The following is a 144179-nucleotide window of genomic DNA, read 5'->3' as shown; positions in this document are numbered from 1 at the left end:
TTCAAAATGTGTTGCTGTTCATTTACCATTCTTCATAAGATTACAAATCACAATTTACGTGCCAACTCTTTTGGCTGCCCAAGACAGTCTTGGGGGGCCTGAAAAGTCCGTCTTTATGGTCAAAGTGGTTGTAATGAAAAAAAAACAAAAAACTTCGGGTACCGTTGTTATGTGCTGAAGGAATATCTATGACGTCAACGATTAATTGACTAGAACTCGACTTTTGCCGCATTATATATACTTACGCCGCAGCCTTTTTAGACAAAGGTGATTAGGTCGGATTTAGGGCTCCTGTGGTTTGCTGCCTAAAGAGTGAAATTAATGTTGTATTTACAAATCAGTGATTGACCAAATTCTGCATGACCGTCAGAATTCTTAAAGATAAAAAAAATGTAATTTGATTGATTGCTATTGTGTCTTGCATATAGATGCACTTAAAATCATTGTCAAGCCAATATAGTCGGAGTGACCAGGGCAAGGCAACAAGTCCAGTGCCTGGTGGTTCTTGGTATTTCCAACTAAAATGGAATCCCACAAGGTCTGTTCTCGCTTTCCTGTTTTCATGTCTCCCTAATTGTTTAAAAATATCTGTGTCCTTTATCCACTCACCAGCCGGACTCCTTTGGAATTCTTGCGGTGGGTTTTAAAGTAATAACCGGCGACGAGCAGAGCAGCCAGCAGCAGGCCAGTAAGCAAGAGGGAAACCAGCACCAGTTTAGAGTTTTTCCTCCAGTGCGGGACAGCCTCCTTCACACCAGCCTGCTCAGCCAAACACAAACATACAAAATGAGCAACAATTGTGGGTCCTTTGAACGTTTTTCCGTCTGTTTCCCTACCTTGTCTTTGATGTTGTCATTGTTGAACTTGTTGACCATGCCTTTCACGTCGTCTGCGAAATAGGAGAGGCACGCCTTGAGTTATAATCCCGCCTCATTCATGCTGCTGATCAGATTGAGGGCCATCCAAAGTACACAAGCGTATATTATCATCATTCCTCCTACGTCTGACCTACCTTCAACATACTGTCCAGCTACAAGGATTTGATCCGTGTTGTCCTCCTGGTAGATCAGTAACTTGCAGTCTTCGCCGCACAACTCTTCCCGAACGCTTTGGATCTTCACTTTTGTGTTTTTCTGCAAGGTGACCAAAATCAAATCTCCTTGTTCAACTGATACGGATTCATCGTTTATGATTTGACAAACATAATACAACAATGTGCATTCTTAATCAATTGCATACGCGTGATAACCGATATAATTTACTTACACATGTGGAAGACTGGATGAGTTTCAGATTGACAGCGTTTTTATCCTGGACAGCCTCTTTGCCCACGCACACCACGTCGCCCTACAGGGTGCAAGCCAAAGGTGAGCGCACAAGAAAAGGCTTCCCACCAACCAGTGAAACCCAGGGACGTGTCCCGTGGAGACGTCTCACCTCGGCAATGTTGTCCGGGCCGTCACCTCTCGGTGGTGCTGGTGCAACGGTCGCTTGTTCCAGGATTTGGGGTTCGTCTGCGTACACGTCTACGGTGACCTGTCCTCCGTCAGCCGCGTTCTCAGCTGCTGCGGGCGTGTCCTCTCCCTCGCTCTCTGGTTCCGTCTGTTTTGTAGGTGGTGCCTGTGTTGTCTGCACTTCGTTGTCTTGGGATTCCATCACCTCAAATAGTTGATTGTTTGACTCTGAAGAGGGAAATAAATGGAAATGGTGAAGGCATGTTTTACGGTCATATATGATGGCAAGTAGCTTGACCTAATTTTCTTACTTTTGGTGGTAGCTACTTCATCGTGTTTTAGTGGCGATACATATGAACTCCTTTGTGTTTTCTGATGCTTATTTTTGCCCACAGTGTGACATGAAGTCACACGAGTTAGTCCAGAGAGACAAATTCCCAGGGCGGAATTCTATCTTACCAGGCGCTTCAGTTATCTTCGGAATCATGTCTCCTCTCACATTTTCTTCTGCAGCGATGGTAGACGCTGCCTCCGTGACGACGCCGTCATCTTGTGCTCCGACCCCCGCTGTAAAGAAATGGTAAAATGATGCCGATCAGTTTTGAAGACTCTTGTGATACAAGGTGAACAGTAGTGCATTCAGATAGTTACACTGGGACTTTCCCCAAGAATTGAGTTGTTGTGGTGAGTCACAACAACAGAATTGTCAATTTTAATGTAAGCTAACTTGGCAATCGAGAAGGGGGGCTGTGGGGGTGGGGTGATTATACACTCCATGCTTTACATTCCTCGGCTGTGCTGTGGCCGCATGGCATGCACCATACAATAGAGCACTTACTGTCGAGCCACAATAGTATCTGGTCCCACCGAAAGATCTTAAATCAATGAGCGGCCCTATAGTAAAAAAGTCTACACTGGAGCTCTCAGCAAATAAACCTTTCCTCACTACGAGACATGGGCCTACGAACCAAATGTGCTCACCTCCCACTGGGAAAGATACTGAGCGCTTCCCAGGAAAATCTGAACATGCCAGAGGCGACGCAATGGACTGGTGCCAAAGTGCGAAAAATATTTATTATTGTAGCGACGCAATGCATGCCAGAAGTGAGCGTTTCACACCAGATACAGTGAGGCGTTCTGTCAATCACGCCAGAGCTCCGCTTAGTCTTGGCGTGCTATCTTCGGTGTAGGTTTATTTTTTTCCCATGTCAAACCGAACTTAGATTAGAAATAGTCTAAACAGTTATGCACTTGTGCTACAATATTTGCATTAACCTCTTGATTCAAGACTTTTGACTTGACGTAGTAACATGCGCTCATAATTAATCAGGCTTCTCTGTTATGATTCCCAGATAGATGATGACGTAATAGAACGTATTACATAGTTTGATGATGCCTTGCTGGAGTGTTTAGCCAAGGTTAAACCGCCACTGAATACTTTCCCAACTGTTTTGAGTTATGAGATGGTCATTGTGTCATTTTCCGGTCCTTCCCTCATAATTTAAGACTCTAAAATTGAGTTTTAATGTGTTATTTCTAGCATGTGATTTTCCACCGCGTTATTTGTATTCGTTTTATCTTTTTGGGACCCCACCCTGTGCTGACACCGAGCTGCTGGTGCATTGGAGGCCTTTTGTTGGCGTGACAGGTCAAATTGCAAGCGAGGAGGGTCCAACAATCAAACCAAAGCACGGCATTCCTGCTGCCCAGATTTGCGCCGCGCTGCCAAAACACCACCATCATTACCTCACTTTCCAAACATTCCCATAATGCATCAACTCTGCAGATCTCATTACACACTCTCTCTCTCGCTCTTTCGCTATGCTACTTTTGCCGCTTCCTGCACTCTGCAAATTGTCATATTGTTTGTGGCTTGGTTCACATGCAGCTTTCATTTAGATGTTGACTTTGTTTTAAGATGTCACAAACTTGGCTTCAGACATTGCAATTGTGTTGATGGTAATTTTTGTCTTAATTCCCGGTGATATATTCTACATCTGTCGGGATAAAAACGGGATTGCATAGGTATTACTAATTCATAAACAATGAAATGACATCAGAAAAGCCTTTTAAACGTTTGCATTCCAAGGTTGCTGTGATGTGCAAGGTTTTGTCAATGATGTCTTTAGAAAGCTTACATGAACTCCTCATATTCTTCATTCATTCTATTGTTATTAAAATATAAACATTTTGCGGATGGAAAATCATTTACGCCACTTGGATTGGAGTTTGCAGCTTCAAAAACGTGACGTACGCACTTTTCCATGGTCACGTTCCGATGTATTTACAGTGAAATGACCATGGGAATGTTTTGGTGTTCCATGGCAACTGAAATGCTGGCATAGGCATGTTTTTTTGTTCTTTCGCGGCATTGGAGTGTTGTAGAGATGATGCTGGGCAGTGGCGGGTGCAAGTGGTGTGAAAAGAACAATAGATTCCCGGGACCAACGGTCAGTTTTGATACCCCCTCAAACTTTGTTTTGTTGACGAGTTGGTGGTGGGTGCGTTTTTAATATTGCGCCGTCCCACCAACTTGGGAATCAAATTCACATGGCCACCACGTCTCAGGTTTGGAAGCGGCTGAGTGCTTACCGCTGAGCTGAAAGTCTGGGCTGCTGTCTCTGTTAGAAGATGGGGATTCAAGTGGACATTGACAAAGATTTCCGGACCTCAATTTTGTTTCACCAGCTCACACTTTGTGAAGTTTCTCTTTTCTGTTTATACTAATTTGCGTATTTATAAAAGGGAGGAGGAGTCCGGCGCGCCAACATTTCTGCATTGATTGAAATTTGCTTGCTTTTCGGCGTACAAAGACATTCATTTGGATTTTTTTTGTGCCTTCGCCTTTTTCTGGATTTGGCCATACGCCATGTTTTAGTATGAAAGCCTCGCAAGTCTTTGTACACAAGGCCCCTGGTGAAGTCACATCTGACCTTTGAACTCTTGGCTCATCCTTAAATGCCAGTTTGTGCAGTACTAAATTCCATCATTTTTCCATTACTGCTTTGAACTCGCTTCCTTAAAAAATGGTCACTTCCTTATTCCATCCTTTCTTTGTCTCTCCGGATTATAACTCTGCCTATCTGTCTATCTCTCTATCTATTTACCTAAAAACTCAATGTTAAATATTCCTTAAAAGAACAAGGAGGCTCTGAGTCTACGTCATTTTAAGATCCTAGTGGATAAATATAACTTGTTTTTCATCTATTGAGAAGAATGCGTCTTTGAGTATTGCTATTTTCCTGTGGGTGTGTTTTCCTATACAGAGTTTGTGTGTCAATATTCATAATGTATGCAATAATAATTAGAATATCACTCTCAGAGGTTAATACTGTTTTCCTGTGAGCACGTCAATGGGATTTCACATTTACTTTAGAATTAGCACTGGCGTGTTTTTTAAAAACAAAAAAGAGGTCTTATATTTAAATATAAAAACTTTTTTTGCACAAGCAACATGGTGCCCTCAGGGTACCTTCACGTTTTTCTTCGATTATGATAATTGGTTTGGATGATGCATGGTTGTTTTTAAGATCGGGACAATTAAAATTTTTTGATTACATTTTGATTCATTCCCCAATCCTAGTCACTGTATGTTGTATTTTATACAATATATTATTTGTTGATGTGCCATTGCCACATGTCTGCTTGCTTGCTTCCTTTGCTAAATCATTGTGACAAGCAGATGACACCAAAGTCAACGCTGCATATATGTGAGCAGGTGCAGAGGCCTGTAAGATGCAAAGAGGCCCACTGGCATGCTATGTGTTAGCAACTGTCTATGACAGCTGCTCATTATATTGTACATATGTATGTGTACAGGGAAATACGGTTTTACCATACCATACACTGGACCCTTTTGAAGGTTTTTCCATATGCCATGTGTCAAGCAAATAAGGCTGTATACACGCACACACACACACACACACATATATACCCATATATATATATATATATATATATATATATATATATATAGAGAGAGAGAGAGAGAGAGAGATAGATATGGTCAACTGCAAATGTGGAAGATGCGCATAATATTTGTTGGCTACATAAAAGTCCCCGACCTTGTGTGTCTTTCTTTTGCAACCCTGGTCTGTATTCTGTCGTCTACAGCTGCCATCTTTCTTTTGTCTTTGGGTGGTCTGCTTGTTTAATTTAGCAGAAAAAGGATGACGTTCCAAATGGCTAGTGCATAAATTGGAGGTTTTGTTACACCAACGAGACTCGTTCAAGTGGCAGAGTGCTGAGAAACTAAGATGTGTTGTTCAGTTCTGTGACAGCTCCCTCTCTGTGGTGGAGCTGTCGCAGGCCTCTGTGGCACTGGCAGGGGTGAACCTCCTTTAGCGGTGTTGCAAAATATAAGAGTGACAATTTGACTAATGATTGCAAGTGACCTTTGAACCCAACAGGACCTTGCTGTCTCATACACATTTAGGCACCACCGCAACTATGATTCATGTTTTAATCATACTTTGACTTGGCGGTCTTGCGAAACATGACCACACCCTTTTTTGCGGGTGCGTCCGCTAATAAAAACTTTGTACCATGTTGCCCGAAATGTAATTGAAGTCCGTAAAACAATTGTGGTTTGGTTGGTTGTTTATTAACGAATGTATTGAAAAATAATGAATATGTGTTTCCTGAAAATTATATTAATGTGAGTGAGTGTAATGTCTGCCATTTGTATGGAGTGTCCTACTTTTTTTCAAGGGTGTAAAATACATTGGAACCTCTAAATGCCCATGAATTGAGTTTTACCAACATTTTGTTGAAATAAATCAGTGGTAAATGCGTTTTCTGCCCATGAAATTCTCTAAGCGCTTTGAAACTGTCTCTCCATTCACTGTCAACTGGGAGTTGAATATGTTTGTTGCTCAAAGACACTTTAACATGGTCACAAAGGCTGAGGGTCAAACCCACCACCTGAGCCATCCCTGGAAAAAAATAAATAAATGCAAGACATCAGAGTGCCTCACTGGAGAGCAGTATCAACTCACTGTGATTTAGTTTTAGGTATTTTTTTTTCCTACATTTTTTTTGTATTTACACGTTACAGCATATTCTGTAACTTCTTCTTGTAACACAAAACTGGTCTGTTCCTTTTTTCGGGTTTTACCATTAACAGCAGCTAACATTTTTTTTTAGTATGATAAACATCTGTATAGTTATAAGCTTTGATGTTTACATTATTCCCATGAGTCCCTATGGGAAACATTTTTCAGATATCCGGACACATAGTTTGACAAGCGACCAAGAATGGATTTTAATCTGCCTTGGACTTTCCACTGTACTCCACTTCAAACGTACTCTTTTACGTTCTACTGTGCCACCACCTGCCGCCCCCCCCCCATATCCTACGACCTACGCTGAACATTTTGTGATCATCGTGTGTGTCCCGTTGCACAAACACGGCAAAACTCCAGTAACACCATGATCTTAATTAGGCCTGACCCACTGCTCTGACTTCATTCCTCCATTTTCAATGTTCCCACCAGAAAAGGCACTTCCATGGTCTGTATATATCCCACCCCAAAGACCCCCCCCCATCTCTTGGGACTGGGGATGGAGGAATGTTGGAGGACTAGAAGCCTGCCGGCTCCACGCCTCTCACCAACTGTTGGCCCTCTCCCAGTCACGCACGGCTAATCCCAGGCATCCTCTGAGGTGAGCCGTACACACCTCCCACATTTGGGAGAGCGAGGTGTCAAGACCCAGACCATAACCATCTCCTCTCACTACATGTGTTCTTTATTTCACTGCTCAAGACAAATAAAAAGCAGGCAAGATTTTTCCCACGGTCACAGAGAACTCGCCCTGCAATTTAGACACGGCTTATTCCCCGTTGTGTCACCCTGTGCCAAATAATTTGGCATCTGCATTCTTCATTGCACCAAGAACATCCTGAAGCTTCTGCTAATCGACAATGTGCACCCATGTGACACAGATGGCACAATCTCTTTATTTTGTCAATGAATTGTACCATTTAGATTTGCCAGCTATGACCAAAATGTAATTGCATGCCGATTTTAAAGCTTATTGTCAACACTGAAGCTGTTGTGACCCACTGTGACCATTTCAATAATGAGCCCTCTGTTCCTAGCAGATGTTTTCTTCATGCCATACGTGCGAATGCATGCTCAATCTTGATTTAGTCGGTGCTAAAGGACGTGACGGATGGGCTAAAATAGTTGCTTAAAATTGCCACTTTGTGCTTGACTGTGGGTCACCAATGGTCAAAACTTTGACCTTTCAAATTAGATTATTTTTAACAAAAAGGACAACATCGTCCTTGTATACATCAAAGCTTCTGTCTTCACAAAAACATCAATTTGCGCTGTAGTGGCGTTTTTTAATCAGCCAAACATTTGGTGACGCCATGTTGTCTCCCATTATTTCAGCATGGCAAGCTGTGTGAGTTGGGTTGCTATACATCTTTTTAAGTGGCGTCGCTCTTTCACTCTCTCTCTCTCACTCTCACTCTTCACTTCACACTAGCACTAAACAGATTAATCAGTGCATCTGCGATATATTTTCCAAAGTAACTGTCTGTTAAATAAAGGAGTAAATGGGCACATCCTGCTTTGTAATTTCATATCCTCCAAATCAACCTAAGTTGTAGCGTTAAGAACATGCCGCGCAATGTGACACCAGAGCCCCGTCCCTTTGGGTTAAACGCGCTCTGCAACTCTACCCTCTTTGAAACAACAGGCTGCTGACCCCCAGTATCTTGACTATGCCGAATAGCCCTCCCCCCCCGCCACCTCCACCCCCTTCCTCCTCTTCATTCCTGTCAGAGCGATTGATGGCCGTCCCGTCCTCTCCCCTTGGCAGAAAAACAACGGGCTTTCATGGTTTCAATCAGGTCGGTGGAAGCGGCACGTATTTCACCCGGTGCTGCCCAGCTGCAGCCGACCCGACCCCGAGGGCTGCTTATCAAAAGTGCGGCGCATGCTTTTGAGGGCCACAATCAGGAAACGTGACATCTGCTTTCAATTGGCTTGTTCTCGGCGCACCCCACCCTCCCCCTCTGCAGTCCATACGCTCTCATTTGCCTCTGCATCGTTGTGAAAAGGCCTTTTGGATTTCATTGTGTGTAGGTAGAAATATGAGGGATCAGCCCGCTTCCAGAGTGAGTCTTTGTATTGATTGCACGCAGAATTTGAGACGTGCTACAATTTGTGAAAAGTAACTACAAGTGCATGCATCCAGGGTTGGTGTCGGCTATATCAAGACATTAAGACGCCTAACGCGAGTGCACTTAGTGTGTTTGACCAATTTTAAAACCTTCATTCACATTTTAAGCAGTTAACATTGCCATCTTCTACTTGTCTCTCCTGCCAATTTTTACCTAAAGCATAAAGGTGTTTGATTAAAGCCACCTTTCACCAAGTGTACATTATAGTTCAGCTCCCGTGGTACATTCTGGAGCTGTAAAGGTTCTTCTGATTAGTGCACCAATAGCTGGAAACTGTTTTTTTCTGTCTTTAGTGGTCATTCCGTTCCTGTTGTTACATGGAGGTGATGATTTTGTTGACTAATGGGCAGTGTATCTAACGATTGAATTGTGCCATACCATACCTTGAGCCAGTATCCCATTTAGGGGCGAAATTTTTCGAGCCCCTGAATTCAACTCACTTTGTAACAAAGAGCAGCTTGTCAGAACAATTCTTCAAAAAAGCTGTGTAATGCCACTCCTAATTGAATCTTACCGTCAAACTAAATACAAAACAAATCGATTTACATGTAAATTTAAGACATTCATGAAGCTTTGCCTCAGGAAAGTCTGCTAAACTTAATGCAAGCAAGCAATACAAACCTCCGTTGATGGATATTTGAACACAAACTTTGAAGCAACACATGTAGACAGATAATATAACAATACGCACAGGCATGCACCATTTATCCTATGAAAAGATTGACTGTTTATTTGGCTTACTGAGGAGCTGAGACCATTTCCTTATGGTGGTCCAGGTGGTTAAGACACACACCAGAAGGAGTAGCACAAAGTATTTTGATGTTATATGATTTTATGATGTATATTATGACGTCTACCCCACGGAGGGAAAGTGACGACGTCAGGATTCCCTGCTCGTTTAATCAGAGGAAAAAAGCCAAATTCGCATGCAGTGCAGAGTTAAACCTGACGATAGCTACACACTACACTCAGGATTTCAATAAACATGCACTTAAATGTCTAAATAATGTCCAGGGCATGTAAACAGCAGTCGAAGACACTTGTTATTATGGATATCAACAAAAAAAAAAGTTGATTTGGGGATCAACCTATAAAAAGACTGTGTGGACATAAAGCAAGAGCTGCATCAACAACATAACTCGCACATAATATCCGCACGCCAGCGCATAACTCGCCAATGATTTAAGCGCACATAAATGCACAGCCACCACTGAGATAGCATATAAACATAGTCTAAATTCCTTACTCTGAAAAAAAAAAATGGACCATATTGTTTTTCAATTTACCGCTTGTCTTCCCAGTCCACAAGTTACATTTCCAAAGTAACACGGAATGGAAAATGAACTGATCTATCAACAATGTCTTGTTACGCCTACTAATATGTCCAGCATGCAAACGAAAGAGTGTTGAGAAGTGGGATGGGGCAGTTCAGATATTTTGAGAATGTGAAAAGTCTAAAAAAAAAAAAATTTGAACAGTGCACACCTGAAGAATATTGCTTGGTGAATATGTAACTTTAAAGCGAAACAATTTTTCCTTAAGATGTTCAGGTCTCATACCTGGAGGGTGTTTGAAACCCCATCCCATTTGGGAACAGGTTACTCGATGTACTTTGTACTTCACTGGAATCTCAATGTTGGCATTGACATTTGACTGCCTTTCCTACTACTATAGCGCTTATACAAACAATGATTAACATAATTACATAGTCGTACCTCGGCAGAAACTTTGGGCTGGGTTGGCTGCCGGACTGAAGAGCCGCCCTAAAACCATTTCACAGTGCACACAGACCTTATACTGTGTTGTGGTGAAGTATGTTAAGCCATCTATCCAAACACAAGAAATATCCTCTACTTCTGTTCCATTTTTTTTTCCACAAGAAGCCTGTTGAATGTTTTCACTGCAGGAGTTTCCCCATGAGGGCCTGTCCATTCTGCTACCAAAGCGCTCCCTCTCCATTTGTCCCGGTCACCATTACATTCTGTAAGGCTCATAAATCTCACCCATTGACTAAGACCATCCGTCCTTGCTTATGTAAGATGCAGCCCGGCGCCATTTGCCCAAGTTGACAAGACAATTCGGTTGGTTATTTGAGCGCAGCTCAGGAAGCAGATGTTTGGTTGAAATGTAAAGCAACACTTGAGGATTTTCCACGCGTATGATATTTGATGCCTTGCCCATTCATCTTTTAGGATATTCCCATGAGGATTAGCAGATTGCTTTGCGTGTGCGCTGCTCATGTTTATCAAAAGAAATCATTTTGTTTCTGTTTCAGAATCTATGCAGCAATTTTCAAATCTTCCCGATGTGGATGAGCTCATGAGCCGTGGAAGACACCCGTTTTGAATTAAGTCATCCAATGTGTGATTCATTTAAGGCCACAGCACACAGGTTTAGTTTGCTCTTAGCTCCTATTTGCTATGTAAGACTCGCACTGATTTAAACTTGGCTTTGTCACATTTTTATTTGCGAGCGACCCTCCAGCTCTTCATGTTATGATTAATGCGAGAGTCGGAGTATAATCCAACCGCCTGGCTGGAGCTCCTTCTTTCTGTTGAAGCAACCCCCTTGGCAAGGGGTTTGATTCCAGAGAGATTTAAAAAGTGTTTATTTCCTTATTTGGTGGTGGCTTTGTGAACGTTTAAATAATACTGGTTGTCATCTCTCACTCTGTGAAATTGGATGGAATGGAAGCAGCTTTGGAAAAACTGTTGAAAGGACAGAATTCATTGTGCAAAAACCGGTGACGAAAATGAGCATGAGGTCACTCGAAGATGTTGCAGAGGAAAATAAATTAAGCTGCCGTTGCATCTACTCGGAACAACTTTTATATAAGTTCTTCAGTTGAACTTGAGCATGAGAACTGTATCCAATTTTCCAGATAGTTCAACTCCATCAATCAACTTGAACGTCTCACTAAAGCCTCCTGCACATACATGGCTTCATGTTTCATTCAGCTAAAAAGGAACCAGTCAGCAAAATCACAAGAAAAATGCCAAATGAGTTTAAAGCTTTAAGTGAAAAAGCCTCAAATAATCATAAAATTGAAATCCTTCGTTTAGATGCCACAGCGATCATTCAGCTGATCCCTTTGTTTGCATTGGAGCACCATATCTTGAGGGTCAAAAGCCCCCACCCAAAAACCAACCTTTTTTTTTTTTTAATTGAAACAAACTGCAAATCATCTAACATCAAGATTGAGAAAGTTTGTTTGAATTCCATGAAAAAGACAGATTGTACGGTTAAATCATGGATTTAAACTGGAAGACCATTCAAACTCCTCTCCACGCCCGCCCTGCCCCCTCGGTCCTCTGCTTTCGCTGCAGCTTAACTAAACTTAACTAACTTTCCTCTAATTTGTAACATTGAAATGCACGACTCACCAATCATGACTGAACCGGCGAGGAGAAACGCCAAGACCAGCATGCTGGCGGGTGGGCCTGCTCTCTGAGGAAATGATGCTGCCATGTGCACGCTTCCGACGGCGGTGGTGAAAATTGGAGGGAAAAGTGGAGGTAAAGCTGCTTCAGCAGTGGCTTAAAGTTTCCTCTTACCCGGAGCAGGATGGATAAAGCGCCACTTGTGTTCTGCCACTTTTATACTCCCCTCCCTGAACTCCCTCCCTCCTTCCCTTGTTGAGGCCCAGCCCTGCACCCGTCTTCCTGCTGGTGTCTTTAACCCTTCCTCTGTGGTCACACCCCTCGCCGTGAAGCAAGGCAGATGTTGCACAGGAGGAGAATCGACTCTTTTTAGGATGCTGTGTGTTTAAAGAAAGTTCAGGATTCCTCAAGTAGCGTTCATGTTTATCACACTCAGGCATTAAAACTGCTGTACGTTTGGGGATTTTTTTTCTTTGTTTGCTGATGTAGAAAACGAGTGCCTGACCTGTGAACCCCGCTGGATGGGGGCAGTAAATCCAACACACAATGAAAGGTGGACCGTTGACAAAAGGCCGGGACGCTCCGCTCTTTAACAGGCTTATGGAGATGGACTGCCGAGCACAATATCACATTGGAAACAAAGGTGCGACTCTGTTATGCTAATTGAATTAATCCATTTCTGTAGCTCGAAGCTGGCAGCCGTCAACTAGGTAGACCATCAATCAACTGCAGCGGGGGCCACGAGTGAGCACACCACATGATCCGTTTAAATTTTTCACACTTTTGCAGAGAAGCCCGTCAGCCCTCTCCTGCAAATTGAAAATTGTTCTCGCAGTTCTCATGCTCTAACTAACACATCTGGAAGCACTGGTGAAGGTATGCTAAATGACTTGTTAAGAAAAAAAAAGATCCCACCCTCATTGACAACAATTAGTGGAAGATGGGATCTTTTCTTAAAACAGCTGTGGTATCTGACACCATTGCCCATCACCCCTAAATCTCATCTCCTTGTTCCCCCTGCCACCCTTCCTCCACCTCTCCCAGCAGACCACTCCGCAAACCCCGAGCTCAAACAGTGGGGTGTTGAGGCGGCCAATTGGCCTCTCACTGTGAATTCAGATGAGCTTTGCACACGCACACACACACGCACGCACACGCACGCAAATGAGCGAAAGCAGCGGCGTGCTGATTACAGCAGCCACAGCAGGACAGCAGCAGTCACATCACCTTCGTAAAAAATTCATTAGTCTGTTAGCTAGTTAAGTATTGCAACTACTTGAGTCCTCGTCAATCACAGCTTCCTGTCAGATTGCGCTATGACCTTTAAACCCGAGTGGCAGAACAGACTCTTGCGACTTTTTGGATTTTCATTTATACTTCACTTTCAGGTTATTTTGATGCTGCATCTCTCGGTAGGGGTGTCAAACTTTTAAACTTTTTTTTTTTTATGTGGGCCACATTGTATTGATGGTTGACTTCAGGGTGCTGCTTAAAACGATGAAACCACATAAAGATAAGCACTAAGATAGTAGAGGTCGCCCAAAAATCACAGTACGTAATTTAGTTTTGAAGGAAGGCAAGTTTTTTTTGTTTTGCACGATACATACAAGGTCAGTTAAAAAAATTGAAAGTCAAGGGGAAAATCGTAAACAGAAAACATTTAAAAGACAAAGAAGAATTAATCCGGGAGAATGAAATAATGTGTTCTTATCAGAAAACATTTAAAAGACAAACATTATTACAATGTTTGAATAAGTCAAGCTAATAAAATACAATTAGAGTAGTGAAGAGATTAATTAAAGGAGTAGTTAATGAGATTGCTGGAGTAAACAATGTTTTCATCCCTGATTTAAATGAACTGACAGTTTGGGGATTTGGATGCTTAATAGAAAAGTGCCGTAAAACAGAACACCTGTATTTTGGTCCAAAACTATTCAGAGATTTTTGGACCGTCATTCCAATTTTAAAATCTATCCTTTTGTTACAGAAAGTCAGAGTAGTGATTTGAGGAATGGTGGGATATGATCCAGGAGCATTTTGGATCAAGTTCAACTGCCTGATTTATTATTTTGTTAATCCGTGTAAAAAAAAAAAAAACTATCGTAGTAATCTAGCCTACTGAAAGTGAAAGCTTGAGAAAATATTCTGCAAAATATTGAGACGGAAAACCCGTCTTCGGAGTGGGAACAGAGGATGAGAATTTTTACTTCATTTTTTTTTTAATGGACGGACTAATCAAGGACAGACTCTTATGTTATTGCCTCACCACCTTCAACCCCAGTGCTGAGCCCGTATGTCACTGAGTGTTTTGCAAGTGTGTGCACCATTTTATTGTTAGTGGTGGTTCAATGTTGCAAACAGTTGTAAACAGTTGCAAAAAAAAAAAATTAATTGTTTTAATGGTCACTAACTGTTTTTTCTTGTCACCATCAAATTTTGAACATGCTCAAAATCTCTTGGCGACAAGAAAATCTGTTTGAGTCCATTAAAATTGCTGGCGAACATCTTTGCAAACTTGAACGGACCCTGATGAAAAAACATAATTCGCGGCGTGCGCACACACAAACCTTCGCCGTTCAGCGAGATACGACCTTTAGGCACTGTGATGTCATTTTCAGTGGAAAGCAAATGGCAAAATGGCCACCCCCTGAAATGGAAACAAACGGGTGAATTTTGCTGCTTAATTCATATTCCTTAAAAATAGTATTGATTTGAATTTCGTGTTTGGGCTGGTGGGGCTGGATAGAAGATATTCTGGTCAAGAAAATCATTGACTCGACTTCCCCTTTAATTTATGATTCAGGGGTCCCTGGTTTATTTTCTCAGCTTATTCTCTCTGGTCTGTGTTGCATCATAAATGTTTTCCTGAAATTTCCCACATTGGAAAAAAAACCTTTTGATTAGTTTGGACATGGACTGTAAATCGGTTGCACATGATTAAAATGTGTTCAAGTAACATATGTTATTTAGATATACAGCTAAGCCTTGAGATGGAGGAACATTGGAGCATGGGTAGATCATGGTCAAAACCATCTCACTCCATAGTTTTGTTTACAAAATTAGTCAGGTGATTAAGTGTACAATATGTTAGAAGTATAAACAAGTGTCCTGATTCGTCACATACTGACAAACCAACAAAGCACGTTCTGAAGCATACAAAACAAATAGTTTAGCACATGCATATCGTGATTTATTTCAAAAATGTATTCCTTATCTGTCAATAATGTACCTTTTTTCTGCACATCTGTTTTCAAACATGGAAACTCTTTTCCAATTAGCTGCTGTACGTTTTCCAAGACGGGCTCCAATCTCTTCGTATATCGTGCGGTCACTTAGATGATTTGTGACAGCGCGGTTAAGTTTGTAAGTGGACTTGAGCCAAATCTGATAGTCGCTCCTCATAGTTACAAATAGCGCATATGCTAAGCTTGTGTGCTAAATGTATGATGAAGTGTCTCTGGAGAAATATTTGCAATGAGCTTTTGTGCTTGCGCTTTCTCAAAAGGAATCCCCTTCAGCTTCAGCCAAACCCACAAAAGTCCAAATCCAGACCTTTGTGAGGCTGTAATCACTTTTTTTTTTAATTCCCTGCCTGCTCTTGCTCTCTATAACTTTCTTTGCTTGTTTTCATGCCACACACATATCTCTCCTTTTGTTCTGTAGTGTACAACTTCTTGAACTATTTATGATGACCAATCCTGCAGTTACTGTTATTTGATAAGTCTGATGAGGTTATATCATAAAAAAGGTTAAATAAAATCATAAATCATGTTTACTCACCACATCGTGTTCTCAGTCTCATAGTGTTGACATCTGTATTGTCTTCTACTTTGCTTGTACAGAAAATTCCGGGTAGGTTCAAAATGTAAGAATTCCCCCTGACTGGAATTAGTTGCTCAGTGTTGAGCGGGTACATCGATCACACTGATCAGATGGACAATTGTTAGATCAGACCACACTGCATGATACTGAGCGATGTCATATTTTGGCTTCACATTTATCTTCACAAGAGGGCCAATAAATCTCAGTGTCATGTTGTGTTTCTTCATGCCAAGAAGACACAGTGAAACCCTTCAAATCAAACGCTTTAATGTTGTTTTCTTTCATGTGTGTGTTTTGTCATCTCGGAAAATTTTAAATCCTCTCCCCCCAAACCAAATGCCTTGCTCCAGTCTCCAGAGGATAGTAGCTAAAAATGTAAAATGAAATGTCATGCAGTGAACCATTACCAGGGTCATGGGGAGTGAAGTCATGGCCGTTTGGTCTCATGCCACAGAAAGAGCTTTTGATGAAACTGCGCAGAGTTGATTGGGAGGCAGGCCTCTGCGATTACAGCCAACCGTCAGGGTTGAAAAACAAACAGTTGCAGGAGGCTGCATTTCTCAGGGTTTATGTTCAGTTTTCCCTCTAAGAGAGTAATATTATAATAATATCTTGTAGTTGTCAATATTAAATCTTAGAGGATGTAAAATGTGGTTGAATTAAGTTTTTTTTAATTATGTCATTACCAATTTACTAACAAAAAAATGGGAGGTTTAGTTTGGACTCCGGATTTTTGTTCTTGGAATACTTTGAAAAGGCTCTTTGACCGCTGAACCATTTAAATTCCAAGGAACCACTGTACTATACTTTTAATTAATTTGATTTACGACAACACTTGCCAAGTTAACCACATTAATTTTCCATACATGAGTTTTCACTTTTAGAGCTTGGTCTAATTCTGGTCAGAGAGAACTAGAGTCTGTCCTAAATGATTTTGAGCGAGAGGTCTTTGGACTAGTCGCCAGCCAACCGCTGGACACGTGCAGACACACAACCGTTTAGCCTCACATTCACACCTGGGGACAATTCAGACTCTTCATTGAACTTAACGGCATGTTTTTGGAATGTAGCTGGAATACCTGGGAGAAAAATCTGCAGGCACAGAAACATGCAAACTCAACTCAGGAAGGCCAAAACTAGATTCGAAACCTAGAATCAGGCTACTGATTACTCTACCATGCTGAATAGCTATAGTACATTTATTACAATGTCATAATGAAGCTCATCAAGTGGCGATTTAGCACTGAACTTTCGCTCAAATGCGCTTTGGTAAAAACACATCCACATTCCATCAACATCATTATTGTTCAATGCAAGAGCTCATTTTAAATAGTCATTTGTCAGTGTTGTGGTTCACTCAATTGACCTTAATGAAATAATATTGATTGTTTTGCCCTCATTGATTGTGTGAGTGTGAATTGTTGTCTTATCTCGATATCTGCTGTGAATGTTTGGAAACCAATCCAGGGTGTCAGCTGGTACTGACCCCCGGCACCCTGAACAAAAGGAGCAAAAAAATGGATGGTTAGTGGTCTAAAAGGGGACATATTATGGATAATTGACTTAATGGCTTTGCCCAACGGCATTATCTTCTGCAACGCATACTAGATTGCTGTGTAACTTGTTGACGCGGTGGCATATTTCTTTGGTGATGTCCATGCACCCCATGCACACAATGTAGTGAAATGGGTCTTAAACTTCTTACCGCAAATACCACTTGGTTCTCCAAGTACCGCCAAAGTGATCAACTTTAAAATCGAGTAGTGTAGTGGGACTAAGTGTTGATTCCCCACCTCCATTTTACATTACGGGAATTGTATTTGTATTTGTATTTGTTTTTATTTTTTGAAAGTATACAGGGACAGTGCATATTAATCAAACAGTTTCCTGTAAATATGCCAGATTATAGCCAATGGCTAATTTGCATCCGTTGTCCCAATGACACATCTCCATTCAATAGCTTGAGAAAGTGTTTCACATCGCTTGGATGTTTGTCTATGCACAGTTTGGACATCAGCATGAATAGAAAAATATCAAAAATTATACCTGAATAATGCAAGTTAAAAATTGTACCTAATCAAAACATATTGTAATTAAATGTTAAACGCAACTGAACCTTACTCAGGAAGTGATTGTTTTTAGGGATGCAGGATAACTATCGGTCTGATAATTATCGGACTGATGCAGGGGACAAAAATGACATCACATTCATCTGCCCGATAAATAAAAAGTGATCCATTTATCTGGTTACGGTAACTTTGACAATCCTCCAAGCCTCTGATGCATGTCATGGCGCCGCTCTGCAGCTCTTTAAAAACCTTCTGGAATGTTTTCTGGAATGAATTTCACAAAAACTTAACAATTAAAAAAAATAATAATTGCGATAATTAGGAACTATTCCCTTAAAATGTTCCTTGGAGAAGGTCATGCATTTTATGTTTTCTCGAGAAAAGCATTTAGCGCATGGGAATTATGGTTATAAAATATTATATCTGGGGGAAAAACATTTTTATGAGAAATATAACCTCCTTTGAATAATTTCAAGCAAAAGCCTTATTCTATTTTTCTCTTGTTGCTACGTGATTTGTTTTTGCTTAAAAAAAAAAACTTTCCTTCTGGACTTCGTGCATTATATTTTTCTTGGCAACAAATGTTTGAGAATACTATCAATTCACCTAATTCTAAGGGAATATAATCCAAACAACAACAACGAAAAACACAACCTATGGCCCTAGTCACACTTCAACAAACACACAAAAAACGCCTTGAACATCTCATTGTGATGTCGACCACCGAAGTCTGCTAAAACCGGCCATATGATCATGCCAAATTTCAGCCTTGACACAAAGTCATAAGGAAGAGAAAAATATTTAACTGACGTTCGTCAAGCCCATGCAACTAGGAACGACTTAGTTCTGCATTGAGCCTCCTAAGAATATTTTAGGATTATAGCACGTGTTATCGTCTATTTGAGGTTTTTGTTCTTTACCATTGTAAGGGGGTGCACCGTTCCTGGAGGTACTGCAATACCAGATCGATGCGTGGAGTGGACGGAGCAAGCCCCTATTCCATCTCCCAGTTCCAAAAATCAATTTAATATATGGTCCCCGGATAGGGGACGTATCAGATATTAAACTGATAAGAACAGATACTACACTTGATCTTAGCCAAAAGGCCGAGAAGCGATAACCCTGAAATTGACAACGGAGACCACTTGATTCCGGACGCTACGAGCTACGGTGACGGTGACGGTGAAAAATTAAATGGGGGGGGGGGGACGACAGCAACAGCAACAGCAACAACTATTCACACGGCAACCCACAACTGAACACGTTTTAAGTGAAAACGAGGATAATTGGGCTGCTTTCCAGCCGAATAAAAGAAACTATGACTGAGAAATTGTTGGGTACTGCAAGTCATGTGACCACGGCGGTCCAATAGAAAAGCACCAAAGAATGTTACCTCTTTTAATGGCACTACCATGTCCGCAGGCAAGCAAATAACCCAATGACGGAGTTTCAAGAATGTTACCAACGCATGATTGGCCTTAATAGGACAATTGAGTTGCTTTGTATCCTATAAATGAACAGAATGTTCCGGAATTGCTCATTGGTCACGTGATTACTCACACTCGACTTTACTCACGCTGGATAACATTTTCCTCCATAAACACTACGTGGTGAACGAGGGGGTACTACAAGTCATGTGACCACGGTGGTCCAATAGAATCATCAATTTACAAACGACTTCCGTTCCTACGGTGGAGATATAACTTGAATTTCCGTGCAAATCGCAATTAGACCTTTGGTACTGCTTAAATATCTAAATACATATCCAAATAACCGTTTTATACTCCATATTAATGAAACAAAATGTATTTATAAAATAAGTTACTGTACTTAAAACTGCTGGGAAGTGTCATCATGTGAATAAGCTTCTTGCTTGAGCGTTCACATTACATTATAAATGCAACCGTGACCAGTCTGATGTGAGAAAATATTGCGTCCTCAAAGTGATCCGCATGCGTAGAAGAGACTCACCATTGGTATATATATATATATATATATATATATATATATATATATATATATATATATATATATATATATATATATATATATATATATATATATATATATATATAATTCTTTAAAAATCAACCCAAAAAAAGAAAAAAAATCCTTAAACTATCCCATAAGAAACTCTTAAGGTCATGTAAAAGTGGCCAAAGTCTATAAAATGTCAAAGCCCTCAAATACCAACGCATTGCAAAAGTGTACTTTTATTGGGGAACTTTAAAAGGATAGTTGCTAAACTTACCCCATTAAATCACTTTAAATGTCAGCCCTTCCTGACTGACTTCAGATCTTAAGAGCTTAAAACCTACAGTGTATGACTTTTTCCGCATTGTCGTGCCTTTATGCAGTATTTCTTTTGTACCTTTGCTCTGCATATAAATCTGAACGTATTTTATCTGGTCACCGAAGTGTTTGCTCTGTATTCAGCTCGTGGAATATTTGAGAGTCTTTGGCAGAAGCTTTACACAGGAAGTTATAAAACAGCCCCTCTCTCCGAATGTGATGCTCTTCGGTGGGAAGAGAAACTCCTGGCCACCCGGAACAACATTGCACCACCTTATTGATACTGTTTCTCTGCTGTGAGATATAATTCAGGGCAATTTATTAACAATTTTTTTTCTCTAATATGCTCCAACAATGCAGTGCAGGGAAATACACGTGCGTGTCGTAATGTGGTTTTTATGGCGCTTGGAAAAAAAAGAAAAAAGAGCAGAGAGCGTTGTAAATCCCACAGAGCTCACTGATTGGCTGCGTCAAATGGCGCCTTTCTTGAAATTATTCCCAAAGGGATTGAGAGAGCGTCTGAGAAGTGGGTGGGCAAGGGGGTGATTTGACCATTATTACCTCTCTGTCTGGTCCAAGCGGCGATGACCCATTTAGTGCGCAGGCCGGAGAGCGGAAGTGAGACAATCATAAACTTGGGACGCGAGTGCTCCTTGAGGTGAATCGTGAGAGATCACTAAGACATGCCGGACCCTCCGCGTGGCTCTGCAGACACACACTTAAGCACCCACACAAGAGACGCGGTATCTCAAATGAGCTCCTTGAGAAAGTATGCAGTTATGCTCCTGACGTAGCCACTTCCAATGGTGATATATTTTTAGCCACAGGATGGCAGTAGTCAACCATCCAAATGCACTCCACTTTTTCCATCCATCCCAACTTGAATTCATTAATCAACCCCGCATTGGATTTCTAGCATCTGGATGCACTTTTACAACGCCGATGCGAGACAATGCGCGATGACGTCACTAATTACTTTCTTAATGGTAGTAGACAAAAGGACGAAACGTATCGCACGTCACAGATTAGTTCATTCTATAAATCTGGAGGGAAATTGTCATTGTTGTGATCTCTCAGGGAGTTGTTCAGTGGAACCACCGGGAATTTTAGAATCCCAATTTGGACATCTGTTTCTTGTCCTTGGCAAGAACAAACAGTCGACGCACAGCCTGTTTGATGGGGAGCCGCCTGATAATGCAGCATGCATATTTAATTAGAGCGGCGGGAGGCTGATGCTTGCAGACCTCAGCAGCCTCTAGGATGTATTCGGGCGGCGCTTCAGGGAATGTAAACCTTGATTGTACAGGAGAGACAAAAACAAAGACCTGGCTTGTGTGTGCGTGTGTTTTTGTGTGTGTGTGTTTACATATTTGAGGTTTTGTTACTTATTGTATATGCAACAATCATGTTATCCCGATTGACCACAATGTCTATGGAGCATTTCCAATAAAAAGCTCTTTGATAGTCTTATTGTTCGCTTGCAGTCTTTGTTTTTCTTTGGCAGAAAACTTGAGACTGAATCAACAGCATCACCTGCTGCTATTGGCAACTGCGTAACCGACAAAGTCTTCCATGACATAATGCATAATGCATCGCTGCGGAAGCTAGCAAATGAGTCCAACGTTAGCTGAAAGCTAACAATTTGAGACTCATCCCTGTTGCTGCTACTTTTAATAGATTGATATCAGCGCCGACAAATAAGCGCAGCTACACAATGTGAAGCTTCATTGGCAAATTATTACGCCCATTGTGCGCAACCAACAATGTGCAAACGACAACTTTATCCATCATAAAAATAACACCATCAAATATTGTCAGTTTCATAATGCGTATTGGTATATGCCGATCGGCCACGGCTCGGTGAAGCTAATGATGAGTGACATTTTTAATCATTTGTTTTTATTTTGGTCCTTGACCACATGAAAATAGTATTTTATTAAAATGTGTTTATGTTTAATTATTTTTGATTGATTTACACATCACAGCAACAGTTGGTGTGCGGTGGACCGAAGACATGATCCCTGAATGTCTGAATAAGAATTCACGGGAATTTGAAACAATAGTTCACTGTCCTGCACCAAATCATATCATATAGTCCTGTGGATACTCTTCCAAAGTCTTCCAAACTCCACCACGAGGACATCCTGCGATTTGTTCAGGTGTCAACGGAAATTTACTGTACACGGTTTTCTTTGTGACTCGGACTTGAATTGTATTCGGACCTTTGTGATTGAAATTTGACTTGAACTCAATAAAGGTGGACTTGCCTACAGCCCTGTTGTCCGTATGTGTTGGATTAGTTTTTTTCTTTTAAGCTTAATTTATATTAAGCATTTTCAATTTTCAACAGCAAAGTACAAGAAGAAGGAAAAGGAAAAAACGAGACTGCCAAATACCAAATCATGGAACGATAGGACTGAACAATTAATCAAAATTTAATTGTGATATTGATTTTGGCTTCTCTTGCTATTTCAATCACAAGGATTAACGTGCAGAATGGCATGGTGTGTATATATGTCTCTCTCTCTCTCTCTCTCTCTCTCTCTCAGGCTTCATTTTTAAAACTTCACAAATGCTAATGCTTAAATCTATGTATAATATTATTGACATGCTAAAGGGAAATTAGCTTTGGAGTGATATTCATTCAAATAACAAATATTCACAAACAAACGCTATAGAAACACAAAGACATGTAAAATAATACTCAAAGGCACAAATTCTTCCCAATATGTGAGAACGATTTATAATAATTGTGTTGAATTGGAACTTTCATCTGTTCTCATTCTAAGCGATTATTGTAATCCATCCATGCTGCCCCTAACAGGCACTCAACAGTCTTTATTTAATTGCTATTATTTGGCTATATTCTTATTTTACCTTCTTATTTATTTTCTCATTGTCCTTTCTAGTTATATTTAAAATTGAGTTTTCACGTTTCAAGCATCTCACGTTTCATTTGAACTTTTCTCAAAATTCAAACATGCAAGGACTTTTAACGTTATGCCACCACACATTTACGCTCAATATGGCATGAAATAAAATATCAGAGGTCGCAGGTTAGCCCTGTAAGTAGCATCACACGCGAATAAAGATAGATTCAATAAATATGGTAGAGATAAGGGACATGCTTATTCACAGTTTCAATGTATGCAAAGATGCAGGGCGTCAAATGTGTGGATATTGTAGAATGAAAATGCAAGTGGCTTGAATTTCACATATTTACAAGGTCAATTTGTGCGTGACAGAACTACTCGAGAGTTCAAGAAGAAAGTATTCAACGTGCAGGGATGGAAGGGCATGAGGCTGTACTGAAAGTTTTGAGTAGTTGAATAAAACTAAGTTTTGTTGTCACTGAATAATCATTCACAATTTCAATCTCAATAATCAACATAATTATGCTTATTATTATTATTCCAATAATCATCCATTAATGGACAAAAGAACTCGGTGTGGTGGCGGTATTAGGTCAATTAGTTGCACATTCCCATAGTTCTAACCTCCTATCAGGGAAAGTGCAATGGAATGCAGATATGTTAAAGTTCCTATTCGTGAGCTCCATCATCCACGCAGGATGGGAGAATTGTGAATAATCACGCAACCTCCAATCAACGCTCCCCCCCATTTCTCTGCTTGCCCTGAGGGATAAACATAAATAATGAATTCCTTATACAGTAGCAAGTGCGGAGGAGTCCTCACACCGCTCACATGCCACACCAAATATTGTCACAGTACTTACAGTACAGCGCATTATTCCTTTCTCCCCCCAGGAAGCTGCTCATCACCAGTAGCCCCCCCCCCCCAAATCAAAGGGATTTAATAATTTTCTCCAGGATAGTTCTTTGTTGTTTTACAAGCTTTGCTCTTCTGTTGTGACACTGCCGTACCTTGAGCGGATTTAGTTTTGGTGTCAAAATTCATTCCTGTCACTTGCAGCAGGGAAAAAAAAATTGAAAAACAATTGCTGTTTAATTATTTTGCCCATAGACATTCCAGGAAATGACTCAAATGCTTTTCACTTCCACAAATGTCTGAACATTGTATGTTTAAAACGAAATAAAAAGAAAAATATCAACCTACCCGCCTTTATCTGAATCGAGCTCGGATTTGGGGCTCGTTTTGGGCTGGGCTTTTAGAAAACAAGAATTTTCTTTGGGTGAATCCAGGGTGCTAAACTTATGTTCATCACCGTGCCGAATGGAGAGATTCTGATAGATTTGGGCCAAAGTTGACCAGTATCAAGAAATGTTCAACTTGACAAAAGCAGTACTGCTCTCATACAACAATGGCGCCAAATTTAATCATTTTCTCTTCTTTGCGATCAAAGTCCAGATTCTCTGTCATCTCTAAAAAAAATCTTTCTGAGAATATTTTTTTGTATGTGTGATGTGCTCAGATTCATTAACCAAAAAATGGGTTCAGGGATGATTATTGCTATCCAATAACATATTCTATTATCAAAAGCTCAAAAGCTCAAGTTCTGCATATTTTGCAAATCATCTGTATCCATAACTACATAGGAATTGACTTACATTTCATTTTCCAGTACCATTGATCAATGGTTGTCCAAATAAGCCAATATCTCATACACGTCCTGTTATAATTTCAGTCAAATGGCAGCGCAAGGCTTTGTTCACGTCTGTCTGGCACATTATTCCTATCCATTGAAAGTGAATCAGCATGCCAGTGAGTTTCGAGAATAGTAAGACATGAAGCGTGGCAGTGCTAGAATTGGTTTGTGAATTAGTCAGAGAAGTTGAGTGGACATTCAATCTCTTTTTTATTTATAGCACATTGATCTTTTTAATGAGTACTACGTATAGGTCTCAAGAAAGGCTGATGTTCAATAGTACAAAAGAAACCAGGCGAGAGTGAGTATCCTCATCTGTTCAGTTTAATTTATAACAACAGTAAAAAGTGAATCTTTTGCTTGCAAAATAGGAGTGTTTTTTTTATGTACAATATTTATACAATAATATATGGTTTAAAAAAACACATCTGACAGTTTATTGCACGACACATTTATAACTTATCAAATCACACATAAAACACATGGGTCCTTTGTCATATTTCAACATTTAACAGGAAATGGAGGCTTTTTTTTCTCATCTTTTTGTTTTGTTTTGATGGTGGGGCGAAAATCAAAGGAGCCCTCCAAATAGACAGGCGTGATGGAGCACAGAAAGACATTTGCCATTGTCACAGCTTGGTGCGTCGTGAACAAAACCGAAACCCCCTAACAGGCCTCAGACTGACAGTTTGATCGTGATAAGTTTCTATATGGCACTCGATAAATACAGCAGCAAAAGAGACCACCGGCAGTCGGGTACAAATAAAAAGGCGTGAATTACACAATTAAAGATGGAGACAGGCGGGATGCGAAGCGAGTGAAGTGCAGTCAGGCGGCAGAACGCATCAAATTTACAAGGACCGGCTAATGAGCCGACTGCACGTGGCATCCATCATCATAGATCCGGCAGGAGCTCTCTGCACCGCAAATGACTCCAAAATTAGAAGCTTCATGAGCTCCATTGTCCAAGTTACTTTTATTAAAGTGGATTTATCGGACCAACCGGGCAGCCACCTGCATTTCTTTACAGAAGCCACAGGTGTTCTTGTCTCGCACGCTTGGTGCATTTCAAGTATAATGTAAACAATGACTGATGATGAGATGGTGAGAAAGAACGACGATACCTCGGGGTTTGCAGCATCATTAATAACATCTTCGACTATAGCTCGGTTTGTTCTCCACTTATCTTCAATGACTAAATTAGTGTTCTACAGATCACAGCATGTCCTAGTTCCGTGCTACTCTTCATGTGTTTTTATGCAGGGACATGTGGGAATACGAATGTAAAATCTCACCGTAAGAACATTCTTAAAATTGGCATGTATGGCTGTGTTCACACTTTGTTCTCTAGTCCGGCACATTTTTCAAGGTCAAACAGCAGCGCAGTGATTAGCATCTGTGCCTCGCAGCTCTAAATTTCTTGGTTTGAATCTGTGCTCTGGCCTGTGTGGAGTTTGCATGCTTGCTAACGTTATCAATGTGCTTGAATACAGGAAAATTCAAAATAGATATACATCACGATTCAATGAAAATGTATTGCACATCATCGTAAAAAGAAATTGTACCCATATAAATGTTTCAAAATAAACAGTTCATAAATTAAACGCAAATGTCTTGAAACTAAAAGTTAAACACAACTTAGGCAGTGATTCTTAGGTTCATTGAAGAATTTAAATCCTTCATATATAGTTGATGTGTGCGATCGAGGAGCAATTCACACACCTGCCTTCCGGTTCGATTCCCACCGACATGTGAGCGTGAATGGTTGTCTGTCTCTATTTGTGTCCTGTGATTGATGGCGATCAGCGAGTCCAGCGTGTCGTCTGCCTGTTGCCCCACGTCAGCTGGGATGCAGTCGGCACAAGCTCCTCACGACCCTGAACAGCATAAGCCCGATAAAAAATGGATGGATGGTTGTACTTGGTCCACTAATCCCAACCACGAGAGTTTTTCTGCTCCACTTGGTTGTCAGTAAGAGCATTACTCTAGCACAGGAACTGCACTACTAGAGAAAACGTACCGCCGTTTGTTTCAGTCGGGACTGAACACAGCCTCAGTATACGATTCTCGTGAAGAAAATTTGAATCTGCAGCATCAGAGCCAGTGGTTAACACATCTGCTTCACAGTCTTGCGATTCACGGTCAGAACCTTCGCTCCAGTCTTCCTGTCCGCTGTTAGCTTGTTCTCTAAATAGGCCATCGTGAATCGGAGTCTGAATGGTGTTCTGCGATTGGCTGGCGACCAGTCTAGGGAGTACCCAGCTTCTCTCGCTCAAATTCAACTGGGGTAGGCGCCAGCACACCCATCTCACTAATGAGGAAAAGCGTTCTAGAAAATGGTTGGATTTGGATGGACTGTCATTAAAAACCACAGTTGACAGGAGGACAGTGTGCAGTGGGCCACTTTTAGACGATGGATGCATGTTACTAGACAATGGCGTTGAATACAAACATCATGCTTTGGGATGATCTGCTGCTCGTGTGTGTTTTCTTGGTGTATCCACATTTTGGTGTGTGTCATGTACTAGGTCCAATGAAGTTTACAAGCATCCCTGCATACACGAGTCTCTCTGGGTGCTGGTGTGCAGGCATACACATGACGTGCGTGCACATTTGAGTGCACTTGCTGTGCGCATGTTGCTCCTCCTCTTCCACCTCCTCCTCTCCGCCTCAGCATATGCTTGTATTGTGTGTCGCCGTGTACAGCATGTGTGCGTGAGTGTGCGCGCGTATGTACGTTGGCGTGCGTCTCAGCTCTCGGCAGACATGGCTGAGATGATCTGCTCCACTTTATATGCCAACTTCTGCTTCTGGGCCTGCTCGTCCTGCTCTAGCGCCTCCAAGATCTAATACAAACACACACACACACACACGCACGTTGAGCAAGCTCACAAAGTGAAAGCAACAGATTAGCCCGTCATAAAATTACGCCAACACTTCTTTCATCATCATGAACATCCCAAAGTGGTGTTATATTTGTATGACTGTTAGCTGCTGCTGTGATCATTTTTACCACTTTAGCCTTTGTGATGTTTTTAATTCAAAACACTAAAAATGTTTGCCAACTCTTATCAGGGAGCACACATGCATGCAGCTAGTGTTGTGTCCAGCCAACGGCTGTGGGTGGCAACAGGGCACCAAGCACCGGCCGATCTGCCCACTCACAAGCTGGCCCGGCTCTCTTGGAGATGGACCATAAACGATTGCATGAACTGCTAAACCTCAGCCTCAGCCAGTGGAAGTGTGTTGTAAGGTGGACACTGGCTAATAGCACTGGCACTAAGTAGGGCAATGCTGGGATGAGGTGGGCTCCACATAAAAGAAAAAAAAACCACACACACACGTGTATATATATATATATATATATATATATATATATATAATTTTTTTTCCCCTAAAAATATTTTAGGGAGGTAGGGAGTATTTATGATTCACTATAGTTTCCTCAACTACAGTGGATCCCATCTTACTCGCAGTTCGGCGTTGATAATTAAAATTATTTGAAATTCAATAATTTTCTGTATTGTATTTGGGGGGGGGGGCTGTTTTTAATGGGGAACTAATACCGAAGGTTTATCAGGGTTTTTAGAAAAAATTGTCGCGTTGAAGAGAACCAACCCCTCAAATATTTCAATGGCCGTCCATTCGATGTACATTTTGGCTTTTCTCAGGCTGGCACATATTTTGCCCTCATTTAAAATGTAATTTTTGTCATGTAACTGGTTTGAAAGTATGTGGAGCTAGTGTATGTTGTAAGTTAGGACTTGCCATCCCTGCAGTTTTAATAATACAGCAGCAAAATGCGTTCTGGATAGCTTTTAAAACACTTTTCTTTTGTTTCACATTTTATTTTGATCACATTTATTTATCTGTTTATTTTGTCCAAATGACACTTATCCCAATATTTGTTATTTTGTTTTATTTTACTCTGCACGACACCATTTGATTGTCAAAAGCTGATTGACGATAAAAGCACTTTAGTGTAAAACTGAGGCAGATTAATGCTGCAGTTTATTACAATATTACAATTTTATGGGCATTTTAAAGGCAAATGCTTCCATAGCAACGTAAATTTTGTGCAAGCCAATACTACCCCCCCAAAAATCCTATTGTTCTGTTGATTCACCGAAGAAACTTCCAAGGACATGCCTTTCTGTGACTCTTCCAGTCTGTCTATTGCAACCTGCTCATGGCAATCTTTTACACATTCAACTTCCCTCGGAGAGCATCCTGTTTGAAGCATTACACTTTTTGTGAGTAGTGTATGTTTTATTTCTTTTGTTTTGAAACACAAATGGAGGGCTTCTGACTGCATTTTTTTGTACCCAAACTCTCCAAAAGAGTTTCACTGATATTGTGATAACGAGATAAGACAACCTCTATTAGTCAGTGAGGCTTCGGATAGTATCTCTAAAACATGAATATACTCCGTTGCGTGTCAATGTTGTTTATAGAGAACACGTAGGCGGTGCGAAAGGGCCTTTTATCTGACCAAGGTTGGACTACGTGTGTGCTTTGATGCCATAATGATGAGCAAGTGCATCGTCACATTTTCCGGCTCCGTGGTGTACTCGTCCTCACCTCCTGGCTGTATTTGCTGACGTAGCTGTAGATCTCGTGGAGGGCACTGAGCGCATTGAACTCGCTGGAGTGGAGGCGCGCCTGCTCAGCCAGATAGGCATTCATGTCCTGATCGCTGATGGCAGGCAGGCGGTTGATGTCCGCGTAGTACCTGAAAGGGGAGAGGCGCACTCTCCGTGTCAGACATGGCCAATCTTTTGTGATGCTGCAGATTCAATCAGTGGCTGTTTTACATCGTAGGCGCTAGAGCGGGATAATCGACAATTCACTCATTGGTGCGCACTGTTTTTTTAGACGTGGGTTTGTGTAATCGGATTTTATCGACACTTTTAGCATCAACCAACCATGTCGCCTCTTCTTCATCAGAAACAAGGGTGCCAAGAGAAGACTCCCCCCAGTGGTTCATGAATAGAATCATCAGCTTGGTTTTTATTCGACAGTTTGCATTTTAAAAGTTACATTTATTAAGTGAAAGTGTTTAAAAGGGTGGGAACCATGTGGGGTGTTGGACAGAGGGGCGGGGGGGTTATATTGGCTTAATTGTGGCGTGAATCACCCCCCCCCCCCAAAAAAAATAGACGTCAACCACTACTTTGCGCAAATTCAAGACTACAGTAATTAGTGAATCGATTAAAAAAAAATATATATAGCGTGAGCTTAACCTTTAAGACCAAAACATTTAGGCATTACGAATTTGATGTTTTTTATCGTAATATATTTATTGCTTGTGATTTTGAAATACATGTGAAGAGGACCTTGAAAAATCATCATGTACTAAATTGAAACTGCAATACTGAGTAGAAAAAAAACAACTTTATTAATTACACATCACGCCGACAGCAACAGTAACACTGAACATGTTGCCGCACGCACAAAACCAAATGCTATTAATAAGTCACGCAATGCTAACATGTTTGCATTCATTTTTAATTCGACCCTGTTGCGTTAACGATCATCGTGTATGTCACGCCCACATGCTTTGAAATCATCCCTCTGCTCTTTTATTCATTAGCTGTTCATCAACGTTTTTAGTCACACGCAGCAAAACCTACCTTTCGACCCAGCTTTTGTAGTGCGGGATGTCCTTGGCGTAGAGCAGCTTGGTGGAGGGCGAGTCTTTGCCCAGACGGTGTTCGGAGGTGGAGCACGAGTCCATGAAGGTCTGAGCCACCACGGACAGGCAAGCGTCCGTGATGCTGCTCTTATGAATGTCGAAGACAAACTGCGGGTTCTTGATCACGTTCACCCAGAAGCGCAAGGGAAGGCTGCGGATAGAGGCAATCATCATATCATTTCGAACAATTTCTGTGAAATTTAAATTTAGAGTGACATGTCAGATCACACATTTTCTTTCCACGTTCCAAAAACATGCAAGTTAGGCTCATTGAAGACTGCAAATTGTCCACTGGTGCTAATATTTATCCCGCAATTGGATAAGAGGAAAACATTATGGAAACTGGATGGATATGCGACCGACTGGTCGCCAGTAAATCATGGGCCAAATCTAGACACATTAGTCAAAGTCCAACAGTGGCAGTTAGTTAAAGCCAAGAACCAAAGAGTATTCACGTGAGGAAGTTTTAAAATTGACACTCTTGACTGGAGCGCTTTGTCGAGATGATTCAAATGTAAATATTTATATTCATTAGAGGCGAGAGGGAGCTGGAAAATGAGGCGTTGGTGTCCACTTTGCATGGGGGAGAGCTTTAGAGGTGTTCCTACTGTTGATACGTTGGTTTAACAACATACATTTGAGTGGATAAAACGCCACTCACCAGTTGCTCTTCCAGGTATGGCGGACATCCGTGTCGTAGATGCCGTGTCTGTCGGCCTGCTCGTCTAGAAAGTCAAACATGTATTTGATGGCTAGCGGCAGGGCGGTGCCCCGGCAGACGGTGCTAAACAGCGTCTCAAACAGGTCGTCCACAAATTTCTGCAGCGTGCCCTGAAAGTAACGTTAACACAGATTTAGCACTTTTGGATTCTGATCGTTAGTCTGCCCTTGCTATGATTTTTTATTTATTTTTTTTTGCCCTCGCAATTTTGCATGAAAACTCTTCGATGGTAATTTCCTTTGCTTGAATCAACGCTTTAGAATGCAAGACAATGAATGGTACTCGGTAAACACTGTAAATCACCAACTTCTCCACTAGGTAGCGCAACTACACTCCAATTTTACAAGGACAAGGAAGCAAACGTTGTATTGTTTTATTATTTACAATTTTATGGACCTATATATATATATATATATATATTAGCAAAATAAATGGAATGTAATTTTAACTTGTAACTAAAGTAAACTAAGTACTGTTAAATACTAAAGTAAGGTAAATAGAATAGAATTTGAAAAAATGTGTGAGAAATTGATACGTAAAGAATTCAAAAACAAAAATAAAATAAAACATAAAATAAAAGTGACATTTAAAAAAATAAATAAAACAAAAACAAAAGTAAATGCAAATTGATGAATACATTATGAGTGCCACATGCCTTTGTCGCCAAGAGCCTGGTGAGGTAAATCTCCGACACCATTTTGCTGCCTCGCTCGCCCTCCTTCTGGTCTCCGTGCTCGTGGTTCTTGACCAAGTGCCAAACTTTGACCCCACTCTCCAGGTCAGGGGTCAGCATTGGCACACGTGAGTGGGGGCTGTCGGGGCTGGTGGGCGTGGAGCGGAAGGGGATGTCCACGCCTGGAGGGTTTGATAGACAGTTGGCATTTTGTTCACTAAAGACTATTGTGCCGTCTCGTTTGCACCACTTTGAATGCTCTCATTGTCTTCTCTACATCGTGATGACATTTCTTGACTTGACTTTGTGTTGGGCTTTTTGCTGTCCAGCATTCACAATTTTCAAGCATGCAAATGAAAGCTCCCAGATCCTTTTTGAATCATATGAGTTTATCTTCTCAGTTTCCTGTGGTTGTTTTAATGATGATGTGCAGCTGCCTGACTAGAAATGATGCTCTTGCCAATAAATGTTACAATTTGTTGACAGTACTGACCATATCTGCTGATACTTCTTGGGAAGCTGGCTGAGCATGGGATGTTGAACGATGACATCTGTTTGGGCACCAAAGCCACCACGCAGCGATCTGTCACCTGTAACGTCAAAGCGAGGTAACGCTTGAATTTTTATGTGTTGGAAGTTGCCTCATAGTGCTGAATGATAGCACGTGTATGCTAGGCTGCATCACGAAAAGCAGGGTTTGAATCGACGAGAGTCGACTTTACTGCTCAACTGATAAACATTTAATGCCGGAAGTCGCCAAATTGCAGACGCGCTTGTCTGCTGCTGTCGTTGGACGACGTTTGTAAAGTAGTCATTACACAAGTGTAGCTGTCATTGAGTTAAAGCGACTCAAGTGTTGAGACATTGCTGTGCGTTGTAGCAATCAATGTCTTGGATGAATCAGGTTTCCGTTCACATGCATTTGCTGTCTGTGTATGTGTGTTGCTGGACTTCTACTGATTTCATTACAACTACCATTAGTGTGATGGAGAGTTGTAGTTTTAATTGTTTGTTTCTATGCATGATCATCAACTAGGTCTTTACCTGAATCGGTCCACGGGGACCGCTGTACTGTGTTGAAAGAATATCAATCACATTACCGATAAATCGACTCAACTTTAATCACATTAGAAAGAAACAAAGAAAAACAAACTTGTTACTTGTTAAAAAATACTTAGGAAGTCTAAATCAGTGGTAGGCCAAGTTTTTGGCAGATTCAGTTTTTTTATTTTATTTTTTTACTAAGCATCCATCCATCATCTATACCGCTTCTCCTCACTAGGGTCGCGGGGGGTGCTGGAGCCTATCCCAGCTATCTTCGGGCCGTAGGCTGGGGACACCCTGAACTGGTTGCCAGCCAATTGCAGGGCACACAGAGACGAACAACCATCCGCGCTCACACTCATACCTAGGGGCAATTTAGAGTGTTCAATCGGCCTGCCATGCATGTTTTTGCAATGTGGGAGGAAACCGGAGTGCCCGGAGGAAACCCACGCAGGCACGGGGAGAACATGCAAACTCCACACAGGATGGCCGGAGCCGGGATCGAACCCACGACCGATGCTGTCTCTCACTGTGAGGCCATCGTGCTCACCAGTCGTCCACCGTGCCGCATTTATATTATAAACCTGTAATTTGTGTCGCATTAATGTTTTAATTTTTTCTTCAAGATTTTTGCTTTAAAATGTATTATTTTTCTTTCATTTTCCCTTCTCTACAAATGACATGTTCCGTTTGTTGGTTTTGCAAATCAAAAGTGGCCCTTGATACAAAGGTTTTCCGATCCATGGTTTAATGGGAGTCTGTACTTGCAAAGAAATGCATAAATAAGTACAGTCTTCCTTCTCGACCGAAGATTAGAATTGAAAGAGCAAACTACACTTTTACAAGCTGAGAGGAGGTAATTCTCTCTCGTCACTAAGGCTTTTTCTTCTCTTGGTTGGTTGAACTCGTGTGACTTCCAGCATTCATTCAGCTCCAACTCGTGAGTCAACACCAATATTTGGCCAACAAAGAAACTTAAATCCTCATCGAAGGCTGCCGACCTGTGCATGAAAGCTGAAAGATAGACTACACAGTGCGCGCATGTGCATAACCCTGAAGAAGAAAATGTCAGCGTGAAATGAATAAGACTGAATAATGATTTGTCCTTCATGAACTGTATGCATGTGCTGAAAATTCCTTGAGCAGTAACTTGAAAATGATTGAAAAAAAAAAAAACAAATCAGCAAGTGATCGGCTAACTAATCGTAAAACAAGAAAGCCAATAGATTCTTTAGGTTGCTTCCTCAACTATGTGGTTTGGCCAACCTGGTAGTGGAGCAGTGTGTTGAGTCTTTTCCAGTCACCCTCGATCTTGGTGGTGATGTCTTCATCCTGAAGAACCACACGAGCCGTCCTGCCCTGACGCCATTCTGCAGCGAAAAGAAATTGGGTCACATCCGAGGGGGGGGTGTTTGACCGTTAGCAATACCAACCATAGCGCGCTGTTTTCTGGCCGATACAGTTGGCATAAAACTCTGGTCATGGTGTCTTGGTTGCTTTATTTTTTTCAGAAAATTGTAATTGCTGTATCGACTGTAATCTTCGTGTGTCGGATGTGTGTATCGACTGTAATCTTCGTGTGTCGGATGTGTGCCTTTAAGAGGAACGCCCAAGTGAGTGACATCCAGAGCTAGAATCAGGTTCGGTAATAAAACCTTCCGTGTTGTTACGTGTTTACGACTTTATCTCAAGGTCGATTAGTCGCCAATCATGTGTTTTGGCGACAACAAGAATGCCGTGCTCAAATCAACATGTGTTTGTTTCACGCTGCAAATTAGTAGCGGTGCCAAAGGCATGTGGCAATATTTAACTGAAAATGAGCCCGGCACACTTATATGCATAATATGCAAGTCTTTCCTCAGATATAAGAAAAAGTGCTATGCATACCCATATGTAAAGGCTACTGCTAACGCTAATTTACGAGCACCCTTAAATACTTACGTCAGCCATCTATGAACAGTGAAAACTCAAACGATGGAACAAACACAAGTGGTTGATCAATAACCTCTAATCATTGTACTTTCATTGCTTACAATGTCCAAAGACGGTGATCAATTGGCACCAAAATACATGTGGACATCCCTACCTATGACCTCCTCAGCATATCAAAAGGATTAACCTTTCCGTGGCTGAATTATATGAGAATTAGGAACTGTGGAAGTGAGCAGAGCTACATAGATGTATGCTGGGAGGACGCGGCACACTGCTTCTTTGCTGAGCACGGTGAGGATGCATGACATAAAAGCAACAGTCGAGATATCTACTGAGATTGAATTGGGAATGAGTGGGCATTTATTTGAAATCGACCACTACTCACTCTCACGGCGAAGCTGGCGGCTGCAAGCGGTGTAGATCAACGCGTGCGACTACTTGAGAGGCAACCCCGCGACATGAAGACCCAAGCTGGATAGTAAAGGCACTAATTTTGTTGCGCTAACACCTTCTGTTTTAACGGCCAGAAGGTAATAGTTGCTATTAACCGTGCTGTTATCCTAATGTTAGCCGCTGCCAGCCGCCTTCTGCCTCCTGAGAGTTGACACGACTAACATAGCTGAATATTCGAAATATAACCAGTCGTGGTTCGCATGCGCATTCATGCTCTTGTCTGCTTCCGTCTGTGTAAGTGAAGAAGAGATCGGCACGGTATTTTTGATTTTGTGGAAGTGCTTACATGAGCTCACATTTGATGTCAAGAAACCCACACTATTGTGTTGAAGTGGACAACAGTACTGCATTTTGGTGGCGATTGTCGGCATTTTAGATAATTCGAGCGATCATCCAAGTGTCCCTTTAATCCCCCAGAGGAACTCGCAATCCTCTTCTTCCATCCCCTGGCCGCGCACATAGCGCAACTGCACGGTTGTTATAAACATTCCCACATCAGTTTTATTTTTGAAATGATATTCTTTTATTATATAATGTGGTGAATGGTGATCTTGCAGTTACATCACTTAAATTGGTGGTGCAAGATATTTCTTTTCTTGTCTTTTCTGTCTGCAAGCCCATGAATGTATAAGGATGAGGTGATTTGATGAATGAGTGAGGGGCGGGGCCTCTGTACCAACGACCGCCTCGGGAGAGTGAGTTAACAAGCTTTTGTTTGTAGATTAGTACAGCAAGTTGACAACTAAAAAAAAAAAAAATCAATTGACTCACAATATTAAGAACTCTGTTTTTAAAAACGTTTGGTAGTGAATGAGTTCAACCCATTCCAGGTGTTTTTGGACACAACAACAGGGATGGTTACGAGGGCTAGTTGTTGAATTTCAAGTTTCCAGCATTCTCACCTAAATCCATGTCGTTAGCTCGCGGTCGCTGGGAGCAGGGCATGTTCTTGTACACGGCGTCGAGGATCTTCTCCTTCACCTGGGTTATCGTGTCGCAGTTGAGCACCTTGACGGCAATCTCCGGACTGTTCTCGTTGTCGGCGTTCACGCAGCTCAGCGTCTGGTCATATGGTACAGATAGAGGCTGTTACTCCCCCCCTGAATCCTTTTCATTAGCCGCTCCTCTCTCTCTCGAGGATCCCGTTAGAGGGGGTCTCAGGGGCAGAAATGTAATTTCACACTTCCAGGATGTGGCTGCGCAGCTTTGGCAGAAGCTTTAAACAAGTAATGGGACACTCTCCGACTGCCTGATCACAGAGGTGTCATCCTGTCGCCAGCGGAAACTTTAAGCCGTGGGGAAAAGTTAGGTATGCTGATGGACTAGAGTGGAAGAGGCAGCCTCACATTAAGCGAGCCATCAGACCGCATCAACATTGCTAAGATGTGCTGAATTGCCGAGCGGACTACCAGAGAACCACTTATGACTCTTTTTTTTTTTTTTTTTTTTTAATGATTTCATCGTCTTCGTGTGTTATTATTTGGACTGAAGTATGCAAACCCAGACCTCTGCTTTGTCCAATTGGATCAATTCCTTGAGAGGAAAAAGAAACAACCCGGACATGACTGTCTGTATATTTGGATTCTTGTAGAAATGTCAGAGCGCTCGCTAATCTTGGCAGCACCCACAAATCAAAAGGAGCTGCAGTTTCCATTGTCACTTTTATTAGGCTCGGCTGTTATTGTTCTTCTACGTTTGCGATTTCTGTGTGTGTCCAAACGTCATCCGGGGAAGACAAACTTGGAGTAGTTTTACCTTTGGTCAGACGGTTGTTATATCCTGTTGTCGCTATCAAGGACTCTGCACAATACGAATCACTAATGTAGGTGAGAATGCATCATGCAATTAAACGTGCAAGAAAGAAATGCTTTTTCGACATCTGGGCTGGATCCACGTGCAGGGCCAAGCTCTCAATTTCAATTCAAATTCCATGTAAAGTGAGATTTGTTTCTAAATACATTATGCATTGGAAGAGAATTGTTGAAAACATGCACAAAGACTTCGAACTATGGAGTGGTATTGGCTCTTCATAAAAAGGTGCATTCTAGTTTATTTTTGGCATCGATTAAATGTCAATTTGTTCCATTTGCTTTGGCTCTTTCTCGCTCTCTTTGTGAGTGACATGACCAATGCACTCTCGTCGTGCGAACAAAACATACCCCCGTCTCCCGCCCTCTTCGCCTGTCCTCTACACAGTCTCAAAGATGTTGAAAGGAACAGAGTGGGAAAACGCAAACGAGGCCATGCAACATTTCTGCCAATCATGGCGTCGCTTTGGAACAGTGAGCATAATGCATGGTCACGCTCTCTTAATATTAGAGAGGTTAACCATGACCTTGACCTTGGCCCCCTGGCATTTTATCTACAGGCAACAGACTCAAACTTGGGTTTTAAACTGGACAGTGAATTCAAATTAGATTGGCAAAACAGTGCTGTTGTTCGATCCAGCTTCTTACACCTTAGGCAGCTCACTAAAGTGAAGCCCTTTCTTTCCCAGCAGCACTTAGAAACAGTAATCCATGCCTTCGTTACATCTCGGCTAGATAGCTGGAATGCACTTTACTTTGGAGTCAGCCAGTCCTCCCTCAAGCGCCTCCAACTGGTCCAAAATCCTCTCTTCACTGGCTCCCGGTGCACTTTGGAGTTCGCTTTAAGATACTTCTGTTCGTCTTCAAATCTCGAAATGGCCTCGCCCCAGCGTACCTCTCCGGGCTCCTCAACTCCTACGCACCTGCCCGCTGCCTCAGGTCTGCGAACCAAATGCTGCTGGAGGTACAGAAGACTAAGCGCAGCCTCAGGTGGAATCGTGTCTTTTCTATTGCTGGTCCTTCCCTATGGAATGACCTCCCATTAAATGTTAGGCAAGCCCCCTCTCTGTCCACTTTTAAAACCCGTTTGAAGAACTATTTTTCTATTTTAGCTTTCGACTTAACATCAGACTGTCGCTGTTCTGCTGTTCTTCTGGTATCTATTGTTTATGTCTTTTAATTTGTGTGCTAATTTCCAGCTAATTTATATGTCACCATATTGAAAGCGCTTTTTTTTTTTACAGCTCCAGCTGTTGTGAAATGTGCTCTATAAATAAAGTTGTATTGTATTGTATTGTATTGTTAATGCAACAATACATTGTAGACTTCAGGAATTCAAGACGTGAATAATCATGTCCCATCCACTCCTCTAGCCACTCTATGACATATTGCTCATGTAGAAGGATGTATTCCTAGCTTACGTCATCATCTTAGCATCATGAGCTGTAAGATGTGTCGTCCACGTGACTGACTCATCAATTAACCTTTTCCACCTGGTGGCTTCGCACGAGAAAGAGTAAAATGTGAATCAAGAAATTCTGTTGCAGTTTTTTTCCAGCCTTTGTGACTCACCAGCGTCTTGTATTCCGTCTGCTGTCGAATGAGTTTGTCCTCGCTGAGGGAGTAGCGCGCCTCGCCAGTGATGGCGTCAATGGGTCCCTTCTCCATTTGCTGTTTGATGGCACAGAACAGCATGAAGAGAGGCTCGCCGGCAGACTCCTTTTTGTTTTGGACGGGCGCCCACGCCGTGGATTAGACGAAAAGGTGGGAGAGAAAGGAGGAAGGGAGATGAGGTGAGATGATAACCGCGCAAAGCCGAGAAAGACATATTACCGCGGGCGGATGGGTTCTTCGGTATCGTGCATTGCAATAGTTTGGAGAAAATAAATTGTAAGGCATAAGTCTGTCAGGCATGGAATAGGCAATAGATCGCAAAACGTTGATCAACTAAAGTAGGTGCTCGGTTTACGACAGAGTTCTGTTTAGTATGGCGGCGACGTAATCAGAATTTCATAACTCGGAACACGGCGTCGTTTATCACCAACCTTTGCTTATGCACAAGTACGTAGCCATCATTTCAAAAGTGGTAGTCAGGTATGCCAACCTTTAGGAGCAAATTGAAGGGCTCAACACTGCGACCAATCTGCTCGTAGATGAGGAATACTTTTCAGAGTGTGCGGATAAAAGTTTCATTCAGTCACAATAGCTTGAGTGCATGTTTTAATGCTCCTGCTGGTACGTTTATAGCTACAAATATCGAAATACAGTCATGTGGGCTTTTTTCAGTTTAGTGGTCAAGATGTCAAACATGAACTATTCAATGATATTTCACTGAGGGCCAAACATTTGTTGCCCTCAGGATTTTGTCCTGGATATAAATACAAATATCAAAAGTTTGTAAACATTTTCAAATGTTTACTTTAATTTTAATTGTTGTCAAAAAATTATAAAAAGGTTTATTAAAAGCACTCTAGTCAGTTGGTATCCTTGTAGTATTTTGATAACTAATACAAATAAAATGAAATTGAAGTCATTTAGCTTTCACTGATGTTTGAAATTTCCTCTTCTTAATATAAAATAATTGACCTGTTTTGTCAGCCAGTGCTCGTTGCAAACAAAGTTCTTGTTACATTAAAATATTTTGCAAATATATATTGTCATTGTCAATCTTCAAAATCATTCAATCATTCAAAACTACGTGATGCCAATCGAGACATATCTACATCCGCAAATATGGTCGTGTACCAATCCAAAAAAGGGTGCCAACAAATCTTGTGCTGGTGCAACCAACTGGATAAGTTGGCAGAACCAGTGCAAATGTTTGTGCAGAGCCTTGGCAAATCGTCATCCTCTTGCCACTAACTGCTTGTCCGTGCAGTTGCAAAAGAATTAAATCACCAAACTTTGGTTGATTTCAACCACAATGACGGTTAAGCATAAGCAGCCGGATAATAAAATTCCCAGCGGCAACGATGAAGACAAACATTTCTACAACGTTCTTGCAAGTGAGACTATTGCGTACAAATGGAAAGGAATAGAAAACATCTTCATCTGTTTTTGTTTTTCATTTGATTTTAGACCATGAATACTTTCCCATTTCTGCACTCCTCCACGAAAGCAAGAAAAAGAAGACATTCTTTCACATCAGTAACTTGGACTCCTGGGATGACTTATGCAATTGTTTTGCACATTTTCATAAGAGTTTTGAATCAAACATTAATTCAGTCATTCCCAAACTCAAAGAGTACCGGGCACATTTCAAATCTGAAAATCCTCTGGGAGCCTAGCTATGCCAAAAATTGTAAGGAAATGAGCCTTAAGTTTGGAGAAAGCTCATCATCATCATTCTCCAAATATGGAAAAGCTGGAAAGTAGTACGAGACAGTTTTCATAAGCAAGTTATGAAGTGTATGTGACGCTACGGTTATAAAATGATATGACTCATTATTCATTATGAGTCTATTTTGCTCTTTCTAAACATGGATGATTATGTATTCCAATATAATTTACAAATCAGAATTGACAAATTCAAAGTACACCTATGCTGATAACAGTAAAAAAAACATCTAAGCCATAAATTCCTGTATAAGACAATCAAATGAAAAAGTATGAAATTAGGTAACTGAGCGTGCCTCCTTGTGCTGCATGGCAACGTAATTCTTACACCCAACGCAAGTTCATTGGATGTCATTTGCAACCTTGAAACTTCATAAATGGCGTCTGACGTAAACTGAAGACCTCCCTTTATTTAAAATAAATAAATAAATTTGGTCACGTAGCTCCAGTAACTCCTTCAACTGCGCGATGCCAAAAAGTGATTTGATTTTTACTTCGGAGAAAGTACTGAACCTAATGTACATCGATTTGTGAGAGAATTGTTTTCTTACCTTGAGAAATTTGTGGAGCAGGAAGGCAAACCAGTTGGTCAGCATCTTCTCCGCCACCGACTCAGTTCTGCATAGCAAAAGGGGCGGTGGTCACTTCCAGTGAAGAGCTTTGAGTGCTCTCAGTTATTTATTTTTTTTTGTAATAATTCAACAAAGAAGATCCTGACAGTGCTGGAGCCTAAAGACACAACTAGTGCAGCCTGCAGGATGAAAATAATATCCACAATCCACTTGCTTGGCCTCAAAAGACCAAGAGTGCTTTGTTTTTTTTTTTTTGTGTCTATGTGTGCGTGTGTGTGCGCCAATGACATCATTTGTAGGAGTGATGGCCGAGCATTGCCACACGTCTGCTTGAACATGTGTCCAGATGTCTTTGCACACTGTTTACTTCTTTTTAATGAATTTTGCTTCAGATTGACGGAGCCCCCGTGGTGAAGAAACGAGTCATTAAGCATTCAGCAGGCCGGCCTCGCCGCTGGGAAAGCAATCTGGAGATAGCCAAAGAGGCGGGAGGAAAGGTGACATCGGAAGAAGCGGACGAATATTTCATGAGTGGCACATGGAAGATAAGCGAGACTGACAAGGACTCTGCCGCCGCTGTACTCGCTCTCCCCCATTAGGTTGTCATCCCGTTCCAGTCCGCCCTGACTCTGTCCATCACTGGAACCACCGCTGTCTTTCACCTGTCTGCTCAGGCGCCTCGGCTTCTCAAATTGCGGTTACACACTGTTGAAAAGAGGCTGGCCTGCCTTAAACTTGACCTAGTTACTCATCCATCAGAAGCGCATAGAAAGGGTCGGGACTGGAAAGAACAATGCGTGATGAATTATCAATGTAAAATGAGAAGTGGCGCTGAAAAGCCAGGTTAAGTATATGTGGGATTCCATTCCAGGATGATCCTCATTAGAGTACCGTACTAATATGTACCAAGCCGTGCCACAAATGTTGTGGACGGTATAGATCTGGCTTATGATATAGATTTGGACTTTACTGACCACTGCTTGTTGATCATTGTATCTGCCTCAATCGAACAGTGCTTTCTCGAGGGAATGCCAGGCGCTAAGCTAACTTGCGTTCCAACAGCTACACGCTATGGCAGAATAGGTAGTGTGACTAAACACCGTCATTTCACGTTGCAGTGTCGCTTCTCAAAGTAATCAATCCTCACCTCATGACGGCAAATAAGATAAAGTATTGTTAGCACTAAAGGGGGATAAGGAGGAGCTAGGTATGCCACACAATGAGCAAGAAGAAAGCTCAGGAAAAGATCGAGAATACATGTTAACGGCTAAGCTAACATGAAATGTTAAGTAACGAAAACGAACGAAAAAGTCTCTGCTGGAGTTTGAAGAGGAAGTTTGGACGGAAGTAGCCATTTTGGACGAAGTCCACAGCTTGTTAAAGACTACAATATTCACCCAAATAAGACCTGTGACCAGCAACTAGTGGGCTATGGCATATTAATGGGCCCTGCTTGATTATCAAGTGTGTCATATAAAATTACTAAATTATACTTAAAGAGGAAATTTGGTGTGTTAAAACTACTAGCAATATTTGAATGTAGCCTCACTTCACTAACCCCCTCACACCTCAGTAGCTGACCAAATCCACAACCCTCACTAACATGATTCCCAAACATGAACTAACATAATGGCATTTGATTATGAACATGCAGGAGTGATAAATAATCAAGGAATTTCTTCATTTTTACTATCCGGTTTCAACAAAGTAGTACTGCTAGCAATATTAAGGTAGCATTTGCACTCTACGAAGCGGTTAACCACAGCTGCTCTCTTGGTAGCGTGATTTATGTGCAATGGAGAGGTATTATATAATTGCAATTATTTTGAGTTTTTTTTTTTTGGGGGGGGGGTATGTATGTCCAAACAGTTGATCAAAAAGAGGTAATAATTGTACTAATCGAGCAGAAATGTTGATAAATCTGCATGGCTTAGAAATCCCTAGATCCCTTCGCTCTGCTTCTGTCTGTGCTAGTCAGTTGTCAGCAAAAGAGGGATGGGAATTTTTTTTTTCTGGAGTTGAACATTCGAGCGTTTAAATCGCTGTTTTTTTCTTTTAACCAAGCAGATTTTAGATTCACAGGCCCTTTTCTGTTTCTGGTCCTTCTCTATGGAATGAGCTCCCACTAAATGTTAGGCAAGGCCCCTCTCTGTCCACTTTTAAAACCTGTTTGAAGATACATTTTTATTCCTTAGCTTTCAACTCAACATAAGTCGGTTGCTGTTCTTCTGGTATCTATTGTATACGTGTTTGTGTGTTTTAATGTGTCCTCTAATTTCTCGCTAATTTATATTACACCATATGGAAAGCACTTTGTTACAGCTCCGGCTGTTGTGAAATGCGCTACATAAAGTTGTGTTGTATTGTAATGTATTTTTTGCGTACATCATCTATTATGTTCACTACACGCAATAAAAATGGAGCGAAGGCCCACTCCTGCAATTTCTTTTTTAACTTTGAAAAGCCTTCACCTTCATGAAGCGTGTCATTTAAAAACCAACACATTCTTCAATTTTAAGGTATGTCATAACATTTTCCCTTCAGTGCAGTACACTGGCTTACCTGCGCAACAGCAGCTTGGGGTGGTTTTTGCTCTCCAGGTTGCGCTCTATCAGGTCCGAGAGCAGGTGTTTGAGGATGTCGGTGGCGTACTCCAGGCGCCCCTGCAGCGCCGTCATAATGAGCGAGGCCACGTAGCCCCGGTCCCGCATGGAGAACGAACGCTGCAGTTCCAGCGTGCGAATGAACATAAGCAGGAATACTTTGTTGTTCACCAGCTGCGCAAACTGCTTCAAGGCTTTCTCCACGCTCGCCTGTCCGCTCCCCGGCACCTGCACACATCATCCCATCGCACTCTTTAGATGAAATTGCATGATTGTGTTACCAAGGGAGCTGAAGCGTTTGAGAGCTTTTGATTTATGCCAGAGATATACCGCAACTTAAATCTCTCTCAGGATGGAGACAACAGATTGCATGAGAATGCAAAAATGCTGGTTTATCGTTTGAGATGGAGACATTTTTGCAATCTTTCAACGTGCCTTTGCGATGCGTCAAGTGAATTCAAGGATTCACAATTAAACATGGATTTTCGCTATTCTCGGACTGGCCTGGTCCCCATCCTCTGTGAATAGTGGGGGTCAACTATACGTTACTATCATTCAGGGGCGTAGCTCCAATTTTTTTTTCAAAAGGTGAGGCCAGGGTGTCACATCTTAGTAAGGGGTGGTTGTGCGGTTGGTCAATATCGTACGATCCACAGTCAGGGTTTCATGGAATAAAATTTGCACTTACTCAGAACAACGTGTAACAAAGGTCAAAGTAAAAAGCGTCATAATGACATTTTGTTTGCCCTTGCTTTGCTTTTCTTACTTTTTCAGCGTCTACCTCTCATGCACTGATTCGGTAGCTGACAGCCAATCAGTGTGATCCATTGTGACAATCATGGCTCATTCATTGAAATCATAAAAATCTGAATGACACAAACATTGGGGGTGCCCAATCTGATATTGATATTGGATATCGGTATAATATCAGCAAAAAAAACTGTATCTGATTAAATCGGGCAACATCAAAAATGTTAACACTCATACACAGTCCATATCAGACTTCATCTTCTCCTACCTACTGTTGGTGTATATTGCTCTTTGTGTTGTATTACTTGATCAATTTTCTTCTCACATTTTACACTAAAAAAATAAATGAAATCATGCATCAATGCTGCTGATATCATATCTAATCGATATCAGTATCGGACAGGTCTCTAGGGTGCTATCGGTATTGTATCAGAAGTGAAATAGTTGTATCGAATAAATATCTCTGAAGTCTTCAGAATTCTATAGGTTTCTGCTTTTTACTTAATGTATGTTAGTTGCTGCTAGGATTGCATGTGAGTGCAAGATTGGTATAAGTGTGCATTTTATTTCATGATACCATGACTGAGGATGGTATGATAAACAGAGACTTCTTGGCCATGTTGTTTGCTTGTTAATGAATTTGATTTTAAATGTTCTTTACTTCAGACAGATTCATTTACATTTTTCATTCAGGTCAATTGCATATTTATTGTTTAAGCATGTAGCTAATACAAATAATGTGACACAGTATCAAGGAATAAGAATACTGCGTCCATGTGAAAACAGCCAAATAATCACAATATCAAAATGTCCCCTGGAGTGTACCCAATGCCCCGTTTTCTCCTATTCATTGTATATTTTCATCCTAAATCCTTGTAAATGCTCATGGCTACAGGCTTGCTGTTCTCTCAAAAATGCATAAGCAAGACTTTATGGGGAAACGCATCAAATGCTGCCCTTAAAATAACTACAAAAAGTATCTTTGAAAAGTTGTGAAAGATGAGATGGATTGGCGGTCGCAGTGAAAGATTTGACTGCACTGCTGAGCGTCAGTGAAGCTGCAAACTCCACCAGCTGCTGCGACATGAAACAAACCCAAGACAAACCGCCAAGCGCCAGCTCGCGTTTGCTTACGCCGCTCTGTTTGACAGCACTTTGACAAACAACCGCGGCCAAGAATAAGCTATCTCCTCCATTCTATACCCGAGACTGAAGGTTGACATGTGATGGCTTTAAAATGTTACCTTGGATGTATCTCACCTCCAGGTCTCTGAGCACAGGGTGGTCATCAATGCCAGGGAAGAGAACCCTCATCGCATACGTGCGGTAGTCCAGGAAGGGGATGCCTGCCCGATCCAGATCACTTGTCAGCTCATTGATGTCCGTCTGAAGCTCTGCGAAGGCTTCACAAAGCACAGAAATCATTATTTTGGGAGTTCAACGTAGCTCTTCCCTAATAAATGTAAATTTTACCCTCTCAGTAGAGGTGTTAAAATTCAACATACTTACATGGCAAATTACTACTTTCCTATGAGAGCCAGGGGTTTGGTACCAATTTGTGCTACACCTTCCCATATCCCATGTGCATTCCTCACCTTCCTTGCACTCCAGAGCCACTCGAGACTCCAGGTTGTCCATCTGCAGCTGCAGCCGCTTCAGTGTCAGGTCGTTCTCGTGCGACTTGCGTCTGTAGGCGAGCAGGACAATGACGACCACCACGAGCAGCAGGCCTCCCCCGGCAGTGATGCTCATGATAGCAGGCACCGTGAGGAGGCTGTCAGAGCGGATGTGGACTTCGCCCGGAGAGATGTGAAGTCCTCCTACTTGGACCTGGAAAAGACAATGCAGAATAGTGTGACACAGCCAAGGGAAAAAACATTCAGAATTGTGAAACGCTCACCAAAATTAGTTTGGGTTTCCAACCTTACAGACATACTGCAATGTACTAATGTGCATGTTCTCCCCGTGCTTGCGTGGGTTTTCTCCGGGTAGTCCAGTTTCCTCCCACATTCCAAAAACATGCTTGGTAGGTTGATTGAATGTTATTCGTCTATGTGTGCCTTGCGATTGTCTGGCAACCAGTTCAGGGTGTACCCCGCTGACTGCCCGAAGACAGCTGGGATAGGCTCCGCCACTTGTGACGAAAATCGGTTCAGAAAATGGCTGGATTTGATGGAAGAGTTAATGCAGCACTTGCAAATCAGGTGTGTGTGGACTCCCATTTAAATGTGAGTGTAATTTTGAACCCTGCCACACCTCAGTTATGAGGTTATGCACGCTTGGGCAACCACAGTCCCTGTTGTTTATTTTTACTTTCCCTCTCAAAAAAAAAAGTATAAAAATACAATGCTATTATGTTGTACTGGTTCTAGGTATAATTGTTTGACGAGGAACTTATACTACCCAGGCCGTATTCTGTTGGGTATCTTTCATTATCAATAAGGTTCGTGCAAAATAGGAATAAGGCCAAGGTTTTATTTTTTTTCTGCTTGATAGTAGGAAGCCTCTCCTCAATGGGGTGGCATGGATTCTTTATTGGCTATCAACTTTTGAAAAATCCCCTCTAAAAGTAAAAATTGAAGATGCTGATAAGCAGGAGAAATACAAGCCAGACATGGATTGTTTCTTTTGCCTGTGGCCTTGGAGTCTTTGGAAAACTTTTGTCGCTTGAGATTTGTTTTGTTGCTGTTGTGGTTTTCAAGCTCTTTTCCCAATTTGTTCAAGGGCGCCTGTCAATAATTCTGCAGGGCAAAGTGCTGTTGCAATCGGCTGGCAAGCGGACCGTAAATGACACACAATGACATGAGACAAAGCCTTTCGTTGACCCACAAAACACACCAACAAGGCAAATGTGCACTGACCCACATCCACACCGGGCAAGTAATCAGACGCAATGGCAGACGGTGACGCGTTAAGACTTACCAGGACTTTGTGCTGGCCGGTGAGGTTGGGCGGCTCACAGAGTAACTGGGTGTCGGACACTGTGAGGGAGCAGGGCGTATCCCCGATCAGCACCGTGTAGTTCAGCCGGGCGCCCCCCGACACCGATGGCACCAGGTTACGACCCTGCGTCATCAAAAAGAGAACACTGCCGAGATGTTTTCTCACTGTGTAGTAGATATAGCCGACGGCTGCTAATTTGATTACTGCTGAATTGCATTAGCATATAAATGATCATCACGGATAATCATTTATCTGGGCTAATTCTTTAAAACCCATTTTGCAAAATGAAAGACCCCCTGAATTCAATGTTGTTTACAGTCTTTTCCGATTTCGATTAAATGTTCACAATGCAAATTCCCTCATCAGCCCTCTTGAAGAATATATTGTCGAATCATACAAGGTGTTCCCTGATCCCTAGAAAGTCTCACATTAACCTCAAATCCACCCTTCAAAATTGTTTTGTATCTGATGAATATGAATTCACGATGCTAAGAAACAATGAATATACCACAAGCCAAAAAGGACTGCAATGAAAAATGACCAGTCGTTGTTGGTCCAAGACGCTTTTGTGAGAGATGTGCGATACAGAGGAAGCTGCCAATTATGTTGTGACATGAAAAGAAGACGACTTAATGGGATTAGGTTTATTGATCCCTGAAAGGACACTTTGATAGTCCAGCACTATCATCCATCTTTGGGCCTTTACTGTCATCAGTGATGGGAAAAGCACTCTACTGATCAATATTTGTGTTGAAGACATTTTTTTGGGTGGTGACCAGTGAACAAATGGTGTGGTCAAACTATAATTTGACTTTTATTTTCAATTAAGGATACATCATGGACATAGAGAGGTAGTCTAGTTTGTGTCTGTTAAGTTTAAAGGCATAAAGGTAAAAAATTGAAAAATTTCCGACTGCTGTTACCAAGCAACCTGGTGATCGCCGGCTGGAACAACACAATGTAGAAAGTCAACTATATCAAAATTGGTTCGTTGATGAAATTGTTTCTGCTGCAGTGAAAACATAAAAAGTACAAACTTTCCATCTGAAAAGTTGTAAGGCTTTAAACGTTACCCTGGATTTAACTTCAACCCTAAAACCTACCGACCCTAATCGTAATGCCAGTGTAAACCCCAAATCCTAACACCTAACCACAAATGTTAATTTAAACCCCAAACTGAATCGGCACTCCAACCTTCACCCTTTTAATCATAACCAATTTGCACCTAAAAATAATAGGTACATTATTTTCATTTTTTAGATTTGTGTTTTTAATTTTATTTTCCAGGGAAACTTTTTAAGATATAAAACACATATTTTAAAATAGACTTATTTTATAAAGCAGTAACCCTTAGTGTAGAGTCTTAATGAACTTAAAAACTAACAGTAATTCTAAATCTTACCCAAATTCTTAAACCACACCTTAACTCCGAACTACTAAACCAAGCATAATTTATGTCATCAAATGAGCAGACACAAACGCACTTTCAGGATGATGGGAGCTCCCGGTTTCTGCTCCAGGATGCCAGACAGGCTGAGAGGCTCCAGGTAGGGGTTGGGGAAGTAGACAAAGCTGCTGTTGCTGTAGGTGAGCAGCGCTTGAACGTTGTTGAAAACAAAGCCAAACTCGTCCACGTGCTTGACGCTCTCAGCTTGGCCGTCGTCGTACTCGAACTGCAGCGACGGAGCGAAGCAGCTGATGGTGGTCGTGTTCAGCACTTTGCACACCTGCGCACGGGACAGATCCAAGTCCAAGTTACCATAGAACACAATAATTCCAACACTTTTACAGTCAATCAATTTACCACCAATTCATTGTGCCATTTTACATATTAAAAAGCTCATGGCAGACCACCAACGCAAAAATGTCACAAAAATAGGAAGAGTGAAATCATGATGGTCTTCACAGTTTACTCACAAATTTACTCAATCTGAACTAAAGGCCTGTTTAATTAAGCACAAAGCTGATATACTCCCTGGAAGTCATGACTTAATAATCTGTTGTATGAATGGCAACCTTTGGTTATAACGGATGAATGCACCTTCTGCCATCTCATAAAAGGGCATTTTAATTGTTCTGCCTGTTACTACTTTGTATATGTTGCTGGCTTCACAAAGATATGGTTAATAAATAATAATTTTTGGAAAGATTTAGTGAATATTATGATTATTATTTTTTAAATGTAATCATTTTCTACTTTCTCACGTTACCCCAATGTGCCACAACACTCTGATGTGGCACAGAGTTGACTCCTCTAGATCTGTTTATGGTTGCCAATTTGCAGAGCTGGGCACTTGACCCTTTTTTGCCGGTCAATCCCCCGCCCTACGGCCGCAATCTGGCTCGCCTCAGAAAAAAAAAAACCTCCGTGCTTGACGCCGCTGCGGGAGAGATGCTGACAGCAGAGGTTTACTTTGAGATCATTGTTTGTCGAAGAAGAGACGTGAGACTGCAGCATGCGTTCAAGCGTGCCTTTATTTCCTTATTCTGACAACACGTAACCCGCGACTCCCACCTGCTACTGGGAAATTCCATTACATGAGGGCCGGCAATACCACAATCCCGATAACAATCCTTAGGCTGGCTAATTTACTACCCCCTCCTCTCTGAAATGGTATGCCCCAGTTGCAAACAGGATGCGCTGGTTACGTGAAGTCAGAATAAAGAAATACAGGAATGCTTGAGTAGACACTGCTGTCTCACGTCTCTTCATACACAAACAATTGGTAGTGGTGCTTTTGACGCGTTCGGAGGCAGTTTTTTAGATAAACTTTAAGCCGCCTCGCGAACACATCACATGCACGAAGTACGATTCGTGGGCCGGATAATAAAATCAACCTCTGGCCTTTATTGATCAAACCCTTTTTAAAAACCTGTCAACTCCCTGGCCCCATAAATGCTCTGCCTATTTGTGGATAGTCAACTTGGGTGTGGCATGGCTCAATGGTACAGCGGTTATCTCCCAATCCAGAGGTTGTGAGTCCAGTCCCCTTGTGACCACGTCGATGTGTCCTTGGCAAGATACTGAAATCAATGTGAAGCGCTTTGAATGCCATAATAGGTGGAAAAGCACTATACAAGTGAAAGATCAGAAGATTATTTACCATAAACACGCCGGTATTCACTCGTGTCATTATTGATAGAAAAAGGAGCATTTTGATTATGCACAACACTTATTCATTATTTAGAGTCGCTTTGCTCTGCACACACATTCAAGCATGTTTCAGCCAACCTTCAAGCAGCCAATTCATGGAGTAATGTCCTATGTGTCAGGGACAAGGGTAGCCAAAGTAATGTGTTGTATGACCTTTTGATTTAAGTGCGTTGAGCAGTAGATTCAAAAATCGGGCATTTGTATTGTATTCCATCATATTAACGTGTATGAATTCAAGGTGACTTCCAAGCATCTGTTTTGATCTCTTCGTTCATTGCAGATAACTGCTTTCTGAAAGATATCTGTCGTGGATGTTTTTATCACTTGCTCATTATTTTCCTCATTAAACTACTTAAAATCTATTTGACCTTTAAATTTCAACTGTGCAGGCTGAATTATAAGCGTCAAAGCATTTTTTCCCCAAATTGTTATCTCAGCTTTTGCACCGAATGGTTTCAAGCTGCCGTCTTTTTATTTCAAAGTGTTTCTTTGCCGTCCATGCTGATATTTACGATAGAATAGTCACCCTCATTAAATTCGTCTGTGACCCTCTTTCTCAGCTGTTGATACGTGTCAAAGGTCGACTATAAGCCTTTCTCAGATCGCAGTGCTGCCAGGCAGTTCTGTCAAACATGCAGTTTTAATTTAGCAGCTCAAATCCCGGGCACGCATCATTAACACACCATTTAATTGGCTCGGAGCAGAGCATCGTCCACACACATTGTGCAGTTTAGCAGCTTCGCTTACATTTGCCTCATCTTGTGTCAGGGGTCAGGATGGCAACTCTACTACACTTGTGGACTACCTCAGAACCATTCACGTGATGAACACTGATTATGTGCATTTAATGGTTTGACGATATACTTGTGTGTCCTTTTAGGTCTATAGAGCCAATCTTACTGTTGAAGTAAATACAAGTTTTCTTTATATGGAACATTGCGGACATAGACAAAACACATATTGTGTATTTGGGGCTACTCAGAGATGCTTTCAACTGTGACAGGTATGTACTGACTCATGACTTTATTGTGATTGGTTAATTCTGAACACAGACACATCACAGTTAGAAGAGGTTGTGCAAACTTGTGCCACCACATTATTTAAATAGTTTATTTTTACTTCCCTCTGTGAAAAGATTTTTCAAGAAATTAAAGTAATAGAGCAAAATAATGGTGGACTTTTTTCCTGGTTGATCTTGGACTCAATTTTTGTCTCGCCAAATCCTTGGAATTTTGACCTTTCAACCCGAATGTACATCCCATTTTAACAAACCACACTATTTAGCGTCCAAAAGCCTCAGGTTTGTTTGTTCTTCAGACTGTTTGCATTCCAAAAAATAGTTTTGTGACTTCCTTCATGTTTTAGCTTGTTATGCTATCTTTTACGTTGGTCTGTTGCTTATGAGTTTATGTCTGGGGCCGGCTACACACAATATGAGTCAACTGAGTACTTTACTCTCAAATCCAAATATGGCGTTGATCCATAATAAAAACCTGAATTTAATCATTGCCAGTGTGACTGCAGATCAATTGAATGTAAAAGTTTTGTTTTTTTTGCCACCAATTGTCAACCACTTTCTTTGTAAGTGAGCCAAGCTGTTCCCTTGCTGTGCATTGTCATTTACCAATCTCAAATACAATGATTTTGTGAATTACTTCTCAAATCTTCTTTCTGTAATCATGCTGAAACATCAACACATCCTCTTTATGGGGGATTTTAATATTCATATGCTGTGTTGAAAAAACATACTAGACATTTTAAGCTTTATAGACTCATTTAATTTTGTACAGTGTGTTTCAAAACACACTTATATGTTTTGGTGTGGCTCAGTTTTTTTTTTTTAACACACCAAGGACTGGATATGGGGTTGGAATATTCAGTCTTAAAAAAAAACACAGCTACGTTTAGACAAGGCCTAAATCTACCGCTAATGCCTTAGATGAGTTTTGTGTTTCCTCTTCAAACATGAAAGAACGTGACACTTGTTGTCCAATACTGGATTTGGTGGCTCCATGAAAACCTGTGCGGTCAAAAGTCATACATGAGCACTGGTTTAGTGAGAGAACTTGCTCAGTTTTCTACCAGGGCAAAGTTAAAGAGGACAAAAGGGATCATTTGTCAAACATTATTCAGACAAACCTTCATAATCCGCATGTTCGATATAAAACTATTTATTCTGTGCTTAAACCTCCTCAGCCTATTTGCACAGATTCAATATTGCTGCAGCAAGAACTCTTGTTCCAAACACTAAATTTAACCCCTCTGTCCGATGTTATTGTTCGGCGGTGTTAAATTCCTTTGAAGCTATTTCATTCATGTTTGAGGATGTGGTTCCTTAGATTAAGCCATATGGCTCCCTTTAAGACTGTGTTCCTCCTTAAGGAGGTTCTCTTGAGTATCGGTATGCTCAATTATCAGCATTTTAAACGTGTTGGCCATTTCCACTTTAAGAAAACATTTCCCTCCACGGCTCTGCAGATGACAGTCAGGTCTATGTCCTGCTGAGCAAAAAAGACGTTTTCTCATTAAGGCCATTTTTGTCCTGTCTGGAGGAATTCAAGACCTGGATGCCACTGAATTTCTTGGATTACAATAAAAAGAAAACACAAGTATAGCAATAAAATATAATCAACATCCTATCTCACCCACAATATGAAACATAATCCATGCCTTCATTAAACCTCGGCTCTAATACTGTAATACATTTTATTTTGGAGTCAGCCAGTCCTCCCTCAGGCATCTTCAGTTGGAGCGCATATGAGAGGGCAGAGAACCCCAATTCAGGAATCCCTTCACAAGCTCGCTGTACACTTTAGAGTTCATTTTAAGATACTATTATTTGTTTTCAAATCTTTACACAGTCCCGTCCCACCTTACCTCTCTGAACTCCACTACCCCTGTGCATCTGCTCTGTGCCTCAGGCCAGCAGACCAGACACGACCGCTGGAGGTACTGAGGTCTAAGTGGGAGCTAAAAGGGGATCAATCATTTTGCGTTGCCTGTCTCTCCATTTGGAATGAATGACCTTACTTTAAATGTTAGACAAGCCCCCCCTGCCCCTCTGACCATTTTTAAAACTTGTTTTCAAACACTTTTATTCTATGGCACTGTTATTCTCTCTCTCTCTCTCTCGATATATATATATATATATATATATATATATATATATGTGTGTGTGTATATGTATATGTGTGTATATTGTTTTTAATGTCTTTTCTTATTGTATGATTGATTTTTACTGGATTCACAGCCCTTTGTATCCAGCAGTGGTTGATTTAAAGTTCTAGATTATTTTGTCCTTCGCTGTTTGTCCACTTTTTACCTGCAACGTAATGAGGTTGCGAGTAGCTCAACTGACGTTTTGCATGACTGCAGTGAATCTCTTCTTATCCTTGTTTAGCAAAAGTTTAATGGGTCTTGCCATCAACTGAGCTATTTCTGTTTTTTTTCAAAACACACCTGTGTCTGTGATTTGCTGAATGTGCGTGGTTGGAAGTTCACTGAACTCATGATGAGTGACATGTATGTGACACAGCAGTCGGCGCGTGGATGACAAATTGCGCCAAAAACAAAAGCAAGCGTTTTCTATCATGCAAATGTGTGGATCATTTTGAACTCACCCTTATATGTTAAAACTCTTTTCACACTGCACTCGCTCAGTTACCTTTTACAGTAACTTGAACTGCGATACATGAATTCTGATTTTAAAATTAATTAATGACAATGTGTTATATATATGTAACAATGCAATAAGAAATTTCACAGCCCTCTGAGGGAAAACGTAACTACACTGTGGCCCACGACAAAGTTTGACACTGCTGCTCTAGACCATTAAATGTGGTCTTAAAAAAGGTAGATTAGTATGCATACCTTTAAATAGGAAAAGCGACTTGAGTAAGCCCAGGAGTTTGATAAATATAGATGGGATATGGGTCATTTGAAAAATGTAATATAAGAGTTAAACAGGCACCGGGCATTGTTATTCCAGCGTGAGCATTGTAATAAAAAAATGTGAATATCTGTACAGTCACAATTTGTTGTTTCACTTTTCTTTGCTTAAAAGACAAAATAAGTCAAAATACTTGAAAATACCAGCGTGAATAAGTCAAATAATATATGAGTCATGCGTTGAAAGTAAGGCTGAGTAGTGAATCTCCCGTTGCTTGAAATCTCCTTCGACCATCATCATTGATCAAACATAAACAGCTTCATTAGAGGTTCATTAGACGACGTCTCACTCACATTGACAGACTCGTGGCCGCCGTATTTGACTCGGACGCGCGGCTCCTGCACCACGTCCAGGTTGGTCCCGGTCACCGTCAGCGTGGTGTGACCGCTGTGTGGAGGGAAAAAAGCACTGATTATCAGTCGGAGTCATGCTGCTCCAAACTCTTTGGCTAATTAGAGTGACTAACACAGATGGATGTCTTGCAAGCCTTCTAACCCAATGTTTTCCTCAGAGGCGGCGGAAGTATACATTTGGAGAAGCTGGCAAAGCGCCGCACTCTTTGTTATTGGGCGGGAGTGTCGGATCAAACGGGGTAAACCAGCTGGCTTCTATTTTTGTATTCAGTAGCATGAATGCAGGAGCTGCTTGTTTTCATATCTGTTTGGGTGTGATGAGTTTACAGTGAACAACTAACTCAGATCCTTTGCATAACCTGTGCGCGGGCGTGATCTTACAGCACGGTGTGTGAAAACTCAAACCGGAGATGTGAATTGAATATGTCCAATCGGCTGGTGTGCCAAAAACCCGGTCTGCTCGCACTTCAAAGGCTGAAGCTAAGCTTGCATAGCTCAATGGGCTCATGGCGGCACTGTGCATCCGAGATGAGAAGTGCTGATTGCATTTCCGCAGAGCTCCTTGGCGATAAGGCAGTGTCTCATTGTAGACACTGAGGCCAAGAAGTTTGGTCCTTTATCTAATGACAGGTTTCAACAATCAAATTGCACTTTGACAATTACATGAACAATAAAATAGCAGTCCAAAAATCCACGGGTTGTAAATAAGTAAATATATATTAGGGCTTGTCAAAATTATTTCAATACAATCTTATTTATGTAGCGCATTTCACAACTGCTGAAGCTGTGACAAAGCGCTTTCCATATAGTGTAATATTGAGAGTAGAAGCGCCACTGGGACAGAACCCCATAACTTCTGTCTTCTTTTCATTGAAATTAAGTGACATCCAAATTTACATTTCCTCTCGGCAGGACAAAAGTGGTCTCAAGGTGAAAGCGTCTTTTTTGCTCAGCGGGAGTTGGAGTGCTGCTGGAGTGTGGTGCTTGTGGGCAGTTTTGAGAAATGTTTCTAAGAAAAATGCCTGTAAAGATGTCTCCATTTAATCGTATTAAAGAATCAAAGAAAGCTATTAGAACAGTCTTTTTAATTAAATTCACTTCATATTGGGTGATTTCGAATTAATTCCAAGATATTACTCAAGTAAATATCTGCAACAAGCTTCACAAAAATAGGAGTTGAAAAATGTAATAAATTGCAATTAATCATGGAATTTTTTTGTCATTAGTTAACTGGACTATATATATATATATATATATATATATATATATATATATATATATACATATATATATATAAAGTGAGCTTACAGGGAGAAGAGACCAAGAAGGTGGAGAAGTTTAAGTATTTAGGGTCAACAGTCCAGAGTAATGGAGAGTGTGGAAAAGAAGTGAAGAAGCGTGTGCAGGCAGGCTGGAACGGGTGGAGAAAAGTATCAAGGGTGATGTGAGATAGAAGAGTTTCAGCTAAAATGAAAGGAACATTTTTTAGAACTGTGGTGAGACCAGCGATGTTGTCTGGTCTGTAGACAGTGCCACTGAAGAAAAGACAGGAGGCAGAGCTGGATGTGGCAGAGATGAGGATGCTGAGGTTCTCTTTGGGAGTGACCAAGATGGATAGGATCAGGAATGAGTACTTCAGAGGGACATCACATGTTAGGGACTTTCTAGATAAAGTCAGAGCGGCCAGACTGAGATGGTTTTGACATGTCCAGAGAAGAGATAGTGAATATAATGGCAGAAGGATGCTGAGTTTCCAAGAGAGCTGTCAAAATTAAAAAAAATAAATTAAAGCATTAACTCAGGTGATTAATCCAAAAAAAATTAACTCAGTTAAATATTTCAACTCAGTAAACTCAGTTTGATTTACTCAAAAAATAATTTGCATATTTTGCAAATATTGTGTCATGTTAGCTGACTTTAGCACGTCTCAGAACAAAACACTCTGTTTCAGTTACCACTGGACCTTGCGCGCTTCAAACCAGAAAATGTATTTTTTAGCTTGTGTGAAGTCTTGCGTGGGTGGGTGATGTTGCCCACTCTACTACTCGCACAGTCACAACTTCGAAAGATGCACTTTGGAAGCAAAACATGGCATTGTTTCATTTCACGTGAATCGGTGCTCGTTAGTAGTAACTCCATACCACAAAAGGTACCGTCTTCAGTACCCATATATATATATATATATATATATATATATATATATATATAGTACAGAAAAATGCAAAACAGATCACTACATTACTGCAGACTTTTGGTCAGTAACTGCCCATCTTTTCACCACTTTTCATACACTAGGAAGACTAACCAGCCAAGTGTCAATGGACAATTTTCTTTTCTTCTCTTACCAGTTCACACTTTTACAGACAGATTGCACAGTGCTGGTGATGTTCGTTATGCAATGGGCATATGTGAGATGAATTAAAAATGTCCTGTCTATGTATGATTTTCCCTCGATGCGTTAACATGCACAGATGTTTCTTCGTCCTGTCTGTTTGCATCCTTCGCAAAAGCAAAAGAGCATCATGTGCTATACGTCTCCTGTCAGGTTTGCTTCAGATAAACGAGTGGAACGTATATTTTCAGTGGAGTCACCTAGGAAAATGAAAAAAAAACAAAATCCACACTAAACATATTTTGACCCTAGTAGTGACAGTTTAACTTGCGCCATGAAGTCAAACTTTGAGGGATTGTGTTAACAGCGTAATTTCAACATTTGAAAACTTTGTACCATCATTCAGTGACAAGCACATATCCGCTCAGGTTTCTGACAGCAAAGGTCAGCTGGTACGCTTCAGTACATGCTTTGAGATTGGCCCAGTGAGGAAATGACTTGTCGCCACTCATCTCCGTAAACCAAGTTGCATTTGTTTTTGCGCCTCTCATCAACTTGCGGCCCGTTTTCAATTTGTCTCTTGCTCATTTCTTCATGCTCCTCTAATTAAACAGCATATTCAGCACGTAAACACGAGTTGCGAGAGCCCTGCGGAGCTTGCTAAGCTACAACCATTCATGAAACATTACACGACTAAAATTAGCAGTTTGCCTGCGAGCGCCGCTCGCAAATCCCTTTTGTGCAAGGTGCCCCTGAATTTTAGATCGTCTGAGCTGAGCTGATCCCCCAACTTCTTTAAAAGTCAGAAAGGGGTAGAAGCATGCAAGTGGATGGGAGTTTTCTACAAGACAAACTGTGATTTTGACATCTCATTAGGTCTAATTTCAACTTTCGTATCTTTCTCAGTCATCTGCGCAAAACATTACGTTCATACGCAAAGCTTGTCGACGTTTGGGTGAGTCAAAAGCGATGACCATCAGCATCTCAAGAGGTCCAATTGTCTGAGAAAAAGCATGTTCATAACCTAAGATTGCCATCTGCAAAAAAAAATAAAAAACGAACAAAAACATTACGTCCATAACGCAAGCTTGATGTCACTTTATTACCGGTAACGCTACAAAATTGCCTTGAGTCATCTATCCAAAACATTACAATAATAATCCAAGGTTGTTGATTCTCGGTTCTTTAAAACAAAGTGACTGCAATTGGCATCTCAATAGATGCAATTTTCCCTTTTTTTTTTCCATGACTGTCAGTCATCCGATGAAAGCATTCCATTCATAATCCGAGGTTGTTGACCTTTTCATTTTAACACTCACGGCAAATGGTATCTCAAAAGGTCCAACTTGACCTTGATTTAGTCAACTGCGCAAAACATGTTTATAATCCAAGGTTGATGACATTTGGACTGTTGAAACATTTTATCAACAAATTGCACCAATATTCAAAAAAGTATTCAGCTCTGTCGCTGGTTCTTCTTTGTATCATGGCACGTAGCGTGCAATTTGGAATAACGTCTGTAGCTAACAGGAAGAAGGTACACTTCTGGTGCATGACTTTAAAGCAAATCATCTGTCAGCCATTTATTTTTATGGGAAATTTTGAATTTGGAATTATAGTAATTTCTTTGGGGGGGATCCTTGTTCACGGTATATTTACAGTTTAAACTAAAATATAGAGCATAATAAAATAGAATTTGTTGGGTGTCAATTACTTTAGTTTTTTTGCTATTTGCGGAAAGGCATGGTCTATGTAAATGCATCAGTCACTTTTATCGGCTTATATTTCTTCTTTGACTTGAAATTTTAATACCTTTTCATGGCAAGTGACAGTACAAGGATTTTATTGGACATGTCAGCATTTTGTTTCTTGTGCATGTCCAGTAAAAAGCACATTTGTAAACCATCACTGAAGATGTTGTCTCTATTTGAAACAAATATTTCCATTGGCCATCGGAAGTCTTCGTCAAACATAGCAAACATTGATTTTTGTTTTGTTTTTAGTCGGACAGCAACGTTGTGTTCTGGTGTGGTTGCGTTACCTTGCAATGCTCCACAGAGGCTCGATGCGCTGCACCGTTGGGTCTTGTATGTACTCAAAGGACAGACTACCAGGAACCTTCGCTCGGTCCACCCTCAGACTGACTTGCACTGGCCCCGCTCCAGTCACGGACGGAGCAGAAAAGCAAACCATCTCCGATGTGGTCCTCCTATTGGCGGGGGGGAAACAAAAAGAAGGATTTTTTCTTCACCCACCTTTAATAGGTGGCAAATCCTTGGCTTCACACAGATTTGAGCCTGGCACTTGTGTGAGGAGAAGAGTTAATTATAGCCTGTCCCATCTACTTCTTATTACTGACACATTAGGGATGGAACGGTGTAATTAGAGTGCACTGGAGCTACCTCACCCTCTTGACTCATTGTCAGGCGTTTTTAGCTTTCAAATAGACATGCACGACAATACCCAACCCATTGGGGTCTTGATGCATGCTTTTGTCCTATTGTTTCTGACTCAGGGTTTGTTAGAAACAAAATGGAAACAGGAAGATGTCTTTTATCTACATAGCGCACCTGTACAGCTCGCATGTTTGATTGCCAAAGTACACGGTGACAGAACTGCCAGCGCCCAGGTTCTCTCCGACAATGGTGACCTTGGTACCCCCAGATTCCGGCCCTCTGCCCGGGGTAAGCGCCAGCAAGGAGGGGGTCTGTTGAGAACCACAAATGAAGAGAATTTGTTAAATATCTGCTTTTGGAGCCCCATCTCAAAGTGGGTCTATGAGTTTTATTTGTTCTGTGACTAACCTGGTAACTCGATTTACTTATGCAGCAAATTTCGCCATGAAATGAATTGAAATGCCATTGAGCCAATTCCAGCACCCACAAAACTTTATTAATCAAGAAAAATGTGTTGTATAATAACGTAATCAAAAGGATTGGTTTCATAAAGTATAACTATTATGAGTCCGCCGCGCCGGATCATCACGTTGTCGTCGTGCGGTGGCAGAGTACCCATACGGGGAAACCAAGAATGATCCAAAAAAACCCGGCGTCCGAACCGAAACTCTGTTTCGCTCCCGGACCCACACCTCTATGAATAGAGGTGTAGCCATACGAAACTTACTTACTATTATTAGTGTGTATTTCTCCAGTGAAAGACTATTCGATACAAATCGCGATAGATGGGGTGTGATACGATTCAAAGACGATTCATTTAAGAAGTGGAATAATTCCGTTTAAGTCAGTGGGATTGGCATGGCTCTGTCAGAGCGCTTCTAATTGTTCTGCTTGTCACTACATCGCTGGCATAGACAGATGATTGAAATTATTTGTTGTAAAAAATAACAATAAACTGGACCGATTGAGTGAAATTGGGTAATTTCTCACTTGTCGTTCCAGTGTGCCGCTGCACACCGGTTGGTTATCACGGCAATAACAGAGCAGTCTGTTGTTAAATAGGCAGATATCAAAAACATCCTTCCATCCAATATCTGAGCTGCTTATCCTCACAATGAAGAAAAAAAAAAAGAAAACGCCATGTCTTCAGAACGCCATTAAATAATTATTATTAGCACACAGGCTAATATGCAAGATCTTTGTGAACAAAGGCTCGTTAATCAAGTATCCCATTGTCTGTTTCTCCATTTGATAATTACAGATTGAATGGATTAAATGGAACATTGAATTACCACAAAAGAATAGAGCTGATGGGACTGTGCACGTAGTTCTGGTCTGCATTCGCCCACGCAAAGCTTGACCGGGCCCGGCGTGCTTCCTTTGGGAGCGGCGACCATCTCGCACACGATCCTGCCACATAGATATCAATATTAAGGGATATGAATATAGACACGCAAATTGCAATTGATAAAATGTGTTAAAGGTATCCGAATCAGACTGAACACTAATCCAGGTTTGACACCTTAATCCGCTTTTAACGCCTCTGTTCAAAACTCAGGTTTGAAACCTTCTTCCTAGTTTGAAATCCTATCTCGTGCATGAAACACTCATTTGAAACATAAATTTAAAACCCTCACTTAAACTCCTAATTTGACACCCTGTGCCTGCACTAATCCTGTCTTGAAACCCAAATTTGAAACAGAACCTAAAACTCTGACCCAGGCTTCAAGCCCTAATTTGAAACTGATCTCTGGTTTGAAACCTTCACTTGAAACCCTAATCCTGGTTTAAACCTATTTGAAATACTAACCCTGTCTTCAAACCGTAACCCAGGCTTGAACCCCTGATTTGATGCCATAACCATAGATTATGTTAGAAACCCTCATTTGAAACATAACTGTTGAATTTACTTTAGTATTATTTTGTCAAGTGATTGCACACAATAGAATCATATATATATATATATATATATATATATATATATATATATATATATATCCATCCATCATCTGTACCGCTTCTCCTCACTAGGGTCGGGGAGGGTGCTGGAGCCTATCCCAGCTATCTTTGGGCAGTAGGCGGGGGACACCCTGAATTGGTTGCCAGCCAATTGCAGGGCACACAGAGATGAACAACCATCCGCACTCACACTCATACCTAGGGGCAATTTACAGATATATATATATATTTATTTATTTATTTATTTAATTAATGTACAGTATATTTAAAAAAATGGATCTATGTTTTTCAGTGCAGGCTTGAGGCCAGTTTTTAAAGCCCTCACTTTGAGAGTAAAATATTGTAATTATTGTAGTGTAACCCAGTTTTAAAATCTTTCTCACGGAACAGTTCTATTTGTTGTTGATGGTTAATGTCAGCAAGCAGCACAGTTCCATGTTGCGTTTAGTTTACACGGCTTACTCAGTGAGTGTCACACTATTTACAAAGCAGGCTCGCTCTCAACAAGCCAGATCACGGTTTCCCATTCTTAACAATAGTGTGGCAAACCAAATGAAGAAGATTTGGCGGCTGAACATGCACGCACAAACCCGCAAATGCACACATTCCCCTGGGGGATTTCGGCTGTTCTGTTTGAGCCGCTTTCATAAAAGTTGCGGGTCAATGTAAAAGACCATCTTTCTACTTAATGGAAAACAGCTCCACAACTCAGATGATGAACTACAACCCCCATCCCCCATCCTTTTAGCACCATCGCCGCCCACTATCACCTACAGTTGTCATGACAACGTACGAGTTGCCACAATAAATCCGTATTGTCTGCCAGGTCAATAAGATAAAACGTGCCATGAATACGCCATTAAATAAGTGACCCCGCATTGAAAATAATGTCTCTTATATCAGTGCTGTCTTCTTTTAGAGCGCGCGGTGAATCGTTGAAGAGTTTTATCATTCTCCTTCAGCATGTTCTGTTTTTTTTTTTATACAAGGATATAAATTAGAAAGCCTTGCAGTGTGAACCCAATCACATTACATGGAAGCAAGAGAAACACATGGCTAACAGATTGTCCCTCCAGTCAGCGACATGCGGCGCATTTCAATTACAGCTGAGCCGGCAGCCTCCAAACAGCAGCCAGCACAAATGCCGTCTCTTCCCGTTGGCTCTGACTGCAACATAGCCAGAATAAGCCCCGCCTCTGACAAATGTTCCAACAACCCATGTGCAAAATATAAATGCACGGATTGATTACCACGCTTTAAAACAATGGTGTCCAAACTACTGCCCTGGGGCATTTACGGCCTATCGGACATTTTTTCAGAGGCCTGCATTACTATGAATTATGTTTCAAAGAAAAGAAAAAAATGGGTGCAGCTGGGATGGCGGTGTAAAAAGTTTCGTATAAGTCTACCGCTACTACTAAATATAAATTGGTTTTATGTAGAACTTTTCTAGATATGCAAAGAAATTATTTCCAAATAACATTGTAAAAACATTTTTCTTCAAAAATCTGAATGAAAAAAATTGTCTTTCAAAAGAAAAATTGGTTTCCTCCACTCCCTTACTGTTCGGCGGTGATGTAGTCCTCCTCCTGTGGGACGCATTGCACTCCCGCCACCTGTACGTTTCCTTCTAGCTCAGAGAAGGACAGCCCTAGATTCAGGCCCTGGATGGTAACCAGAGTGCCGCCCTCTAGAGGTCCAGCAACAGGGCTCACCTATGGAAGGAAGACAGAAACAATGTTACCTGAATTTAAACTCCTTTCCAGGTGTCTTACTTGATGCCAATATAATTACTAATACTAAGACAATACTAATTGCCAATGTTTAAAAATAGAAAAAAATGAGTCTGACATAAAATATGACCCCAAAACTCGATAAGTTCAAATTTCCCAGGTCTGTTGCCTCTGTAACCATGAACATACCAATTGTCATTCAGTAACAAGACCGCCGCCATTTTCTCACCAACATATCGAACTCTTAGAACACTCAACCAACACAAAAAAAAACGTGTGTTGAATTTACTTAGTATTATTTTGTCAAGTGATTGCACACAATAGAATCAAATATATATATATTTTTTATTTTTTTTATTTTATTTATTTATTTTTTTAATTAATGTACAGTATATTTAAAAAAATGGATCCACGTTTTTCAGTGCAGGCTTGAGGCCAGTTTTTAAAGCCCTCACTTTGAGAGTAAAATATTGTAATTATTATAGTGTAACCCAGTTTTAAAATTGTTCTCACGAAACAGTTCTATTTGTTGTTGATGGTTAATGTCAGCAAGCAGCACAATTCCATGTTGCGTTGAGTTTACACGGCTTACTCAGTGAGTGTCACACTATTTACAAAGCAGGCTCGCTCTCAACAAGCCAGATCACGGTTTCCCATTCTTAACAATAGTGTGGCAAACCAAATGAAGAAGATTTGGCGGTTGAACATGCACGCACAAACCCGCGAATGCACACATTCCCTGGGGGATTTCGGCTCTTCGCCGCCATTTTCTCACCAACATATCGAACTCTTAGAACACTCAACATTCTTGTATCATTTCAACATTCTTACTTGACACAAAGTAGTATCTTGGGGTCATAACAGAAAATGCACAAAAACTGCTCCAATTGTTCAGAAAATCAAAAGAAGCCCATGCAATGTAAACATCCAACATTGGTGGTGATTTCAAAGCGAGAAAGAAAGGAGACATTTGTGTGGACAGATGATTGGGTAGAATTTGTGGTTTGGATATAATGCCTTGATCAGTGTCAAGGTAAAGAATACCTGACATGCTGATACACAATCGTTGTGGTATTTTTGGCCATGTTTGCGCACAGGCACACCTGAAGTGGGTCAACTGCATTATCGTTTCAAGAAAGTTGCATACAGTGTGGAAATGTGATGGCAGTATTTTGAGATCCGTCCATTGGGACGGATTTTAAAAATGATAATTTTCGGGCCTTCATAACTCAGGTTCCGAAATCTTTGCAGATACACTGGAAAGTGTTTCAAAGTGGACGGGAGTCTACAAGATTGGCGGCATCGCTAGTGGGTTGTGGTGAGCCATGGACTATTATGACTCTGTAGATTGAAGATGGATTGTAATTATTTTTACGACATATTAATCGGACATTATTTGGCCTTTTCAAAAAATAATAATAATCGGCTGGTGATTTGCAGTCTAAGCGTCCATTACACTTTCTCATGCAGAAGTAAAAGCAGTTCTGTAGGTATTGGCAGGACGTAAACACATATATTGTTGACAGAATATTATCCAGAGTGAATTACACATATATCCACCCTGTCAGAAGCCCTTTAGGATGCCAAGGGTGAGGAAGCCGTAATACCCGTACAAAAGACACGCAAGCAAGGGAAGAACATGCTAACGCCACACAGTTGAAATTCAAGCCTCAGAACTATGAAGCAGATATCTAACCACAAAGTCCACCCTGTTGCCATTGCTAACAGTTTTACCAAACACGCAAGTATGGCAAACAGAAGTTAACGCTGTTAGCTAACACGAATTGTGAAAACGATTTTGGCTTTGAAATTATAGAGCTTTTGTGAATTGTGACTGTTGCTTGAAAATGGCAGGTTTTCGCTCACCCTAGATGCAAGGTTTTGAGCAGAGAAAGTCTGTGATGGGGGTACTAAGGAAAATTTCGACCACCTTGCCACTAGATACATTTGCAAAAATTACGTCAAAGATTGACTTGGTTGTGTAATCTCACAACTCTCGGCATAAAAATCTTATTTTCATGCTGGTGCAAGTCTAGTCTATTATGTGGATGGCCATGTTGCGCTTCTCTGGCCCTTCCGACCCCCAGAGTTGCCTCGTCCATGACTCTGGCTACAAAATGAGTGCGTCTCCAGTTACGTGCAGGAGCCTAAATTAGCTGACCTCCGTCGAAGGGCGGGCTACACCCTGAAATGGTCGCCAGCCAGTCACAGGGCCAACTCCTCATTACACATATCTCTACCTGTGCAAAGTCAAGGAAACTACCACAAGGAAGAAAACTCCACCAATGCACACATTTTGCACGTTGCCAGATTTCCAATAGTCAAGCTGCACCATTTTGGGAGCCTGGAGAGTAGATCGTCAGCAATGCCAAAGCAGTGCTTTCCAGCAGAACACTGTACTCGATTCATTTTGGCGCGCCTCCTTAACAAATGCTATTAATACAAGCGGTACATCAAAGGCCCGCAGCTCTTTGAAGTGCCAGCTCCGTGCTGTCTTCGTCGCATGACCCGCTTGCCACCTTCGCGTGAATAAAACTGAGGTTTGTGGCACAAGATCCGTCAAGCGCTTCGTAAATAACCCAAAAACATTGAAATGTCACCCAGGTGAACTCACAGAACACTCGATTGGTTAGACAAACATCCCCGCCCAACTATTACACCTGCATTTTTAAAAAAAAGTGTTATATAGTATGTAGGTGAGTTTGCAAAGTGTAAATTGGGGAGGTCTTGAGACATTAGCCATTAAGACGACTGACATTTTTCTTAATGGACAGAGTGTGTTTTGGGAGATCTGCACGTCACTGTACCACTTGGCCCCCAATGCAAGTCGACGCTTTGGTTGGCCTTTGCTTAACGGGAGTGTCATTAAAATTTCTTTCAGATGTCATGGTTCGTCACAAGGCACCAACGAGCTTCAACAGTCATGAGAGCAGCTCTTAATATTTATTCATGAGTATGCAAATGCATGCTCATGACACACTGATCTTTATCAAGCATGATGTTTACCTGGTGCGGCGTCTTCCGCTACTGTGTTAGCATGCAAAATTCATTGACTCGCATACGAGCGCACAAAAGCTTCTGAGATTCCGCCAAAATTGATATTGTTCTGACATTTATGCGCTTCTGCCTTTAGCCCCTTTCACACCGGCCAGCTAAGCCGCATTCATCACGGCTTTTTCGATTTGCTGTTCTGTGCATAAGGTCCCGAGATAGGGAATGGTGGATTGAAGGTCTCAAACTCCAGTTCTTGCATGTTTTACAGATATCCTCCTGCAACACACCTGATTCAAATGATTGGGATTCTTATCAGGCCCCTGCAAAAGTTGCTTATGATCTGATCATCGGAATCAGGTGTGTTGCAGGTGGGAAACTTCTAAAATATGCAGGGAAGCAGCCCTCAAGGACAGGAGTTTGAGACCCTTGCCCTGCTCAGGGTCCTTTTGCGTTGAAATCAATCGTCTCTGTCCTAGACGCTGATGTCGCCACAGATCTGATTAAATCATCAGACAGAAAGGCGGTATGAATGGGGATTTTCATACTGAACCGTTTCTACAGTATGTATCGTTCCAAACAGCGACAGTGTCCCGCAATTTTAATTTTTCAAGACTTAATGATGAAATTCCTGCCAGATACTATACTCTAGTGCCATGAGACACGAGTTTAATTCGTTCCATGACCAAGCTCGCAAGTCAAAACACTTGCATCTCAAATCATCTTTCCTCATTCAAATGAATGGAAATGTAACCCATTCCAGCATCCCTCAGACACCCAACAAAAATGTTTCTTGGCTCCAGACTAAGAATTTTACAAGCAACACAGTAGCGCCTAGTCCAGGATTTGTCCCCTCTGGCAAGGGGCACATGAGGTTTACTGGGGGGAAAAGAGTTGTGGGACAGTGGAGAATGTTTTTTACAAGGAATTTTCATTTTTCTTCATAGTGTGTGTGCAGGGAGTCTAGAGCTTCGGACATCACGTGACTGATCCCCCGCGTGCATTTGTTCACACAGCAATGCTGGCAGGATATTAGCGGCGGCAGGCGAATGATTTACAATGGAGAGCAGAGCAGGAATTAAATTAGCGTTTATCAGTCAACATTCCATCCAAGTGAATTCACCTCTTCATCTCTTTTTGATGAAAATATTACAGCTTGCTATCAAGTGCCAGGAGATCTTTATACAACTATCGTAATGACAGATGGTTATAACTACACTCAGGACTCCTTGCGATCACTTTGCTTTGAATAACTGTGTACTGCAAAAGTTGCTCATGAAAGCCATTAATCCTGACTTCCTCATATTGATTAAAAAAATAAATAAATCGTATGGTAGATATGTTTTGTAAACAAATTATACTATTCAGTCTCAGTGCAGCGTTAGGTGGGAGAAATGTTTTCTTCTTCCTGAGGGGATCTAGCAGAAAATAATTGAAAAGCACTCACACAAAGCAAAACAATGTGATTGTTTTATGTCCATGTCATTATTTGTTTTAGTGTTTGTTTTAGTTTGACAGTAAAGCGGTGAGTGGCATCAAACAGCTTGGTCTTTTTTTTTTAAGTGTGGTGAGTTCACTGCAACCAAACAGAGTTCATATCCAAAATATTTCATTCAATTAACTTGTCAGAAGGATGATGATAAACGATTTCAAGAATGTCTTTGTACTGCCTGACAAGTGGGTTCTATTAATACTAAATATGAACACGGGGATCCAAAAGTCCAAAAAGACAAACAGACCTCAGTGATGCGTGGGTTGGTACACTTGACATTGGCGGCGGAGAGGTCGAGCCAGCGGCTGGCGTACGGCGAGATGGGCGGGCAGTGGCGCTTCATGGTGCACCTGCCCTCACTGCTGCACCAGCCGCACTGGAACTTCTTCTCTGCCCGCAGGCACATGCCGCAGCTGTCTCGCTGGGCACCGCACTTGTACAGGTGCACTGTGGGAGGGACGCATATCCACATCTGCTCACTTTTTGAAGAGTGATTTGCCACAATGGCTGAGGTCATAAAATATATTGCAATATTGTACAGCACATCAAAATATCAAAACAAGACTGACCACTAAAGATATTCATTATTGCTAGCTGTGGAATAGCGGCTGCTCACACTGAAATAAATCAAATCAGTGGGTCTCGTGTGACCATGTCTCATTTGTCCCATAAAATGCTTTCAATTTGGAAACAAGATGCTTCAAATTAAATATGTTAACATGAGGGGATAACATTTTTGAACATGCTCTGCTAACAGCTGTTGGTTGGTTGGTTTGTGAGGTTGATTTGGTTGGTTACTTAGTTGGTTAATTAGCCCTTGTTCACAAATAAATTGTTTTAATTTGGTTTGATGGCTTGTTATTTGGACTGGTTATTTGGCTGCTTAGTTAGTTAGTTAGTAGTTTTTATTTTCCCCCTTTTTAAGAAGGGGGACCGGAGGGTGTGTTCCAATTATAGAGGAATCACACTCCTCAGCCTCCCTGGTAAGGTCTACTCAGGGGTACTGGAGAGAAGGGTCCGTCGGGCGCTCGAATCTCAGATCCAAGAGGAGCAGTGCGGTTTTCGTCCTGGCCGTGGAACAGTGGACCAGCTCTACACTCTCTACAAGGTCCTTGAGGGTGCATGGGAGTTCGCCCAACCAGTCTACATGTGTTTTGTGGACTTGGAGAAGGCATTCGACGTGTCCCACGGGGAGTTCTGTGGAGCGTGCTTCGGGAGTACGGGGTACTGAGCCCCTTGATACGGGCAGTTGCGTCCCTGTACCACCGATGTCAGAGTTTGGTCCGCATTGCCGGCAGTAAGTTGGATTTGTTTCCAGTGAGGGTTGGACTCCGCCAAGGCTGCCCTTTGTCACCGATTCTGTTCATAACTTTTATGGACAGAATTTCTAGGCGCAGTCAAGGCGATGAGGGGATCCGGTTTGGTGACCTCAGTATTTCATCTCTGCTTTTTGCGGATGATGTGGTACTGTTGGCTTCCTTTAAGCCGTGATCTCCAACTCTCATTGGAGCGGTTCGCAGCCGAGTGTAAAGCCGTTGGGATGAAGATCAGCACCTCCAAATCTGAGACCATGGTTCTTAGTCGGAAAAGGGTGGAGTGCCCTCTCCAGGTCGGGGAGGAGATCCTGCCCCAAGTGGAGGAGTTTAAGTATCTTGGGGTCTAGTTTACGAGTGAGAGGAGGATGGAGCGAGAGATCGACAGGCGGATCGGTGCAACCTCCGCTGTGATGCGGACGCTGTATCGGTCTGTCGTGGTGAAGAGGGAGCTGAGCCAAAAGGTGAAGCTCTCGATTTACCGGTCGATCTTCGTTCCTACCCTCACCTATGGTCACGAGCTGTGGGTCGCGACCGAAAGAACAAGGTCTCGGATACAAGCGGCCGAAATGAGTTTCCTCCGCAGGGTGTCTGGGCTCTCCCTTAGAGATAGGGTGAGAAGCTCGGCCATCCGGGAGGGACTCAGTGTCGAGCCGCTGCTCCTCCACGTAGAGAGGAGCCAGTTGAGGTGGCTCGGGCATCTGTTTAGGATGCCTCCTGGACGCCTCCCTGGTGAGGTGTTCCGGGCATGTCCCACGGGCAGGTGGCCCAGAGGACGACCCAGGACACGCTGGAGAGACTACGTCTCCCGGCTGGCCTGGGAACGCCTGGGCATCCCTCCGGCAGAGCTGGAAGATGTGGCTGGGGAGCGGGAAGTCTGGGCTTCCCTGCTGCCCCCGCGACCCGACCCCGGATAAGCGGCGGATAATGGATGGATGGATGGATTTTTTTCATTTATTTTACTGTTCTAACATTAAGGGCCCTCTTTTTGTGCCCAGCACAAGTCTAGCACAAAACACAATCTAAAGGTATGCATGGGTGGCGTTTTCTTTATTTTGGTATATTCGTGGACTTTGCTCAGGTGGATTTAAGCATAAGAGGCGTTGTGCGCATTTGTGCCAAAGAAACAAATCTCCGGCTAATTGAAGCGCCTCATTCTCATTAAAATAAGGGTGGTGGAAGCTCACATTGCGGAAGCAGAAACTGACTCGCTGGGTCCACGCGCAAAGTGCATTTGCATTTGCGGATGATACAGTCGGCTGTGCATGTTACGTGGGCAGCTTGCATCCCCAATCGTTCATCTTCGTGCAAACCCCCGCCATTCCCAACATCCACTAGTTGTGCTGCATAGTCATGGGGCTGCTATTAAAATAATTTAAGATGATAATGGAGATAATTCGTTCAACAAATTGATTTCTACAATAATTCAGGTGAATTGTTGCGCACTGATGTCATATTTGTGGTTGAAACATGATGACATCCACAACAATCCGAATCTGTCCGCCAACCCTCAATCAAATCCACTAAAATAGCGTTATGCCAGCTGAACTATCTTAGACCTGCTTTTTTGAGTCTGAAATCAAGTCTATTTTTTGTGAACAATATGCACCAGGGGCGTCCACATCAAATTCATATACATGCTAAATTACAATTGCTGGTAGGAAAATGACGGTCCCCTTTTTACGGGGAGCACAGTCTACTTTGTCACCAAATTGCCAGATTTGCCAGGGGCACAGCAGCTCAGAACACCAAGAGACGCGCAATGCGTTCCAAACAAGCGAGGTGAGACTTGCCCTGGAACCATAATGAAGATCCACCTGTTTTTACGCCAAGCGCACAGGAGCCTTAGTTTTAACATGTCCAATATTCAGCGACTAAATCTTGACTAAATAGTTAGAGTTGTAGTTTGTTAATTTAATCAGTTAAAAAATGGTGTAAACAAAACGTAACAGACTTGTTCAGCTTTTACAAGCTATGCTTTAGCAGACCTTTTCAAATTGTAGCTCTTTATTTTATGTATGTTGTTTTGGATTGTGTGCCAGTTTTTTGTGCTGACTGGAGTAAACAATGAAACTTGTTAAAGCATAACAGACCTTTTGATCACCTTCATTTTTCTGTCAGAATTTTTTTCGACCAACTTTTGAGACCGGTCAGTCAATACGAGCCAAGAGAAGTTGAAATTCATGACTGCGCCTGTCCTTGATTATGATAATGACGAGGCAGCCATGATATCCCAGGCGAACAAATGCGCAGCTCCATCTTTAAACCCCAGTGACACACTAATGACTGTCTGCTACTCAATAAGCGCTTATTGGTATTGTGAACTTTCCCTGCGAGCACTTTGGAGGGGCCTTGAGGCACCCTTAGTGACCCATCCATCCCCACCATTGTGGATTGAGTCCCTCGCCCTCTCGGCTGAAGGCAGACATCGATGGAGAAAGGCACCTTTAATCTTCTCTGGATTGTCGATGATGAAATTGCCGTTCCACACAATGGCGAGCTCCACCGCCAGGTCGCTGATCTTCACTCCCTCGTACATGTACTGGAAAACAGTAAACAGTCGTGAGTGGAGAGAGGACTGAAAGGGGAAAGAGAGGATGAAAGGGCAGCGGCGAGACGAGAGGCTTTTTGATCTGTCATCATCCACGTCCGAGGACGATGTCTTTTTCATGCATTGTCACAGACGACATGCCTCGCATTGTATTCGCGCAACAAAGGAGACATCTCATCTGTAGCCTATCGCTCTGGTTTGGTGTCTCGGACACCACCATTTTATAGGACGAGGTCGCAGCGAATTATAAGGAACATTTGATAACTTTCCATTTCCCACTCTCACCCTCTAGGCTTTTCACTCTCCTCTTACTTTATTGCACTTACTCCCTTAAAACAATACAATGCCTGACTAGTATATATTTTATCGTATGTTGTGTTTCCTGTGTTCATTATTATTATAATTATTTATTTATTTATTTTTTAGTTTTTTTCATTTATTTGTTTAGTGGGATTATGTGCAAAAAAAAACCCCCATGAAACTCAAAATTAGATTATATCTCTGTGGAACATTTTAATCTGCAGTCCCTGTGATGGATAAGAAAGAAATTGAAAAATGAATAGAAACGTTAAGTTAAAAGAGTTTAGGTGTGGCAAATCGAGTATGTACATATACTAGCTGCAAAAAAAAAAAATCCAAAATGACCCAAAATACATTAACCAAACTTAATAGTAAAATGTCACCCACACACCAAAAAAAAGCCATACCGAACTGTTCTGGCACTGCACACTGGTGCTGTTGAAGCGCAGCGCCGTGACGCGGTGGCCCACACCCTGCACGTTCACCACACATTCGTAGCCCCGCTGGCCCGATTGCGGCTGTGGGAGATTACGGGCCCTCAGGGTGATTGGTCGCACCTCGCCAGCCGGGATGAGGATTTGCCCGGAGTGGAGGAGCTGGGGGCAGTCCTGAATAATAAAGAACGAAAAAAAAATGACGTACAGGAAGTCAGAATGGAATCCATGGGAATATAAAATCAATCAAATTTGGAACACATACCTTCTAAGCATGATAAAAATTCCTGACATGTTTCTTTTTTTTTTTTACCCCCTGATATTGGTTTATTATTACAATACAACTTTATTTATGTAGCGCATTTCACAACAGCTGGAGCTGTAACAAAACGCTTTCATTTGGTGTAATACAAATTAACAGGAAATTAGAACAAACTAAAACACATAAACACATATTCTTGAAATAAATTGGAATAAATGGTTTGACTTGACTGTACATTTCTCTCCAAGTTGTCCATAAATTGCTAGTCTGCCTGCATCGTTTCTGGAGTGTTTACATAACCATTTCGCCACAGGATATTAACAATCTGTCACTGTCATCTATCTCGACGTCTGCCTGTCATCATCTGCACTACTAATGCACACTTCAGTATGTCCCTCGGGGATTACAGAAGCAAATACATCTCTAATCCCAATAATACACGTCCTGCTTGCAAGTTTTTCCTGCATATTAAAACCATGCTTGGATCCAAGCAGTTTTGTGGGTGAAATGTATGCTTTGTGGTATCAGTTTTTGGGTTATATCTGGAGATATAACTTCACAAACTACATCTCCACGGTTTGTCTAATGTGGACTCAAAACAAACGGAATTCCCCAAAATATTCCTTGGTTATAATTGTGTTTGACCCTTGCAACAAATTCATCACCCTTTTATTGGGTGTCAAGGTCTCAAAAACTCAAGCACATGTATCCTGCTGAAAATTGTATTTTATACGTCACATTTATACAAACAGTGCAATTCAGATTCTATTGCCGGAAGCTGGGTCTCTTTCGTGTCTGGATATAAATCGGATATGACTGAGATGTATCTGCAGTATGAACGCTCATCCGCACACATGCGAGCTATATGTCATCAAAAGCCAAATAGGCTCTCCGCGTGGGTGGGAGAGTGTGGAGGGAGGCTCCTGACAATCGTCCAGGAATCTGCATTGTGTTGAGTAACGGTGTTGACTTTACATGAGTTTTACATTTGATTTCAATTTAATCCCACTTGAAACATGAAACATAGCAGAGAAATTTGCAGCGATAGTAGTAATTCAGCAACGCAGACGCTTAATTTATTACTCGCAGCAATGACGTGCCATCATCTTTAGTAGACGTTTCTGTTCAATGAGATCAAAGAGCGTTTCCTCATATTCGCAAAATATTTCTACCTCCTGTCGCCTCGCTACTCTGGCCATATGAGATGATGAAGTGAGCGCATGCATATGGGCCCATATTTACTTCCGTAAACACCATGCCACATGAAGTGATTTTTTTTTCTTTTTCTTTTGGTGGATGTCACTCGATGATCTGCTATATATGCATGTGTATCGCATCATAGATGCGTTGCGTTCACATTTGAAGTCGCATTTGGTTTTTGGAATGTGGATGAAAAAAAAAAATCATGCCCTCAAGTGTGAATGTAGCCTTAGTGGTCCCATAAATCAGTGGTCCCCAACCTTTTTTCCGCTAGCTTTTGGGTTTAATATTAGCGTGATGCAGCCAAGACAATTCGCACGTTGATGTGCGTTAAGAGACCGATGTAACGGAGAGGAGTCGGTTGCTTTTCAATATAAAATATCCCCCCCCCTGAATAATTAAGAAACCGGAAGTACTGCCAAATTTTTTCTTTCATTTGTGCGGCCCGGTGGTTGGGGACCACAGCCATATATGACTCTACTGCTGCTCACTAGCACCCCTGGAAAGTTAGAAAAATTCAGGGGGCATAGCATGGAGTCAAAGTTTGAAGATCACTTTGAGGGGTCGCCATGAAAACGCCCATGTGGCGACCAATTCCTCACTGCTTCCAGCTTTAATTTCGATTTACTACTAGAAAGGTATTAAATTTATTAATTAATTACATGACAAAATGAATATTGTCTGCCAACGCTTTTACTAGCGAATGTACAATATATCTGGTCTTCTTATTCCATTTGAATGAGCTACAACAAGCAAGATCGTGTTGTACCTCCGAGGCGTTGACTCTGCCCTCCTGGAAGGAACAGCTGCTCGGGTCATGGGTGCACATGTTGCGATATTTACACCAGTGACAGCGAAATGTGCTGTTTACGCAGGACAGACACCTGCGGGAACAAGTGGCCTCATTAGTGCATTCTGTGCAAATGATTACAAAATGAAAAAAAAATACATCAAGGTAATAAAATTTTTCATAAGAGCTACACAGTGAGAGATGTGTTGATAGACAGATAGGCAGACAAACATATGATGGTGATACACAGCTGTTGAGGGACTAGATTGAGGAGAAAAGGACTATTTTCTTCCTGCCAACACCACAAAGGCTTGGCTATGCTGTAACTAAGCTTTTCTGCTTTTACATTTGTCTAAATGACATTTCATCCGCTATTATGCTCGCAGGGGGGAACATTTTTTGGGGAAGCAAACAAACAAGGAAATCGGATAAAATCCATCTGCCATGTGAAAGCCTTTAAGGGGAAGAAACTCGGTTGGACAACAAATCATTGTTTTAAAATATTTTTATATGAGAAAGACTGTTTTTGTTTGTTTCACAGTAGCAACCAGTGTAAAAGATGGGTGAGGAACCTTAGGCCTGTGGGATCATTTGAACAAATCTATTGTGCAATTCTAAAAAGTAAAACCTCTGAAGATATAAAAAAAAAAAAATACATCCCCAAAATATTCATCAACAAATTGCCAAAATAAATGTATTTGTATTCTGAATGTTCAGCACGGAACATTCTATATCGTAGGTGTCAAACTCCAGTCTTGGAGGGCCGCTTTGCTGCGTGATTTCAATCTGATTCAAATGATCAGCTCATCAGCTAGCTCTGAAGGAGCCTTATAAGTATCCTGCTCATTCAAATCAGGTGTGTTGCAGCCGGGAGAGATGGAAAACATGCAGGAAAGCAAGTTTGACAATTGTGTTCTATATGGTTGAGGTGAATCACGACAGAAAGTGTTACCGCCTCACACTCTAGTGAGTAAACAATCACAGCACAGCTCAGCCTCTGGCTAGCGGGCATCACAGCTAATAAAATGCTTAAGGCATTACGTCAGACTTGTTAACTAATTTGAAATGTATTGCATATTGTGAAGTACAAAGGGGGGAAAAAATCGTGCACTTCAGAGGCAACTTCCAATGACATTTAAACTGCCTCTCCTGGGAAATAACAAATGTCATTGGTGTTTTTATAGCACAGCATAATCCAGACTTTTGAAACTGTGACTGCAGAACTTTTCCGATTCTTTCATTTCCAAAAGGAAAACAAACAAGTGATTTTTCACTTTCAGAGAGAGAAAAGATTTGATGCTTTGTAGATGGCATTCATTTTATTGCATATAGTATTTAGCTTTGCATTAAGTCCGCTATCTTCAGGTGAATGCTATTATGGGCCATGATTAGCATCTGTGACTATGTTATAACCGTCGTTTAAGCAATAGATATTAGAACACAAATGATGTAGCAGCACACGTAGACAGAAAATTTAACAGTAGTCAAAATATATGTATACTTTACCCTCTACAAATAGTGACTATATGAATCCCACTTCTAATTTTCTTTATATATCTCATTATTAGTATAATCTAAATATTTCTAGAGTGAAAACACACTGTCAAATGTCTTGGGGTGAGGCACAGGGACTGAATAAAGGCATTCCCATTCCTTTTAATGGTTAAAATCCTTGTTGTGAGTGACATGTTGCAAATTCTGTAATTTTCATTAAACCCCCTGTATAATAAACACGTGTTCTATTGTTGCGACATCTAGGCCGTAACTGTAATGGGTTCCCAAGCCCTGTTTTCTACAGCACAGTTATTACTCATGTCCCAGCATTGACAGCATTGCCATAACCATGACATCAAAAACAGCCTAACCTCAAGGAAGTAGACTATGTTCACCTCGCCGACCTTGATCGTTCCCCTCCCAATTCTTGTAAACCTTCACGTTACCATAAACAACATAGACAACCCTTGTCGCCGTCATTATCCGACCATACGGTTTGCTTTTAAGAGACATCAATTTCGGGAGCGGTGTTTGACTCCCACTTTGCTGAGTTCGACCTTGAAATATAATAAAAGCTTGGGACGAGCGGCTGTGTGTTCTATAAAACCACAATCAGCTCTGCAATGCTGCAGCTTCCAGACACAAATGCCAATACATGTAGTGACGTCTATTTTTTGTATCATCATTAGCTGCGTAGGTGTGAGGGGCAGTGTGGCGCTGGAAGAATTTAAAATATGCAGTGTGCAGACAAAATAAGTGTGGGTGTGAGTAAGTGAGCGAGACTTCTTTTTTGTGCGTGTGTGTATCCGTGTGTTTTTGTGTGTAGAGGTGAAGTATTAATAGGTCGCAACTGCCAGGGTGCTGCGGCGTCGGTGTTATTAATGATGGGATGCAGCAGGTCAGGAGCTGCGTTGGACGTGAAATATTCATCACGAGGAGTTGCAGGGTTCACCGCCACGCTAATGAAGGGCCGTGTGTGTATGATGAGCTCCCCACTGCTCTCTCTAATGACTTAATTGGGTATACTCAAGTATTTATGTCACAGTCAAAGAGCCTTTCAGCATCGCCGGTGTGCTCTCTGCCACTACGGGCTAATTTAACTACGAACATTCTCATCAATCAAATGCAACCTCCAGGAGTAACATTGTTGTGTTGTCCATGGATCCTGATAGTTTGAGTTTGTGGCTCAGGATAATTTACCAAGCATTGAAACTTCTGTAAATTATATGCACTAGGCTGTTGATTAAAATCCCAACAGAGTATACAGTGGTACCTCGAGGTTTGATCATTTTTTCTGTAGCTCATAATATCTCTCATTGTCTGAAATGAATGGAAATGCCATTAATCTGTTCCAGCTCAACATTCTGCTCCTTCTTATGTGTGCACCATGGCCACTAGGGGCCAGTATTGTTCAGACAAAGAGATGCATACAAAGAAGAGCGTCACCCACCGGTCACTCAGATAGCTGGAATAATGTTTTTTTTGCAGAGGATAAAGAAAATGTATACGTCTGTGAGTTTTTATGCACAGTTTGTGTTCAAATATACATTACTTAAAGAATATGAATACACAACAAGTAATTCTATTTTTTTCCCGTTTACTTTCAATCAACTTTTTTTTTTTTTTTTTAAGAATTGTTGTAAAGTGAGTTGAGCTTACTGACACTAGTGCTCCTATCTGAGAATTTTGCTCGCTAGTCAACGCAAAACATCATCTGATTAATGGCTTGTAACTCGTAGTTGAGTTAAGGCACCACTGTGAATGGCTTTTATATTATCCAAATGTGCAAAATGGGAAGAAATGTCTTCAAACTTATCTGGACCATCAAAATCACAGTAAACAGTGTTGTAGTTTGCCACCATTATGACCTATGTTAAATGTTTGCATATTAAAGTGGACTGTATCCCACTGGACTAACATTTAAAATTTTCGCTGATTTATTTTATTAATTTTTTTTTTGAAAGTGAGATCCCTACATGACGAGATATAAGTAACCAACTGTCTTCTTAACAGCTCTTTTAGTGTGTAGGGTCCTCGATATGACAAACACAGGACACCACACATATTGTACCGATATCTCTATCGACAATCACGAGTATCTTCCCAGTCCATATTTCATTGTGGTGAATGAATTGAGACACACAAACAAATGCTCAACACAACCATTTGTGCATGAATTTGTTTCTGAAAACAGCCTAAGCTTGAGTTTTCTTCCTTGTTGGCTATTGTCACGTTTCACATCACAATTATAGTTTTTGTGGATCATCTGATTTACATTGACCAATTATAGAAATGATCTCGTATTTAGGCAATGGAACAGACTGTTTTTAGGGCAGGTCGGGGGGAACTGTTACTCTTGACAGAATGTTACTTGTGTAATGTCCAGAATAAATCAATCTTTAATGAAAATGGCAGACTTCCCTGATCATAGGGATTCAAAATGTGAACCACCACACAACTGCAAGAACTACCGTATATTTTTTAACTTGTGTGACTTCATCGACTGCATGAACCTTACAATGAGGCCGTCTGATTTCTAGCCGGCCAGCAGCTAATAAAGAGAAATTATATCTGAGAAGACGAAGTGTAATGAAATATTTTAATGCCGCACCATCACAATGAAATATAAAGCTTTTGGAAAATGTCACAGAAAGTCTTGTAAAGTTATTGAAAATTGTAGCCTCTGAGTATTTCAAAGAGTGGCCTCTGATTTTTTTTTTTTTTTTTGCCGAAGACTCAAATAATAAAAGCTATTCCTACCAGAGACCCAAAGTCATACATTATGTATTGCCATTTCCCATCCATCCATTTTCTACTGCTTACAGCAAAATCAAAAAGCCATTTGCCCAGAATGTGCGCACCTGCCTTACTATCGATAACTTTATAATAACCCAATAAAAACTGAGGACCAATTTGATTCCAAGAAAAACGAAATATATGTATGTATACAGTATATGTACGAATTATATTGGAAACGCGTGGATACCAAAAAATATATAGATTGTTTCTACCATGTCTTCATTCACTGACGGTGCACTAAAATGAATATGCCATGGAGGGGGAGTGTTTGCAGAGTCAAAATAATTTTAAAATGATATAATACAAAGAAGAAATGTATTTTTTTCTACAATTGTAAAATGAACTAAATCCTAGGAGTGGAAATCCAGTTATTTCTGTCTCCTAATCTAAATTCAGGTTCACCTTAATATCTCAGCGTTTGTCCCTTCTAAGGTAGTGTGTTTCAATGATGGTCATAGGGGCCATTTATGACACCAAATGCAGTCCCGTTAGCGTCATGGCTCCAAGGCAAGTCACTCCCCATGTTTATTGTCTATTAGCATGGCAAAATCTCTTTTTATTACTGTATTGATTCATCTGCCCTCCAGGTACCTGAGCACAGCTAACAGTATCTCTAATCTTACAGCAAACACAATTATCAAATGGTTGTGCCTAGAGCAAAAGTTGGATTGCAAAAAAGTATATAAAATGGAATTTAGAAAATGATTTTTCTATTTAGAGACCTGAAACTATTGTGATTATTTGCTCATCCTCAATGACTATCTGTTTCTATTTAAATCCTTTAGACGGTAAAGCAGTTAAAATCCCGAACCAACAGGCTGTGACAAATGCATCATGTTGACTAAAATGGAAGCCGACAGATTGATTTAGCTCAGAGTTTATCTAAGAGCCTCATCTTAAGCAAGAATCAGTGCCCTAAATGAGATTGTCTACTCTCTCTATCTATCGGCTGAGCGAACGCAGAGGTGCATGTGTGGACTCACATGTGATGCGTGCTGCAGTTGTAGAATTTGACCTCCGTGCTGGCCACCATTTGACCCGTCTCCTTGGAATTCAGTCTCAACTCCACGCCGGCCCAGTCTGACAGAGGAGAGAGGTAGACACCGTCAATCTAGGGCTTGATTTACAATACTTTGCATGTGTCAAGTGTGACAATCTGATGCAGTTTTTTTTTGTTTTGTTTTTCCTCAAGTTGAATGAGGTATATGAGTCATGGTGGCATAAATGCAAAATCAATATGGAATCGGATGTCTTCAATTTGTTATCCACATGCAAATCAAATTCAGACGCAAATCATCGTTATTGCAAGCTTGACCTCATTGAAATACTTGAATGCCTCGCACATTCGCATTTCACTACTCACAAATTCACCTATTTGGGTTTTCCTGCTCTTTGGAGAATCCGTAAGATGCCATTAAGAGGGCGCCAAATCCCGTTTAACTAGGAGAGTAGTACTTTGGTTGAAGTGTTACATCTTGCCTGAGATACAAGCTTTACATGTCGGGGCATAGCTATATTTGCCTTGGGTTGTTAGCATGCGCATGTGTATGCACACTTATGATTTTTTCCAAAGCCAGCCATCACTAAGTCTTATTCTGAAGGGTAATGCAAGATGACTTACAAATACGCGACGTACAGACACTAAAATGTCAGCCCAAACAGCACAAAAAGATAAACAAACTAAATAAAGCCCACTGTCACTCTGAACTACAGTAAAAGCATAGACAATGAAATTTGCTTTAAATAAGATTTGTTACAGTTGGTCATCAAATAGCAGAATAATTGCAGATAGCGGCCAGTGGATAAATCTGGACGTTATCCTCAGGTGCGAGCAGAAATCTATTCTGATGCCCAAACACCACTCTGAGTGTGGTGAGTTCAGAGAGCCAGAGCACACTCCCCTTTCCATTAATTTCCGAACGCAGTCTATGTAACAAACCAATCAGCATCTCATGCTTGATTGTTTCCATCTGTACTGTCTGACACACTGGCGCGTCGTGTTCCCAGTTGGCATCTCAAACATGCCCCGGCACCTCGTTTTTAGTGCACTCGAAATAACCAAACTAGAGATTCAGAACTCTGTGCGCTCGGAGAATATTTCCAAATGCGCCCGTTATTAAAATAATGGGGCGAAAATTTAGCCCAGGCCAAATAACATACAATGTAGCATTTAATATTTCTATTATTGACATTGTTTGCTTTTGTGTTATCAAACCTCAGTGTTAATGCTTGTCTAGATAATCACGTGCAATTTGGGTGTCCATGTGATGCATTTTTCATCACAATCAGAGCGTATAGGCTTTGAATCCTAAATGGACTCTTGGACCTGTCAATCCAGCCAAAACTCTGGAAAAATTGCATCAAAGAGAGGTGAGGAGGAGGCCGGATAAACAAGCTGAACAAAAAGAGAGAGAAAGGGTAGGTGGGGGGGGCAAACAAGAAACAAAATGTTCAGTACTTTCTTATCTCTCCGCTATAAACAGCTACCTAGCGTCTGCCTTTCTGCAAGAGCGTATTGCTGTAAGGTGAAAACTTGAGAGGATTACTGCACTCGGAGGACAAACTATTTGCATATTAAACAAAAAATTATAATCTCCGTCTTTTGTTCATGTCTCTAGCATTAATATCACGGTCGGGTATCGTGTCTCAACTTGGAACTGTGGATTCAGCAAGACTTTAACTTCAGCTTATCGCCTCTATACTGACAAACACACACACACTCAAACGTAAGCACACTCTCAAGAGAACTGCAGTGAGCGTTTTTACAGTCCATTAAAGTTTGCTCTTACTTGTAATTACGTGCAACACACACACACACTCAGGAGTTGGTTAAGCTTCTTCAAAAGCTGCAACATCACCGCCACAAAATGAAGGAAAGTGAATGGAAAGTTTTCAAGTTGCTGAACTATCATTGAAGGGTCACTTCTTCAAAAGGGGACGTATTAATCAAAACAGTCAGATTGCTTCTATACAAACAGTTCACACTCATCGAGTGTGAGATAAAAAAAAAAGGATGTAAATCTTTTTGCGACCCGTCTATTTCCAAAAATATGTCTTTGACAAGCCGTTCTTGCATTTAGGTGAATAGTTATACCACAAATAGCTTAAATTAGCCAGTGCATAAGAAACATTCATTTGCAGACTGGATGTGGTGGGGTGAACATTTCCTGCTCTGGAGGGCTTTACCGTTTTTTTTTTTTTTGTTTTTTTTTTGCAAAGCAGTTAAAAAGAAAGCCTAAACATAAGTACTTTACAACCAATCATTGGAACCTGATTGCACTGTTGATTTTTATTTTTTGGTCACATTAAGATTTGGAGGATGTTAGATGGGGTCCTCTTGAGACCCTTCCTGTGCATTTGAGACAGTCATTTGCATTTCATTGGCAACCTCCTCGATCAAAGGCTGTACGTATTCACTCAAAGCGCACCTTGTCCTTCTGGTATCAGCGGGACCTCCTTCCCAGCCGGGGACAGACACATGACCCTGTTGCCATTAACGTGGCCTTCCACCTCCGCCTGCTGCCCAAAGGAACAGGTGATACCTGCCGAAAGGTCCGGAACGTTGTTCACCTCCAACAGCAGCTAAAAAAAAAAAAAGGGCGGATGTGCCGTGATTAGACAACAAGCTCGTCTCGCAGTTACACTGCATTCATTGTGAAGCGACTGTCTGACTCTGCTAAAGTTAGCTCCATCAGTTGGCTTTATCTTAGTTTATAAAATATATATGATGAAGGTAATCCGTACAAGTGACAAGAAGTGAAGATTTGCTTGCATTGAACTTTTTTTTCGAGCTGATTAGTACTTGAAAATACTGTCTGGAAAACTAGCTGTCATACAAAGTAGAAAACAGAATGGATATTAGTTGAGAGTACTTGTGTGACAAAGTGAGTGAGCCGAGGATGCGAAGCAGACTCACCGGGACGCTGTGTGCGGATACGGCGATGCTATCCGGGTGAGCGATGACCTTCACGCAGCGGTCAATGTCAGTGTTGAAGCGGTAGGCTTCGTCTGCCCTCGGACAGCGATCCCTCCTCGAGCACCTGTACATCAAAACAATGCAGATGATTTGATACGTCCTCGAGTTCAGTAGTGTTTTTTGACACAGACAGGTTCTTGCTAATACGCATTTTTTCACGGACTTGCAACCATTCGAAAATGCAGGTGTTTTTTCTTTTTTTTTTTTGGGGTGAAGGTGGGGTGGGAGGTTTATATATAATTACAAAAACAAAAAAGAGCAATAATTATAATGACCTGTCTTTCATTTGCCAGTTTTATAGCATCTGTACTGAAAACTAAGTTAATAGAGAATATGTTGAGATTTTTTATTAGCATATGAAGTACATTTTTATCATAAAATGAAATAGATAATGAACAGTGAAAATTATCAAGGCGTTGTTACTTAACGGTACAAAAAATGGAACAATGCACAGTGGACTTCTAAAAAGTGACTCAGAGAATAATGAATATGCCTTCAAATAGAAACATTTTATTAATTGAGTTATGATCCTGCATATCGTGTTAACCTCATTGCTCCTTGCAAATGTGGGTGTTCAAAAGATGACACGATTGATCGCTTTGAATCCTTAATCCTGGCTTGAAACTTGATTATTAATCTTTACAAGTAATTTTGGACATGCTTCTTTCCGGGAACTGTTTGGGGAAGACCCTTTTCCATTCCAGCATGTTTGTGCCCCAGAGGACAAAGCAAGATACATAACGATTTATGACGTTGTTGTTTTAACCAATTTTTAATACATTAACTTGTTGGAGTAGGCTGTGTTTTAAACCAAGAGTCTTGTGAAAGAGGCACCTCTCAGCAACTTTAGAAATTAAAAGACCAGTTAGACTGAAACAAAAGGACGGTATAGAAGAAAAAAGACGGCGACTCGAACGAGCTGCACCGCTCAAGTCTATCGGCACATTGAGAGTAATGTGTTGTGGCCGTATACGATCACATCTTTAACGCGCAAAACCGAGGGCAGGCGGCACTTTACAAGCTCTCAGGTGGTGCCAAGAGTGCTCAGGAAGAGCTGTAATTACACCGTGATATGAGGGCAGGAATGGAAGCCGGAGATAGCTCTGTTGCGGCCGGGCTTCTCAAGGGAGGCTGCGAGGAGCAGCCAGTGTCTGAATGTGAACGCTCATCAGCTGAAGTGGCGCAGACAAAATACTCTTTTCATATTGTCGTTTTATTCATCAGGTTTTGTCTGATGGGAGCCATTTGTTCCATTATCCTCGCTAAGCAGCCCCCTCAGCAGGTGTCCATTCATTTATAGACAGATCCTCAGAGTCCAGCCTTTGAGAATGCTCCACAAAAAGTACATTTTATAACTACGCTCCCTAAATGTTACCATTAATTGAAGTGCTTAATTTTTTGAATATGGCTTGACGGTGCAGTGTTCTTGTTTGCAAGCACTTTGCTTTTACTCCAAGGAAGGTGAAGGTTGGGACTGGACTCATTGCCTGAGCCCTAGAGTCAGTTTTCAACATGGAATTTTTGTTGCTGCTGTCCATTTTTTTGGCTGCACTGTCAGAAATTGTCAATAGAGTCAAAGTCAAGCATGCAAGTGCTTCAATTCATAGAGTCAACAATAGCGCTTAATTCTTGGGCTCGGACTAGGTATAAGGTTTGGGGCCAAGGTCTGGAACGAGGATGTCAAATAAGGCCTTGGGCCGATGCTAGACTTGCTTTTAAGGTCTTGGGCTAGGACTACATTTAAGGTTCGGGGCCACGACTATGACTATGTCTTAAGTCTAACATCTATAAATTCTATGGACTAGTATATAGTACTAGTTCTGAGTTTTAGTGCCTGCAAAGTTAGGGATCCAGGACCAGGGCTAGGACAAGATGTTGAGCCAGGAATGCCTAATTTGTAGGATATGGACTAGTTGAAAGTGTAGGATGAGGCCTTGGATGGCATTTGTTGCTTTGGGCCTCCAATAGGACAACGTCAAAGACCCAAGGTCAACGGCCGAGTACGAGATCTACAGCTAAGATCTATGGTGTAGGCCAAAGAACAGGTCTTGGGCTGAATACCAGAACAAGGTCTATGGTCAGGTGCCCGGATGAGTTGGGACAATTGGTTGTGGGGAGAATTTGGTGATGGGCTGGCGCAATCAATTGTTTGCTCGACTTGTTGACAGGGAGATGGGTGGGAAGGCACATCTGTCTTTAGGGGGTTTGGTGTCCTCTGTGGGGCACTCAGTAACACTTTGCACAGGATTGACATTCAAGTAACCCTGTTGTACAGACACCTCTTGCACTTCACTGTAACTCGTGACAACTCTTACGAAAATACATCACTCAAGTAACACAATTCTATCTTTTGCTATCATATGGCACAATTGGTGTAGTCATCATGCCTATGAAAATGCAAAAAAAAAAAAGGCGTGGTATCATATGACTTTCCATCAAAATCTGGCTGCATCCAAATGTAGGTAAAAATCCAATGTGTGTTGGGTGTAAGTAGAAGGTTATTTTAGTTAACAAAAACTAACGAAATAACTATAACTTAAATCGAAAAAAAAATGGCTTAAATTAAATTAAATTTAAATGAAAATTATTTTTAAAAAGTGCAAACTAATTTAAACTACATTTACAATCATAAATCTAATTATACAGTTTTTGTCTTTGGCAATTAATTTAGTATACGAGGTGATTTCAAATTTATTTTGATATTATTGCACATCCGTAAAAAGAAGGAGGTCAAACAATTGTCTGGGAGTTGTGGTCCTCTTGATGTGCGTCATACGGAAGCGACATCATCAAGTAGCAGCCGATAAAAAGAGAGCCAGCAGATGACGTCGCTCTGAGGAGACGAGTTTGCGTGTGGCTTTGGGTCGAATGGCTCACTTGCTCTCCCCACGGAAATGCAACTGTAAGTCAAAAGTGCTTTCCGCTTCATATATGAAAAAAAATCAATATACAAAAAATACTACCTTGCAATACTGGGTTTATTACTTCTCAACAAGAATTCAATCCACAAATCCACTTTAGAAGTTGGCTACAAGGCATACTAGCGTTATTGCATGCATGCATCTAACTTTAGAAGCGGTCTCATGCACTGCACTTATTGCAATTAAAAGTCTGTGGACTGTTATAAATTGTACCCTGCATTATCAAAATGTTTTAAAAATAATATTTTGGTTGATTTTTTTTTTTTGCTATAGAATATTAACCATGGTGTTTTTCTAATCTTGCACACAAGTAAAACACCAATTTCTACAAAAAGTAATACTAAAACTAAGTGTTTTTGAGAAAACTAAGACTAATAAAACCTAACAAAGCTTTCTTAAAAATAATTTAATTTTAATTAACTTAAAAAAAACAAGAAACTTAAAATGAAATTAAAACTAACCATAATTAAAATTATAAAACTATAAAGCCCATGTGGAAATGCAGCGTAAACGCACAGGTCAAATGTAACGCATCAGTGCCAGTTTGTCAATTTGAACTACAGCAAAAGTCCTTAAATCAGGAAAGGGGAAGTCAAAAGTCTACACAAGCCCGGGCCATTTCAAAATACGACATTCTGATTACGGTTGAGTTTACATCGCAAGTCATATTCTCCAAATGCAATATTTATCAGAATGCCATGTTTAGACTGGTGAAGGTGCATAGAACATATTATTGCAATTAATTTTGGGGGATCTACTTCCACTTTCAGTATAATATAAATACGGTGCATAAGACATGGCTCAAGATGCCTGTGTGTAGTAGTAGTTTGTCCATGAAAATTTGACGCAGTGCATTTCATTTTTTTATATACTTGCGTATGTGCGACAAATAAAATTGCAGCTTTTTATTGGTGTTAATTATTTCTTTAATCTGCTGACAAAGAGTCACCCCAGCCATCTAAACACTTTGCAATGTTGGATATTTATTTTATTTATATAGGTATTATTCACTTCTGCATTTCCACTGCCTGGTGTTGACAGTTGTAGAGTTGCTTACACACAATTTAAATGTCTGTGAATGCAGATTGTCGAATGTTGTCTCTCAATGTAGGCCGCCATATCATATATGTGTCACTTGAAGTGTACATTTACTTATTTCTCCAGGTAAGGCAATCATGAGCAAATTTTAATTGTAATTCAGATATGAATGCAGACAACAAAGTAAAACAAAGAAAAATGCAAACAAAATTGACAGAAAAACATCAGATGCAGGCGTTGAATCTGAACTGGGAACTTAGGTCTGAGGTGTAATTTTAGCCACCGTTGTCACATATAGCTGCTCGCATGTAGGATAAAAGTGGCAATGTGAGAATTGCTCAGAGACCAGAGACATGGTAAAGAGTGGATTCCATTGACAAAGTTAAAGAGGCCTTGTTCTTCCGAATGATGGATCACAACTCACTTGAGGGAACAGCGGCCGAGCAATTTAGTGATAAGTGGACGGTATTAATTCATATAATTAGACAAGGCAGGAGGCAACGGGGAAAAAAATGAGTTAATTTAGATTAAAACACAACATTATTTCTCTCCTCTAAAGTCAGTGGTGATGCGACAACTCTGAAAGCTGCAATTTAAGTGACGCCGATTCCCATCAAGATAGAGCTCACAGGAACGCACACATCACCATGAAACGGTGCTAAATCCCCCCCGGCTGAGGTCAGCTTCAAACATTGCGGGCCGTCTTGCAAAACACAGGCTTTTAATCTCTTCAATCCCCCATGCTCCATATCGAGGTATTATGCAAGCTAACCTGGGGGTCACATAATTAAGATGAGAGAGATAAGCTGGCTCTGTCGGATCCAAAATGTTCCCGCGGGTATGCTGAGGTCCCGTTGTGTCAGCCCAGCTAATCCCCAACCCCCTCCCTCCTGCCTAGTGCACCAACACTAGTTGTCCCAGACAATAAAATCTCGAGGGGTCAAAGGTTAGACCTTGTAATAATAGCAATGTCTTGGGCCGCGGGCCACTACTTGCCCATCCCTGGTCTATGGCCTAGGACAAAGACTAGTACTAAGGTCTGTGGTCTAGGACTAGTCCTTGACCAGTGTTTCCCGACCTTTGTTCAACCAGGGTACCCATTTCAAATTACGTATTAATAAGTATTGCAGCACACCACAATACATGAAGTACGATTTAGGGGCAGGACAAGGTCTAATATCTTCATCTGGGACTAGGTTTAAGTCTCAAAGTATAAGGCCATGGGCCAGGTCTTGTTCCAAAGACTCAGGCTAGGACTAGGTTAGTTGTGTAACAAGAGGAGTTAAGCCAAGTACTGAGGCAGGAGTCTTCAATCCTGTTCCACGAGGGCCGCTGTCCTGCCAGATTTCCATCTCTCGCTGCTGCAACCCTGCAACACACCTGATTCAAATGAACAGATAATATGCAAGGTCTACAGAATCTGGATGCAAGGTCTACAGAATCTGGATAACAAATCTGATCATTTGAATCAGGTTTGTTGGCGCAGAAAGAGATGGAAAGCAGGCAGGACCGCAGCCTTCGAGGAACATATTGAAGACCCCTCATCTAAAGCACAGGGCTCTGATTTGTATGACGTGAATTCCAAGGCGTGAGGCTAGGACTACTGGTAATATATTTGGCCAAGACTAGGTTTAAAGGCCACTTTAGGGATAAAGACGAGAGCTAGGACTAGTGTTGTTTTAGGCCAAGACATGCAGTCGATCTAAGGCCAAGGTTAAAAGCTGTGGGTGAGGACTAATACTAAAATCTAGTGCAACGACTGGAACTAACAACAAGGATCCGGTCAATAGCTAACGTCTCAGGCAGGCGTGGGCAAACTACAGCCCGGGGGCCACATGCGGCCCGTTAATCGTTTTAATCGGGCCAGCCGAGCTTGAAAAAAAATTAAATGAATAAATAATGTTTTATTTTCTAAATACTGTGGCTTTTCAAAGATATATGTATTGTTGTAATGCTTTTGTTCACTTTCATTTAAAATTAAATGTATTTTTTTTCCCCAATGTGGTGAGGTTACCAAAACACTTTATATCTGCTCCTGGTCCTAGGCCTAGAGCAGGGACTAGTGACCTATAGTGTAGGGCCAGGATTTATTGGGTGCTTTTGTTGTTTGAGAGAGCCGTAGGTTGGGTTACAATCAATTGTTGGCTGAACTTAGACTGCCGCTAAAAAAATTGTCTCGCCTCAAACTGCACAAATCACATGCTTCCTCTTATTTAGAATGTTCCACTAGCTGTTTGTTAAATAGCAATGTTACGCCCTTAATGCCTTCGACACAGTGTGTGTTTGTGTTTGTGCACATGCCGACTCACGTGTTGTACAGGACACACCAACCGCAGTGAGGGTCCCCGGAGCTCAGGCACTCTGCACACATCCCATACTGCTCGCAGGCCTCCACGGGAACCTGGGACACCTAAAATCAGAAAGTTGGGGGGGGGGGAAACATACTCAATTTAATTAAATTTCTTGGTCCTCACCACTTTTCTGAAGACATCGATGCGCTTGTGGATTTGTTTGTTGCTTACTGGGAAAGATAAGTAGAAAAAAAATCATCTGATGAGCTGGAAATCAATTAGCGAGTGCTATGATTAATCAATTTTTTGCTACTATTTCATATTATATTTATCGAAAATGTCATAATAGCAGATCAGCAAAAATATTTATTGGCACAAAAACAAAAACACTTATTTTGAATGCTAAATTTACAACTTTATTTCTCACTTTATTTCTATTAATTTATGATTTATTGGGTTTTATGTTTCATATTTAATCTTGATTATGTTCAGCATTTTGTTTCAGCTGTGGGGATATTTTCACAACGTTGAGTTGTCTTTGCCAGTCTATATAAATGTTCTCTGCGGTGGCATCCTCTGTGGTTGTGGTTTCAGGTGGTGTTGCTTGAAAGTGGCTCTGGATGTGCACCCAGCCAAACTGATGTCGATGTAGAGACCATGATAATATAAATTAAATGCAGAACACGTCAGACATTTTCATAAGTATGTAAGGAAATGTTTTCTCGTATGTTTAATTTCACACTTGATGTGTGAGCCGGCACTGCAGAGACGCACCTGGGTTCTGTAAAAATTCCCCTTTAAGGTTGTGTTCATGCTTTGACGCGTAGCAAAAATAAACTGGGCTAAAATCCTTGGCAGCATTCACAGAACAAGATGATTTATTTAAGGATAAAGGACACAGGACACTGCTACAGGCTTACATGGTTGACAAGTACGACGACAAGTTAAGGCTGCCTTTTATTGTGTGCGGTAACCATGAAGACAACAAAAAAACAGCCTGCACGGTAACTTAAAGTGAAGCCACAGTGTTTTCCTAACCCCGGGCGAGGGAGCTCTCCCTTGACTCAACACGACCTTGCCAATGACACGCTGTAAAAAGTGAGCTTTTCAAGGTGGACTTGTTTTGGAAGATGACGGCAATCATTCAATGAGGAGAACCAAAGAAACAATGCTCTTTGTGTGCCACGGGGAAGCTCATTTTGACCAACCTAGAGCATTCGAATTGTAAGCACCGTTTAATAGACCACAGAAAACGCTTTCATGGTTGAATTTTCACTGCAGCACATTCATTTGAGCGCTCTTCAGCTGTGTTGTGTTGTGGCCTCTCTGCCAAATTCACGTGTTTGGTCTGAGTTGTCTGAGAGGAAATGGGGGTGGGGGCTGGGAGATATGAAGCAAAAACACCAGGTGCACCATAAAAATCCACTCAGCAGAGTAGAAGATTGGTATCGGCATATGTCCAGGCCGAGCCGCTATTCTTTCCGGATCTTTCTGCAAATAAAAGCTACGGCCTTCTCTGATGTTTGGATTCAGGCGTGAATCCCTGTGCCTCGTGAAAATAAATTGATTCTAATTCATCCTCCACAGATGATTTATACAAGTGGTTCTCCAACTGTGGCTTGGAGGTCAACCAAATAAATTTAAATCATGTTGGTTAATTTTAAAAAGTGATCACAGACAAACTTAACGCGGTTCATCTATACAATAAATTATAGTTTTTCTTTCTCTAAAAAATATTAAGCTTTTACCGTAATGTTTTTTTTTTCTTGAAAAAAGGCAACTTTTTAATTCCTAAGACATTTGGGGCACACACAGTAGCTATCTTGTATTGGTGTTATGAAATAGGAAATCTCTCCGATCGTATGATTGAGCGCGATGACTCACAGGATGATTTTGTCCATTTTTGCCGATCCAAACCGCAACAATTCCTCTATCATTCCAACTACGTCAGACAGGGAGTTTAAATCCCTCAACTCCTCCCACGAGGCAAACTCATTTTGTTAATGGAATGAAGCAAATGGGTTGTGAACTGCTGGAAAAAAAGAGAGAAAGTTACGTGGTGCGTGTGTGGGTGTGCGAGGGATGCGGGTGCTAATCCATTTTGCCAACGTGGACCTGAGAGAGGGCCCACTTATGCTATTAGCGCACCGGAGACACTCTAATGCACTCTTCATTTGTGTTTGCTTACATCAGGAAATTGCTTGCATCGCACGTCCAGCCGGGGATTAATAAGAAATTAAAATAAAATAAGCATGTGCCTTGCTGGTTTTGTATACAGGGGCGCATCATTCCAAGTGCTAGAAATCTATCAGAAAGATAATTTAATTTAATTTATATTACACCATATGTAAAGCGCTTTGTTACAGATCCAGCTGTTGTGAAATGCGCTCTTTAAATAAGAGTTGCATTGTATTGTATGACATTCACCGCTCGCAGCGACAAACAGAGAGCTTGGTGCACTTGCTTACTCGCCATTCATGCATGACAGGAAGTGTCTGCATTGTAATGTCGTCCACTTTGAGTACGCATGAGCAGCATTAAACTCATAGATGTGAACCGATTACAGATCTTTTCTTCACCGTTGCTTTTATGGTGGTACCTCGACTTATAAGTGACGTAACTTGAGATATGAACCGTGGCTGGACCATTTTTTTTGTTGTTGTTGTGACTTGCAAGTGAAAAATTTTAGATCCTAGTTTAAGAAGACGGTAGCAAAATCAACTCAACTCACTGCACAATAAGCAGCAATTTGACTGATAGTGAAGTGAAAAATTCTTTAAAATCTTTAAGATGTTTATTGTCACTGACAATTGAAGTTTACGGTGCATCTAAACATAAAAAGAGAGAGAGAATTATTCCTTGTGTGTTTTAAACAACCACGTAATTTGCCTTATTGAACGTTCCCTTGCTTAATGCAATGCGCCATAGCTGAATCGGATGGATGTTACATTGTTATAACCCTGATAACAAATTAAACTCGTAGACCAAGGCACTACTGTAAAGGTATTTTTTATTGGATCATTTATTTATTTTTTTTACATTTTTGCTCCTGAATTTCATTATGCATGTTCAATATGAGCTTTTAGTGAAGCCCTTTTTACATAAAGTGGGAATCAAGCAAAGTTGAGGAACACGGCCCAAAATGAAGCTATTATGGGACATATTGGACAAAATGGACTTTTTAATCGCTTGAATAAATAAAGAGTTGTGTTCTCCGGAGTCCGTGCCAACCTCTGCCTAACAGTTAACAAGCGATTCCTCCTGCACTTCCGCCCCACACTTAGGGAACAGTGGCATTTACATAATAACAGACCGCACACTGAGTTATTCCACTCATGACATGATGTGCTTGGCAAGGGGAAGATCTAGAACCACTTTAAAGTGAAATACACAATCTGAAACAGTATCATGCACAAACATCCACATCTCTCACAGGTATGACGCCGCTGCTATCATGTCAAAGTCCAACTGTATGCAGAAATGCCTTGAGTGATGTTGGATGTACTGCGTTCACTTCTGATAGACGGCACACAAGTTGTCAACTGGATGTAGCCCATGAAGTGCTGCCTCCACAAGGGAAAATGTTTCTTCGAAGACCCAATACAAGACTCACATCAACAAGTCTGTAAAAGTGATAAATTCTCCATGTTGATTAAAGATCTCAATAAAAAACTAAAATTAGTGGGATGTTTTGCGTTGAATGAAAAAGAAAGTCTAGGACTTTTTAGAAAGGGTTTCAACAGAGACGTCCCAGGAGAGCCACGATTTATTCACCAGCATTTTCCACAGAACCCAGTGAGGCAAGATTTTGTATCCCCGCAATCAGATAATGAGAGGATGTTTGAGGCAGCATCCAGTGCACCGTGTCAAAAAGTTTTCAGACTGCATTAACTTCGGGAGAAGTGAATGTTGGTTGTCAAGTATACATGGGCCGGTTACCAATTTAAAGGTGAAGGAAGGTTTCAAAACATCATTCCCCGGCGCTAAAACTTTCCCTCGAACGACCACTCCCCTAACCCTTGTTGAAAAATGACGGATGTGCAAAAAGAGGCTGCAAGAGGTTGCAATACTTCCAATACGATATCACATTTATGAGAGCTTTTGGCAAATTAAAAGTAACATTAATATAGAACTATGATACAATCTCAAAATAAATGTTTGTGATCAGCTACAAAGGTTAGCATGTCTACAATTGGTGGAAGAAATACCAGACACTGTTTTTGGGATATATTTTTGCAATATAGTAAAACCACATTATCAAAGTGATCAGAATCACCCAAGGCGTTATACAGTAGCCCTCCCTCCTGATGCGGCCTCCAAAGTGGCCAAATTTAAGGGTCAGTTCTAAACCCCACATTCAGAGTCTAGAAGGATGAAAATGTCTTAGGTTTCTGTAATAACACAGAAGGTGCGGAAAGTGTCATTATCCAACCTGACTGGATCATTTTACGGTAATTGGTGATGCCTTGCATTCGAGAACTGGCGTCTTGTGACACAGACTTCCTGTTTCCACTTCAGTTTATTGATACTGTCTTGGGTTTCGCACAAATACCTCCTTGTATAAAACATGATACAGTGAACCCTTCGGGACCAAGCCCTGACGTATATTGCAAAAACTTGCGAATTATGGAGGCCCTCTCTGAAGATGGTTCAAATTGCCTATATTAATAGATTAAAGCCAGATATACCCTGAGCCAGGCATGTGAAACTGTTTTTTGTCGCAGGCCACATTATTATTCCACTTTCTCTCAGAAGGCTGCTGTGACTGTGAAACCTTATCAATGTTTAAGCACCATATCATATCATCATTTATAAACAACAAATTGACTAGTTTTGAAATCAGAAATATTGGATAATGGTTAGTCTTGCAAGTTAAAGCACATGCCACAAAAAATTATGTGGTAGGCCAGATCTGGCCCCCCGTGCCTTGAGTTTGACGCCTGGGCCCTAAGCGATGATCCCAAAGCACTTTAATATAATTTGAAACTCATCTTACAACAATACTGTTGCTCTCACGCCAGTCATCATGAAGTGCTTCAAGAGGCTGGTTCTCCAGCACATCAGGGACTGCCTTCCTCCCACTCTGGACCCCTACCAGTTTGCATACCGGGCTAACAGATCCACTGAGGGCACCATCGACACTGCTCTGCATGTTGTGCTGGTCCACCTGGAACAACAGCAGAGCTATGCAAGGATGCTCTTTGTGGACTACAGCTCGGCATTCAACACAATCATCCGGGACATCCTCGTCGCCAAACTGGACATTCTCGGCCTCCCTGCCCTCACACGCATCTGGATTAAGGACTTTCTGACCAACAGACCCCAGACTGTGTTGCTCGGCCCCTACACGTCCTCCACCTGTACGCTGAGCACCGGTTCCCCTCAAGGATGCGTGCTGAGCCCTCTCCTATACGCCCTCTACACCTACGACTGCCCGGCCCACGGTAACAACACCATCGTCAAGTTTGCTGACGACAGAGCCTACAGAGAGGAGGTCCAGAGACTGACGGCTTGGTGCGAGGACAACAGACTGCAACTCAACATTGCAAAAACAAAGGAGATCGTCATCGACTTCAGGAGGAACAAGACGGTGCCGCCCCCCCCTCTGCATCGAAGGCGTGAGTGTGGAGAGGGTCCACACGTTCAAGTTCCTGGGAGTACAGATCTCCGATGACCTTTCTTGGACTCACAACACCACAGCAGTGGTAAAGAAGGTCCACCAGCGTCTGCACTTCCTGAGAGTCCTCAGGAAATTCAACCTGGACAGGAAGCTGCTGCTGGCCTTCTACCACTCGTCCATTGAGAGCCTGCTGACGTACTGTGTCTTCACCTGGTACAGCGGCTGCACTGAGGCGGACAGAGTGAGGCTCCAGAGGACGGTCAAAACAGCGCAAAGGATTATTGGCTGCCCTCTCCCCTCACTGTCGGACATCTACACCGCCCGGTGCCTCAGAAGGGCTCTCAACATCGTCAAAGACAATACCCACCCAAACTCACACCTGTTCGACCTGATGCCCTCTGGCAGGCGCTACAGGTGCATCAAATCAAGGACCAATAGACTGAGAAACAGTTTCATTCCAAGAGCCATCTCCATTCTAAACTCTCACACACAAACACGACCACCCTTACCTTGCAGAACAGCAACGTGATGTGTTTTTATATATCCTATTCAGTATTATTTTCTATTGCACTAACTATTCTCTTATTTATCTAATTTATATATTTATCTGAATTATTGTTGTATTGCACTGGACAGGGGAGCTCTCTAATCTCGTTGCACACTTGAGTACAATGACAATAAAGGGATTTCTGATTCTGATTCTGATACCCACATCCCGTAAAAGCATAAACAACTACACACTGCAAATGCCATTTTTGCACCGTTTTGTGATACATTTTGACCAAATGTAGCATATTCAGTTCAAACTAGGGCTGTCAAATGATTAAAAATGTAATCGCATTAATCACAGCTTAATTAATCATAATTTATTGCAATTGGATCTCTCTCCAAAATATGGCATATTTTATACGCACATATATACCGCAATCACATGCTTTGGTAATTTAAACTTAAATAGCTGCGATGGAAATGGAATTCCTTCTCGCCATGAGTGCAAGTCACTACTACGTGTTTATTGTTCCATCTGTATTATTTTTTTTTTTTCATTTGTATTCTCCACCCATACGGCCAACCTGCCTTTCTTTCATGTTTACATTTACCCATTCTTCCCAATGTACCGTGACATTTACAACCGACACAAAAAATGCCATTATGCCATTAAAAACAATAAAAGATGATTGTAAAAATGCAAGGACAGAAAAGATGTTTTGTGAGGGAGGCAGTCCTTTTTCAAGTTGTTAAAAATGGTTCAAGTCAAGACCGACTGTACTACTTGCAGGCAAGAATAATTTAGAATTTGTTTAATTCTCTATATGAAAGTGCTACACAAAAATGGTTTACATTTTGTACTAATGTACATTTTATTTGTACATAAACTAATACGTCAATAAAAAGCAAAGTCCTTTAGCAATGCTAAATTGATTAAAAATATAATTTTAAGACGTGTTATTGTGAAGATGTCAAAACTCAGTACTCTGTGGCGCAAAAATTATTGATGGGATTGTAAAATATTTAATACATAATTGACATAAAACCTCTTCGTCATGATGACGTCAGCCGATTACGTGCTCCCGTCTGAGTGAGTCTGCTAAATTGCAAACAAATAGCCATTGTCTTATTTTATATCCGGATACGTACTGGTTGTAATCCAACATTTGTTTCCATAGCTGTTGGCTCTCTGCCCTAACGCGATTCTAACACGTTGAATTATGGCGCTTGGGTGAAATAGCGGACAGAAGAAGACACGAAACGATGGATGCCACTTCGACGCCACCGACTTCACATTTTGCTGAGCGTACTCTGAAATTGCCCTGGAAAACCCCTGAAGTGCTTTTTCGTGCCTTCTGTGATATTTCAAGATTCAGCCGTCATTTCAAAGAACTCCGACTGACACCCGGCGAGGTTATTGTGCGCTTGTTTTTTTTTCTTTTTTCGAGGTGATCAAACTGGAGGCACGCGGCGATAAACTGAACCGCTGTGAGGATATCAAGAATCCTCTCAGGATGATGTTTTTTCGCGGTCGTCGATGCTCTGGCAACGAACGTTTTTGACTCGTTGGCTCTTCATCATCAAGCGAACCTTCGGCAGGAGACGGTCGAGCTCATTGTTATTCCACGAGGGTCGGCTGAGCTCAGCCAAATCTGCTCGCGCTTCCCTCCTCATTCCACGTCTGCATTGTTTGGCTCGCAGGGATCCAAAAAGCTCTCATCTCTGCTGGAAAAAGTGTGGGGGGGAATCAAGAAGTGAGGCGCTCTCCCCGGGGATTCTGTAAGCAAGCGGCGGGAGCGTCTGAAGGGAAAAGATGGGATAGGGTTTCAAGTCTAGGGTTTCAAACCAGGTTTTAAAAATGAGGTTTCATACCTGGATTAGGATTTCAAAAGGGGTTTCAAATCTGGGCGAGCGTCTTGAATTGGGGTTTTCATTCTGGGTTCGATTTGCAGGAAAGAGTTAGGGGATCATATCAGGCATACATTTTCAAACTACGGTTTAAAATTGAGGGTACAATTTGAAACCAGGTTTTAAAAATTAGGGTTTCATGGTTTCATACCAGGGTTAGAATTTCAAAAGGGTTATTTCAAATTAGGGTTTCATTTCTTTGGTCAAAAACAAGATTTTGGTTTTCATACATAGGGTTAGGGGTTCTAAAGGGACGCTTCAAGCCAAGGTTCCAAAGTAGGGTTTTAAAAGCAGACGTAGGGTTTCAAAGTTCGGCTTTCAAGACAGGCTTAAGGTTTCAAAGAAGGGTTTTGAATTATAGTTTTAGTTTTTAAGCAAGGGTTTCAAATCAGGGCTTGGTTTTCAAAGTAGCGTTTCGAGTCACAGTTGGGGATCCAAATTAGTGCAACAAGTAAGGGTTAGGATTTAATTTTAGGGTTTCAAAGTTAGGATTTCAAGCAAGGTATATAAATAGCGTTTCAAATAATGGTCAGGGTTACAAATTAAGATTCCAAAATCCTTTTAGATTTTTAAAACACAATTTTAAATCAAAGTTAGGAATCCAAATTAGTGTTTAAAGTCAAGGTTAGGGTTAACAAGTTGGGTTTCAAGTCAGGGTTGGGATTTCAGCTTAGGGTTTTAAAGTTAGGGTTTCAAGATAGGGTTCGATTCCGGCTCCAGCCTTCCTGCGTGAAAGCGTGCAGTTGACTGAACGGGCGAGGGCTGCACAGTTGTTGTAATATTGAGAGAGAAAGCTTCTGGCTTGTTGTGTGTCACTGTTGGTGCTGCGTTGCTGTCTCCTCCAAGGAAGCCCACATCGCTCCTTGAACGACCGACGCTCATCAATAAGTGATGTCTTGTCTCTTCCAGTCTATCACGCTGAAGGAAGAGCTGCCTCGATTTGTTTTAGAAGACAGCGGCTGACACAATACAGTTGGCATCCGCAGCCTTACGCTCCACGTAAAAGCTCCATGCCTTCTATAAGTGCCTCAAAACAGTTTGACGCTCGACTATACGGTTGTTCTCAATCTGGCGTCTGAGTGAAGTCACTTTTTGGAAAAGTCACGGGGGCTACGCATGGGTCAATATGAGTGGAAGAGTTGTCAGGCTTGCAGATTGCGCTCTCCAATAATGTCTGGGGGAGGAGTCACTTCACTTGGAATGCAATGACAAAGCTCCCCCTAAAAAACTCATATTGCTGATGATATTCATGAAAATCGCTAAATGTAGCGACCAAATGTCTTAATTCGCAACACCAACTGCACTTTTGTAAACTTAACGTCAGTGGAAGATCCAACTAACGACGTTGGATGAATATTGAATTTTATTGAATTTGCTTAGTGCCTTTCGACAGACCCCTTTCCATTTTATGTCATCAAAAGGTGCGCTTGCATTATTGGTGCAAAAGAACGGAGATATGTTGCTGGGCTTGGAACATCAGGTTTTTTCTCTGTGTTCGAGTTTTTGAGTAATTAAAAAAAATATACCAACATACCTGCCTACCTGTTGGATGTGCAAATCAAAGTGGAAAGAGGTTAACATTTAATTCAATTGAAATAAATTCATTTAATTTAATTCCTCGAGGCAACCAGCCATTTTAAAAAAAAACACCAGAGGAGCCCGTGGCTGCAGGCTATGAAAAGTACAGACTGGACCACGGACATGATCAAGAATGCCCGCGTTTGCGGTGCTCATTTGAGTTCTGCTAAGTTATCATAGCCATTTGGTTTAAATGGATTCTCTGTCTTGAAATGTTGAGTAAGTGGTCTCGAATTGTGGAATAATGGCATGGTGTGTTTGTCACTACTGCTAGCTAGTAACTGGAAGCTAACTTATTTAGCCATGAGCTTCCATGCTCACTCGCTCCTCATAACTATAGGTCTTAATTCATTAGCATTATTGTTTGTGACGTTTATTTTTTTTTCATTTTCCCATCCTAGAACACCCCAGCAACAAAAAAGTGGCTAGCTGGTGATGTTTAGCGTAGGTGGAGGTATGTGACAATTGACTCATATCTGATCATGTCGTGCAGGTCTGTTTTGCACTCCTCTCAGAATCATGCATTGTGGCTTGTTAAAAATGTTTATTCCGCATTTATTCTTCGACATGAAACCTCCTCTGTCAGCTTGTTTGTGTTGTATATCGCACGCATGGCGAAATAACACGTCTTGTACGGGCAAAAAAAGAGTTGATAAATAGCTGAAATATTGATATCAAGCTTTCCCGATGCAGATGATGTTTCATAAAATGTTGAAAAGCAAAAAAGAAATGATCCGCATTGCATTTTGCAGTGTGCCACACTTATGTTTGATTTGCGTTGGAATTATTTTGAAAAATGCCTCTTCTGTAAGGGATCCCTTGACCAAAGTTAAAATGTTTGAGAACCTCTTCTACAGTTCTGCGACTCCAAAGCACTCATGAAGCTTTTCACGGCTGCTATGGTACCTAATCCCATTTCACGTTGCCAGTCAGCCGCCAAATAATCACTTGATGGCAGAGGGAAAGTGATTACCGCTGCTTGCTCGCTCTTATCTCCAGCGAGTGTGGGGAATATACAATGTCCGACGACTACAACAACAACAAACGACCGTGTGATGGAGGGCCAAGCGAGGGAAAGTCAAAGGGTGATTCAAGCCGAACAGAAAAAGCCTATACTGGTTTACTATTTTGTGTGTGGGTGTGTGTGTGTGTGTGTGTGCTGTGTACAAAAGATGCAAGCACTCTATGTCGATCCGCATGGATAAGTAATTAGAACAGCAGCCCATCCCTCTAAACACAGCCTGCATCTTTAACAATTCCTGCTGCAACGCGTCCTGTTTGTGGATCTTTCCCACAGCTGGTAGGATTGTAAATAAATTCCCATTTTTTTCAGTCTCTCTGTATGCCGCCGTCCAGATGTGTTTTAGTCTGTTGATTTGTAATGTTCACCACACGACTGGCAAGGGCAAGTGTTTTTTGGAGGAAGCTCCTTCCATGTTGGACGGTGCAAGCCTAAGCACTCTTAAAGCTGATGTTGTCAAAATGATCAAAATCTGAGACCGTGCTCCACCAAAATTAGATGCCGTAAGCAAAAAAGGGAAAAAAAGCATCACAATGAAGCTTTGTCTATGAGTCTAGAGACAGATCTTGTTCCAATTGGGGCTCATTTGGACAATTTCCCTGCTAGGAGTTAGTCAAAGTTGGACGGCACGGTGGACAACTGGTTAGCACAATGTCCTCACAGCGCAGTGGTCGTGGGTTTGATTCCGGCTTTGTCCTTCCTGTGTGGAGTTTGCATGTTCTCCCGTGCCTACTGCCCGAAGACAGCTGGTATAGGCTCCAGCGCCCCCCGCGACCCGCGTGGGGAGAAGCGGTACAGATAATGGATGGAGTTAATCAAAGTATGTGCCCTGGAAGTCACCTAAAATTGCTCCTTTAATCTCAAATGGTCAACTAGAGGTTCAATGTCAAGCATGGGTCCTTTAGGCTTTTTCACGTGTCTTATCCATGTTAGACATTATAACAAAATTTCATGTGGATCGCTGAACCTAGTGTTGGCGGTTGATTTGTCTTTCCTGGGGGCCAATATTTAGTAGTTACTGATTCCATGGTCATGTTCTAAATGTACGATACAGTTTCACCAGGATACAGGCTTGCAAAAAATAGGTGAGCTTTTCCGGCATGTTAAAGTACCAAATAAGATGATTAGTCTTCAGTCGTCGGAAAACGAAATGATGAAGGAGGTCTGTGCACTACATTTTTTGGAGTAAATGAAAATGCCCTCCCAGAATTGGAAGGTGTTGACAAAAAAGCTTTAAAATCGAAGGCCACCAAAATATCGGACTCCCTCTTCAGTTACGTCAACGTGCACTGCAGCGTACAGTGTGTAAAGAACTTTATGGAACAGTAAAAGGTTTTGCAAGACTCGGTACCCGCCACTGCTTTAGTTGTTGTGGCATATTCAAGTGAGTTCCTCCGTGGGGCACCGCAGAGGTTGAAATTTCACTCATTTTTTCATTCAAGTAAACTCCTTTAAAGATGTGTTGCAGCTTGTTTGTCAAGGACTTGGGTTTCAATCCAAATAGTTTCCAGCTGTTTTTGCCTCACCTGATTGTCAGACATGACATATAGTGAGTTCTTATCCAGGGAGAAGGCCATGTCGCGCAGGAGAGGGCCATTGTCCTTCGTCACAGTCACTGTCTCGTACAACACTCCTGAGTCCGGTGAACCGTCCACTCGGATCTGCGGAGGCATAGCAACAAAACACTTGTCATCTGTCAGTTCTGTGAAATGTTGAAAATCGAGGCTTGTAAGCTACAGTGCATCTTTTAGAGCCTGTGGGTCTGAGTTTGAGTTGGCGTTTAACTTTTGGGGCGTGCAACAGATGTCCGCCAGTGAAGGCTTAGCCGTCCATCCTTTGTCTTGTTCAACAAACACGACATGTAATTGCACTGAAAAACAAATGTCTGGGTCATAAGTGGCTTATTGATTGGGCGCCTCATGACATGCGGTGCTTAAAATGCTTGTGAAAGATTTTAGATTGCTGGTAAGATGGCGAACATTGCAGTTTTGGGCAGTAAATTTCCCAGCTTGTGAGGTTTCGATAAATAGTGCTCTAATTTGTGACTTGCATCCTTTTCGCAGTGTACTCACACCGTGTACAAACCCCATTTCCAATGAAGTGTTGTAAAACGTAAATAAAAAAAACACAATACAATGATTTAATAGTTAGTCTCCATTGTCATATTTTGTGCTTTGCATTTTCAATGGGAGAAAGGACTTGAGTGCTGGCAGGCCAGTCTAGTATTCCCACTCTTACGACAAAGCCATGCTGTTATAACATACAGAATGTTGCTTTGTGTTGTCTTGATGAAAAATGATTTTGCTGAGATGGCAGCATTTTACGCTAAAGATGGTGCCTTTATAGATATGGACATTACCCATTCAATGGGCACTACTAATACACCTCTTTACAATCATTAAAAAAAATCTACTTAAGTATTTTTACTTAGTTACTTCCCGCCACTTTTTTCAGGAATAAATCTTGATGGATGTAACAAAGAAACTCATTAGCAATGCAAACTACAGTTAAAGACCTTTTAAAATTCATAGCCGGTCGGATCATCAACCATTTGATGCAATTACAGTGAGGACGCATTAATTTCTCAGGCATTTTAATTAGAAGAAATACAAAAGGGCTGACAACTGTGCTTGGTGTTGCGTGGCATCTGCACCGTGATTATGTCACCCCCCTCCCAGCATGCCTCTGGACCCGAGTGTCGGCTCCACCCCGAATCAAGGCTCTGAAAGCTTACCGAGGGTGACAGACAGCCCGCCGCAGCGGCATTCTCTGAATGGGGACAGTCAATCAATACTGGCTGATTACTTGATTGGATCTCCCGGGCTTGTGAAACTTCATTAATTCGTCAGACCACAACACTTTCCATGCAGCTGCACCAGATCCACGCTACAAAAGCCGATCACTGTTTTACCGTTCAGCAGTCACACATTGACCAGATTGTGTTTTGTTCTTTTTTAATGGAACTTAGTCTCGCCTATTGTCCAAACAGCTCACCTATTTGTGTATGTTTGGTGTGTCTGTGTGGAATCTCTTTAGATCAGTCACAAAGCTATGGCTAATAGAAATGTTCAAATTTGTAGTAATTGGTGGTTGGAAGTATTGTTGAAGTGAAAAGTCTAGACTGGGAAACTACATTGTGCGTGCCAGGCTCAGTCTTTCCTAATTGTATGAAATGTGTTTCCCAAAACCGGATCGGTTTACTTTTTCCCAACAATCTAGATTTCATCATTTACATAATCACCAACAAGAATTTTACAGTTTTTTTTGGGTGTGTCTGTAGGGTCAGATTCAAATGGATAGACCTGTTTCTACAAAACTCACTGCAGCTCTGCTTACCCTTTTGGCTTTATGTTTCACCATGCAGACTGCAAGTGAATTTTGCTTGCACAAATCCACCACCGGATTATTGACTAATATTCTGACTCTGGCTTTCCCTTGAAAAAGCTCTTGATCTGTGCCCAACCTAGCATCCAAGTCATAGTTGGCGAAAGTAAGTTGAAGTTCATCAAATTGGGTGGATAGGTCATGAAAAAAACAGCATCAAGCAGTGGCATCAGATGCTCCTTTGAGAAGCAAACCAAAATTATGTGCACCCCTAATTATTTCCCATGAAAAAAATGGTTCTAAATTCCAACAAATTGGAGATTTGTCAGCATTTTGGACAACATTATGTTCACCCCTTCACCATATACATTTGGACGACTTAAGCTTCAACCTCACTTTCACTAAATCCAACCTTTGTGGTTCACATAATGTGACACCAGAACCAACCGGACTCGCCGCTGATGCCGCAAAACCAGAACGGAGTTTCTCGTCTTATCCTCTCTTCCCAGGGCCTCACAACTGACAGGGCTATATATATATTTAACCCATGAATAATGTCTAAGCCAATAACTGCCACTTCCTTCCTGTTAACCGCATTCCATTGCAGAACCTGCACTGGATATACACAGCCCGATTAGCATGGCTTCCACAAACAGATCTGCAACCCGAGCCTTAAGCAAACAAGTCCCATAATAAAAAACGACTCGCACTCTCTCCCCGGGCCAAAGAAAACGCTCTCCAGACTTCTAAGATGTAGCTTGAACTCTGTTGTAATGCTGCCAGCCTTCACGTGAGCAACCAAATGTCTCATCCACACCTGGTATTAATTTTGAGACTCATTTTTAGCTTGGAATTTTTTCTTTTTAGGAGAGGGGGACATGTAAATAGGGCAAATGATTATTATGTTTATCTGGCAAAGGCTGTAAAAATCTTCAGCAGAAAGTGTCCATATGTGGGCTGTTCGTTGTGTGAGTGCGATTCACAGCTGACATACGAGACATATGGATGGTGACCCAGGAGGCTTCAAGCGTTCTGCGCGACCAATCAATGTCAATCTGTCTCATTAACAAAGCGCTGTCAGTCTGTCTGTTCATACCTAAGAGGGTACACTTGTTTGTCTGACAGCAATTTCTCTGTCCAATTCCTTCCACAGAAATTGAGATAGGTCAGAGGCAAATGTAGTGCATAAAAACATACATGGTAAAAGTGAATATAAAACAAACTACAGTTTTTTTTTATAATCAATAGTTTTAATTACAGCATATACTGTAGTATTTGTGTGCTGAATGTGTGCTGTGCTGTTAAGGGGTGTGGGTGTGTGACAGCGAGTGACGTCAGGAACTGTTGTTGGATACGACAACCCAGGCGAAACCGTTAGTTCATCCCCAAAAGATCTTAGAGCAGTGACAATATATCACTTGAACATACTTCCATGACACCAATAACTGTTTTCTTAATACCCAGGCTTTGACTGCTTCTTGAGGCATCTTGGGCGGTAAAGAAAGAGCTAAAAAACTCAAATAGGTGAGGTTTTCGATCTTAGGAAATGCTTGAAAAAAAAACACCAAATGGTTGAAATCATGAATCGTGAACCGCAAATATCATCTCACATGCCCGGTTAATAAAAGCACTTGTGTAAACAGCAGCCATGATTGATGTTTGATCGGTGAGGTCAGACTGGACATGGATATGGAGGATGATTTTAAAGAAACTCTTGAATGTTCTTCAATGGTGTGTTCTGACGTGATAGAATTACACGCCAAGCATTTTGCGGTTCACATTACAACCTTTTTGGCAGTGGCTTCGTGGATGAGCTAAGGCTCCCTGATTGCCGTTTGACTTCACACGGGAAGCAGCAAGCGCGTCGCTGCCTGCCAATAACGCCATCCAAGGCCGAGATAAAACAGGCAAGTTGTTCCCCAAAATTCCTCCTGTAAATCCTGGCGGAAAGTCTCAAACGATGTGCATCCCAAACAGGTAAATTATATGCTGCCATGAGCGCTCAAGGTAGTTTACAATTCCCTCTTTTGTTCAATGGCTCGCTTTCCAGAAAGTATGGTACATGCTTGGTAATTATTATTATTACCTGTGGCGAGAAGGAGATAATATTATACACAACTCACTTCTGCCCAGTTGATTTGAATGTAAATGTTACCATCCACTTGCGTGAGACCATTAGATCCAACAAATTTTAAAGATAAACAAGTCAGATGTTTGGCATTTTTCAGCCTCAAAGGAGTTCGGTTCCTATTGTTGTTTTAATAAGAGTTTTTTACTTTTTATTATTATTATAATTACTATCATATTGTTTTGATCCAACGCCAGGATTATACAAAAAATGTGATGTGGTTTCCAGAAGTTACATTTTTTTATTTAAAATTTGTTTGTTTTTGTGATATTATTAATTAAAAGTGTTAAATGATTATTGCTCTGCAGTGTGGTATACAATTTTATTTTTATTTTTAAAATCCACATTTGTTAATATTAGATTTTAATGAAACTAAGTTTTTTTTTAGGATATGGTATTAAAGAAAAATATTTTTTTTTTTATAATTACTGTATTATATAAGGTAGTTTTAGCCTGCATTTATGCTTTATACACTATATTACAGTCTTTTTTACTTATTTACTTATTTTCATACATTTGAAAAAAACTTTTTTTTAATAAAAATCAGGCTTCCAGTATGTGTGTGTGTGGGGGGGGCATTCAAATGTTCTCCCCGTTCCTGCGTGTGTTTTTTCCTGGTACGAGTTTCCTCCCACAATCCAAAAACATGCATGCTAGGTTAATTGAACACTCAAAATTTTCCATAAGAGACACTGAGAGTGGCAGAGAGTGTTTAAAAAGTTAAATAAGCTAAATACTGATTCCTTGAGCAATCCTCAACCATAGTTGTTGGGTTGTAACGCTTGATAAGACCCTGAATCTGTCCGAAGACTCTAAGCGAGAGCATCCCCAGATGCTCCCCCAGGCTCAGCCCAATATGGTGATACGGGCGTGTGCCACCATAAGGCGGACAACTGGCCACCTTTAAGGTTGACTGGCTGTGCATATGGTCGCATCGTGGATGAGGAGAGCGCACATTGATTAGCCCACATATCCATCAGGGCTGCACGCATGCTAATGAGGATGGAGTCATGCTAATGAACAAAGAGGGAGGCGAGGTCACGGAGGTGAAGACATATGTTACAAGACGCCGCTAATCATTGGCCTGCCACGTGAACCACTGTCACAAAGCCATGCCGCCAGATGCACTTAATGGAAGCGCCTTAATCGGGGTACATGCATTTTTTACATCCTAACAAATTTGTAAAATAAGAGAGACCCTACCCGACAAGGGAGGAAAAAAATGGCGGTGTTTGCTTCCTGCTTCTTCCTCTTATCATCTGTGGTTTACTCTGCAAACACTTTGTGAGGCAATTTTGGCCCTGATTGTTGATATGAGTGCACTCGGTTTAATTAGCTACAGTTGCGTTTCACATCGTCAGTCAGTCAGAGTCTGGGGCCTGGGAGAACTTGGTGCTGAACGCACACAGACATAATCGTGATTGTGAATATTAAATAGGTTTATTACACACGATTCTTGACTCAGACCGTTTTCAGAGTGCATCGGTAAAGAAAAGTCATGTCGAGCTTTGAGAGACCTTCAATGATCAAGCTTGTGGCATACATTTGGACTGATTGTCCATTTATGTGAATTTTGCTTCACACCAGTTTATGGTTTTCATCACCAAGTCCGCCGTTTACAATTGTTGTCTCAGAGGGTGAGGGAAAAAAATGTGTGTGTATGTGTGGACTCCACTTTAACACACCTCACAACACAGGATAATCGCTTGAGATAATTTTTCGGAGACAGCCGATAAATGGGGCTTTGCTGACTTTGATGAAAAGGAGGACAAATAGTAGTGTTTATGTACCGAGCTTTACTGGATGGGAAGTCATTGTTAAGTCAGTTCGTCTTGACCTCAGCACTGTGGCCACTTTCCAAGTCGTCATTGCGGACTTGCTTCAACTCCACCATTCTCCTCAGAGTGCTTGCATGCTCTCCCCTCCTGGAGGACATGCTTTTCCTGTTGCCTGTTTCCTGTCCTACTCCACAAATCCCACCAAACACTCCCCAAACCTCCAATGACTGCCATTGTTTGCCAGGTTTTCAGGGCCCACCAACGATGACAGCAGAACAATACACGCTTCGTAGCGCAACCCTTATTTTCCCCCGACCGCAATGCCGTCACCGTCCTCCCGTGTGCTCCCCATTAGCGGGAATGCACACGGGAAATGGAGAGCTGGGATGAAAGGACGGCGAGAGCAGGGAGATGGACACCGTCCTACATTGTGACAAATTGCCTCCTTTATTAGCAGCGCGTATCTCAGCGCCACCGTATCAACAGGCGACGATCCACTCGGAGGCCTATTCTCCTACGGGTCCCGCTCATTGCGTTCAATCCTGCCAATTTGGCCCCCGAAGGCCTCACCTCAGCAACCGTGAGATCAAGAAGGCATTTAGCCATCTCCCCACTTATCCATGCTTTATGTTAGTGTGTTCCATTGGGCTGAAATACGGTGCCTGCCTGCCTGTCTGTCTGTCGGTGTATGACATGCAGCGGAATTTATTTGATATACAAGTAAAGTGAGTTATGATTTCTTCAAAAAGTTGGCCCATTCTTTTCAGATTTAATTTTTTTGTAAAATGAAATACTAAAGGACAAAGTATTGTAAAACTGTCAAATGCTCTGCCTGTATTCCAGATTGTTATTTTTGTAAGCGTTAAGGGAACTAAAATTAATCATTTATTATGTTATAGGCATTTTATCCTGCTAAATATCTGCCAAAAAGAAATCCATATAAGATGAGCCCTAGACCAGCGGTAGGCAACTCCGGTCCTAAAGAGCCACTGTCCTGACTGTTTTAGAAATTATCTTCCTTGACACAATTGATTCAAATGATCCGGGCTGTCAGCAAGCGCTGATCATTTCAATCAGGTGTGTTGAGGAGGGAAACTTCTAAAATAGGCAGCACAGTGGCTCTCTAGGACCAGAGTTGCCTACCCCTGCCCGAGATGAAATACTTCAATCCATATTTCATGCGTTACTGTTTCAATAACCATAATTCACTTGTTTGTTTGTTTGTTCGGTTTTCATTACAAGTGGGCACATTCTGAAATATTCGCCAATATAAAATATTATAATAAAATATTAAAAAATATATCATCAAATAAATAAATAAATACATAGAAATATTCGCCAATATAAAATATTATAATAAAATATTAAAAATATATCATCAAATAAATAAATAAATACATATTTTATATATATAAATATAATATAACAAAGTACACTAAAATGTTCAATATGTCCTCCAGTAATTGTATATAAAAAGTTATCTGGACTGCGTGCCCACCCATCAAGTCTAACCTTGAACGACTAATTAAATGTATTTCTAAATATGTGATTTAGTATATCAGTATAAGCTGATTGGATAATGGATGGAGGGATGTTTGTGTTGATATGGTTATATTATCGAATAGAAGCTACCTGCAATGCAATGCTGCGCTGCGCTGCATTCATTTTGTTGGCTGTACATATCAGCAATAGCTAACAGCGTTAGCTAACATTGACCCGCGACATAATTAGCAAGGTTAGTGAGACCCCATTTGACTGACTTTACCAGGAGCTTCACATTTTGTGTTACTCCTCCACATGAAGACAATTGACTGGCCCATTTTTATTGCATGCAGCACTTTATATTCCTGAGCGTACGCCTTAGTGAGGAACTGCCGCAAGTGCTAAGGACAGCTTCTCAAACCCACAGTGCCGAGGACGCATTAAACTTGAATGAGTCTAAAATATTGCTGCGCCCGTGGCAGCCGGGAACGTGGGGAAATTTTGAGAACATCTTTGGCAAGGGGCGGAGGAGGCCGCATTAGTACGCTCGCTACACATTGGCGGGTTAACGCTCCGCATGCCCCTGAGGTCCCGCCAGGCTTCATTGTGCTGCGACGCCACGTTTTCCCCTCCGAAAATCAATTCTGCTCAACGGCTGTTATGTGCTGAGGCCGTCACAGGTTAAATCAAAAGAAGAGCCATTCTGCTGTGCTTGCCTTCAGAAGCATATAGACACAGCTTTTGTTCTTTTTATTGCTGTTTTTGTGGACTATGTGGTCAAACAACCAATGAAAATAAGAACAACACCATGCGTCATATCAAGTGCAGTACAGTAGTAACTTCACTAAAGAGTTTTATTCGTTCCGTGACCAAGCCCGTAAATCGATTCCCTTGAGTTTGGTAGTGAAGTTGATGGGCTTTATTTTATATTTCACTCTGTGAGTCAAAATTTGCATTTTGAGCCTCATCAAAATATACTGACTCGCAAAACTGAGAGTCAACTGCAGGGACAGTCCCAAAATGCTTGGCTGGGCACGCATCGCTCATGTCTCGTCTACACTGGAGGTTTATGGCATCATCGGCAAGTACAGTAATATAGACAAACACACACGCATGCCCACACTCACTTGGTCGAGGGAAGCTTGGTGTTACTTATGCTGCACCAAATGAATACCGCCATTGCCAACTGTGGTCAAAGTTAGCAACAATTGTATTTCCTCCAGAGTGGAGGGAAGAGAAGAATTTGCCCATGTTGTGATTTGGGACTTGTAAGAACAGCTAATACTGATTTGTGCTCATAATATTACCATACTTTAAAAAGTCGGGACATTGTCGGCTTGTTTTTTATGAATGGTGATTAAATAGGAATTCATTAATATGAGTATTTTTTTTTTCTGCCAGTTTTTGATTTAGTTTTTATTTCCTAATTGCAAAAACATAAACCAGATTTACACAAATGCCAGCTAATAAAAAAACACAATTTCCTGTTCATGAAAAATGACATTAAATTCCGATTGAATACATGCATGTTGGTCTGGCCCTTGACTACTGTTTCAGTTGCCCCAGATGGCCTTCGAAAAATGAATTGCCCACCTTTCACCTACATTATGGGACTCAGTGATCAGCTAGCGAATCAAGCAGTGTTCTCGAGGGCAACGGTCCAGTGGACAATATTTTTTGCACTACAGACCACTTTCACATAAAGTTGTTTTTTTGTTAGATGTCGTGTGAGCCTAATCTTTAAGACCAAAACATTTCTGTATAGTATAAGAAGTCTCTTGATAAATTTGATAAATCTGAAACAAATATTTGTTGTAATACGCAATATCGCTTGTTTGTTAAATAAAAAAATAATGGAAAGAGAACTTAAAAAATAATCGCATATTAAATCGCAATTATTATCAAAAATTTTTTCATTTCGTTCAGCCCCAGTTGGCAGCCTGTAACAACATTCATTCAGACTTTCCCCCCTTTTTTGCCATTCAGGCTTCAATGTTTGTAGACGGCGCAGCTGTTCTTGAGCATAAAAATTGACACATCCTGATTTTCGTTCCAGTGCAATTCTCGTGATCTCTATTCTGGAATTTGGCAGACGGCTCTGTGCCATACTGGACATACTAACGTAAAAACCATACCGAGGGCGTTTCCTTGGACATGCGCCCAGCGCACCTGACAATTTGTGGCTGAAAGTTGTCTAAACTTGTAACCTGCTGGAACCACGTCTAACTATAGCCGCATATAGTCCAACGCAATTCCGACACAAATTATTGGGGTGGAAGGTCGTCTCCAAGTGTGCATGTCATAAAGAAGAACTGTTATCATGCACCCTTGCAGGTCTGCTTGGAGTTCCTTATAAAAGTACTCTGTGTGCTTCAACTTCCAGCGTGGACTCAAGCTAATCATTCACGTTTTCCATCATGTCAAGACTGTGCCTCATATGTGCCAATCTTAGAAGAAATGAGAAGAGCTGCTTTGATTGGCGGCGAATCAAGTCAGTTGTGTTCACGCACACAATGGCACAGAACATCAGTTTTTAGTCGGTGGCAATACCAAATCTCCGTCCAGCCTACTTCTGCACAGATTTTTTGATCGCGACTCATACTAGACTTGTACTGGGCACACAAATAGAGCACTTTAGTGTTCATTCTACATCATGCAAAACAACATTTTAGCAGTGAAATAATTAGGTGGAGAATATCGCTGCGTGTTGTTGGTGTGTGTGCCTGTGACTCAGCAGCAACAACACCAACTTTTTCAGAGAAAAAAAAAACACATAAGTAGCAATCTTGACTTCTTCAGCACCTTTAATTTGTCCAATGTGATGTTGATGAAATCACTGTGGGAATTGTGAGGTGACAACATAACTGATAATAACCACCTAATTATTGCTGTTCTTGCAGTCATTAATCATTAATACAAAAAAAAAATCCAAACAATGACAGCATAGTTGGACCGCACAAGAAGACATAAACGGATAAACAAGCCACAGTGCAGTGGAAGATGACAAGAGGACATTCTAAAGAGGATTATTTATTTAGTTATTTTTTATGTTGTTGCTCTAAAAACGTATAAGCCTCCACAAGGAGCAACAGCAGATCCTAAAATACCACAGGAAGTGATAGGTCAGCTTTTTCTGGTATCAAGTCTTAAGTAGGAGTGGGACAACGAAGAAAAGTCACTCAGCTGTGATTTAGCAAAAGAAAAAGTCGTTTCCCCCTGAACCATCATGCCGGCGCGCAGTTTTCCCTCCAATGTGTTCGGTGGCTCGTCCAGTTGTACCGAATCATCATTAATGTGCAAATAAATCAAAGAAGTAATCCTTGGCACACTCCCGATGGCTGTCGCAAGCATCCTTCTACTTGCTGGAAATTGAGAACCCAACACAAACTCTGGAAAAATATACTGCATATATTTTCAGTTAAAAACATAATTAGTGATGCTGTCTTCCAAAATGTTACCTTTTTAACCATGTTTTACTCATGACCTGTTGACACGAACTTGATTTTAAAATTATACGATGCAGCAGGCCAATAAAAAAAAACGTGCAGTGCATTGGGCTGGAAATGGCCCTCAGGCCAGACTTTGCACCCTTTCATAAATCCTCATTAACATTCATTCACGTCACTTCTTTTTGCCCACTGGGTCACGTTACCGAGCGCCCAAAGCAGGCAGCAAATGCAACACCAGCAAAGCCGACCCGATGACAGAAACGTCCTGTTTTACGCGCAACCGGAGTGACCTGGCGGCAAGCCGTTGATGGATACATCCATATGCTTTTCATGGAGCTGCTGTCGCTCAGCCCCCGTGACCTTTCAACTCGGCTACACCCTCCCCGTGACTGGCTCGACCTTTGCCGTGACCCTGCCGCTGCGGCGCTGGTTTTTATTGTCACGGCCCATTTCCACTCCGCCTGTCCATTTGGACCCGACGGATGGAGACTGGAGAGGTGACCCCCCCCCCCCCTCTTGCCCTCCCCTTGCGCTCCGTGAAGTCTCCCGGGAGTTTGAATCATGGCCATACATTTCGCTGGTGTAATGAGACACGTCGGCCTGTATAGACTCACACTCGGGGCACTAAAAATGAAATACACACAAGACAAAGAAATAGAATTGCCTGTGCCTGAAAATCTCAAATGCCTTGTGGCTTCAAGTATATGAGATTCTGAAGCACTTATCGGGGGGGTTTTAACAATAAAATATTTATTACGGGACATATTACGGAAAATTTACTTTTTAATTGCTTGTATACAGTTAGCTGGATCTCTGGAGGGTCTGCCCATATACCAAGTATAAAATGAAACAAAAAAGTAAATCTTTAATCTGCCTATTTCAGAAAATATTTCACGGGAACGAGCTATTCTGCAGTTAATGTACATACTAACCGCCCATGAAATGATCAGCTGGGTTGGGTGTAGATCCAGAGCCACTTTCAACCTATAGGCTAGAATTTCTGAAACTGCAATTCACTGTCTGCTCAATCCTTGGTTGATACGCGTAGATATAACTCCGAAGTGCCTTTGGTGTCTCCATCAGAATCACTCAGTCATCAAGGAAATTTGGCAGCATAATGAAATTTGGAAGTCTTACTGTAAGTGGCCAAGCATTTGTCTTGAAATTTCTCTTGAAATGTGTTGATTTCTATTTTGAACATTTAGAACCAAAGTGTGTATATCAAGTGATTTAATAACACTATTGTTGTTACATAGTTTTAATATAAGCATCAAATTGTTTGAGAAAGTAAACAATCGTTATCATGTATACGGTACTTTTCTTGATAAGCATTTTGTCTTTCTCTAATAGAGGCTGATACAGTGGCAAATTGCAAACATTTGTTTAATAATTGTCATCATTTTTTTGCAAGTAGTTGGATGCTGCCAAGCTTAAATTGTCCACCCTGTCAGTAAAATTCAATAGAAAGTTCAGAAAAATGAAAAATATTTGTTAAGCACCACACACTTAGCCTGTCAGCCAAATCATATTGCTCAGTAAAGTTCCACCATATGTTCCTCAAATGTTAAATATAAAAATATGTCCACAATGTTATTTTCTACAGTATAACATGTACTTAATACAAAGGAGAGCGAGAAAGAGAATGAAGAATGTTGTCTGCATATCCTGTACCCTTGTGCTGAGTCAGATATTTTTTTAATATTCCAGATTTATTCATACACGTGTATGAGTCAGATTTTGCGAGAGCTGTATGTTATTGGAGACAAAAGCAATCCAGCATTTAAGAGCCACAAAAAACTTTTAGACATTTCTTGTGGTCCACTCGTTTGTTCATCTGCCTTGAGTCATTACCAATCTGAACTTGTTTTTTATTACCCCACTGCCCTTGCATGTCCTTTCTTGTTTGTCATTCTTACTATTCTGCTTTTCTGTCCCAGTCGCTCCCAGTACAGCTTGTCTTTTTCCATCACCCAGTCTGCGTGTTGGGTTGTGTATCAGACAGACTGCTGCTTCCAAAAAAGATCTAGCCTGATCACCCCCGAGACCGCCCCCCACCGTCCTCGGGCTAATGTCACAACAGTCCTCTCCCATATTTCCTCATTCAGCTGCCTGAGCAGGAAGCGGAGCCCGCAAGGTGCCAGCCAGACTATCCACTCGGATGAAAGCACTGGGCCCGCAGGAGGAGAAAATTGTAATATCAGTGGGTTTTCAAATGACACGTGATGGACAATGGGTTTAATCATCTTGGTGCACACTACGTCTAAGAAAAGGGTCATATTATGTCTGTGGGGCTGCTTTGAGGAGAACCTTCAGTGATTAGGAGGGATACATACAATATTCCCCTTCGCCTGTTTGACTATTAGCACAATTAAATTACTTTGATTTGATTTTTTTTGTCATTGAAAATCATCTCAAATTGCCACAATTTTAAAAGCTTTTACTGCGGGGAGATTATGTGAATTGACTGAGTTGTGGCCATAATATTAGGCGAACTTGAGAAGGGTTTGGTCACAGATGTATTTACGGAAAACGGTAACTCGCACAAGATTTACTTCAATGCATATAATAGGTGAGCAGGCACTCCTGGAACCCAACAATTCTGTATACACGCAATTAAGAATGTTCGCTTTTCTTAATAAAGCACCATTAACAATTGAAGTGTTGAGGGAATTTGACACTTTGTATGTGTCAAAAATCTCCCTTTTAAATGTTCTTAAAGATCACATGTAAAAAGAATTTAACACCGCTAGCAGCTAAGAAAACAACAATAAAACAGTGGCCCTTAACTATGGTAGCGAGCAACACTGAAGTGTTACTGCTTTGAGTTTGAGTACTTAAAGTTTCTGTAAGGAGCCAAAGAATGGAAGAAATGAGCGACATCATTGACTTTTGGTGTGACTCTGAAAATCTTGGTCCCATTCCCAATATTACACAGACAAAATATAGCAAAACACTTGATGCACTGAAGTGTGTGAAAACTGCGTGAAGTGCCCACATTCACTGAAGTGGTCTCGTTTTCAGCGCTTTGTCATTCTTGGGAGGCTAATCAAAACAAGCCGTCAAACAAGTGGCTGCTTTAAAGTCTCGTTACGCTCAGCTAACGGTGACATTACGTAGGCTGAGAAGCTAAAGGCTAACCCACACTCACACTCATGGTGACTACTGACTGCGCGCAATTGAGCAATGCACAATGTCACACTTGAATCCCTGTGATATATTAAATCGTATGATAATTAGATCATTAATTGCGGAGATTGTTGTGTTAATGAATTAAAGCTGGGTTTTGTCTCACTAATAAGATCATTGATGCTGAGATTCAAAACTTATTAACCTATTCCTGCCGGAGCAGAGAGAGAGAGAGAGAGAGAGAGAGAGAGAGAGATGATTTTACTTTGAGAAATGTTGTCATCTACAGTATATATTCTAAAATTACTTTTTTGATCACCAATCAATGTGGCTGGTAACTCTCTCAAGTTATCAGCCAATCAGAATTTCTACAAGCCAATTAATTAATTAATTTATTTATTTTACCACAGCTCCACTGTTTCAATCAACTGCCCTCACACTGTTTGTTTATCGCACTGGTTGCACTATAGACTGAAGCGTGAAATATCAGCATTCACACAGCCAATATGTGTATTAAATTATTTAGCATTATGGCACAGTGTTTATTTGAAATACAGGACTGAATGCCAGCGGTACAAATGACCCAGAACAAAACGTTTGAATTTGACCAATTCCGGTTCCTTGTATTGATTCCAGTTCCAAACAATTCTCGATTTTGATTCTTTTCAGGGTGTCCAAACTATGCCAATTATTTTTAGCGACTCACACTACACATTAAAAGTGTAGAACGTATATATAATATATATATAGCATGAAGCGGTTAGCTTCACATATCTTTACCTACACCAATGAACTAGTTTAGTGTTAAATGAAAAATGTCAAAGCATCCTTTGATTTTTCCATATTTGGTCCTTCCTTTGGGCACCCCTAGTTTAAATGGTGATGCTAGGCAAAATAATTTAAGATGAACTTATCTGCGCTTGTCTCCAAATTTATTTCTATTACCTTTTAACTTGACTGTTCTCTGCCTGTTCTCGGTCGTTGGATAAGCAGCAGGCCTGTAACCTCCTTGCTTTGGAATTTAAATCACAATGCCAGACTGTTTTGCAAATTTTTGCATTCATGTAAGATGCATTTTTGGGGTGTTAGCATAGCTAGCTAGCTAATTGCAGTTGTAGAAATGGGCCTAGCTATAATGATGAAGTAACTTGAAATTGAGAAACCACTGATGTGAATAGATTTGCACAAGTTCTCATACTGTATAATTGGGGAGGGATGGGTCATGCCAGATGCCCCCCCAAAAAAACGGGAAAACTGAAATAGTTAAAAACAGTTAAAGTTGTACTATATCTCCACAATTCGGTAGGACGTACTGTATGTAGTTCTTCAGCTTTGAACTTGTTCCCAGCAATTATTTTCAAAAGTGCACAGTATTTAGAAACCAATTTCTGAATTGAATATAGAAAATCATAAAGAATAACACAGCTTTACCCTCACCTTCTTAAGCCGCCCATTCTTGGTGCCCAAGAAGACCACGCTGTGTCCATTATAAGTGTAGGAGATGACCGAGGTCAGTCTCTCGCGGCTTTCCAAGTAAACCGTGTGGCCCGCTACCAGCTGGGAGCCCCCCAGAGGCTGATTTATGTCCAGGCCGCAGAAGTGGTCGTCAATGGGGACAGGCTGTGAGCAGAAGAAGAAAGAATGGCTGTGAAATAATTAAAACGGCCACTTTTTAGTGTGTGAGGAGGATAAAAGGAGATGGCGGGAGAGTGAAAGAACAGCAGATTGGGGATGACAGATGTGTGCGAGTTGGAAGAGCGTAATTGTGAACCGGGAAAAGGGAAGAAATATCGGCAGTGACACGCGTGAATAAAAAACGAACTCCTCCGTGTTAAGCGCAACGTTCCCCCCCCCCTCTCCCACCCGTGTTTAAAAACAGAAACTTCAAACACTTTCTCAGCGGACGCGCTTATCGACTGTAAGCGGAAGCAAATTCAGCATGATGGCAAAGCACATGAGGCGGAACATATTTTGCACCTGTTCCCTGTGATTGTTGATCACTTGATGCCACATCACACAAATAGGCAGTGCAAGCGATGTCTTGATGCTTGATAAAGCATCAAAGAGCGCCTCGTGCAAAGCGGTTGTGTTTCTTCTGCTTTACACGCGCCTCAAAACCTTAAGTTACTGCTGGCTTTATTTTCTCAATTGCTCTCACTGCCTTCTGTTGTCGCGATGTTTTCGATTACAGTAGTGCCTTCACATACAAGTTTAATTTGTTCCGTGACCTTGCTCGTATTAAATGGAAGTTAGTATGCCGTTGATCTGATCTGGACAAAAATGCTGTTTGTCTTGTTTAATAAGCAAAGATAGCTTTCGATAATATCGTAATCTATAACATCAGAGTAATAACTAGTGCTGCTGCTTTTTTATTTCAGCTCTTTCTGTGCTGTATGTTTGCATTCCACTCAGTAGAGTGAAGTTTGTTCTGCGTAAAAATCAATAAAAAGATATTGTGGGGAAAAAAAAAATAAAAGCACTCCCTTCCTCGATTCTCTGCATTTGGGCCCTTCACCTCAATCCTCCAGCATGGCTTTCTATGACAGTTTTATTAGCTGTCTACATACATTGCTCCATTATTTGTGTTCAAATAATTATTCATTGCTTTTGAATAAATTCTGTCTTAATACTGCTGACTTCTGCAGGAACAATGTGGAAAAATAATGATCTCGTGATATCGCAAAAAAAAAAAAAAAAATCTGCAATATGAAATAAGATGCGTATGATTTAAAAATCCACGATACAGTGTGGTGACAACAAGCAAAAAAAAAAACACATTAAAGATCACTTTAAAATCCTCACTATAGCGCGTGAACACTGTCAAACGTGGACGTTAGAAGTTAACAACTTCATATTGAATCTCCTTCTACTAAAAACATCAATTCCTGAGGACAGATAACATCGATTGATCCATTTGCTATTTGTCCAATGACATTATGTGCACACAAACTGCCTTCATAATAGAATACCATCTAAATTAAGCCTTCTATTTACATTCATTTAAAAGCGCTTCCTCAGCTAAGGCATTTGTACTGAATGCCACCCTCCATCTGTTACAATTATGCAAAAATTAAGAGCATTTTCCATCAAGTTATTCCAGAATAAGAACACATCAGACATGATTACATTTGCACTGTAATGTAGTCACTATTTCTTGTTTGGCATTCATGATTTCCCCCCCCCCCCCCGCTATTATGCGTAATGAGTCTGGTGAGCCCAATGCAGTCAAAGAACTAGTTGTCGCTTGGAGAAATATGCCATGTAAACCGACATGCCCAAAATATATACACGCGCTCAATAAGGTGCAATTATTGTTAAAAGTTCTAAAACATCTGCTGTACTATTTGTATTTATCACTTTAGTAACATGTTTACTTTATTTGATTGGTGGCTGGATTCACTTTGGCCCACAGCAACATGAGAAGACTGAGAAGAGACGCTTTCTGTTCCTAATTAATTGTGTTTAGTGTCTGTTCATCATAACGAGGCGCACAAGTTGCAAGTCCCTCAAATCTCGATGACATATGCCCGTTTCATTCAATGAAATTACAATCCATGTGTTTAAAGCACTTTAATTAATACAGAGAATATTTTGTTGACAGAACTTGGCAGTACATGATGTACCAATTGTCTGGAAGCAATGTGAAAGTTTGTTTTTTATTTGACACCACCACAAAAACACAGACTTGTATTGGCACAAAATTAATCTTGGAGGGCCAAAGAGTCAAAAAGGCTCACTGCAGGTTTTTTATTTTTTTTCACTCAACGAAACCGACAACCCATGCTGCACCACAGATGCCGCTGGGTTGTTGCATTTTTTTTTTAATCAATGAAATGGTCCCAACAGGCTCAGTTGGAGTCAGCAAGTATTGGTATGCTAGCGTCCTTAAATAAGATCAAAATTGCATAACTTCAGTAATCTTTCATCACACCGGATAACGATTTCTTCAAAAGGCTTCCAACACTCTCAAAAACTCAAAAGCATGCAGTCGGTTTATGATAATTATCTTTGTAACGAGCTGTTTTTTGTTTAATGAAAAATAAAATACTTAATTTTAAACTCTAATCTTAGGTAAGGAAAAAAAATCTGATATCAGCATTCTAAAAAGAGAGTGAACAAAGCATGCATTTAGCCTTAATTATGGCTCTTTTACTGCGAAGCGTGTGATGTAATGATAAGTTGTCAGGACTGAGCCATTGTGTTTTATTTAGTCCCTTAGGTTAACGGCACAGCAAGATTAATTATTGCGCTATTATGTATTTACAGCCCTCCTCAGCTGATTTGACTTGAATAACATCCTATTTACTTGATAGCATAGTAGAATCAAAGTGCACGCTGGGAAGCAGCACAGTAATGGATATGATTGTTTTCATCATTGCTTTCAGCTCGCTCCTGTGAAAACCTCATTATGCATAATTGTGGCTTTTATGAAGGCGTAGTCACGGACTTGTGCGCGAAAGGCACTTTTTTCTCTAGATGAAGAAAAATCCTCGAGAGGTTTTGAGCGGTGCTGACAGGGACACGAGTGGAGTGACGAGAATGAGGGGACTGGAAGGGGATTAGAGGAAGGTGGGCGTTGGTGGCCAAACCCCCCGAATGAAATCAAAGCTTCTGGCCAAGTGTGATTAGCTCTGCACGCTGAATCTCCTCCAAGCGCTCTTGGAATCCAAATTCGGACTCTGCTTGTATTTGCAAACGTGGTTAATCGAAGAATATGTTTCTGCTCTCCACCATCTTGGATTATAGTCCTCTGTTGTTTACCACTTGTTTGATATATCAAACCTGCTACAGACATACTGATAGAACTGGTCAAAACAATTTTTAATATTTTTATCAGTGATGCAAGTAAACTTTTGCACTAATGTTAATAGTTTTTTTCTCGAGCATATAAGGTTTTAATAATAGTAATAATAATAATAATAATAATAATAGTAGTAATAATAATAATAATAATAATGCTCATAATTATTTTATTATTATTATTAAAATATGTAATATATTGTTGTTTTTAGTTATATACCGGAATTAAGCCTTATGTTCAGAATTTTTTTTTTTTTTTTCTGAAACATAGTTACAATGCTGCCGCGGCACTTTGGGCGACTGGTTAGCACATAGGCCTCACATTTCAGAGGTGCAGGGTTCTATTCCGGCTCTGCCTTTCCTGTGCGGAATTTGCATGTTCTCCTTGTGCCCTCCGGTTTCCTCCCACATTCCAAAAACATGCATGGTGGGTTCATTAATAAAATAAATAAAAAACACTCTAAATTGTCCCTATGTGTGAGTGTGAGCACGAGTGCTTGTTCGTCTTTGTGCGTCCTGCCATTTGCTGGCAACCAATTCAGGATGTACCCCGCCTACTGCCTGAAGACAACTGGGATGGACTCCAGCACACTCGCAACTAGTGTGATGAGAAGCGGCTCAGGTAATGGATGGTTGGATGGATGGTAAAATCTGTGTTGCGCAAGCTTTTATAGTTCAATTTAGAAAATATCTTTAAAACCCGATGTGCTTAAAAAAAAAGTCACGACATTCTTTAAATAAGCGTCAGAAATAAGTTAGGGGGCAAATAAAACCAGCTCTGATTAAAATTTGCTGTGAACAAGTGTAATCGTTCTACTTTAATCCTGTTTATTTGCATTTTTGAAAGGATCCTTCTTTTATGATTTTTTTACAGCATACTTAATTGCTGTTATACTTACAGCATGGAAGAGCTACAGCTGCCATTTACTTATTAGGGAGAACCAGGAAACAAAATGAACGCGCTCGGACTGAAGCTGCTTGCGCCACAACCATGCCCAGACACTCAGATGCAGACTATTGGACACCACAAGGCACCCTACCGGGTTGCTTTTTTTTTGTGAGTGTTTTTTGCAGATTGAGGTTATTTTGTTGTTTGCTTCAAGCACTTTGTTGTTGGGTTGCGAAAGTGGATCTTTTATACGTGCAATGAAAAATGTATTTTCAAAATTGTATATATTATGAGCATGTATTTTGCTCATATGGATGTATTTTGTCCATATTTAAATTAGCATTTTTGTCATGCATCTAGTCAGAAATGAGTTGTCCTACCTAGTACACAAAAAAAAGTAGCACTGAGGAAAAATGTGTCCCCCATTCAGCATTAAATGCCCATTCCTGATCTAGATGGTGATTGGATCAGTCCACCTACCGCCTTGGTGCACTGCACGTCCTTTCCCAGCAGCCAGTGCAGCTCCAGGTGTCCCTCGCCCTGGTAGCAAGATTGCAGCCTCTCCTTGATACGCGTGTTGATGTCCTGGATGGTGAAAACGCACAGTGCCGAGTGGTCGGATGGATCGTGATACTGCTTCTGGCCTTTGGAGAACACGGCAAAGAGCACATCATCCTGGGCACCGATGTTAAGCGTCTTGGCCAGGACCCTGCCAGCCTTGGAAAGGTAGGCGGCCTGCAGCAGACGGTACTCCTCGCCCCGGTGGACGCAGCCCACGGGAAGCGACACGTAGGAGTGGAACTTCTTGTCGCCTTTGCAGAGGCGGATGATGCGGGAGGTGTAGAAAAGGTCGCCAGGGGAGCCCCCGGACGGCATCCCATTCTCCGGTGTCTCGGGCTGGACGGTCATGAAATAGACAAAATGGCCACTATCGAAGCCATAGATGTAGTAGATGTCAAAATGTGGGACAAGAGCGAGGGTGTCTGAGGGGATTTTGATGAGCGACGAGACAAAGTCAGTGTGAAGCTCATAGTCGAGCATGGCGGAGGATTCCGGGTCGCGAGGCAGCTTGCGGCTGGAGATAGTCGGAAAGTAGTCCTGTTTCCCTCCAACTGCGGTGCCGATGTACAGTGTGGCATCCTGAGCCAAAGACGACACCACAACGCCATACATTGTTCCCGTCTGTGTGTCGCTGGACAGGTAGTGTTCTTTCTTATGAGTGGGCTCCCCGAGGATGAACAAATCGTCAAGCCTCATGAGCTTGCAGACGCCCTGGTAGAGGCTGCCGCACGCCAGGAGGCGGTTGTGAGAGTAGTCGATGAGCAGCAGCTTGTTGACATTGTCCGTGGAGGCGAGGGGCTCCGAGCAGGGTTGCACGATCAGTGGAGGGTAGCACGCTTTGTTGTCGTACTCGGGCCCCGTGGCATGCGACACGAGCAGCGTGAGGTTGGCCGTCAGCTTGTATATCCGGTTGACGGCGCCAATGTAGAGGGCGCCCGTGGATTGATGAACGGTGAGGTGGTTCAGGGACCACTCCCGACGCTCCGAATGGAAGATGTTCACAGCCTGTCCGGCAACTGGCTTTTGACTCACGAGGATGAGCGTCAGAAGCCCAAGGGCCACGAACTGTGACATCACCTTCATAGGGCCGTAAAGTTTAGTGAAGCGGCCATAAGTCCATCTTTTATGTACGCAGGTTCCCATGCCCGCGGTGCTCAGAATAAGACGGCGCTCCGACGAACCTCCGAGGACTGTCTCAGCGAGGTGAAGGCCAGAGAACTCGTCGTCCTTCTCCAGGATACTTCACATTCCTCTGAAAGAGAAGAAGTGAAATAATTCTTTTATCAACCCCTTGAAAGTCACACCACATTTTAAGAGCACTTGGGTTATCATCTGCACTTCTACTTGTTTTCCCGTCTGCCTGTGCTTTATCAGACTCATGATGCATCAAAGAAACAAGCACTCATTTGTTCTAAGTGTCTCATCGTATTTACAAGAGAGAGTTTCATGCCCCCCCCGCCCCCACCACCGTCAACTGGGGAGCTTATTAGATGTGCCACCCCTTTCAGGAGAACTAACCCCTGCCTATTACTCGAACAAAACAGTCGCACAATGTAGCTACGCCTGTCGACTCTTTTGGTTGCTTATTAAAGCGACCCAAATGTATTCATTATGTGTCCGTGTTTGGTGCTGCCTCGTCTATCCCTGCCACCCTGTCATGTTCACTTAAATGGCAGAATCCAGGAGGAATTAATCACTCTCCACTGCAGCCGACATTCCCCAAATTAATCAGCCTCTTTCCAGGGATGGCAGGGAGTCATTAAAGATTCCTAGCCAGGGAGAATCAACCCTAGCACTTCCCTTTTTAATTTCATTAGCATATTTTATGTCGCTATCTGGGGGGGCTGGCAAACAATGCCCCTCAAAGGCAGGATGAGCTCGGATAAGTCGTCGGACGCATGGCAGTGAATGATGTGCTCACATTTTCTTATCATGAAGCTTACTTGTGCCTGGCTGTGTCGGCTACGGAATGAATTAATTTGCTTTCAAACATGTTTTCACCTCCAAACAATGATGAATGTGGAGTGACGGCGCAGACGGGCATTGCGGATAAAGTGGCTTTGCATTCACAGCTGCCACACCGAAGTCTATTAAAGGGAGGCGATAAAAGTGCCTATTTGGGACGACAGACCATAAATTGGCAAACGTGCCATCACCCTAAATCTGTTTGTGTGTCATCATGTATCAACGGGGGCCTAAGGTGGAGACCTCCCTTTTTTCCCCAGTTTTTGTCATCCAAGCTGTTTGCTCAACCCGTAAAAAATAAATAAATAAATGGGATTTCAAATACCTGTTGCATTATGGGTTATTTCACAGTCACACCAATGCTGTTCGGTAAACAACTGATGCCGTCTTGCATTGTTACGATTAAAGCAAAACTGCTTAGCTAAGGACACCCCACAGTTGAGAGAGTAGTGAGCTCCAGCAGGAATTCTTTTCACAGGTAGAAGTAACCTGAAGTTAACCGACTCTACCAAACCCAAAGGAAGGGGAGAGGTGGATTGGGAGCAGATTGGGTTAATTTTATATCGTTATAAACGACCGAACTTTGATTCTGGGTTAGCTACTTTATTTTTCATTTTTTGCATTTTCCCAAGGATACTTCTTGATTTAAGTAGGGGTTAAATGATGCCAGTCATGTCGGGAAAAGGGGAGAGGGTGTGGGTAGGTCACGCCGCGGTGTGTTGGCCGTCAAACGGACGTCCTGCCGAGTTGATCGTGAGCCAGGAACTTAGCGGATGGACTGACACTGAGCTAGCTGGGCTCCCTCCAGAGGCACTACGGCACCACCCGCCCATCTGTTGCCGCCACGCTTGCCCCACGGTCGCTCTCAAGTCCGCACACGCTTCGCCGTTTTTTTGGCAGGCTCGCCACCAGCAGCTCTGCCAGTAATTGCCCACTGAAGGCTAACTATGAGTTCAATTTTTTACATGATATTCATACATGTCCGTTCTGTGGAGATTACCTCGCTCTCTTGTGGAGAGCAAGCATAGTTCTGACAAATAACCATGTTCAAGCTGATTAGAAAAAAATCTCATTCGGACAAACAGCCTTTATCACGAAGCAAATCATTTGACTTTTCTATTTGTCAGGGGTAAAATATTAACAATGGTATCATAATCAAAGGCTGCCGCAAGCAGATGATCCTCTGAATCAGCTTCTTTGTAGACAATGGCCACACTTTCATTTGAGCAGTGTCACCTTTTATCTTCTTTCACTTTCTCAAGGGATCAGTGGCATTCTGTCATTAGTAAGGCCTGTGGTTTAACCAGCATGACTGTAAGCTCTTTGCATCTTTCGGGTGTTTTAGGAAAGCAGCATTCCTTAAACCATTAAGGTCAGCAGATTGTGGTTTTTAAGAGAGGCACTTATGTGCGGTAAATGTGAATGTGACCAGGCATTTTTTTATTTTTTTTTTTACAAGTGAGAAAGTTATAAAAGGCAAATCTGACTGTCATGTGAGAGTGGTGTTGCTAACCAAGACTTGATTAGCAAAGTGTTAGCAAGTGTTAACCTGCAGTTGTTAGCAAGTGTGAACCTGCAGAACTAGGACAATTATACTGAAAGTACAAGTGGTGGTAATAGGCAATATATATAATTGAACTTGCCTGGTGAGGTCACTGACTTGTGAGCAGATAGAGTGGGTTTGTTGTGTGCCCTGCAACTGGCTGGCAACCAGTTCAGTACACAATATCTCAGACAGTCCACAAAGAAAAAAATATTTATTTATTTATTTATTTATTTATTTATTATTTTTATTTTTTACAAACCCCAACAATTCGTCAGAAAATACTGAAAAACAGTCATTATACATTCCCTATGGGGGAAGAAGGGAAATGTGAAAGAAAATCCATGGAAAAAGTCAAATATCTGGCCTGACACCCAGGCGGGCCCAAGCATATTTGAGTGCCAGTGCCCCTGTACATCCTCCTATGTCCGCTACAGTTTGAAACCCAAACTAAAAGTTTTTCCCTTTAATGACCAACGATTTGCCTCCTTCCCAAGCACTCGAAGTGTCATCAAGGAGAACCGTTTTGAAGATATGGATGATATCAAGATGGTCATGACAGAGCTGCAGAGGATCCTGGAAGAATTCTTTCATTGGTGAAGTGAAGGTGTGGCAAAAAATGCTGCGAACGTGCGTTAGCCTGCTGGATGATCACTTACTTACAGACTGACTTTTTAACTTGCAAGTAGTGGATATCAGTACCTGCCCAGTACCCACACATGTGAAATTATATAAGATTAAATTTGCCAATCAGCGAGCGCTTACGAATAGTGGGAATGGAAATTTATTATGAACCAGAGACCCCCTATATAAACATTTGCTGTTTCTCAGGAAGCTCTTGCATGTACCACAAATTGTCAAATGTTATATCGGTGACGAAGTACTGCCTCCACAAATGAAAATTCAATCAGTGCTTTAATTGTGCCTCAGTTTGCCCTTTACACTCACTTTTTTTAGACTTGAGGGATGAAATGTATTCTTCCTTAGACCGGAAGCATGTCATGGAGATGTTATCAAGACACCTGGGAACTATTTTAAATTGTAAAAATGGTTTATAAAATCAGACAGTTCAGGGTGTACCCCACCTACTGCCCGAAGATAGCTGGGATAGGCTCCAGCACTCCCCGCGCTCCTTGTGAGGACAAGCAGTACAGATATTGGATGGGGTGTAAAATAGGTATTGTATAATATGCTTTTGTGCCTGAAATCAGGAAGTTCTCCAGACCAGTTGCTGGACAGTGCGTCCAGAAACTATTCATTGTGCTTCAGATTTTCTACATTTTGTTATGGTCCAGCCTTATTCCAGGATGAAACAAATTCATTCTCTGTCTCAAAATTCTATACACTCAACTCTTAGTAATTACACTGTGAAAATATATATATATTATTATTTTAATGAAGAAATCCTATTGACATAAATATTCCACGGCCAAGATTCCATATTTTGTTGTCAGCAAATACTTGTGCTTGGCGCACCTACCTATGTCAGTTTTAGCCTATTCTTCTGTGCAGCACCTCAGGCATCGTCAGTGCACAGATGTCCATAGATATCTTCAGAGATGTTCAATTGCATTCATTCAACTCTGCGCACTGGCTGGGCCATTCAAGGACATTTTCCATAAAATACGTTCCGTAAAGTATGCTTGAATAAGCATATTGTCTTTTGCGGAAATCAGGGGGTTTTGCTGGCGACTTCTTGTATAGCAGACAGTGAGGTTTTGTTGCAATGTGTGACGTGCGCGCAGACAGTATTGAAGTGGCCTTAAACAACATCTAGCAGCAAAAACGACCCCCCTCAGAGGTTGACTCGGTGTTGAGAGTCTTCGCTTCGAACCCTCTGAGCATGTAGTAAACAACAGAGGAAAAACAGGATAAAATAGGAAATGCTAGTAGCAAGCGGTGCTGCGGTCGTTTCATCCATTCCTCCTCAGTCGACTCCGGTCACGTCTGAAGCGTGCAGTCATGCCGCTCGCTGTTTACTCTGGATTACAGAGGCGCTCTTCACATCCCCGCCCGAATACGTCGCCTCGCCACTCAGACACGCTCCGGCCCAGACGTTTGACATGAGAACGCGCTTCGTCGAGGCCTCCGGGGGGCGGGGGGAGCCGACACTCGACGGGGGAGGAGGGGAAGAGCGGGCCTTTTGCTAACCCTTCCACAAACACGACCCCCTCGACCTGGATGGAGATCAGCACCGCCAAATGCGTCCTTTTGGATTTCATCACAGTGAACCGCTGTCAGTACTTCTGTGTCGCCGTGTTGGGCATCATGGGTTCGTTTGTTTGACCCATTTGCCATCGGAGATGAACTAAAATGTTCAAAAGGGGATGAGGACTTGTTTAGTGGTCCATGTGTATCACTTTGATTGCTCACTCAAATGCTTTGATTGCGATGGCCGTTTGGATGCGTTTCTGTTGAGTTAACACAGATTTAGAGGGAACACATTTTTCATTTTTTTTTTTTTTACTTCTCTGTCTTACAAATGGTCCAGATTCTTCAGTCAAAATAGACATAGAATGAAAGTCTGCATCAGTTTTTAGTAATTTGCCCACTTGAGGTCCTTATCCTCATATTCGACTGTCATATCTGTAACTGAGCATGGACAGCTGTAAAAGGCAGGGCCATGCCTGGTGTGTGACGCAAAGTCATTCGAGAGTCCTAACTTGCGATGGTAGGCTATGTTCAATAAGCTAACATTGATAGATTGCTCCATCACATGCGAAAGTAGACCTGCTATTGTGGTCCAAGTTGCAGTTGATCTTTCATGTTAAGCGTAAAATGATCCCAAACTTTGCACACTCACGTTCTTTTATGGACTCTTTCCTCCTGGATGGCCATCATCATACCAATTTATTTCTACATGTGGTGCGTGCGAGTCAGTAAAATTAAGTGTGGAAAATTTGTGTTTGTTTTTTTATGAATTTTCTGGAGTAATTAAAATGTAACCCTTGCGGTCATAGAACACACTTAACATCCACTTGTCAAACTTTGGTTTCTGCCACTCGGTTGTAAGAGGATTCTGTCCAGTACGACTTTTAACATGAATACCTGCAGCAGAGCTACAATGTTACAAAGAAGCGACCGGCTACTCATTCTTTTCAACTTAGTGACCGTCACTTTTTTTTCCAGATTTTTCCAACTCCTCCAGCAACATTTTCCCCCAAATCAGCAATTAATATCAAGTCTAACAACTTTTCTTGTCATAATTGGAGTCTTAATCCTGTACATCCCCACCAGTGCGTCTGTATTGGAGTCCTGTCTTGTTAACCATTCTGGAAACCAAATAGAAACTTTCCTGCGCACTAAAATAATCAGACAAAGTTTATTGAATAAAACTTCAACATTGAAAGCAACATGACATAGTGACAGCACCCTTGAATAACAGCTTAAAAGTTGAATGATGTAACACTAGCTTCATAAGGATGATAGTGCCTGTTAGTGAAGTTCAGATCATCTACCTGACTGTTTTTTTAGCCATGGCACATATTTTACATTCTTAAAACTGTCACAAAAAGTATGTATTGCAATAATGATCATGTCTCAATTTGCTCCCACCTGTATTTTCTCATTGAGAAATATGGCCTGTTTAGTTGAATACGAAGATAATCTGTTGAATGAGTGGCAACAGGTGGATACACGTCTATTGCCATCTTGTGAAGTGAAAATGTGTGTTGCGTAGCAGTTGCCGTCCTAGCAACAAACGAGAGGGAATTTGCAAACTTTCAAACAAAAATTCTGCACCTGTGAAATGAACTAGCATTGTGCTAAGCTAGGATCAGGCTAGTACATTACATCATACTGTGGATTGTTTTAAAATAGAATCAAAGAGAAAAACATCCCGCCTGCCGTTGGCCAGGGTATGGTACGGGATCCTCCAAGTTAAAGTTATTTTTAATCTAAAAAGGAAAATCTTTCCCCTGGGTTGATACGCTGCATCAACGTGCTAGGCCGACTTCATTTTGATACATTTAAATGAGATGAGTGAATATGGCTTCGTATGATGAAGATAAATTGCTATATACTGGGCGTGCACGCTATTTACCAAATCAAATTTCATTTGTTGGTCTCAGTGTTTTTTGGGCTAATTAGGTAATTCGGTCTCTAATACCATTAAGAATAGCACATGCGTGTTTTGGGTACGAGTCCAAGCCTCGGCAATATCCAACCTGTCCAGCTTGCACTTGCATCTCATTGTGTTCTTTTCATCAATGTGAGATATGAATTCACTTGGATGAAATGTTGACTGATAATCGCTAATTTTGTCACTGCTCTCCATTGTAAACCCAATCGCCTGCCAATATCACAATTATCCTGCCAGCATGGCGGCATAAACAAATGCATGTGGGGATCAGTCACATGAAGGCTGTGGCTATGGGTAGACGAGCCTGGATACCTCCCACAGAAAATGCATGTATGCATGAATATAATAATCTGTTCAAAATCTCGAACTCTGCAATAATATATGTTACTTTTTAGAGCATTAACCATCATACAAGTCTGCAAATGAGTTAAATCAACACTTTAACTCAAACAAATTGGAGTGAGATGGTGAACACAGTGGGCATACTTGCATGCTTGTTTTTCCGAAAGGTCAGAAGCTACAGCTCAGCATTCACACTTAGTCAACAATGGGAGTCATTGTCACAGACGTCAGAGGTGATAAAATAACTTTTTTTCTTTTTTTTTTGTCACTGCTGTTCCGCATGGCCTGGATTTATGAGGCCGCGAGAAGCAATAACAACATAAGACCAAGGGGGCGGAAAAGTGAGAAGACTACAACCGTCACAACAACTTCTGGCCTCATGATTACAAGGCGGCCGGGCACAAAACAGCCACTTTTCGCTCGCAGCAGTGCTTGTTTTTAACTTTTCAAGATGGACCGCCAACGAAAGGTCTCGCTGTGTGCCGAGTTATCCTCTCGCCTCTCACTTCTCTGCCACAGTGAGCACACAAGACAAAAACTCATAAGTCATGATTAGATTTTATTAACCAGCAGGTGAAGAACGCTAACATTAGTAGAGCCGCTGTGTACTTTTTAAGACAATTGAAAGCACAGTTGTGCATTGTAATGTATTTTAAAGGCGACATGATGCACATTTTTCATAATTTGGTTCCCGAGTGTTGATAATAACATGCATATGATGCGCTTTTGGCAAAATAGCCCAAGGAATTGAAGAATTGTAGCACTTCATGAAAAAATATCTGTTTGTCTCATTACCGTGAGCAATTATATACCCTGCCTCTCAAACTGCTAGGCTAATGGCAATTAAGGATTTCATTACCATGGCGACCAATTGTGGAACTGTGGGACTGAATAGGAAAACCAGCATTTTATACAGGGCCCAATGTGAGCATCCGACAAGACAATGACAGCATTTTCATTTGTGGAGGCGGCACATCACACTCTTCACTGTGTGTATGTGGCACACATACTTCTCCAAGCTAGGCAGGGTGAAGCTCCAAAGTCACTTTCAAGGGACTACAAACAGCACTGTTTGAAAGTTTATTTTGTAGCGGCACCATCATTCAGAAACAACCGTATCCCCCCCAGGTGCAAGCCCAAACAGAGTTATGATGTCATTTTCACTCACCAACAGAGGGCGGTATTAGTTGAAATAGCTGCTCCCATGAGAAGGATTGATCTGTTTAAGTCTCTTCCCACAAATGCAAGATTAATCAAGATAAGGTGTTTAAACTAGTGGGTACATCCAACATATTCTTGCAAAGAATGCATTTTTACGTTGAGTTGGCCTTTTATCAGCGAGTCCAGTACTGTTATGTTTATCGGAAATGTCTGCAGTAGCTCCGGAAAATGACAGAAGAACACACCACAAAAGCCGACGAAGACGCCAACTACTCCGGACCATCTGCACATGCGTGAGAAGTAGTATCCTTCCATGGCATCGACAGCGTAGCCTTTGACGGTGATGTCGAACAACGGCGGTCTTTTGTGTATGAGAGTGATTACTTTGTTTTCGCGCTCTTCTGTCCATCCATAGAGATGTGAAAATGAGCATAAGTTCTTGTCCAGGGCACTGTTTGCCAGTTGACAACCAATCAGAGTGATCATTTGTCTCAACGGCTTGACCCGATTCTACATGTTGAATTGGACGAACACGTCCCCCAGACATCTGACATTACTACGTCGCGTTATCAGGACACCTGCGAACTTAAAACTAAAATTATGAATAATGCACATTATATCAACTTTAAGTGGAAATGGAGGGGTTGCCTTTGCAAAGTGGGTCTTACAAAACTCGGGCATAGCCCAGGCTGGGCTGCATTATGGATTATTTCTGCCGGGTTTTGCTGTACATCAACATGTGATGCGTGTGTGTGCGTGTGTGGGGGTGTGCATGTGTGTGTGTGTGTGCGTGACGTAGCGGTTGTACACGTTACACATGAATGAGCTGGGATGCCGCCAGCCGCAACACAACTTGACTTCCAAATGAATAAATGAAGTCAATTAGTGGGTCTGTTTACAATGTTACGGAGACAGAAGTAGGTCAAACGTGGCCAAGGCGGGCGTAGTGGAAGAACTGCATGGGCTGGTACCTTCCCATGCCGACGTCGGGAAAATTAGGGCGCAGAAACAGCGTCTTTATGAACGCTGACTTTTGGAGCAAATGTCATATTGGATCAATGCGAGAGAGGCGGGTCTATTAGGAAAAGTGTCGTTTTTGTGATGAGCAGTCCACGCCGTTTTATCGCCATGGCTGCAGCCCAGGGCCACACACACACGTGTGCACAGACACACACACAAACACGCACACGCACGAGCCTCATGGGACATAATGTGTAGTATGAATGCTCACGCTGCAGACACCCCCACAGGTTATATGCACTGTTGCCACACAATGAAATTCATGACATTTGGCCTTTAGTTCATTTCATTATATCAGCATTCAGTCTGCATTGAGGGCAGCAGGGTGTTAAATTTATATTTAATACAGAGCGGTGATTCAATTGTGAAATTAACAGTGTATGAAAACACGTGTCTCTTAATCCTCATTAATTCCTGTCGTGTCGTATGAATCTGTCTGTATGCCTTGTTCTTGTTCCTGTCGGCTTGCTGTGCCGGCAGCCCCTAGCTTGTCAATCAAACGGCCCAGTGGGCATGGCGAGTATATACAAATGTTTTGCTGGCACCAAGAATTCTCCCTAGCAACAAGTAGACAGCCAAGTAAACTCAGGCCGGAGCAATTGAATAATATTGTGGTTGAAAAAAATAATAATAATAAAAATCAAATAAATAAATAAATAAATAAATTTAAAAAATATATTCATATATATTTATATATATTCACCTATAGAAATCCCCTGTTATATCACACTTTAATTACAAAATGGATTTTTCTATTAAACATTTCAAGGCTCTGTACATGCGTAATGAATTCCGACATAAATGCTGGCGTAATTACACAATAGCAACGTGACTCCAAAATTTCAAAATGGCAGTAAAGAATATGAAGAAGGGAACTTTAAATGCCGACTGAAAAAAACACACCCATGACTACAAAGGTTTCTCTCTTAGTGTACTTCATCATTCAGCAGTAGTGAAGTAATGATATCGCGATACTAAACACACACAAACACCACAATATCATTGTCATCATGTCATGATGTTAAAAAACGCATATCTCCGTCAAAACACATTACATTTCAATTAAAGCAAAAAGTGAAATTTACAACCAAGCGCAGCATTTTGAACTATATCGACTATATATACTACATAGATGATACTTTGCGCCGCTGAGCTATTAGGAACACAGGACTGGCCAAGTCTATTTCTTTGTCACTGCTGTTATTATGTACTTTTTCTTTTTCAATAGTATGAGCTTTTTTTTTTTTTTTTTTTTTTTACAATATTAAAAGTTTTCTTCAGTATCGCGATTTTTTTCATATCACTAACCTCCACACACTATTGTGATAATTATTGTTTTGTGAGGTTAATATCGTGATAATAATGTATCGCAATATTTGGATATCGTTACATCCCTATTCAGTAGTAGATCAGGCGTCAAATGACATCACGCACAATGACGTAATGATCTCATCGATGGTATACATGCAGTATTTTCTTCAGTTTATATTCTAATACATTTACAGTGTGTTTTGACATTTTGAAATGCGTTTAAAAATGTGGGAGCGGTATTTCAGGGTTTTATTGATATAAAGAATATAAAACTCTTGTGGAGTTTGGATTGGTCAGGAATTCCTGTGTAGTGACAAATCCAGCGATTTTGCACTTCCCCACTCGGTAAATAGTGAGTGCACAGGTTTCACATTTACGTTGGTCGACTCAGCAGATCGGGCAGGAAAAGTCCTTTTTAACACCCACCACACCACAGGATAATCTTTTAGACAGCCAATAATCAGGTCTTTGCTGACTTAGATCAGAATTTAGACGGCTTGTCAGTTCGAGTTGCACCACTGTTGTAGGTTCACTATAAAGTACACCAAAGAATCACTGAATTAAATATTCTGATTGCGCATAATAGTAACGTGGCTTAAATGTTGTTGTTGTTTTTTTTTGTCCTGTCCAGTACATTTGTTAAGTGCAGTTTAGCTGTGTTTAACTTTTATGTACAGAATATTTGGATTTTTTCTCTTAGAACTGCTTTCAGGCATTTTTCGGTACAATTTTTATTTAACTTACGTGCAATAATGGACTTTCAATGAAAGGGGAGGAGAAAGTGTCCGTATGTGTGTACTCAGATTTTTATGGTTGTGCCCATGACTGATAATGTGGCATGTGTCAGTGTGCGTGTATGTGTGCGCGTGTGTGTGTGTGCGCACATAATTTGGCTCCAGAAAGCAGCATACCTCACCCAAACACCCAACAGCAACAGATTAATGACAAAAAAATGCAATCGGATGTAACGTCGGTCATTGCCTTATAGCTTTGCACGCCTCGATGTGCCGCAGTCATTTTATTTTCTTTTTCCTCTTCTCCGACAAATAAAAGCCGTGATTGCCTTTTCAGCCCCCAGCGGCAGCTTTTTATTGGTCAGCGCAGTCTGTGTGAGCTTCAGGACTCCCCCAGGCCCTCACTACTAATCTCAATGCTAGAGCAGCAGCCAATGTCTGACGGGAGCGGTAAAATGGCACTATGTCATGGCAACGCGCTCGGCTTCTAATAAGCAGAGAAGGCTCGAAGGGAGCCGGGCCGAGGAAAATGTGACACAGGGGGACAATTCCGACACATCGCCACAACAGAGGCGGTAAACCACGCCACCCCTCCCAACTCCTACCCCCCAGCATCGCATGCCATTATCTGCGCCCGCATGCATTATACATGCAGATGCAGGACCGTATCTGAAATTGCTGTTAGGAAAAGGCGGCCAGATGAAGGGCACGGCAGCCACAGTTGGATTAAGCCATGCATGGCCGTGCTCCTCCCATCCCTCTTTCCTGGCTCTGTCTCCGCTCACCCATAAATCTCATTGTCGGTCCTCGCCGGTTAATGGTGACCTCAAGCGGGCTCCTCTCGCTCGCGTTGCATAGGCGATGAGCGACAGGATGGAAAGTCAAAGTGACCTCCAGTTCTGTGATGAAAACCCCAACGAGGCTCTTCTATAATTCAGCAAAGAAGAAGGACGGGGAGGGAGTGCGTTTGTGGTCGCGGTGATGCATCACCTGCTGCATCAGCTACCCAGCATGCCTCATCTTTAATGTTTCTTAAGTGCACGAACGAGAGTGGCAGGGGTGAGCCGTGGATTCTCCGCCACAAAGGGAACTGCGGACAAACCGGCTGCAGCGAATACGCGACGACGGTTTGAAATGTGAACTCTCTCACTCCAGCCTGAAGATGAGCACGACAGCATAAGTCTTTTGAAGTGACAACTTGCTATTAACAGTTTTATTTGGCTCAGGCTCTGGCTTTGAGTTTCTTCCACCCATCCATTTTGTACTGCTTATCCTCATTAGAGTTATTTGTGAGTCGGAGCCTGTCACATTTGACATCAGGCGAAATACAAACCACACCCAGGACTGGTCGCCAATCAGACTTAGGGCACATTCGACCATTTTTTTAAACGAGTATAACACATGATGACAGTAAAACTAAATAAAACCAAACACTGCGCCATGTTCAAGACTGACATGTAAATTCAGGTTACGTTGCTGCTGTAAGAATAGAACCTTATCTTAAGCTGAGGATGATCTGAAACGTGATCTTGCTCTCCAGTCTGAAGACGAGCACTACGGCAGCAGTCCGTTGTACTCATACAATTCCATAATAGCCATTTTTATTAGGCCCAGCCCGCTACTCAGGCTGCAGCTTTGAGATTCCCAACATTTTTTTTTTCTACGCGTTGACAGTCTGCTCTCGTGTTGAACAACGATACATTTCCACCCAGACTGATTCGGTTACGAGCTTGCTGGGCCACGTTGCCTTTGCATGCATAAATCATTGGGACCTGCCGGGGGGAAATCCATTACGTTTGGCAGCGACTGCACCCCAGCGAGGAAAAATAATCAAACTCTGCGCTGTCGTGCATCCCCGTGAAGCCGCGATGCGCATATGTCCATAAATCCATAAATCCCGCGCCGCCGCACGCAAGCATAATCAAAGATCTTTTTCTGAGGAAGCTCCTGAGTGTGTCCTCACTTTTGCCCCCCTTGGCCCGTATGTCTTGGCACGGCCAATAATGCCAAGCTTGGAAATGGCTGGCACCAGTCGTCATGATCATAGAAATTATAATACAAAAGGAACAGCTGCTAACTCGGCTGCTGACGAATCACTATGAAACGTTGCAGAAATACTAATAGTAGATATAAATACTACCAGGATACTTTTGGATACTTCCCAATAATACTGACAGTGACACTACACTCTGCCAACAACACTTACAGTATCGCGATACCTTGCCAAGTGTTATCGTAATTATTTTCCAATGATACCGATATTATTATTACAATATCGACATATTTTTACAAAAATACTGAGTTTCGCAATTACGTTCTCCTATGATTCTGATAGCGTGATACTTTGCTACGATACTGATAGTATCATAATACGTTCCATTGAAACTGATGCTATACCATGATACTAACAATGTTCATATTATCACAATACGTAACCAAGGATGCTGGTAGGATCACAACACATTCCAAACTTTCATTATGATGAACGATACTGACAGCAACATGATAATGACTGTACTGCTGATACTTTGACAATAACACTGATAGTAGTATGCCAGATATTTTGACAATGATACTGAACACTTTGCCAGTGATACCGATAGTGTCACAATACGTTCTCAACCATAATGATATTATATGATGATAATGATACACTTTGCCATCGCAATATCACAATATGTTCCCAATTTGCTGATAGTATCACAATACTTTGGGAATGAATGATGTTATCAAGCCACCCGTTATTACATTATTAGATAAGAACAGTGATGGTGAATTCCTGCTTGCCAAATAGGGAGCCCACTCTCAATCTCACTAATCATCTGCCATTCCTCAAACCATTTTTAACATTTAATCCGCACTGCAAACGCCATCGCATCGGCCATTCATCCAAAGGCTGTGCAAATATGCCGAACAACCCGGATTATCTTCCCCAACAGTCACTCTGGCCATTTCGCCTCAACCCGGATTGTCCCTAATTCCACTCCTGAACTCGTCTCTTTTTTTTAAGTCTCTGCAGTGCTCAGAAATGCTGTGAAGTTGAAGATACTAAGCAACAGTGTCAAACTGCAAGCAATACAAAGCACAGGTGTTCAAAATCAGCAACATTTGTTGGACTGAATTAATAAAACGTTTCACTACAAGCTCTCCCAAGGTGAGAGTGCTCAGGTCTTCTGGGAGCAGACGTCCTGACCAGATTGGCCACTAATGAGGAAAGCGACAATCTATTGTGGTCAGCTGTCAGGGACCTCTCTGTAATCTTTGATGATTTGCATTATGAATGTGGGCCATTGATTTTTGGATGAGACTGAATGTATTAAGATAACCCTATAAAGACACCCTCATTGATCGGACCATTAAGGCTGGAGTTATCTTAGAGTGCCAAAGACAATATTGAACTGAAAGGCAAAGATTTGAAAATGGGTCCAAATCAGATCAATGGTTCAGAAGTTGAATTATTAACGATCTATCTAAACCGTCAAAATATTTAAAAACATACCACTACACCAATTTCCGGGAGTTAATTAGGGTCCCAGGTGAGCTGTAGCCAATCCCAGCTAATTTCGGGCGAGAGAACCCAGCTACTCACGTGACTTGTCACCCCTACATTGCCATCCAAGTTGTTCAATTGCCTTCCCTTTTTATTTTCAAGTATCTGAATGGACTTATCCTTGATCACTGAGTACGTGCAAAGACATATTCAAAAGATGTTTTCAGATAAGATTTTTATTTCATTTCTATTTTTATTGCCAAGAGACATGGCTCATGGCTGCCTTGCTGTCCTGGCACGCTTATTTTTAATTTACGTTCAACCTTTTCCAGAACACACTTTCTAATTGGTTTCATACCCTGCCTCGTGCATAATTATCAAAGGCCTTGTGGTCGGATTGATCCACTCACTACTTGTTATTTATTTCAACCAAATACAATGTCCTCCTAAGTGAAGAGCCCTAAAGTCGAATGGTGATGTTGCGTATTTGTCATGTTTACACACAAAGATGTTTCTGTTTCAATTTATAGAATAGCTATCTTTGATTGATTTCGACCCCAATGTCAGAGTGTCTTTTAATTGTAACCACGTGAAGACAATGAAGGAAACTAGACTCATTCATAAAGTCACTTTTATTTGGCTGGCTACAAGGCTGTCTTTTGAACGTTTCATTGAATTTAAGGTGGATTAATAATTCAGAAGGTTGAAAGTTTGTAAGCCTCTTGATCTAACAAAAAGCTCCTTCATCTCCTCTAGACCTCGTGCAGTGTTGCACAGCTTCGCTGGACTGAAGATAAGCATCATTAAAAGGAGCCATATCCTGGGAAATCGACTTTTTGATTGCTAATATATCAATAGTTTTGTCTAGAGTGCCTATACACCCATTAAGTGTGAAAGTAAATAAGCAACGACTTATTTCATCTACCTATTTCTGAAAATGTGTTTGTGAGTGAGACTTTCTGAGTTTTAACTAATTTGTGATGTCTCAATTCAGCTAATTTACATAATAAACACCAACATGAGTTTCTCCACCCATTACAAGATCAGCTTGGTTGGTTTGAGATTTAGAGTCTTTTTCAAGCAATGGTCAAACTAGACTGCCTAAAATACTATCATGGAGATGCACTATCATCCCCCAGACTTCCCTTGATATCATGTCCATGCCAAAAGGTAAGCAGAGCTGCATTGAGTTTTGCTGGATGCAGATATTAGCGTTAGCTTCTGATACATGATCATTGGAATGGACACAGCGATGAGGGCTTTTTATCTTTGGTGATGTGTCCATGCACCATATTCACCCTGTGTAGTGTATGAAGTGCTGCATCCACAGATGAAAATTCTTTCATAGTGTTTAAGGGCACTCACTTTTTCCTATATTTTGGGCTCTTCTCCAGCACATATGATGATCATTGGGGTATTTTCATAAAACCATGTCACAGATATTTTATGAAGACAATGGAGAGTCATTTTAAATTGTCGGGGGCAGTGCTTGAATGACTTATTCAATGAGTGAACCAGACTATTTTAGAGGAATGTGGCCTTGTTGGGTATAAGTCCTTAAAAAAAGACATTGTTCCAACATGGTTTAGAGAGTCTGGTTCTTTATGTTCATGTTCAGAATAATTGTTAACACGATTTTTCAGGTAAATCCTGCTAAATTGTCATGAAAACTTGTCAGTGACGAAACGGTTGATTAAAGTGGCTGCAGCATTCACCAGATGTCAAGTCTCAATGGCCACGGGACAGCGGGAAACGCAAGATGATGTTATCATGATTATTATTGTTATGATGTAATCACCCAGTGGTGCTTCTGAGCCAGTTGATTCAAAGAAGTCAACTGAAGGACAGTTAATTTCCATAGAGTTCCATGAAAAGCTCGCGAAAACTACCCACCATCAACATTTGCAAGCCTTTAATATCCAAAAACATCACTTTTTAATTAAAGACTTGAATTTGAATGTCGGGCATCTGTTATTCGCTTTTGCTCGTTGTGCTGTATGAAGTTGAAACGTTCGCCGAGGGATGAACTCGAGGCAAGTGTGAAATATATTTTTAAAAAGCAAAAAAAAAAGGATTCTGAAGAAGTGTGCCACCATCCCAACAGCCCAGGGGAGCCACTCCAGGAATTAGCCAGGTCATTGTGCTTTGTTTGTTGTTTTGTCTCTATGATCATATGTTGCTTGTTTTCCAGCTAAAGTTCCTGTGCTGATTATCTGAACAATACGCGACAATTTGGATTCTGTGTTTGACAACGACGTTTTGCCAGAGTGCACTTCTGGTTGCATGCTGAGCATCCCCGAGCGGCCATCTGGCAGGTGAGCCGCACGTTTTCCACACATCGCCTTCCTCTCATTCCCTCCTCTCTCTCATTTTTCTCCACCTCTCAACCTGGCTCCTCTGCTCACATTTATTGTCAACATCTTTTGTTCCCCTCCTTTCCACGCGCGTCTGCCTGCATGTGTGATCTCCCGCGGCGTCAGAAACCCACATCCACTGGTCACATACAATACAACACGGTTACCTTTAGAAAGTTACTAATTAGTTTATTGACACTAAGAATTTTTAATTGCAGGACTGCAGCTTTTGAGTATTTACAGAATCTAATTTTCTACCAATTATCCCATCTTAATTAATAGAGTAATTACATTAAAAAAATATATTTTGCATTTCAAAATGTGCAAGTAATTTGCATACCAAGAATTGGGCCAATTTTGAGAATCCCATTTTCGGATCTAATTGATCTTAGGCCTAAGAATCAGATGTCATGATTATCGTAAGCGATCATCTTGTGTTGTAGGTTTTTTTTGCCCATTCTTTTTCGCGAAGTTTACAAATCTTGGCCAAGTTACTACTCTTTCTTCTTTGTATTTTCCTACAGATTGAATGGGCTGTGGCTCCCAGTCGCCTCCAACAGGTCAGTCGTGGTACTGCAACAGACATCGTTTTTAGGAAGAGACTCACAATTGTTGGTGGTGATATTTTTCTGCGTGGTGTGCTGTTTGGGTGCATCTCACACAACTCACACTCGAAGGGCAGTCAGATCACACAGCATTTTTTTCCTTCAAATGTTTGTGTTGTTTTACATTTTAAAATTCGGTTGAGATGTTAAAAAAATCAGTTTAGTTTACTTCAATGGAGCCTCTCCAGCCCGGAATACAAATGGTAAATGGTACAGTCCTGTCTGTTAAAAAACGTCATCCCACGAACATACCCCACTCCCCTACCACCCCGCCTTCCAACTTTTGTTAACAGGTCAATCTCCTGTATTTTGTGCTATGAAATTAGGCAGGCGTACGTAATGTTACGCTTATACGCCAACACTCTTCCTCCTCCTCCTCCTCCTCACTGGGCTGGAGCCTCCTAACGGTCGTGTTTAATCAGCCTCTCGGTGGGCAACGGGCTCACAGTTTGGGGGAGGTGTGGATGCTCTGGAGGCACGAGCGTGGAGTGGTAGCAGGCGGGGGTCTCTGGGTTTGAGTCGAGTAGAAGTAGCCGCCACTGTGCACTCACACGCCGTATAATTGTGTTACATACACTAATTCGCCTGATGCACGAATGCACTCGCCTGTGCTGCTGACCCACATCACCCCACACACACACAGACAACCCAAACCCCCTCCCCTCCTCACCCATCCTTGTATTTGAATGACTCTTGCATCAATGCCACTGATTGACCCCCAGCGTAATCAGTGGTTTTCCAGATATTGGTTTTGTTTCCCGACCTTCCTAACGGGCAGTTGAGAGAAAGTCTTCACCGGTTGGGGATGGCACAAATAGATGGTTTCAATGACTTCACCCACACACAAGTCGTCTGGCATCACCTCCGGGGTCAGGAGGAAAAAGTCATGCACTCTCACCAGGAGACAGTGTGCTCGGAATCACCAAAAAAAATTTGAGAAGAAATGACTCTAAAATAAAAAGCTTAACCTTAAACAATCCAACAAAAGCTTTTTTTATGCTTCGTTTGACCGCACAAGCTTTGATCTTGATTGGATGCTGTGCATTTATATGCACAACCAGTTACCGTCTTTGGAAAGCGCTCTTTGCAAACTGATGGGTGATTTCCACTTCAGTTCAATACCAATGCTGAATCAAGATGAGAAATTATATAATGTATTCCTGTCTAGTGACTTAGCATTAGTAAGGGCTGGATTTACTCTAAATGCTTCAAGTGACGCAATTCCGATGTTTCTCTCTCAAGTGGCACAAATGGGATATGCGTCGCAGTAGCAGAGAGAGTAAAAAAAATCTGCATGGAATCAAACATCTTCTTCTCCTCCGCCAAAAGGGGGAAGAAACAGTAAAACTCCTTACTTTTGCCAAAAGAAATATTGAAAAAAAAATGTGAATTGACTGTTAGATTACGAGTTGTTTGCTTTAAAAATTCTTTTAATCCTATTTTTTTATCCTCTTGTAAAAATTACCACTTTCATTTCTTTAAAATGACCTAATTATTTTCAATTGATGACTTTTTGAGTCGAAATGATATCCTCACCGAAATATGGATCAAAATTAGATATGTATCAGATATCTGTGCTTGTTGGTTGTTTCACATTTTCCCTCATTGTATAAGCAGTCATATTGATTATGTGCCACTTGATAATAGCCTCTCTAACAAATCTACTACAGGCATTACATCGTACAGGCACTGGGACCTGCAGCGTAAATCTAGCCTACAACCCCGCAGATGAACAGCTCATCCCAAAGCCAACTTCAGCTCCCATTGACATTCCCACTCATTTGAATTCTAAAATTAGCAGGCGACTGATAAAAGTGCAGGCTGCTGCCTTTGCTGCTGAATCTGACGACTTGGCTCCAATGCTCGCCTCCTCTCCAGCACAGGCTCGCGCCCCACTGGACAGGTCTCGGAGGAAGAACAAGAAGAAGAAGAGCAAGAATAGAAGCGGCTCCAACTGGCCGTCCAGATAAGGACAGCCCAGGAGTGACCACGCGCATGCAGGAAGAGAAAGGAGTTTCAAGGGGTACAAATCCCTTCGAAATGGACAATACACGTGCACATGTGCAGCAGATGTTCACCTGTCACTGTTGTACTCTGCGTGTGCATGCATGTGCAGCTTTTTATCTTCATCCCAGTGCTCCCAGTGTGAGTCTATCCCACATGCACAGTGGTGATTAATCAATGCACATTTAGGGGAGGGGGACAAAATCCTCACCCACTAGACAGCATTATTGACTCCACAAACGCTCCAAGCCAATTTGGTGAACACCATCCCACAACCGTTCGGATCCTCAACAAACTTACTACATTTGTTTTTACTTAATTACAGGAGAACACTCACCGAGAAAGGTGACGAGACTTTTGCATGAGGACGTCCGGTCAGGTCAGCGTGCGTGCGTGCGTGGAGACGCTTGGTGGCTTTTACGCGTGGTAGACCGGCAAAGTAGCGTGCGTAGCTGCGTGCATCCTCTCTTCCATCGAGTGACCCTCCCGCCTAGCTGTGGCATTGATCATGTTCCCTCGTAGCCAACATTTAATCCCCCCCCCTCTATCTCGCTCTCTCTCTCTCCCTCGCGCTCTCTCTCTCTCTCTCTCTCTCGCTCTCTCTCTCTCTCTCTCTCTCTCTCTCTCTCTCTCTCTCCCTCTCTCTCTCTCTCTCCCTCTCTGCCTCTCCACGCGCGTACACGCACGCTTCAGTTCGTGCGCGTCTCACGTAGCGCGCACGCCTCCCGTGGCGTCATCCTCTGGCTCTGCTTCCAGGCGTCGCAATGCATTTTTATGGCCGCACGGTTCTCTTTCTGTATGCATGTGTGAGTGCGTGCGTGTTCGTGAAAAATCAAGGTTTAGTGTAGCTTTTATCAATGCACAAGAAATAAAATCACAAGAAGCAATTGCACAAACGTGTTAGTGATTTTTGGACACTTCATTTGGTACACCTACCTATAGTCCATTGCCAATTCCGCATTATACATCCACACACATTATAATGCTCATTTTTATTTGGTGTAAATACAAACTAATATGTATATAGGTGCAGGTACCTAATATTTTGTCTGTCTTGATTGTCAATTATTTCTTTCTCTCTCTCTCTCTCTCTCTGTCTCTCTCTCTCTCTCTCTCTCCCTCTGTCTCTCGCTCTCTTTGTGTAACCTTGACTTTAATTGATTTTTTTTCCCCATATATTTCATACAAGGTTTTTTATATTTAATAATTTACCACAAGCGTTGCTGCTGCACCAGAATTGAAATTCCAGGCGCCGGAGATTGCATTGAAACACTGCCATCTGTAGGCCGATTTGTACCTGCACAGTTGAGTGACGTACAGTAACGATTGCGGGACGTGACCAAAATTTTAAGCACACAGTTCCTTGCAACAGCCATCTTCAATGAAATGTTTGATAATGCATAAACAACACCATTATTAAAGAATATTTGAACGTGCTGTGGGGCAGCATGCAATTGGTTACTAGATCTGCCTCACAGTTTTGAGGTTCTGGGTTCAAATCAGGGTCGATTCTCAGATCAGAAGTTTAGAGAGGTGCTTGACAGTTTTTGGTGCCATAGCGTATCTGATAGGGGGATATTGGGAGTTTCACATTTTACCGCGCAAAAGAATCACACATACGCGCACACCCCCACGCACACACACGCACACCCCCACACACAAACACACGCACACGAGTTTCAATGATAATGGTTATTAAAAAAAAACAAAAAAAAACATTAACCACCATCTGCTATTTTTGTTGTGTTTTTGTTCTGGTCCAGGCCCCAGAAAGACCAGCATACATGCTGGTTTTGTGGATTAGTATTTAATTTAATGTTTTTCCTTATGTTTGTAGTGTCTCTTGTTCAAGCTGATTGTGTCCACCTGTGTTGTCGTCCCATTATCTAGTGTTAACCCATCCGTCTTGTCCAGGTGTTCCTCATTGTCTTGTTAATTTCTTTGTATTTGATTCCCTGTTTTCTTTCAGTTATTGTCTATGTCAATTGTTTATGTCAGTTGTCCTACATTTCTCTTGTCGTGTTAGCAAGTACCTTTAGTCTATGCTACATCCAAGGTTTTTTGCTCGTGTTTGTTTTGTTACAGTGATCCTTGTTCTGTACTTTGATATTTCAGTTTTTCCGAGTTCCTTTTTTGCCTTTTTTACCCTTACCTCTCCCTCGCTTCCCTGCATTTGGGTCCTCCACCATGCCAAATCCTGACAGCTTTAGGCTGATGGTCACCATGTTGGTCAATGCAAGATTTCTTCACTGAAAAATGTTTTGAGTTATATTTACAAAATATAAATATGTTATACATGGTGAGTAATTGAGTAAATTTATTTGCATAATATTTATTTTGAAAAATTAAGTCACTCAAGGGTTGAGGAACAAAGCTAAA

The 144179-nt window shown here is 41.5% G+C and overlaps 2 protein-coding genes and 1 non-coding gene across 4 annotated transcripts in view; all 3 read right to left on the bottom strand.

Annotated features, from left to right (window-relative positions):
* Positions 1-15976, bottom strand: part of LOC148327690 (uncharacterized) — a 17974-nt gene extending 1998 nt beyond the window's left edge. The window contains exons 1-7 of one of the 2 annotated variants that reach the window (XM_088308487.1): positions 15810-15976; positions 1914-2021; positions 1438-1682; positions 1267-1347; positions 1013-1133; positions 837-889; positions 610-759 (exon numbers count right to left, since the gene is read on the bottom strand). In XM_088308487.1, the coding sequence (XP_088164613.1) occupies positions 610-759; positions 837-889; positions 1013-1133; positions 1267-1347; positions 1438-1682; positions 1914-2021; positions 15810-15945 (894 nt within the window). In that variant the 5' untranslated portion in view covers positions 15946-15976. Of the gene's footprint in view, positions 1-609; positions 760-836; positions 890-1012; positions 1134-1266; positions 1348-1437; positions 1683-1913; positions 2022-12032; positions 12227-15809 lie in introns of those variants that run through there. The other variant, XM_088308488.1, reaches the window with a different exon arrangement.
* A 2871-nt stretch (positions 15977-18847) lies between these two features.
* LOC148327689 (U2 spliceosomal RNA) lies at positions 18848-19038 on the bottom strand. The gene has a single exon (XR_015846030.1). It is a non-coding gene; the product is annotated as a U2 spliceosomal RNA (small nuclear RNA).
* Positions 19039-25081: 6043 nt separating this feature from the next.
* LOC148327688 (plexin-A2-like) lies at positions 25082-142314 on the bottom strand. Its single transcript, XM_088308482.1, has 32 exons — positions 142138-142314; positions 121110-122442; positions 116378-116560; positions 101180-101314; positions 89056-89156; positions 82728-82851; positions 82240-82393; positions 79795-79891; positions 74498-74612; positions 72240-72440; positions 71427-71523; positions 67916-68115; positions 63016-63167; positions 60786-60903; positions 59668-59804; positions 59139-59306; positions 54706-54799; positions 48794-49036; positions 47289-47432; positions 45962-46196; positions 45627-45769; positions 43576-43844; positions 40993-41059; positions 38678-38824; positions 36200-36359; positions 34179-34282; positions 32362-32458; positions 31851-32050; positions 31136-31305; positions 30413-30625; positions 29361-29511; positions 25082-27625 (listed from the first exon to the last, which is right to left on the bottom strand). The coding sequence occupies exons 2-32, from the start codon at positions 122331-122333 to the stop codon at positions 27530-27532; spliced, it is 5739 nt and encodes a 1912-aa protein (XP_088164608.1). The 5' UTR covers positions 122334-122442; positions 142138-142314; the 3' UTR covers positions 25082-27529.
* Positions 142315-144179: the final 1865 nt, after the last annotated feature.

The sequence above is a fragment of the Idiotropiscis lumnitzeri genome, chromosome 11, assembly GCF_059441095.1.
Source record: "Idiotropiscis lumnitzeri isolate Australia: NSW breed Sydney's pygmy pipehorse chromosome 11, RoL_Ilum_1.0, whole genome shotgun sequence".
In the NCBI taxonomy this organism is placed as follows: domain Eukaryota; kingdom Metazoa; phylum Chordata; class Actinopteri; order Syngnathiformes; family Syngnathidae; genus Idiotropiscis; species Idiotropiscis lumnitzeri.
The sequence above is the reverse complement of the archived record's forward strand: the minus strand, read 5'-3'. Positions and strand labels throughout refer to the sequence as shown.

Bases quoted from the DNA above. Each gene is read 5' to 3' on its own strand.
- LOC148327688 (XM_088308482.1), bottom strand. From the start codon at position 122,333: ATGGGAACCTGCGTACATAAAAGATGGACTTATGGCCGCTTCACTAAA. The intron at 68,116-71,426 runs GTGCCTTTCTCC...TCCCTCCCACAG, and splicing joins CAATCCAGAGAAGATTAAAG to TGCACCTGTACAAGTGCGGT. The intron at 63,168-67,915 runs GTCTGTTTGTCT...TTCCTTCCATAG, and splicing joins CCAACCCACGCATCACTGAG to GTGAGCCCTGTTGCTGGACC.